The 119,433-nt window shown below is 41.2% G+C and overlaps 3 protein-coding genes and 3 long non-coding RNA genes across 14 annotated transcripts; 3 read left to right on the top strand and 3 right to left on the bottom strand.

Annotated features, from left to right (window-relative positions):
* The first annotated feature begins 634 nt into the window (after positions 1-634).
* On the top strand, positions 635-13,784 carry LOC125102442 (uncharacterized). The gene is made up of 3 exons (XR_007128127.1): positions 635-683; positions 2,411-2,474; positions 13,661-13,784. It is a non-coding gene; the product is annotated as an uncharacterized LOC125102442 (long non-coding RNA).
* Positions 13,785-19,107: 5,323 nt separating this feature from the next.
* Positions 19,108-28,208, top strand: FAM8A1 (family with sequence similarity 8 member A1). The gene is made up of 5 exons (XM_047733679.1): positions 19,108-19,953; positions 21,097-21,217; positions 22,851-22,974; positions 23,705-23,844; positions 25,338-28,208. The coding sequence occupies exons 1-5, from the start codon at positions 19,236-19,238 to the stop codon at positions 25,480-25,482; spliced, it is 1,248 nt and encodes a 415-aa protein (XP_047589635.1). The 5' UTR covers positions 19,108-19,235; the 3' UTR covers positions 25,483-28,208.
* LOC125102443 (uncharacterized) lies at positions 22,998-24,731 on the bottom strand. Its single transcript, XR_007128128.1, has 2 exons — positions 24,147-24,731; positions 22,998-23,272 (listed from the first exon to the last, which is right to left on the bottom strand). It is a non-coding gene; the product is annotated as an uncharacterized LOC125102443 (long non-coding RNA).
* Positions 28,209-31,181: 2,973 nt separating the features above from the next.
* Positions 31,182-101,319, bottom strand: NUP153 (nucleoporin 153). Of its 3 annotated transcripts, none has more exons than XM_047733674.1 (22): positions 101,188-101,319; positions 86,542-86,767; positions 76,868-77,116; positions 76,615-76,754; positions 76,403-76,531; positions 71,067-71,183; positions 70,931-70,975; positions 70,764-70,820; positions 68,454-68,597; positions 64,884-64,936; positions 64,506-64,632; positions 57,373-57,510; positions 56,314-56,412; positions 55,211-55,301; positions 50,661-50,792; positions 48,159-48,779; positions 44,988-45,182; positions 40,819-41,703; positions 38,128-38,484; positions 37,198-37,470; positions 32,806-32,980; positions 31,182-32,539 (listed from the first exon to the last, which is right to left on the bottom strand). In XM_047733674.1, exons 1-22 carry the CDS (start codon positions 101,296-101,298, stop codon positions 32,455-32,457), a joined length of 4,449 nt encoding a protein of 1,482 aa, XP_047589630.1. In that variant the 5' UTR covers positions 101,299-101,319; the 3' UTR covers positions 31,182-32,454. The 3 variants fall into 3 exon arrangements, with proteins under 3 accessions (XP_047589630.1, XP_047589632.1, XP_047589629.1); XM_047733676.1 differs by having other exon boundaries at positions 50,661-50,786; XM_047733673.1 differs by having other exon boundaries at positions 50,661-50,786; positions 55,211-55,313; positions 56,317-56,412.
* A 154-nt stretch (positions 101,320-101,473) lies between these two features.
* Positions 101,474-111,006, top strand: LOC125102439 (uncharacterized). Of its 7 annotated transcripts, none has more exons than XM_047733686.1 (3): positions 101,474-102,127; positions 107,860-108,063; positions 110,615-111,006. In XM_047733686.1, exon 1 carries the CDS (start codon positions 101,474-101,476, stop codon positions 102,074-102,076), a length of 603 nt encoding a protein of 200 aa, XP_047589642.1. In that variant the 3' UTR covers positions 102,077-102,127; positions 107,860-108,063; positions 110,615-111,006. The 7 variants fall into 7 exon arrangements, with proteins under 7 accessions (XP_047589642.1, XP_047589637.1, XP_047589643.1 ...); XM_047733681.1 differs by having other exon boundaries at positions 101,474-102,525; XM_047733687.1 differs by lacking the exon at positions 107,860-108,063.
* LOC125102441 (uncharacterized) lies at positions 108,788-115,402 on the bottom strand. The gene is made up of 3 exons (XR_007128126.1): positions 115,362-115,402; positions 110,591-110,663; positions 108,788-109,018 (listed from the first exon to the last, which is right to left on the bottom strand). It is a non-coding gene; the product is annotated as an uncharacterized LOC125102441 (long non-coding RNA).
* Positions 115,403-119,433: the final 4,031 nt, after the last annotated feature.

Here is a 119,433-nt window from a genome sequence, read left to right as displayed (position 1 = left end):
TGTATACAAAAAAATAAGTTTAAATACATTGAAGGGATAGATAGAATACGACTATAACAATGAAAAATTTAAAAGATTTTTTAAATATGTTGATAAGATAAAATAGTTTTTTAAAACTTTAAAATAGGAAAGAGGAAAAATTTTAAAAATAGAGTAAGAAAAAAATAAAATTAAAAAAATTTAACTTTGAAAAACTAAAGAACCATGGGAAAAGCCATGAATTGTATGGGTTGCATTGCCCTACCTCTTGAGTTCTGCGGTTCTCATTGATCAGTGGACTTGGGCTTGGCTGTGTTCTTGCTGATCTTCTTGGGAGGGGCCTGTTGCCGTGATTCTCAAAGGCCTTTGCCGGAGGTGGAATTGCACCGCCCTTGCCAGGGGCCGGGCTAAGCAATCTGCTCCAGTTGGCGCTTGGGAGCTTTTGTTCCCTGAGCGCTTTCCGTAGAGCTCTGGAGGGCGGGAATCAAGATGGCGGCCTCCTAGTGTTTGGCCAGAGGAGCCGAGAGCTTGGGGCCCCACTCCTCAGTGCGCCCTCGGAGAAAAGCCGTCAATCCCTCCGTCTCCCTCATCTCCAGCCGCAGTCTGAGCTCACCCGGCCTGTGACCGAGCATTTCTGTCTCTGGCGTGGGGCCCTGTTTGGAGTCTCCAAACCCAGCAGATTCCTGTGTTCCTCCCGGAGGAAGGTGAGTCTTTCCAGATCCGCCACTCGGTGGGGTCTCTGCTCGAAGCACAGTGGCCTGATTGTGCCTCAGGTCACGGTTTAAGGTAACCCCAAGCTGAGAACTCACTCCTCGGCTCGGTCTCTGCCACGGGCTCCCCCACTCCGATACCTGGGAGCTCTGCTGCACTCAGACACCCCCAACCCTTCTGTGATTCCGCAGGACCTGAGACCACACTGTCCCTGCGAGGGCTCCATCCCCGTTTAGTCTCTAGAGTGATGTCTCTCAGTAGAGCAGACTTTTAAAAGTCCCAATTTTGTGCTGTGCTGCTCCACCACTGGCCCCTCCCCCCAGCAGTCTCTCTTCCTATATGTCACCTCGGATTCACTTCTCTGCACATCCTACCTTCCAGAAAGTGGTCAATTCTCTGTTCCTAGAATTGCTGCTCTTCTTCTCTTCGATCTCCTGTTGAGTTTGTAGGTGTTCAGAACGGTTTGATAACTGTTGAGCTGAACTCCTGGGACCCGCTGATATTTAGGTCTCCTACTCTACCCCCATCTTGCTCCTCCCCCCACACCCAATAATTTTTAAAACACATTCAGAAGAAGATAACTACCTTTTGCTTTATCAGTTTCTTTTTGTCTGCTACATATTACAGGTTTTGGTTTCAAAAGAGCACACATGGGGGCACCTGGGTGGCTCAGTGGGTTAAAGCCTCTGCCTTCGGCTCAGGTCGTGGTCCTGGGGTCCTGGGATCGAGCTCCATGTCCAGCTTTCTGCTCTGCCCTTTGTCCTCTGTCCCTTTCCCTCTGTCCCTTCCCCTGCTCATGCTCTGTCTAGCTCTCTCTCTCATGCACCGTTCTCTCAAATAAATAAAATCTTTTAAAGAAGATTTTTTTTTTTTAATTTGAGAAAGCATCTGCAAATGTGAGAACTAGAAGGATGGGTAAAGGAAATTAAATTAATGCAAACAAGAAAGGAGTCACAATACTAACCCTATATAATAAAATTCAAAGTAACTCTATTAAGCAGAAAACTTAAGGTTACTTTATAATGATGACAGATAGAATTCACAGTTAAAATACAACTCTCAGGGGCCTGTCAGGGTGCCCGTCAGTTAAGTGCCTGACTCTTGGCTCTTGATTTCCGCTCAGGTCATGATCTCAGGGTCGTGAGATTGAGCCCCAATGTAGGGCTCCTCACTCAGTGGGGAGACTGCTTGTGGATTCTCTCTCTCCCTCTTCTCTGCCCCATCCCTCACCCCTCTAAAAATAAATAAATCCAAAAAAAAAAAAAAAAAAGAAACCACAACTCTCAGAAGTCTTTCTGTGGTCGTGTCAGTTTTCTATTGCTGCACAGCACATTACCTCAGACTTAACTGTTATCCCACAGGTTCTGCAGCATGGTAAGGGCTCCAGTCAGGGTCTAACAAAACTGAAGTCACGTCAAGATGTCCTAGAGCTGTGTTCTCATCTAGTGCTCGTCCAACACTTGGGGTCGTCTTCTAAGCTCATTTAGATTATTAGCAGGATTCCATTCCTTGAAGCTGTAGGACTGAAGTCTCTGTTCCCTTGTTGGAGATTGCCTGGGGATCCTTCCTAGCTTCCAGAGGCCGCCCTCAAGTCCTTGTCGCAGGGCCCCTTCCATAGGTGGTTCACAACAGGGCTGTTTCCCTCTTCAAGGCCAGAGTGAGGATCACTCTCCACATATCTTAACAGCTTCCGTCTCTGACCTTTAAACTCTCTTTTAAGGCTCACCTGATTTGGTCAGACGCACCCAGGATAAGCTACCTTTCGATTAAAATTGGCTGCGCAGGTATGTTCATATTATCTGCAAAATCCCTTCCCCTTTGCATATAATGTGGCCTAATCTTGGGAGGAATAACTCGTCATATTCACAGATCTCTCTCACACTCAAGGGAGAAATTACACCCAGTATGTACACCAGGAGGCGGGGATCTTTGGAAACATTCTTAGAGTTCTGCGTGCCAGAGTGTGGAATTGTTTTTCATGAAAATGTGTTCAGCAATAACTTAAAAATGCAAAAAAGACGAATTTTATAAAATATAAAAGAGGCGGGCTCTAATGTGTATTTCTCTCTTGGACAGATTGGACAGGCAAAATTACTGTGACTCTGATATAAAAAAATGTAAATTATATTATTAATGAGATTAATTTGAAAGATCTTTAGAAGTCCAAAAATAGAGGAAATACGTGTTTTTCCAGTTTCACATGGGCCATAGTATTTGAGGGCAAGGTAGTCAAGCCAAAATGGAAAAGAAAAAATTTTTTTCTATTCTAACCACTGAGAAAGTTTAATCTAATGCTTGAATCAAAGAAGGCAATATTGCAATAACAAATTAGTGACAACAGAAGCACCGAGTATGGAAGATTTTAGAATGATTAGCATGCTGGCAAAAAATTTAGGAAAAGGAAACAAAGCTTATTAAAGGAATAGTGTAGGCACAAATTAATAAAGCAAATATTAAAGAATCATAATATTTTTTGCATTTGAAAAAGTAGAAGGAAATGTAGAAAGATCTATGGAGACAATGTGACAGTCCTTTGGAGTGCAAAGATATTTATTTGTGGCTTGAATTCATTATAACAGGCAGATTTTACTTTTGCAATTAAAAATAGATGAGAGGTAGGCAAAGAAGGAATATTCTGACTTCTGCAGGTTAGCTAGAAAGTGCTAATTATATTGACTGGTTTTCCAGTATCTTATGAAACATTTAAAAATTGATCATTCAGTAATTCAAAATTAGCGTCAAATTCCAAAAGGCAAAAAATACACAGGCATTGTTTCTGAGCTCAAAACAATGAGGCTAGAAAACTAGAATTTAAAAATAACAGAAAGATTAGCTATTAGACAGTCAGTTCTTTGATTTTTTAATTTCTTCAGGTATAAATATCTTTAGGTTTTTGTGTTCTTGAGTCAATTTAAGCAACTTTTTTTTTCCTAAAAACAAATCCATTTGAGGGGTGCCTGGGTGGCTCAGTCATTTAAGCATCTGCCTTTGGCCTAAGTCATGATCCCAGAGTCCTGGGATCAGCTTAAGCAGGGAGTCTGCTTCTCCCTCTCCCTCTGCCCTTCTCCACCATGCTCTCTTTCTTTCCCTCTCTCTCAAATAAATAAATAAAATCTTTTTTAAAAATCCATTTGGAGGGCGCCTGGGTGGCTCAGTGGGTTAAGCCGCTGCCTTCGGCTCAGGTCATGATCTCAGGGTCCTGGGATCGAGTCCCACATCAGGCTCTCTGCTCAGCAGGAAGCCTGCTTCCCTCTCTCTCTCTCTGCCTGCCTCTCCGTCTACTTGTGATCTCTCTCTGTCAAATAAATAAATAAAATCTTAAAAAAAAAAAATCCATTTGGATTATTTAGAATGAAACTAAATGTCATATTGTGGGATTTTTTTTAAATTGTTTCAGTGTTCTCAATTATATGTTCTTCCGTAATGTTCTACAAGTGTAGTTTCTTTTTTTCTTAATTAACATTGTCAGAGTTTTCATTGTACTGTTTTTTTCTTCAAAATACTAGTTATTGAATTTGACAAATTACTCTACTGTTCTTGATTTCTAGCTTTTAATTTTTGATAGCTACCTCATTTATTTTCATTGGTTTACTTATACAAATAATCCTACAGAAAATAAGCTTGCCTTGTATCTTTATACCCTAGTGCTCATATTTCTGAAAGGCAGATTCCTAAGAGGGGAATTCAGGAGTCCAAAACTGAGACATTCTGAATGTTGGTGGGTGCTACCAAAATTTCCTGCAAAAAAGTCGTGCAAACGCACACTCCCTTCAACCCTGCACGAGTGAACCTATTTCTCTACACCTCATCAGCACAGGGTACCATCAATCTTCTTAATTTTTCCAGTCTGATAGGCAAAAACAGGACATGGCCTATTTAAGTACACAAAATTGATTAGAGGTGGGGGGGGTGGCAGAAATTACTATATAACAAGAAGATAAATGAGGTGCCTGGGTAGCTCAGTTGGTTGGGGATCGGACTTGTGACGTCAGCTCAGGTCATGACCTGAGGTCATGACCTCATGACTGGGACTGAGCCTGAGTCAGGCTCCCTGCTCAGCCCCCAAATAAACAAAATCCTTTATAGATAATTGATAGATAGATAATAAGTTATCCTGGTGAGAATAAAGTGAGTCAGGATATTAAATTTAGAAGAGCATACAGGTCAACAAAACTCCATAGATAAAGAGAAAGTGGAGAAGCAACCAGAATTGAGGACTTTTTCATTCGTTTGACCCCCAAGAGCGAGTAGGCCAAGAGCAGAGTGGGAACCGGATGGAGTTGGGTTGAAGTTTCAGTTCACGTCTGGCCTAATGATAGGTGATGGTATAATGGGGAGAAATCATGTAAATAAATGATAATGAGGGGTGAGAGAGGGACCCTAGGCTAGTTGGCTTCGTCCTGGAGGGAATTCAGGGAGAAATCTGGAAGGAGTGGTGCTGTGGCCAAGGAATGAACTCTAAGGGAAGGCTGTGAGTTGAGCACCAAAGGGCTGGTTGGAGCTGGCTGCCCACGAGCTTCTGTGGCTTTTCCCTGGATTGGTCGCTGCCCCTGCCAATAAATGAAGGCCCAGCGAACAGAGGCAAAAAATGGATGTTTCCAACATTCATTTGTACTAACACTTTATAAACATTTGTCCTCTTTCATAATAGCTTTGCAATGCAATGCAATGCAGCCACGCTCTGACGTGTGGCTGGGGCACCTGCCAGCTCCTTCCCTCCTGATGTCGCTTCCTGCACACGTCTACTTATTTTCAGCTTTTATTTCATACTATCCATACCTTAAAAGCATTTATTTCTCCCCCAATCCTCAAATTTCCAAGTAAAATATAATTCTAGCCCTAAAACAGTCCTTCGTTTCAGGCATCTCAAGGGCACTAGGTGTATACGTACATATAACCTGGAGCTGGTCAACAGTCCTTGGTTTCCATTAGGATCAGATGAAGACCAGATCGATTATTTTTACGATCCCCAGGTTCTGGGGTTGCGTTTGGACGGTGTGGTAGTTTTTAGCTTTGGAAATTCCTCCACCTACTGGATGCCTAAAGTCAGTTTCCATTATATAAGACTTGGGTTGCTTTCTGAGTTCTGCCTGCTTTCAAGAACATGTGCGTCTCGCAAATGCTGATGTGTTTATAAATCGCTTTGAATTCCTAAAATCAAAAATTCTGTTATAAAGAAAATATATCCTTGTAAAATATTTAAAAGCAGACGATACGTTTCTCAGTGCTTTCTCACAACCACTAGAGGGCAGAAAAGCATCATATTCACTCCATGTTTGGCTAGAGAAAAAGGATGCCTCATTTTATGTGTATTTCTAGAATTTAGTACTAATATCAAATTATTATTACTATTATTATTATTAATTTTAGGGGGGAGGGGCAGAAAGAGCGGTAGAGAGAGAATCCTAAGCAGGCTCCACACACCCAGGCCCAGGGCAGAGCCAGACCTGGGGCTCAATCTCAGTCATGATCTGAGCCAAAATCAAGGTCAGATGCTTAACCAACTGAGCCACCTAGGTGCCCCAAAAATCAAAGTATTTTTAAATGTCATCTTTTATTTGGTACACTACACATCTTTCGGGAAGAAAACTTTGGCGGTGGTGGTTTTATCGTTTTTTGTTTTTTGTTTTTTTTTTTTTCAGATTGTTTTCTACCCCTATATCAAATCAGCCAAACTTTATTCCTGAAGTGGACATTTTAAAGAGCAGTTTGCCCGTCATGGGGTGATTCTGTCATACGCCATCAGTATGAACAGGTGAAATACATTGATAGACTAAATCTCACTAAAAATGAGAGAAATCAGTATTAAAATAACAGATTCGTGGCTGCTCAGTTTTCAGAAACTCTTTTCCATGGTCCTAGCAAAACGTGCATTCAGGCATAGCCGAAGCAGTTAGCTACTCTCCTAACCATGTTTCTTCTAAAACAAACTCCTCGAAGAATTCGCTTACCTCTACTTCCTTCCCTTCCCTTCTCTCTGCCATCAACCTTTCATCTTTCCAAACCCTCAGGGACCTCCTACTGGCCATATCCAGTGAAGGCTCTTTAGTTAAAAAGACAATAAACCAGCCCTTGCCAAGCTACACAGAAGAATTTATGGGGAGGGTGCCGGCTGGCTCTGTCAGTAGAGCGAGTGACTCTTGATCTCCGGGTTGTAGACGTGAGCCCCATGTGGGGTGCAAAGGTTACTTAATACTAAAAATCTTCTAAAAATATATATATATTGGAAGGCTATCGCAGCCTCTAAAATTAAAGGAAGAAGTATAGATAGCAAGAGATAATCAGCGGTCTTATCAGGGGTTGATGCTGATAAGAAGTGTATACTTGTTCCAAGTCCCAAGTGCCCAATTGGCTGAGCGTGGGTGCGTGCCCACCCAACCAGCAGAAGGCCCTGACACCCCACCTCAGCTGCACAGAGTGGGAGAGGGGTCATCAAGAAGGGGAGACTGGCGTGCTGCTATTTCCAAAGGAGGGAGAAAGCGGGAGCGTGGCCCACCACCATTTTCATTCTCCTTGGTTTCCTTCACGGCTTCACCACCAGGTGTAATTCCCTTCTCGTGGATAGTCTCTGCTGCTCAATCAATCCCACTTTCCTTCCCACCCCACTATTTTCTCTCTCTCTCTTTTTTTTTTTTCCTTCTTCAGTATGACCCTGGCCTCTGTTCTTGGCTTTCTTTTCTTGTCATTTCAGAGTTTTCCACCTACTCATCACTCGAAGGGCCACCTGCAGGCTTAGGAGTCCACAGTCTGTATTTTTCCAGACCCATGATAGTCAACAGCCAGTACCCCTCGGACATCCCAGGGCCATCTCATGGTCCTGCCTTTCACCATCTTGTGCTTCCTTCCGCCTTCTTTTATTTCCATGAATGGCGGCACCGTCCACTTGCTCAGGCATCATCACTCAGGCATCTAAGCCAGAGACTCTGCAGCTTCTCTCACTCTCTGCAAATCCATGCAGTCACCAAATTCCAGAAGCTGGCCTTCCTTACTGTCATTCAAATGCCTCCTCTCCTCTACATCCCCCTGCTGCTATCCTGGCTGAGGCTCTGTCCACGCATTTAAACGACAGTCTCCTGCTGGAGTCCCTGCCTTCAATCTTACACCATCCCATCCCCTCCCCCCACCCACCCTGCCCACATGGCCACCGGAGAGAGGAGTCTACAGAAACAAATATGACTGAGTTTATTTCCCCAAGTTTCTATCTCTTCAATAGCTTCTGCTGTCCACCAGATAAAGTCCTAAACTCTCTTATGAGGGACAAAAGCCCTTCCTACCCTGGCCCCTCCCTACTTTTCCAGATTTATCTCTACTCAGTCCATCCCAGACCATAAACACCAGCTTAGCTATTTCCATGAACTTTGTTCCTCTCGCATCCTCTCCCTGGAGCCTCCCTTAGTGGTCTTATAATAAATACTTTAAGACTTAGCTCAGCCCAAAGTCACCTCCTATATAAAGCCCTTCCCGAGTCACACCTCTATTTCCTGGCAAATAGAACTGGCCAGTCCTTCTTCAGGCTCACACTTATTTTGCCTAGTACTTACTTATCAATTTTTCTCACCTACTACATCTCCTGAACTGCAAAGACAGGACTTAACTCACCTTTGTACTCCTCGGACAAGGCATAGTGTCTGTACCTTAAAATGCTCAGGAAGGACTACAAACAATTCGTGACTTATGATGGTGGGACTTTTTGACTTTACAATGGTGCAGAAGTCACAGGCATTCAATAGAAACCATACTTTGAATTTTGAATTTGACTCTTTCTGGGGCTAGCAATGTGGGGTGTGATCCTGTCCCATGATGCAGTGCGGCAGCGGCTCCTGGCCAGCCCAGCCATCCCCAGGGTGAACCACCAACACACCCACAACCAACCACTCCATCCCATATAGCCGTTCCGTTTTCACTGTCAGTACAGTGTTCCACCAACTACATGAGATTTTGCCCAGCTATAGGGTAATTCTAAGCCCATGTAAGGTAGGCTGAGTATGATATTCTGCAGATTATATGTATTAAATGTTTTTCCCCCACTTATGCTGGGTTTCTTGGGACCTAACCCCATCGATGCAGTGGAGAAAATCGACATACTCACTTGAGGAACCCACGGAGAACAGAATCACCAATACCTTCTAGCTAGAATCAGCTAGGCCAATCCAGAGATGCAGTGTGTATCAGCGACTCTTCCGAATCTAGTTGCACAGTAGAATGGCCTTTGGAGTTTTTAGAAAACATGGATGGCTAGAGCCTAATTGAGACCCGTTAGATTAGAATCTTTAGGGGTGCGACCCAACACGGGTGGCTTTTAAAGGCTCCTCAGAGACCGTAGTGTGCAGCCAGAATTGGGACCCACTGGTGCACAGCACTCCTGAAATGACTAAAGCCAGACTACAGGAACAAGAGGAGTGGAATGCCCAGGTAACTAGGGGCTACCCACCCAGGAAGGAACATCGGCATCACTGGCCTCTGACCTGGGCACTGGTTCGTCATCAATGAGGAGGAATGCTTTCAAGAGCAACTTAAATCTTATATGTACCACTTCAAGTGTTTTATGACCCAGCTCTAAGGAAGTTTGTTGAAAGCGAATACTTGTAAAAAGCTATAAACAGGGATAGACCTTCCTTCTCCTCCTGGAAAATGTTGGAGAGAAATTGTAAGCTATTTAGTTCGCTGACGAGAACGAAAAAGGGAATGTGAGGAACTCTGGAATCCCACCCTGGTTTAGGATTCTTTTGGTTTTGAGTAACAGAAGCAAAGGGAAAAGGGACTTACTAGTTTGAGCGACTCTAATATTCAAGGAGATGGTTTCAGACATCACTGGATCCAAAAGAGAAACAGGTCACAAGAGTATTTTCTGTGTTTCTCTATCTCTCAGTCCCACCTTTCTCTACGTTGGTTTCACTTTCAGGCAAAGTCATTCACATGGCATCAAAAATGGCCACCGACAGCTACATGGATGGTAGGAACCATCCTTGCAGGCAGCTGGCGTCCAGTGAACCTTGGGCACCTCCTTTTAGATGGCAAAATCCCAGAGACGACCCATCCCTGATCCTGTGGCTGGTGGATACTCTGAGGTGTAGGACCAGAGGCCACAGTCAGTCTCATCAGAACCACATATTAAGAATGGGCGGAGGCATGGTTCTCCCGTGAAACGCTGAATAATGAAAAAATAAGTCTATTTTGTATGGTTCAACTGGTACAGTTTTGTGAATATTATCCTGTGATGGTTACTATTTCTGGGTTATAATCCAAAGAATCTGACTCTGGCTAACAAGGGGCTGGGGAGGATGACAAGAATAATGGGCGATTCACAGAATCAAAGGGAAAAGTGAGCGGACTGTAAAGTGATTAGGAACCAGGGACACTCCAAGGATCCAGGAACAAGCTCACGGACGATCTGTTTCGACTGATGGGTACCCAGCCACTGCAGTCACCATTCAAGACTCAGGTTCTACTGAGACAAAAACCCGTTGGCCCAGCTGTGGGGCAGGTTGGTAGAATGATGCTCGACAGTCCCGTTGCCACAAGTATCGAAAGAATGGGGGTGGGACCGTTTTCCAAATCATACACAGGATGCTGTTGCTCAAAGGAGAGAAGGATCCTTGATAGTAAAATCCAAAAGCTAATGGATATAAAGTTTGTTAGGCAGGATGCATAGTTCTCGAGACCCACTGTACGATACAGCATCCACAGTTAACCATACCGTTTTGTACACGTACAAATCTGTCACGAGAACAGATCTCATGCCACGTGTTCTTGCCACACACACACACAGCCAAACACCCGCTGTCCTCCCAAACCTCGGAGGCCAGAGGAAGGATCAGATCAAGATAAAGGCACTTTTCCACCATCTTGTTACTTAGAGCAACTAAAACTACCGAATGTGTTTAAAGTAAAATTTTCTAGTCTGGATCTGAAATCCAAAACATTTCATACCAAATACAGAAGAAATAAAATGAAAATGGCCCCCTGGACACTAGATGTACACAACTCTATGATGTCAGCTACCGCAGATTTTACTGAGCTTTCAAATGCCTGTTCTGTGCAGGGAAAGGGGGTACGTCTTTTCAGGTATCAGTCACGCAGGGATGGTACCCTGCCAACCAATTTTAGTGTGTCTCAGAACCGATTGGAAATCTTACTAAAACACAGCTTGGTAAGCCCTTAGGTCCAGAGCCTCTGATTCAGAAGGTCTCATGTGCAACCCAAGAATTTGCATTTCTAGCACATTCCCAGGTGCTGCTTCTATTTCTGGTCCAGGAACCAGACCTTGTAAATCACGGCAATGGATTGATTCGGCTTCCACGGCTCCATGGTACCGTCCTCTCAAAGTCAGCCATGTCCTCTTCAATTCAGTGCTCTTTTCTCCATCTCTGTCTTCCTTGACTCTTCTATTTCAGACATTTTCTTTCCTAACCTTCTACTCTTGTTTGATTCTATAAAAGTTCTTTCCCACTACTATTGTCTTCTTTCGCTGACTCTCCTGTCCCTCGACTGAGGGGACACAACTTGTGTTAGCACGCAACTTCTCACCCACAGAAAGTGTACAGCTGCAGCTACATACTACAGACTAGGAATATGGAATGTGAAGGCAGAAGCCTTTTTTTTTTTTTTTTTTTACTCTAACAGCAGTGTGTGCTTTGCTGACATGCAAGCCAGATCCCAGGGATATTATTTGAACCTTCTCTTTTGAGTCATGAAGTCAGCCCCCTGCCTTCTTTCTTCTTTTCTTTCTCGTCCATCCTTCCTTCCTTGCCATCAGAGTAATATAGTTGTTGTTTTTAATCAAACAGTAGAAGAAAAACAGCAAAACTCTGCCCCACCTTTCCCCACTCTGGGCACCCCGTCCCACTCCCTGGAAGCAAGATCACTGGAGTGCTGGGTGTGTACTGCACAAACTCGCAGATGTGTTCGCAACACAGATATCGTTTATTTTCTTGCTGGCGGCAGTGTTTTTTGTTTTTGCTTTTACAAAATCAGAATATTACATTAACTTCCTAACAGGTTTATGTGTCTTGAAAAAAGGGAGCCTCCACTTAATTTCCATGAAGGTAACCCTGAGTACTTCCAATGCTTTCCAATGTTTTGCTTCCATATTTCTAAATACGTTTACGTCAACTTCTTTATATCTCAGTTTTAGAGGTCATGTCATTTAGGAGTTTGTCGGCTCTTCTGTATAGGAGATCCACGTTTAGCTACCTCATGGCCTCCCCCACCTCCTCTGTTCCCCATCCTCTCAAAGTTATATGTCACAGTTTGGGCTAAAACAACAGTACTGCTATTAAGACTCTTGTAAATAGTCCTCAATGATGAGCCAAGTTGCAATTATGACTATGTTTCCTTTCCTTTCTTGAGCTTTTTATTTTTTCTGGTATTTTTTTTTAAACTGTTCATTTCCCATCACCCTTATTTTTCCATTTCCTGCTTGGAAGTCTGTAAAAGAACAGCCAGAGACTTCTCAGGGATCATTCTTACACATCCGGTAGTGTGCATAGTGGGAGCTGCAGACCAGTGTTGCCTGGCAGGCTGAGCGCGCCAGGCCTCAGTAGGGAACGGGTGCGTGGGCAGAGAGGGCCCCCTTGCTCGCCTCTGACCTCGGCAGAGTGGCTGTAAACTTGGGGCGTGCAGCAGTCCGCTTATGCTGGAATTCCTCCCAGGCCTCAGTCTTTCTGGCAGCAGTGAGACTTTCCAGCTCTTCTCCATCTCTTCAGGATCTCTGGAGTAGAGATGAGGCATGATCTGCCACGGGAGTTCACAGGAGATGTCACCGTGTGTGCGCAGAACCTCCAGGGCCAGCATCTGCATCAGCCCCGCTCAGGGAGCTCCTTGTTGGTGCTGGGATGGCGGCATCCACACAGCACAGAGGAGAGTCTGTGTTTCACAGAGCAACGGAGACAGGTTCCCTGAGGACAGTTCTCTGAAAGGCTGGTGGTCAGCCCTGGATCAGTATCTTCCAGAAGGAGTGACTCCCAGACAGTGACCCGGATCTAGCTGGGGAGGGTTCCAGGAGGGAAGCAGCCAGGAACAGGAGTGGCCCCTGTGGCAGCAGCACCCTTCTGCCCAGCTCTCCAGCCAGGATTCCTAGAGGGTATGACATGACATCAGCCAGGTTTTCAATGGAAACAATGGCCGGAGCTGCCAAGCAGAAGCTTCTATCTTGTTCTCTTCAGATTTGTAATGTAACCATCACATTTCCTTCTGTAGATGTACCGTTCCATTTGGAAATCAAGGTCGGTGCCATCCAAGTTCTACTTCCACAAGGACTTGAGGACATCTCCTTTTTCTGTAGGACAGCAAGAGCTCCAGACACTGTAAACATTTTTAAGTTACGACAGGAACAGAACACCAGCATACAGACCTTGTTCTGGGTAGCAAGGAGAGGCTTGCTTTTCCTGGTAGTTAAGGTGGCCTTTCTTTTTAAAATGTTTGATTTTAGGGGTGCCTGGGTGGGTCAGTGGGTTAAAATGTTTGGTTTTATACGTATCCAGCTGTCTTTTTTTTAACTGCCAAGTGTTCGTCAATATTATTCTCCACAAGTCTAACATATTAATAGATTTGTTTTTGGAAAGCTCTTTCCCTAACCTTCTACCTTTATTTTGATCTTCTGGTAAGGTTCCGGATAAAGTAATAAGCTGGCAAACCAAACTTCTTGTTCTTGGACCCGTGAATGGCAACATAGAGGCTTTCTCTGGGACCATGTCGTTTCTCAAAAGAAGCCTATTGCAATATCTAGCTTGGGAGGCATAGGTTTAGCTGATGGGAATTTTAAAAGCGGGGCTGGGAGAAAAAATGGGGTGAGGAGTCACTGATACACACTTACTTAATCTTCCCTCCTGTCAGCACTGTGTTCACTTCCACCATGCAAAGTACCTTATACCTCCCGCTCCAAGCTTTCCTCCTTAAATCAGTGACCTCCTCGCAAAACCACCTCTATCTTGTCAGTTTATAACTTTATTCCTTTGTTTCATTTCAACAGGAGTTCTGGAAAAGAGATGAGTACATGGGGTCAGTTCACCATGTTTAAGATGATTTTTCTCAATCTCATTTAACTCAGCAGTTAGACCTGTGCAAGGATCTAAGGTTTTTTAAAGCCATTTCTTTTTCGCATTGCCCTCCTTGTTTCTGTGTTACATTTCCACATTTCCTTTTTGCTGAAGTATACCCTTCAGCGTTTAGGTGTGAATGTAAAACATTCCATTTCTATGTGATGGTTTATTAGAAAGGGAGCGTCCCTGTACTCCCTTCCCAAATCAAGAAACAGAATTTTGAAGCCTGTCTGTGGGCCCCATCCCAATTACAAGCCTCTCCCTTGACTTTGATCACTTTCTCGGTATTTCTTTCAGTGAATCCCCCTAGACATTATATTTTAGTCTTGCTCTTTTCTTTAATCAGGTGCCCTTTCAGTCTCCTTTAATCTAATGGTTCTCCCCATCCCTTTCTTTTCCTACAGCGTATCTCTTGCCGAACTCAGCGGTTTGACTTGTACAGTTCCTCAGTCTGGATTCTGCAGATTGCAGACCAAGGGTGTATTTCAACATGCTTTTTTGTCTTTTGTTTCCTACAAATCGGCCGTTAGATCCAGACACTTGATCAGACTCCAGTTTAGTTTCTGTATTTAGATATATGTAATGTGTTACCATTCATTCTAATGATTACCTTTATTGAAACTCAAATTATCCCATATTTGGCCAAAGGGAACCTCTTGAAGTTGGCTTCTGGGTCTGCCGGACATGACCCTAGAAGGCTTTAATAGTTCCTCTGCGCTCTGGTATAACAAGACATAACATGTTCATTCTATGCATTTTCTGCCCCAGATATAGAATCATCCAACCCTCCAATAAGCCCGTTTCTTTTAGTGAAACATGGCATTTAAAGACCACAGTGCAGGTGATAAGGACAATGACTTCCTGAAAAGAACCAGAAAATCAGACAAGAGATAGATAAGAGTTCAGACTAATGATAATTACTCACTTTATGTAACATTACACACACATTCTCAAAGTAAAAAATTACCACCATCATTGTACTGAAAAGCTTAAAATTTTTTGCCTATGTTCTTCCCATACTCCCCTCCAGTTTTATAGAAATTTCATATCAATATTTCAGAATATATATCCATCTCAGATGACACTCTCTCTTAACCCTGTATTAGACGTCTGTTTATGGACTCCGGGCTCCAGATCTTCACTTGCTCTGCAATAATGGGGCTGAACTCTGTAAATACTCCTTCCATGCCAGTTGGTCAGATGTTAGGTTCGGTTAGTAGAGGGCACTGGAGAGCCAGTGGGGAGGAAGAGGCTTCCCCTCCCGGTTTTCATGCGCTTACCTCCTTGGGCTCCCACAGAAGACAGGGTTCCTTCCAGTACTGCCGGGTGGCCGACACGCAGCAGCTGCCCAGGCCACCCCCTCTCTTGGATGGCTTCAGAGTGGCAAGCTGCTGGCCAGGCGCCTTCCTGTAAGTGGTTTCTCTGGATACTTCGTGGTGGATTCTGAGACAGGGCACCTGAGATAAGCCACCCTGTGGACAGCTTCCTCCCACGGACCAGAGAGAGGATTTCTAACAAGTCCCACTGAGGCCACACTTCTGTGAGCTTGTGTCCAGCAGTGAGCCCCAGTCATGCCCTCCCCAACAAGGTCCAGACCGCAGCCCCAGGGTGGGGGTGAGGAGCCCTTCCTTGGGCATTCAGTTTCAGTGCTGGGAGTGGTGGCCGCTCCCCAGATCTACTGCTCCTACGTGATAGGACTTCTCTCTGCTTCTTACCCTCCAACTTCCCTTCACTCCAATTCCATTAATAATGCTTTATAGCAAACGTTCTCCATTCCGATTACTCTGTGGTTTCTGTCACTTGAATGCACCCTGACTGAAACGCACCCTCATTTAGTCTTAGAGCTACACGTAATTAAAGATTTAATGCTCATCACTGTCCTTCTGTCATTGTCTGTTTTTATTGCCTGTTTTTATACTTGAAAGTCAGTTTTGTTTAATATAAAGTCCTCAGTTCTTGTTTTCTTTCTTTGAATATTTTAAATGCTTTACCATTTTCTCCTCGTGTGAAGTGGTAATGTTGAAGTCCTATGATAATCCAGTTTTCTTCCTCTTTCTCTACTAAATATTGGCCTTAGAGGCGCCTGGGTAGCTCAGTCGGTGAAGCCGCTGCCTCCGGCTCAGGTCATGATCCCAGGGTCCTGCGATGGAATCCCACTTTGGGCTCCCTGCTCAACGGGGAGCCTGTTCTTCCTCTCCCTCTGCCTGCTGCTCCCCCTGCTTATTCTCTGTCAAATAAATAAATAAAATCTTTAAAAAATAATGTTGCCCCAAATGACCAAAATGTGAGGTGCGATCATTTTTACTAGAATACACCTTGCTATTCATTGTTTTCATAGTATGCTTTTTCAGTATGAGGTTTTAAAAAGATATGTGAATATACATATGAATATATATTACGGGGCATGTGTGAATATATATAAATACAAAAATATATTTGTATTTCAGGTAAAGTTCTCTTAAATTACCACGTGTTGTATTTGTTCTGTTAACTGGCTCTGGTGTTCTTTATGGGGGTGGTGGGGGCTTCTTTATCCATACACTAGATCCTCTTTGCCAATCTTCAGTGTCCATCATTTCTTTCTCTAAACTTCTTTTGGACTTAAAAAAAAATCTCATTTTCAAATTCTAGTTCTCTTTGGACACTATCTGTTGTGTTTGTTTACTCCTGTGTTCCTCCTAGTTTGGTACTCTTTTCAGATTTCTTCTCCTTTCAAATTTCTAATTCTTTCCTGAGGTTTTTTTTTTTTTAAGATTTTATTTATTTGACAGAGAGAGATCACAAGTAGACGGAGAGGCAGGCAGAGAGAGAGAGAGAGAGAGAGAGAGAGGGGAAGCAGGCTCCCTGCTGAGCAGAGAGCCCAACGCGGGACTTGATCCCAGGACCCTGAGATCATGACCTGAGCCGAAGGCAGCGGCTTAACCCACTGAGCAACCCAGGCGCCCCTCTTTCCTGAGTTCTATTACTTCATTTCTGAGTTCTTCTTACTCTGATTTATTTTGCTTTTTATTTCTTTTATCATTTTAACATCTTTACAATTTTGATCTGATTTTTTTGGCACTGACTGCTGTGCATGTTTTGCATGTGTGGTCTGACCTCATCCTCTTACATTTTGGGGTTTGTGGTGTTATCTGCTAGTTTTGCTGTAAACGTTTCATGCATTTTTGGTTTCACTACCTAGTCTGTTTCTCTATAGGGGTCTATGGAGATTCAAAACTCATGTACTACCAGCTTTCCAGAATCCATTTATATTTTTGAGTCATAAATATTTCTCTTTCTACATCCCTGGGATTTCAATCCTTAGCTGAATGACATGGAAAGGGGATAGGGTTGATCAGTATGTTATTTGGATTGGCACACTGCATTACATCACATCTCCATTCTTGAGTATTGTTTACTTGGTTCTAACATTCTAGGTTGTCAGTAATTTCTCCTTAGTACTACCTATATGCATTCTACTCTCTTCAGCACCTATTTTTACTTTTGAAAACTTGGCTTCCAGTCTAAATGTCATTTTTGTCAGTAGTTTATGTTTTGATTACTATTAAGATTGTTAAACTTCTCTTTGCTTAAATTCATCATGATGTATGTGTTATTTTCTTAAGACTTGATCTTTCAATCTAAAACATAATCTTTCTTCAATTCTAGAAAATTTGGGGCTATTATTGCTTTGAATTTTGCCTCTCTTCTCTCTTTTGGGATGCCTATTAGATGTCCTGTTGAATGTTCTCATATTATGTAGAACCCCCAAACTTGTTGATTTACATAGGCCAAAAATTTCCTTCATTCAAGCTAGTCAGAATTCTGGTTTGTTTGTTTTTTTTTAATCACTGAAACAGAAACACTGTTACTTTACTCAAAAGGCAAGTCAGAAAATAAACCAATAAATAGGTGATTCCTGAAGTAATCACCTGTAACCAGATATCCTTGAAACCTGAACTACTCCTGAACTTTTTAGTTATGCAAGTCATGAATTCACTTAGTTTTTCTCTCTTAAATCAGTTACAAGCCAATTGCAAGCAAGAGTCCTGATTACTATGAATGTCTACTATGCAGGTGGCACTGTGCCACGTGCTAAACAATGATATTGAAAACAAAGTCCATGCCTCTAATAACTGCAATATTCACACTCCTTCCATATCATCGTCATTTCTTCCTGCTTCTCCTGCCATCCCCAGTCCCAGAACCCTCCAGACTTGGAATGCTTATTTGCTTAAATGCTACAACTTCCTCACAATTCTTAAAACCAAACGTGTTAAGAGTAACCTTGCTAGCTATAGACTACCATGATCCTTCCCTTATTTTGGATTCTTATTATTCTTATACTGTCTTAAATAGGTCTTCGAGTGTTTCATGAAAGGTCCTTCCCTTTAATCATATGAGCTACTGAACCTTTTAAGGGCAAAAGTCAAACCTTTTACTATTCTAGTTCCCAAGGCAGTCAAGAATGATTCTGGACATCACTAGCAACAAGTGTAACCGCATTTCCCCACATCTTCCCCTGGGAGGGTACTTAGTCCCTGAAGGTCTTCAGAATGGTACCGCGATACAACAACATACTCCTATCACTTAATCAACTTTATGACACTTGGAAGTATATTAAAATATAAATATATAAGGTGCTATATACAGTTCAGAGGAAGGGGAAATCATGCCTGGGCCCGAGTATTCAGAGAAGGCTCCAAAGCCCTGGGATACGAACGGGTCTTGCCGTAACAGAGTATAAAGGAATATATACACTAAAGGCCGAGAAGATGGCTTGAGGAGAGGCAGTTTTGCTAGTCTACAGCAATGGAAAGTAAGATTTTAGCGACACAGGTTAGCTCCGGCATAAGGACGAGTTTCGATCTTAAATCAACATAATCCCTACAATCCCACTTCCCTTCCTTTGCACTGAAAATCCCTGCAGCCGAACCATACAGTGGTGTGGTTATTAATTTCTTAACCCCTTACGGGGACAGGTCTTGCGTCACTGTCTTGAGTACACACGGCCAAGGCTGATTCACTGGAAAGAATGCAGGCGGAAGTAAGCAACAAGCCCTGTGCCTGGAGACCCGAACAGTCGCGGCTCGGTCACAGAAACCTGCGACCCCCGACCTCCCTCGGAAATCCTCCTCCTCCCTCCGCAATTTCTCCTGGGACAGCCTGAGTCCACCTCCCAGGGGATGATGTGGGGAAGCCACGGGCCTTAGACTTCATTAAGACCGTGAGAGGTAGCCAGGGAGCGGGCAACCTGGTCCGAACAACCGATGAACCAATAGCTCCTGTCAGCTGAGACGACCGACGCCGGACGCCCGCGCCGCCGCACGCAGCCCCTCCTCCACGCCCGCCCTCCCCGGCTCCGCCCAGCGGCCTGCGACGCCGGGAAGAGGCGGGGTTTCCGCTTCCGGTGGCGATTGTTGACGCCTGCGGCTGCTGCGGTGGCGACCCGGCCGTTGGGGAGGGGCTAGTGGGGGAGGGAGACGGCGCAGTGACAGGACCGACGAGGGTGCTGCTGAGGCGACGATGGCAGAGGGGCCGGAGGAAGCCCGAGGCCGCCCACCTGGGCAGGACGACGGCGGAGGAGACCCCGAGCCCGTCCCTTCCCTGAGAGGCTCTCCTGCCGCCGCCGCCCTACGGCCCCGGGACGGGCCGCAAGCCGAACCCCAGGCCCCGGGCAGACCCCCCGCCCCGGGCCTCGCGCTCGCCGCGGGCACCACTGAGGAGTCGGAGCCGCTGCGCGAGCCCGGGAAGTGCGGGGAGGCGGCCCCGGGCGCTCGTGCGGGGCTGCAGGAGCCGGCCGGCCGCGAGGCGCCCGAGGCCGCCGCGCCCCGAGAGAGGCCGGCGCGGCTGAGCGCCCGCGAGTATTCCCGGCAGGTGCACGAGTGGCTGTGGCAGTCCTACTGCGGCTACCTCACCTGGCACAGCGGCCTGGCCGCCTTCCCCGCCTACTGCAGCCCCCAGCCGCCCCCGCCGAGCTACCCCTCGGGCGGTGGCGCCGCCGCCCCCCAGGCCGCGGCGCTGCCGCTCCTCCAGCTGGGCTATTACAACCCCTTCTACTTCCTGAGCACCGCAGCCGCCGGGCCTGACCCGAGAGCGGCTACCGGCATCACCCCCGCTGCTCCGGTCGCGGGCCTAGGAGCCCGGGCTCCGTACGGACAGGGACCCGTCCGGACAACCCCAGTGACCAGAGTGGGATCCGGCGCCCCTTCGCGAACCCCGAGCGAGACCGGGCGGCCGGCAGGTGAGAAGCGCGACGGAGAGGCGGGGCGGGGCGGAGCGAAAGGGTCTTAGGGGAGCTCTCCGGGGGGTGGGGGGGGGCGTAGAGCGGCCACGCTTTCGACCTCTGTAACGGCTGCTGCTGCTCGGGTTGGTATTTCTCTGCGTTCTTGAGCTGTCGTTCGCCCAGGCTGTAAGTTCCTGAAGTGTGCGGCGAGGCTGTACGGTTTCTTTTTCCTTTAGACCTGGTCCTCCGACCTGATTCCCTTATTCCTGGGACTAGTCGTCTCCACGTGTAAGGAAATCTTTGCTCAGGAGACTAGCCTCTTGATCTCTGTGCTGTGGAGACCGAGCTCAGAGCTTCATTCTCGGGTGGCAAACCCACTTTGAGGGCAGGGTCGGGGTCGGGCGGTGCGGGTAGTGCTGGGAAGAATCCAGACGTGGATTTATTAGGTATGACGCGGTCTATGATGATATATAGTAGTATCGGTATCATTGATAGGGGAATTAATGAAACCGACGGATATGAAAGGAGATTTACATGAATGCAGACGGAGTTATGAACCTTTGAGCCGTAACTGATGTTCTTTGTAATATTGTCTGTTTACTTCTGTATGGGAATTAGAATACTGGTTACGCTTTTTAGTTTGTTAGACTTTCTGTTTACTTTGTTCAGCCATATATATGAGACAAGATCTAGTTTTCCTGAATTTGATCCCATTCAGAACTTAAGATGTCAGATTGATAATCATTGGATTTATTACACAGAAAAGCAAGACGAACTAAATGAAGAGGGGGTAGAATGTGGAACACAGGTATTTACTTTGTAATTGTCTATACTTAACCTGGGTTCTTACTAAAAAGTTTAATTTTGTGTCACAGGCTTGGTGATCACCAGGGTATGCTTTTGAGTCCTGGTGAAATGTATTGAGTGCCTTAAATAATTTAGTATAAACCGTAAGGTGGTGAAAGCAAACTTTAAGCTGTTCAGTAAATAGTGGAATAAATAGCTTGTGGTACTGATGGAGTCAATACCATTAACTCTTGCGGGGTTTTAACTTTATTAGCTGGTTATACCTTGACTTTGTGTTCTCCATTTATTACCTAGCTTGGGTTTTGAGGCCTATGTGAAATAATTAGTTCTCCTTTTTTTTTTTTAAATTTACAGGCAGAGAGTATGTTATTCCATCCTTGGCCCACAGATTTATGGCAGAGATGGTGGATTTCTTTATTCTCTTCTTTATAAAAGCAACCATTGTCTTAAGCATTATGCACCTCAGTGGAATAAAGTAAGTTAAGGTTATTTGCAGAAAGGTTTTAATGTCTACTGCATAGAAGTCTTGTTTTCTGAAGTTCTGGTCATGGCCACAAGTGACTGTATAGACAGTCAGTGTGCCAGTGTCATGATTTCTCCTACTAGGAGCTCCTCCAAGGAGCTTGGTCATATTTGTTTTCTTGGTTTTAAGAAATAAGTACAAAAAGAGAAAAAAACACTTAATGAGTTCTGAAAGATCTGTGGGAATCTCACCTATCAAAAGTAGGTAAACATTTGATTTTTTTTTTAATTCAACCATTTTATTAGACTAGGCATTAATTTCCCTTTTACTATCCCATTCAGAGTAAAAACGAAAACATAAAGAGCTTTGGGTAGATGAAGTGTTGATAATCAGGCTTTTCCAAATGGGAGAGCTTATACATCGAGGCAAGTCCCAAGAGAACTGCAAAGTGAGCGGTTTATTTGAATGATCCTTTCACATGAATAATTACATACCAGTGACCACTTGCTAAGCCCTTTCTATATATGCTAAGCGCTGAGCTCATTTCATATGAAGTCTTCCATTGTACCACCAGCATGAGATGTAGAGGTTCACACTTCCTTTTCGTAGACTGAAGTTTGGGTTTACTTCCAGAAGTTAAGCCCAGAACTTATAAATACAAAGGTAGTAAGTGTGTCAAGATACAAACCCTTTGGTGAAATTTCAGGGCCCTTGCCAGGAACCTGAGTGTTACTTTGATTCTGTGACTCTCTCTCTCCCACCTCCCACACAGCCAACCAGGTACCAGCTCCTTTCTTTTCAGGCTCCCATTCAGTAGCCTCCGGCTCAGACCACTGTCCCTGTACTGTTTCATTGTCACTGCTTCTCCCCAGTCCAGTGATTGTCATCTCTCATCTGGATCATAGCAAAATTCTCCTGACTGGTATCTCGGTCTGCCATCTCCTGCTCTATCTCAGTCCAGTCTCTGATAATAAAACCAAAGAGATCGTAAATTCTGATTCTGCCCCTCCCACCTTAAAACTCTTCAGTGATTTCTTGCTGCCATTAGGATAAAGGCTTGTCTTCATATCATTTAACAGATGCTCTTATTTCTTAATTGCTGTGACCTGCTATACTTAATATTTGAGCCATGCCATCCTGCTTACAGCCTCCATCACAGCCTTGTTCTGTTCCAAGGCGCGCGCTCTCACTAGTCTCTCCCTCCTGAAACTCCCCCGGCCCCCTTCTTCGTCTGGCTAACTTCTCTTCCTACGCACGATCTCAGCTCAGACGTCCTTTCTGGGAAGCCTTCACTCCCTAAGTGAAATGTACCTGGTACATGTCTCCCTACTACCCTGTGGTTCTCCGTCATCACCCCCATCCCACTTCATTTGTGCTTTGTTGTTGTTGTGCTTTGTCTGGTAGGTAAGAGTCTCCAAGAAAGCAGAGATCAGGTTGAGTCCCCGAGGCTAGTACAATGCCTGCCCACAATAGTGCTGCTTGTTTGTTGAACAAGCTAATGAATGTTTTGTGAAACTAAAACATGCGGAAACCTAAAGATTAATTTAGAATTTCAGTTGAAGTTTGTGACACTGATGGAAAAAATACCAATGCAAATTGCTCTGGTAACTAATTCTTTATAACCCCAAACTATTGTTTTGTGTAGGGATATCTCTAAGTTTGCTATGCATTATATAATAGAAGAAATAGATGAAGACACATCAATGGAAGACTTGCAGAAAATGATGATTGTGGCTCTTATATACAGATTATTAGTTTGTTTCTATGAGGTAAGCTACTGACTCAGCAAATATTCACATTTAACAAGTTATTTATTTTTTAACAATCTAATTTTAGATGATCAGCCCAAAATAAAAAGTAATGGAAATTTATAGTTATTCATGTTTCTGTCAAATACCTCTTTTTTAATTTTTTCCACATGTTCTTTAACGTAGTATTCTTCAAGTTAAAAAGAAGAACTTTGAGTGGAGACAATTTCTTTATAACATATTTGAGTCTTGTGGTCCAAAAATATACTTGTAAGTTGGTTGTGGAACTTGAAATGTATTTTTCCATAGAAACAAATTGCTAAAAAAAAAAAAAGAAAATGGGTCACAGAAAAATCTTACAGTAGACCTCTTGTGGTACTGAGGGTGTAAGCCTTGCCGAGAAGCCTTACAGCGTTGACCTCCCAATATTCTGAGAGTCTTTCAACTTAGAATTTTAAAACATGAATGACATGGCAAAAAAACTGATCTTTAAAATTGGTAGAGCTGAGCTAGTAAATTATTTTTAAACTCTCCTTCTCTCGGGGCACCTGGGGGTCTCAGTGGGCGAAGCCGCTGCCGTAGGCTCGGGTCATGATCTCGGTCCTGGGATCGAGCCCCGCATCGGGCGCTCTGCTCAGCGGGGAGCCTGCTACCACCCGCGCCCCCCCCCCCCCCCCGCCTGCCTCCCTGCCTACTTCTGACTTCTCCCTCTGTCAAATAGATAATCTTTAAACTCTCCTTCTTTCCTTAGATAATTTGCATTTGGGGAGCAGGTGGAGCTACCCCAGGGAAGTTCCTGCTCGGCCTTCGCGTGGTGACGTGTGACACGTCAGTGCTTATTGCACCGAGTCGGGTTTTAGTGATTCCTTCCTCAAATGTCAGCATTACAACGTAAGTTCTTTTCTTGGCTTAATTTCCTACATACCTATGAAAATAATTAAGTGCAGAATTCAATGTTAGTTAGTTCTAAGTTATACCATTTGATACAGTATTTTTAAGATGTTGGTATTTTTTTCTCACGGCATGTAATGGTATTAACCTGTGTTAAGTTTAAACCTGAAAAGTTGGAGGTCTTCAACTGTTGTGGAATTGTAGACCCCTCTTCAGTGTACAATTTCAAGATAATCATTTTTTTGGAATAGAAGTTGCGAGGGGGTTAGGGTGGTGGCGGTGTCTGTATCCGTGCTCCGTACCTGGTTCGGTTATTCTCTAAGTCAGTGGCTGTTGGGGCAGTTCCTAATCTGCCTCGCGCTTCCGGTTTCCATGTGGTAGTGACCGTGTCACTCTCCCATCGTGAATGGGCAGCAAGGGTTCGGGCAGATACGCCTGCACACACCCAGCTCCGGCTCTCGAACCGTACGAGAGCGCTTGTCCCGCTGGCAGGACACAGGGCCGGCTGGCGGCGTCGCGCTCTGTGGGGAGAGGTACACATTGTGATGATGGGAGTTGTAGAGACTTAGTAGGCGGCAGTCAGCTGGGCAAAAAACAAGATGCAGCTAGAACTGCCGCCAGAACGATTCAGAGCTGCGGTGTCCTATAAAGAAACAGGAGACACTCCGGAAGCCTCGATTTTGCAGATATCCTCAAGTTTCCTTACAGTTCTGTGATTATTCTAATCCTGGTTGCAGCTTTTAATGAGAGTCCGTAATGGCTGTTTATCAAGCACCTCTTACGTAACAGGCCTTGTTTAAAACAATACGTATTAACAAGCCAGGTACCATCCGTACCGTTACCCCTTTTTACAGATGTGGAGTGCGAGTGAGTGGTTGAAAACGGATCTGACACCAGCCAGTCTGCATTCAGAGCCACACTCAGCCACGCGCTTTCCCTACAGCCTTTCCGTGCACGGAGAGGCAGAAATCTAACACTGATAGGAGAATTCTCCATTCCGAGCCACACTTGGAAGCTTTGTAAAGCTTTCTTTAATCACAGCATCCCCCAAAGAAAGAATACACAGTAATTTAAGCTGTCAGAGCCTCACAGAAGGTAGAAGAGGGGAGTGCAGGAAGCATATTAGTGTAGGAAGTACTAAGCCCACACGAGTGAATATTCAAAAGGTAAGTAAAGGGAACAGTTATTCTTCTAGCCAGATATCCGAGAAAATACTCTAAACCTTTAGTTCGCATTCTGAGAAATACTTATCAGTGCTTTTCATGTGGAAGTTCTGAAGTCTTACTCTTCTGTTGATGTTGTCTTTAGAACCCAGGTGGTTTGATCAGAATATAACACTATTTGAAAGTAACTCAGATATCGAAGGTAAAAACGCTCAATACTTTGAATGTATGTTTGAAATATATATATATTTTAAACTTGGTGTAGGATAGTATTAACCTCTAAGTGGTTGGTATATAATTTATCTGGTATTTTTTGCCTTAATTTTCTAGGTCTACTATACGAGCTCTGATCAAGAATTTTTCTATTGCTTCTTTTTTTCCTGCTTTCATCACACTGCTGTTTTTTCAGCATAATCGAACAGCCTATGACATTGTGGCAGGAACCATTGTGGTAAAAAGAAATGGGGTCAGATGATGCCTCCAAAAGCCCTGAATTCCATACTCTCTGGAGTAACAAGACTAAATTATGTGTCAAGGCCATCGGTATCCCTGAGTTACACTAATTGATGATTTAGAAATTAAAGCAGTCGCTCCAGTGTGATGCAGGTGACTATTCTGAAAGTACTGATTTTACTTGAATGCCAAAGAACTTTTCCAGAAGAAAAACCTGTTAAATTCAAGTGTTAAAAATTTTCAGATCGAAAAGGCGGCAAGTGGTTTTATAATCAACAATGGACAATATATACTTTCTTAAGATCTAAGGCTTTAGAATTTGCTGAAAGCATTTTCAGCTGTGAAATCTCCAGATGAAACTTTCAAAAATTTATTTTGGTTTATCCCAAAATGATGGAAAAAGTCCAGTTGTGTTTTGTAAACACATTAACTCATCTTTAGTTAACACTTCTTGGGGGTAATTGTTTTTGCTTTTGGGGAGATGGAGTGGAAACACAAATTTGGTAATGCACTTGGCCCCGGTCCTAGGAGGAAGTGAGTTAGCTGCAAGACAAAGGGGCAGACGAGGCAGGCCTAGCAGTTCCCTCACCTGAAGTTTTCAGATCTGTACTGCAGTGTATTGTGGGAATGATGTCACTTTACAAGTACTGTTCCTGTTCAACATGTGTTTGGGGCAAGTTTTGCATGATGATGAAAAGTATTCAGCCCTACTGCTCTATTATCATTGATTATTTTTAAAGAAAAGGTAAGTTAGTGATTGCTTTTAAAGGGGGAGGGAGGGTCACCTAAATTTTCACCGTAAATTTAAGTTGAAATTCATGTGCAAGTGTTTTTAGTGCCCGAAATCAAACGATAAGTATGTGGGGGAAAGGGACTTCATCAAATTGTTGCATATTTACTGTAAAACAATATTCCCAGTATGTGTGCAGCATGAAGCACGTGTTAGTGCTGTTCAGTGTCATGAATGCACCTTCTATTTCTACATCAGGTAGTCACATACTAGCTAGTTTCTTTTTATTATATTTTATATAGTTCCATGACTTTTGAAACATCAAGGAGTCAAATATCAATCTTAGTATTTCATGATAAAATACTAGTAGCCTGTGAAATATTAGCAGTTTTCCCATTATGAACTGTTATTTCTACAACAAAGACAATTACCATTTCCATACATTTTTCTAAGTTTTGGGGGCCTGCCAGGGATGATGTTTTGAGGGAACTGTTAAGTAACACTTTGTGTATTACCATTTTAATTTATTCTTCTACTGAAGCAAAGCTTAGTGTTTTAAATGTGTGTGCATGCTTTTGTTAAATGGCCCAGTTAACAGTGTTGAGATATATCTGAGAAGTTTTATTTCTTAGGCATTTTTTCCAACCCTGACATTGTTTTCCCAAAAAACACTAGCCTGTCTTGGATACTTCATAATTAGATTGCTTAAAAGATCAATCTGGACTTTATTTTTGGCCTCAAATAGCAAACGCAAGGCATGTAGGTTTTTTGACTTTAAAACTGAAAATATTCACATTTGATGTCTATAGAAACCTGAACAGCACCCTTATTAATCTTTTTACTGTAAAATTTCATAAACCATGTTTTTCAAAATTTTTTATTAAATCAACATCACAGAAAGCCTATTAAGTGTGCCAAAGTACTCAACAGATCACTCACTTGTAGCCCCTGGGAAGATGTTTAAAGTGTTTGGCCCTTCACAGTAGAAAGACACAGCAGGAAATGTTACGTAAACTTACCACTCAGTAGTGTGTACGTTAGCACCAGTGGATACTGCTCTCTTGGCCACTGATAGAGAATTCAACTTGAAAGTGTCCTTCAGCCATGTAGCTCTGGAATAGATCTTTAATGTAGAATTTCCTCTCAGATAATTAAAAGGTTCACCATCTGGGCTATTTTTATTTCTATTGCCAAACAAAAGCAAGTAGCCCAGTTTAATTCTTACAATATTGCACATTTGCTATATATGAGTTATTGAGAATTCTAGCTGGGATGTAGGTTCATTTAGATCCATCTTGGGATCCAAGTTATATAGCCTGATAAAATAAATACAAGTTCTGTTGCTACTCTGCCTTTCTAACAAAATGCAAGTGTGTTTGTATTTTGAATTCAGCACACAGGAAAAGAGATTTTGATTTCCAAATCATTGTGGGGGGGAAAATTACAAAACAGTGGGGAAGAAGGGAGAGTCACTTTTTTCTCTTAGGGTTGTGAGGGGTTGAGCCTCCGTCTTTTCAAGAGCACTTTTCTATTTTTTTCATTTCTAGAAATGCTGATTTTCTGTATCCAAGTATAATTCTCATGCTGAAACTCTAGCCTAAAAAGGCAAAAAGAAAGTTGTTTTCATAGTACAAACATTATTCATCACTTTTACAAGATAAGTCATAAGGGAACAAAATTAGAAGTCAAGCCAAGTAAGACCACTTGCAGTGAATATGGCCTGAATAAAACCGCAGAACAGGCAGGTAGCGTGGGCATCTAGAAAAATCTCCGTACCCACGACTACGGGCTGCTGGCGCACCTTGAGAGAAGTCTGACGCACTAAGTCCATGCTGGGTTTAGGGAAGTAAACGGGAGGATGGTAAGCCTTGATTTTTAGACCAAGCTACGACTACAGAAATCAAGCCGACAACTTTTTGGACAGTAGCGCGTTACAAGTATTGTCGCGCTGGTGCAGAAGTCACTTGTTTCCACTTAAACACTTACTTTGCAGTTTTCCCCCGCTATTTAGGATTGGGGAAAAAATACATGATATTTGAGGGCCCTTTTATTTAAATAACACTAAGTCTTTAGTGATTATTGCTTTAAATGACAAGTAAAAGTTGTTTTAACTCTGCTTTAAAAGGACTTGTTCCCTTAAGTGACTTGTGTGGGGGTTTTACTCATGCATCAGTATTTCCAGCAACAGGAAAGGAGAAAGGAGTTGAAACTACTTGCAGGTATTGGGCTTTGTGAGAGAGACAGGGATGTTAAACATTTTCAGTCCACACTTAGCCCTATTAAAACAGGCTGTTGTTTCTTTTGAAGAATATGCCCAAACCATACCAGTATTCCTAAGATATGACAGGTACCATTTCGGGTACTTGCCATTCCCCGTCCCCTGTACCAAAGGCCAAAATCTTTACACTATGTGCTTGCCTGGGTGAAGATCCTCATTCCAAACTATGTTATTATGTGTATATCCTCGCAGTTCATTAGAGTAGGGCTTGACCCACGAACAGTATCTGATGGCCTGCCTATAAATAAAATCCAGCATTCTATTTTTAATAATTTGTATGCCACCTTTGTATTCTTTATCTCAATAAATACTTGATCACCAGTGCTTTTGTTTTTTGACTGTTACTTGAAGTTTGCTCTAGAATCTCCTGCTTAAGGGAACCCTTGCTTCCAAATACAAATTTCTCGCATTCCTGGCCTTTAGGAGAACGGCAGTCAGCTAGAGTGCTTTCAGAAAAAAGAGGTCTACCCTCCCCAAAAGTCTACCTTTTGGGGTATATTCTTTAGGCAAGTCACTCAGAAGTTACCCACAGATGACTATGCTTAATGTTCAACTAATTCTGTCCTTAAAATGGTTAACTCTCCCAACTACTATGCAAGATACTAAGGACCCATGTTACACATGGGGAACCGGAAGTTCAAAGTCTCATAGCTGGTAAATGACTGAGCTGGGCAGTTTAAACCTCATTCTGATCTTACAAGCATTTCCTGTTCTAACACATCTAGAGGAGGAGGACAGGATACAAAACAGTTTCCTCAAGAAGAACACAGATAAGGAACGCCTGGGTGGCTCAGTCGATTAAGCGGCTGCCTTCGGCTCAGGTCATGATCCCGGGACCCTGGGATCGAGTCCCGCATCGGGCTCCTTTCTCAGCGGGGAGCCTGCTTCTCTCTCTCTCTGCCTCTGCCTACCTGTGATCTCTGCCTGTCAAATAAATAAAATCTTAAAAAAAAAAAAAAAAAAACACATAAACTCAATGTAGCTAAACAATGGCCAGGTCTAAGTTCTACAGACAATGTGCTGTTCGGAGCTAAGGCACAACCTACATTTCTGGAACTACGAACTACAGTGGAACTCGAGGTAAGCTTGTAAGAGTTGCCCCACACCACTAGTCGATTCAGTTGGCATGTGTCACTAGACCCAATACACACATTTTCCCAGTTTTACTACACCAAATGTCAGTTTCCATTCAACACACAGGCTAACCTTTGTAACATTTTCATTGAGTTTCAAACTTTAAATAGACCCAGGAAACAAATGAAGTCATGGAGATGAAAAGGACAGCACAGGAAGGAGTCAATAATTCTATAATCATGTATGGTGACCACACTTACGGTGGTGAGCACTAAGTAACGTACAGAACTGTCGAATCCCACTGTACGCCTGAAACTATTGTAACATGGTATGTCATCAGTACTTGAATAATAAAAATATTAAAATTAGGATTTTATTATTTGAAATTAAAGTAGTGGACTAATTTATAGCCTGGTTACAAACTTAAAATTAGTCTACCACTTTAATTTCAAATAAAATCCCAAATACACGAACAATTTCGGGAGAGAATTTGTTAACAACTATTAATAAGCAGCTAGCTTGAAGACATTTTTCAGTGGTCTAAATCATACTTTTTCTTAATGCCCCAAATCATAAATTACTCGAAACAACCTGGTACCTGAAGTGCCATCCTCAGGCCTGGACCTCAGGCATTCGAAGTCTTCCAGCATGAGAAGTGGCTTCTTTCCATGGTACTTCCCCCTCTTCTACGAACTGCCCTCAATTTTCACTTGTGTAGGGAACGTAGGACCGAGGCCTGTCCGAGACCGCTGTTAGAGTCACAGAGTGGCTGCGAAGTACGTCTGCCACCGGAGCCAGTCCAGGAAGGAGATGCCTCTGCTGGACCGAGTCGGGAGGGGCAGGGTTGCCGCTGGAGCGGCATTCATGAATGTCGTCTGGAGCCACATGCGCAGCCTGGGAATAACGACAATGGAGACAGAAAATCCAAGTCCCAAGCCCTGATTACAGCTCTGTAGACTACAGCTTTGGTGCCAGAAGATTTCATTTTTAAGCCACCTTTATTTTCAGTCAACTTGTTTTAAAGAATACTAAATAACTATTTCTAGCACATTTCTTATGAAAATTTTTCCCAGAGCAGAAAGCCTAATACTCCCATTCATATGGGCCCAGAGGAGGGCAGATAATGAACAAACCTGCCACTTAGTTAGGCATTAACATCTCCGCATTAAAACCAGGTTTCTGGTATTCACCATTTGCCCCCAAACAGGCCTGTGTCAAATGTGTATTATTAATAAAGTGAGAATTATAAAATGTCTCTCCCCAAACCAGCACCAAATAATGGCCTAAGATGTTTTCAAAACAATATCTTTGCAAAATTAGAAACACAAAATAGCTCGTAAACATTTTAAAGTTCTGAATTTGGATTTCAACAGAAGTTAAGCAAAATAAAAGTCCGCACAAAATCACCGTGTGCTCAAATTAAGTCTAAAATCAAGCAAATGCTGTCCCAACAGGTCTTTTATGAACCACAGACGAGATCCAGTTGGGGGGGGGGGGGGAATATTAGTAAAAGAATCCGTAAGAGTTCCATACAAAAGGACCATGCAATTTCTATAGGCTGCTTTCAGCATGTGTCTCCAAGACCTGATCAGTAAACACTGTCTAGTCACCTCTCAAGGAAGATACAGATACGAACAAATGGTTACGTGTGTTTATTTTCAACTTTTAAAAAGGTAGGTCATTTTATATGCAAAGTAGGCGTGATTCCTAGCACCAGACAAAAAGCAGGGTACCTTCTCTAAGTTTTACCTCCAGACACTTCCCCTTCACGTAGGAGTTGTCCAAATCACTTAAATGTATTCTTTGGAATTTCTCTGAAACATGGCGAACCTTTACAAAAAAAGGTTCCCTTCCATTAACACTGGTACCTTCATTATAAGTTAACACTAGAACAAAAAATATTTCATAATTTTTTATTGATGGCATTTATCCCATGGTTTAACATGTTAATTATACTGTAATAAACATGGCTTTAATATTAAACTTTTCCTTATTATCCAAAGTCACCACAGTCCATTTCAGTAAATATAAAAATATATGCTTAATACTTTGTACAATACTGGTTTTTGGTCCAAACAAAACTGGATCAGAAAAGCCAATAAATTCACTTTAAGAATCCCCAATTTTTTTTTTAAAGATTTCTAAATGGATTTAGGCAACTTTGAATAATGGGATTTACATAATAAAATCTGAGACAAGACTAAACAAAGAACAAACAAATTTTCTAACACAAAATTAAAATTTCAAGTTCACAGATTTATGTTATGCCAAAAAAGTACAGAAACAAAATTGTATTTACACCAGTTTCATAATAAAATAATGAAAAAGGCAAGACAGGTGATAGGAGAATGAAAATATAGAAATAGCATATAATTATTAAATGGAGAACGCACTAGATCTAATAAGTCCTTAGCATGGACCATTCTTTAATCAGGCTTCCTCTATCAGAAAATTTTAGTGCACAATACACCCGACTCACTCACTTCACACATACACCAGCACAAACTCAGCATAGAAATCATTCACTTCCACATTCTCTAATCTATACAGAATTCCTCCCATATAATTACAACGTCGACGCGTCCCCCCGCGCGCACCCACGCACGCAGCGCGGTGCGCACGGAGGCTCCCTACAAAGCCACCCGCTGAGCGGGCTCCGTCCCGGGCGCGGCGGCCTGCGCCCAATCAGGGGTCATGTGCTGGATCCTATTTCTGCTGCAGAATCAGCCGCCGATCTAGCGATTATTGTTTCTGGAACGGGGGAGGAGGGGAGGCGGGGGCTGGGGGGGGGCGAACTCAGGAAGTCGTCGGGCAGGTCTGACCACAGCCAGCCCCACCACGCACAGTACGGCCGGGATCTGAGAAGCAGGGCACCAGCAGTTGCCAACGTGGTGTGGGACACACCGCGACCTTTATTTCCTGCGCCTGACAGCAGTCTTTATCTTGCGACCAGGAACCGAAGTTCCGGAAGAAGAGAACATATTTTTCCCGTTTGACCTGTGAAAAAGAACTGCGTTATGTCACCCGGTGCTCGGGGACATTTCAGCATCCGCACAAGGCGACCTGCGACCGGGGGCGGGGGGAGAGGTGGTTGAAGGAAACGCGCTCTCTGTCCCCGTCTGTCCCCGCGCACAGCACGGCGGCCACCACCCGCGTCTCGCCTGAACGCAGCGCCCGCCCCCGGGCCGCGACGAGCACCCCAGCCCGGCTCCGCGCAGGCGCGCGCCCGCCCCGCCGCAGCCCCTCCCGCCGCGCGGCCTTACCCCACTGTGAACGCGGCCGAAGACTGGCTGAACGCGAAGGCCGCGGAGCCGGAGGGCTGGGCCGAGGCGGCGGGGGTGCCGGGATTCGCCCCGAACGTGAACACTCCCGACGGGTTGTTGTTCGCGAAGTTGAAATTGGTGGTGCTGCTGCTGCCGAACTGGAAAACTGAAGAACCTGCGGCGGTTAAAGCAGAAACACTTCAGTAAGGTCAAAATGCTAGTTTTCTGGTAAAGACTCGGACCTTTACATACAAACACACGGGAAGGACTAAGCCGTCTTACCGTCACTCAACAGAAAGTTAAAATGAGCTGTTTGCTCCACCGACACACGGAACATACTCAGAACACCCTCGGACGAGTGACCCAACTTACCCGTGACCAAGGAGAACAGGGTAGAAGAGACTTCCGGTTAAAGATAGCCGAATCAACACACACATTTGCGCTAACTTCTTCAAAAATTATGTTAAAATAAGAGTAAAGGGAGTTTTACGAAGATGCGGGACAGAGAGGAGACAACAGCGACAAAATGGAGACGCCGGAAGGCTGACTGGAGCCAAGGACCAAGCTGGCAGCCGGGAAAGCACAGGCGCAGTTCATTTACACTAAACATACCCAAAGGCTTGGGAGCCAGGGGCCTCTGGAAGGGAGAATGAAGGTGTGACTATAAAAAAAGAAAAGAAGGAGGAGGAGGAGGATGGGAGAATAGCTGTGTGAGAAGCAGGTACCCAGGTCACTCCTCCCCAATACCACAAGAGACTTTTCTCCTCTACCCCAACAGAAGAGAACTTCAGTCTCTGGACTAGGCGACCACACACAAAGGCACGAACATCCTACTGAACAGAAGGATTAAAAATAAGCTGACGTTAGGAGTACGGAGCTGCAGCCTCCCTCCCTGACTCGGCTCCCAGAGCACAGGCCATAGGGAGTTTGCACACCCTCTAGGCAGGAGCCTAGGAAAGACCTACTGATACCAAGATCCAGGTCTTCCTAAGGAAGCAGGCCCATGAGATGAACCTACAGTGAGATTCAAGATCTATGAGCTTCTCGATGCACGAAGAATTATCAAGTGGTACTGCGGTATCCCACACTTGTAAAATTATGAGTTGGACAGGAAAAGAGGTTTGCGAACGATGTATCTGATGAGGAGCTGATATCCAAAATATATAACTTCTACAACTTGGTAGCCAAAAAGCCCGAATAACCTGACTTAAAAAATGGACAAAGGACGTGAACAGACATTTCTCCAAAGAGGACACAAACAGCCAAGAGACATGCGCAAAGATGCTCAACATCACGCATCGTCAGGGACGAGCGCATCAGAACCACAGTGAGGTGCTGCCTCACACCTGTCGGAAGGGCTAAAATCAGCAACACAAGAAACAGCAGGTGCTGGCGAGCGCGTGAAGGAAAGCAACCCCGTGCTCTGCGGGTGGGGACGCAAACTGGGGCAGCCTCTGTGGAGAACAGTACGGAGGCACCTCAGAAAGTAACTAAAAATAGAAATCACCCTATGATCCAGCAACCCCGTTCTGGGTATTTCTCCAAAACATTTAAAATCAGGGCCTCGAGGAGACATCCAGACTCCCGAGTTCACCACACCATTATTTACAAGAGCCAAGATGTGGACACAACCTAAATGTCTGCCGACCGAGAAGATGAAACAACGGGCGGTTCGTACACAGGAACACTGTTCAGCCTTTAAACAACACGCAAGCGCCTGGCTGAAGCGGGAGGACGTCATGCTAAGTGGAATAAGCCGGACCCACGACAGGTACTGCATGACTTCTCTTACATGAGGAATCTAAACTGCCAAACCACAGAAGCAGAGAGAAAAAGGGTGGTTTTGGGGTGGGGGGTGGGTTTTGGTGTGTGTGTGTGTGTGTGTGTGTGTGTGTGTGAGAGAGATTGAGAGAGAGAGAGAGAGAGGAACTAAAGGAATGGAGAGGGGCTCGCCAACGGGTGTGGAGCACAGTTACACCAGAGGTGGGGGTGCAGCCGTTAGCAGTACGACAGGGGGCCTGTAGTTAACAACACTGCATCGTGCACTTAATTTGCTGAAACGATGGATCTCGTGTTAATTATTCTTACTACCATTTAAAAAAACAACTGTTGAGTGGATAGCCTAGAAGCCCCAGACAGTTGAGGAAAGTATTTCATAAGAAACACCAAGAGCCAAATGAGAAAAGCAATTTGTAGAAAATGGATTGAACTACAGTGTAAAGGGGAGAAAAGAAAACCCCACACCTCATCATTAATATCAAGAAATAACAGGTAACAATTCTGAAACAAGAACATTAAGAATATAAAAAGGACACACCTACAGAACAACAACAAAAAAAGAACATCTCAAATTAGCAAAAGTAAAATCCTGTTCAAAGGAGAAGTAAAAGATAAAAGGAAGAAATCTTTCCAGAAAGGACAGAAGGGACAAAAAGGGAAAAAGAACAGAAGTTAAAGAATGAGGCACAAAAATCTTCAAAGAAGTAATTCCAGAAAATTCCCAAGAATGGATATTCACAAAAAGATAAAACTAAATTCTTCACACAGTCAATGGGTAAAAATGGATCCAGATTAAGGAACATCCTCCTGGTAAGTCAGAACACTGGAGCCCAAGAAAAGATCCAGTGAGATTCAGAAAGAAGAAATGGGTCCAAAAGCAAATATCAAGTGCTTACTTCAGCAGCACACATACAAAAGCAAACATCAAGAAAGACTTCCAGAGCAACTCTGAGAGAACCAGAAAGTCCAACATGGAGAAATCCTTTCACAACTATGAAAATTATTTCCAAATGAAACCTGCATTCATCCAAAATGCTCAGCAGGGAGCCTGCTTGCCCCTCTCTCTCTGCCTGCCTCTCTGCCTACTTGCAATTTTTCTGTCAAATAAATAAAATCTTTAAAAAAAAAAATTTCACAGAAAATGAAATCCAGTAGACTCAAAATATGAGAATCTTCATACAATGTAGTAGGATGCGAACGGGCACAATCCGTCAGGATATGCTTGCATTACTTTCTGAAGTCTAAGATATGCACGCATACCTTTTAGTTGGGCAATCCCTCTCCCGGGTATATACCCTCGAAAAATATGCAGTGTGCCTGCAGGCACATATACAAGAATGAGCAGAGGTGCATTTCCTAACTGGTAATAAAAACAACTCTGACACACTCAGCAGCAGCGTATGGATAAACTGTGCTACGCTCATAACCTGACTGACTGTGCGGCAGTGACAAGGAGCACACCACACGCGCTGGCACCGGTGAGCTCTGCCAGAGCGAAAGCCGCGCAAATCCGGAGACTCAACAGTGTGGATTCCATTTACACAGAGTTAAAAATAAGGCAAAATGATATTCTGTAGAGCTTCACAGGTCAGCAGTTAGCTTTAAATAAAACCTCAGGAAAGGGATCGCCACAAAAGCCCAGACACGTCAGAGCAAGGAAAGAGGCTCGTGAACAAGCAGGGAGCCGGGGCCGGGGGGCGGGGGCTGCTGGCGGAGGGCGAGCCACGCGCCTGCTCCAACACCACACTGCTCACTTCTGTCCCGGGCTTTTCTGTATGAAGTCGTATTTCACGGTTAGAAAACTACCCATCCTACTACAGTTTTGAGGAAATATATCCTCAGAGTACAATGTGATTAGCCATATTAAGCAGGTGTGTGCATGCGTGCGCGTGCACCCCCCCACACACATGGGAATGTTCGTTTAAATATGCAAGTCAAGGATCATAAAGCCGTGTCCTGGGCGCCTGGGGGGGGGGGGGGGGGTTCTGTTCCAGAAGAGAGCTACAGCGGGGGGCGGGGGGAGGACCTCCCGAAGGAAATCCAATCACAACGAGGACTAGAAAATGCGACTGAAATCTAGGCTGGAGTGCCCCAAAGTTCAGGTGGGAGAAATGGGACAGAACCGATACTGCACCTCAAAGAAGAAGAAATAACTACATTTTAATTGCATGGTTAATGCCTTAAAGTGCTTCACTGTATGAAAGTTGGGAATGTTGCTTCTAGGGGAAGGCCCAACACATACTTTTCTATTCTGCCAAGTACAAGAGACATTTAAAGAAAGAAGACAGGGGTGCCTGGTAGCTCAGTCGGTGAAGTGTCTGCCCTCAGCTCGGGCCACGATCTGAGTCCTGAGATCAAGCCCCGTGCTGGGCTCCCTCTGCTCACCCCTCTCCCTGCTCCTCCCCCCGCTTATGCACATTCTCTCTCTCTCAAATAAAATCCTTAAAAAAGAAAAAGACACAAAAAAAAACAAAAAAAAAACAAAAAAAAAAAAGAAAGAAAAAAAAAAAGAAGACACAGGCATGGTTTCAGAATTCAGAAACCATTCTGTCTGAAGACATGCAGACCCCAGGGGCAGAGCAAACACAAGCCCCGTGGGCAGGGCGCACTCACCGGAACTCGGAGCTGCTGCGGAGCCAAAGGCAGACTGACTCGGCTGCTGTCCAAACACAGGAGGCTGGCTGCTGCTGGACACGCTCCCGAAGGTAGGTGGTGTGGGCTGAGGGGCAGCAGAAAACAACGCCGCTGACGAGGACAGAGCTCCAAAGCCTGGGGGAGTGGGCTGGCTGGCACCTTGACTCTGTCCAAATGTCGGGGTTTGGTTAACACCAAATGCTGGACTGGCAGATGGCGCCGAAGGCCCCGTGCCAAATACAAAGGAGGATCCTAGAAGCCCAGAGAAACACCAATGTCACCTGAGAGCCACCACGAGATAATCCTCAAGAAACTGCTATCAAGTCAGCGGCAAACCTGAAGCTTCTTTTCAGACACTTGTCTTAGAGCTGAGCAAACCCCAGCAAGGCCAGTTTTGATGATCACGAAGGGCACAATCCTCGCCCATTGTTCAGTGAGACCATACAGAATGCACATCAGCAAAGTCGCTGACGAGCCAGAGTCCCCACCTTCGCAGCCACATTTTTGGTCAGGTAGAGAAAACGATCGAAGATAAGCGATCTCTCGCCCGACTACCTAACCTGCAGCAGAGGCCACTAGCACGGTCCCACGTACGTGCTACCAACCGCGGGCTCACACCAAATGAAACAGTCCCGAGTTTCTGGTTACTCAACCACCCAACATTTCAAAAAGAACACCTGGAAAAACTAAAGAGGACACTGAAGCTAGAAAGCGCCCCACCATGAGTTCATGATATTAAACCGAACCACAAAATGGACAAGATTCCAGGCAGTGAAAGGTGACAACACGCTGGGGGCAGCCGGCCTAGTGGCGCCCGGCGCTTCTCGGGTCCCTGCCAGTTACCTGCTGGGAGAGGACAGTTCCAGCCCGTCCGGCTGCAACACGTCCGCTTTCCTCGCGTCACCGTACCTGCAGAGCTGGATGTGGTCGTGGCTCCGAAACTGAAGCCGGAGGTGGCGGTGCTGTGGCTGCTGGCTCCCGGCCCAAAGACGAACGGGGTGACGGCCGTGGCCGCGCTCGACGTGGTTGCCGGTTTGCTCTCTTGAGAAAACAGCAACGACGGAGACGCGCCCGACTCGGCCGCGCTCCCGAAGGCAGGGCCGCTCCCAGGGTTGCCGGCCTGTCCAAACACAAAGGCAGTCCCAGGCGTGCTGGAGGCGGCAGCGGAGCTCCCGAACATGCCCCCCGCGGCGGCCGGGGCCGGCGCGCTGGACGTGGGGGCGCTGCTGTTCAAGAAGGTGAACGCCGGCTTCGCGGCCCCCGGATCTGCAGACACGGGTGACGGGACACACAAAACTCTGAGGACACGGAACTACAGAAAGGCACTTCTTCCTACCGTGCAGTCCAGCCAGTCATTGGAACACAGAACCACTAAGGTTTTTTTTATATAAATTCATCAAATGGACGTGCTATATTGAATTTTGATGTAAGCAAATATGTCCATCTTTTCTTTTATGGCTTTTGGACTGCGTCTCAGATCAGATAACTTTCAGCATTCGGGTTAGTAAGAATAAAAAATATCCCTTCAATCCCACACCCCGAACTGGAGGCTACGTCTGGACGCCTGTTCAGATGGCGGGAGACTTGCAGAGCTGTTAGCAAGACCCTCATCTGTCCAACTGCATCACTTACTGGCCAGGCCATACTCACTCACTCGTTTCTAACTTCCCCCTTAGGACACACTAAATTTCCAAGTACGTGTGCATTTGTTCCCTCTGCAGTTACCACTCCTAGACTGTTTTAATTCCTGCAGCTTCACGGTATGGTCTGATACGAGTGGAGCAAACCTGTCTGCGTGCCTGCCCTTTTCTCCAAAATCTCTCGTGCATTCTCCCTTCCAGGTGAATTTAAAAATGAGCTTAGCTTGTCACATCCACCGAAATTCCTCTCAGAACTGAAACGAAGACTTCCAGCTCTGGAAGGAGTCCGTCACAGGTGACAAGGCCCAGCACCGGGAAGACAGTCTATGGTGCTGTCCCGACACCATGTGAGGACAGATGGCGCGGTGCTGGGCACGGACTACCACAGGCAGCAGCCCGATCGCTATGCTGCACACCTGAAACTCATGTGACAGGTGTGTCAACTACAGTCAACTACACACAGAGCGAGAGGACACCAAGAACACCGAGAAGGACAATGCTCACTCAGGAACAGGTCTGAAACAGGTCATTTGCACAGCTATTTCTTGCTGATTTAGAAGAAAGCTACTGGTTGTATATGAGCCTGAAATCACCCACCTTCCTGAAGACATTTTTTTTTTTAAATTCTCCCAATGAGGTCTCAGTTCCAATACTGTGTCTGTACAGGCTGGCCGCGATATGGTATGGGTGTTAGTGTGATTTACAGAAAGTGGAGCATGCTGGCTCACTTGCAAGTTCATTAATGGGAGGTTAAGAGTATCTGTTTCAGTGGAAAAAGTACAGTGATACCACAATTACATCTAATTAGACCTAATGGTGTTTTTATTCCTTTCCAAGTTGTACATAATGGAGTATTTACTTTCTTTTTTGGAGGGTGTTTGAATGTCCACACAATGGATCCAAAAAAAAAAAAAAAAATCCACTGATTTCCATTTTTTTTTCCCAAGGTAAATTTTTCATTTCGTGTTTCCAGTATATTTTCAGGAGTGTTCACAGGCATTCTCTATTTTTTGTCCTGTCTGAAAACATCCCTATTTTGCCCTTCAGCTGGATATAAAATTTTAAGATCAAGACCATTTTCACTTTTAGGACACTGCTCTACTGTTTCAAGCATGTGGTCTTACAAATTCAAAGTTTGATGGCAAAGAGCTTTCCTCTCTCTGAAAGCATTCAGGATTTTGGCTTTAGTGTCCTACAACCTCACTGGTCCTTGCTAATGAGTGGGCCGTTTTCATTTTTAAGGAGAGGTTTTCTCTGCACAAAGGAAATGTTCTTCTGTCACTGCTTTCATACTTCTTCCATCCTGTTCTCATCTGCTAAGCACCCCTCCTGCTAGAGGGGTGGCTTAGACCAGTCTAAGACTGGGCTAGACCCAGTCTCTCTGCACGTCCGTGAAACTGAGTTCTGTGAAATCCTAGTTCACTAATCTATCATCTAAGGTTTTTCTGCTGCTCAGCCCACAGAAGGATTTCATTTCACCAAGCACGTTTTTTGAAAGTTTTTAAAATGCTCTTTCATTTTTGCTTCAGGATACTAGTTTTCATAATCCCCTGTTTAGAGACAAATTATATTTGTTGTCTATATCCCTTAAATGCCTGATGACGACTGGTTAACTGTATTTGTGAATGAAGGCCTGTACATAAAGAGTGAGTTAGAAAATATTTCATGAGCTTATGAAGGCAGGCCTATGCTCCTGAAGAGTAGGCCAATCCCAACTGTCAGAGCTCAAACAGAAGGGAGGAGCATGGACAGACGTGCAACCCTGCGGGCTTGCCATCAGAGCTGTAGATAACCTCTTCACCTCTTGGGGTATGGAGCAGTAAAAACTGAAAATCTTATGCTCCTTTCCAGAGAGCTGTTCCTGGTCTCGCTCAGCTCTGTTCAGTGTAAACCATTCCCTGACCTGCTGTATTTGTCCAGAGATCAGAGATGCCTCGTTAAAAAAAAGTTTAATACTTACCTGCCGTAGTATTGGTTGGCGTTCCAAATGTGAAAGCAGCCTTTGTTGGTTGTTCCGATTCCTTCTCAGCTGGTTTTGCCACGCTGAAACTAAAGGTGGACTTTGAAGAACTCTCCTCTTTGGTCTGCTCTGAATTTCCAAAGGAAAACACTGATGGACACTTTGGCTCTTCACTGTCAGCTTTCTTCCCAAACACCAGAGAAGTGGAAGTGACCTGCTCCTGCTGCTTCTCTTCTGTCCTTCCCAGTGCGAACAACGAGGCAGCTGGCGGAGGGGCGGGTTCTATGCTGCCAAACGTGAACCCTCCTTTGGTGGCAGGCATTTCTTCTTTTTTGGCTTCTGACGTCTTACAGGTGAAAGGAGCCACTGAAACACTCTTGGTTTCTAGGGTTCCAAAGCTGAAGCTGCTCTTGCTCTCAGAGGTCACCGCGGTGTTGGTAGCAGCAGGTGTGGGGTTAATAACACCAGGACCAAAGCTGAAGCCCGCAGACGAAGACTTAGGTAGTTCCTCTTTCTTCTCCTGCTGCCCGAGATTAGACACGCCAAACTGAAACAGAGCTAACGAAGCTGTGTTACTTACGCCCGAAGGAAGTCCAAACTTAAAATCGTTCTCACTCTTACTGTCCTTTTTAGCTTCTTCAGGTTTAGTCTCAGACGAAACTCCAAATTTAAAATCTCCTAATGGTTTAGGAAATTTAAAGCCTTCACTCACGGAGTTTGGAGACTCAGAATCTGAGGACACTCCGATTTTGAAGCCTCCCTGATCTCCAAACTTAAAATTTCCAGTGCTTGTTAAGGTCTGAGAAGGTCCAGAAGAGGATGATGGGATACCAAATTTGAAGGATGAGGCTGCTGGGTTCGAAGATGAGGAAGATGTGCCAAAGCCTTCAAAATATAAAACACAAGTCACTGAGTTAACGCTATCCTCATGAACAAAATGTCCCCGTGAAAAACGAATAACTCTGGAGGGGCACCTGGGTGGCTTCAGTTGGTTAAGCGTCTGCCTTCAGCTCAGGTCATGATCCCGGGGTCCTGGGATTGAGCCCTGCATTGGGCTCCCTGCTCAGAGGGGGATTTGTTTCTCCTTCTCCCTCTGCTCGTGCGTGCCCTCTAATACATAAATAAAATCTTAAAAAAAAAAAAAAAAAAAAGGACTAATTCTGGAAAGGTCTCCTTTGAAGAGTGAAAGGCAGTGAACACGAAGCAGCAGCCCAATGTTTGGCATGAGAACTCCATCTCGCTCCTCCCAACTACACGGACACACCGCCTTTCATCTGTGATACCCGCATAGATCCAACAAACCTGATGAGGCAGTGTTGGTGAGGAGTCGAGGAGGAAGAGACACTTTCTACAGGACAGGTGGATGGGTAAATTAGCACACAATCCATGGAAGGCAACTGTCAGTATTTACTAAAAATTATAAACGCATGTATCCTTTGATCCAACAATTCTACAGCTAAGTATTTATTTATTTATTCTGTAAAGAAAAGCAGACTGCCGCACGCAGCAGGTCATTTGGATGCATCTGGAGTCTTGGAAGCTTCACTACCCTACACACTCCTACGAATGGACCTTGAGAGCTTCCCTGGAGGTTCTAGCAGGGGAGCGCAGCTGCTCTATATACACGCTTGAGCTAAGAAGGGCCCTCCTCTATCCGGGAAGGTTGTCCTCTTTGACCAGATCACGCAGCTTTGGGACGGATGTACGTGGAGCCATAGGGAGGAAGGGAAGGCCAGCCAGCCCAATCAGGGGAATCCAGCCCGGTGATCAATGGGTGACAGACGGCGCAGCCAGATCACCTTCACATCCTAGGTCTTTATTTTACTTTCTTTTTTTTCCCAAGTCTTTATTTTTAAAGATAAACTCACAGACATGCAAAATGTCATATGCAAGCCCAGGCAGCTGTGAATGAAGAGCAAAGATGTGTCCACGATAATCCAGGATAAAATCAAGGGGGCAGAAAGGCAGTACGGTACACATTTTGTAACAAATTAAAGGGAAATAAGAACACACAGAGTTATACAATAAGAGTATATTTGCTTATCATGTGTATGAAGAAACTCTGGAAGAATTCTGAGAAACTAACCACCAGTTATTCCCTCTGGTGGGGGAGGAAGGATGGAAAATGAACCAATGGGGACAAAAGACAGACTTTTCACTAGGAATCCTATTGTAGCCAGAGTCTGAAATCTTATGAATAAATTCGTTATCAATCAAACATTAAAAAGAAGTTCAACCTCAGAAGACCAGAAGACCTGCAGAAGCAGAAGCAGTACTTACAAAGACAAACAGTACTATGTTGACAAGATCAAAGTCTTGGTTTCATAATGCTTTTCTGTAGCTTAGAAACTAGAAATGAACAGGAATCACTGGCGTGCCAAGATATTTATCCATCAACCCTGCTTACCCACGTATAGAGACAAAGCCCTCTTATCTTCAAATCTCCCTTTAATGATGACCCATTCCTTTCTTTCGCTAAGAAACTTAACTAAAAAATTATCAAAATCTGAGAAGCAAGCAGCATTCCACATGGTCTGTAAATACCTCAAGTGATATTAGATGGAAAGCTAAAACTTGAGGTGCTAAAGACAATAATTAACTCGTTCTCACTTCTGCCTCAAAGGCACAGACTTGAAGGTATGATGATCATAGCACAACAGGGAGAGGGCACGGAGAGAGGACCACAAGGTTCACAGCTACACAACCACCTCAAGTAGACTGGAAAATAGTGACCTAAAACACCCAAATGCAGAGTCTGGGATTTTATTTATTTATTTGATCTATTTGAGAGACAGCGAGTAGGGGTGGGGCAGACAAAGAGAAAGAGAGAAAGAGGGAGAGAGGCTCAGTTTCAAGCAAACTCCACGCTGTGGAGCCCAACACTGGGCTCGATCTCACGACCCTGAGCAAAACTAAGAGTCAGACCAACTGAGCCACCCAGACGCCCCCCAAAGGCAGTGTTTTTCAAACCAGCTGCGTCCCTTTAGCCATGTAATTAATTTAGTGGGTTGCAACCAGCATTTTTCTTCTAAAATGAAAAAGAATAGAAACAGAGTAACTTAAACAAACTAAAGAGTAAGTATTGGTTTGTGACATTTTTTCTTTTTTTTTTTAACACTTTTCAATCAATCATACAAATACGCTATACATATGGTGGGTCACAATGTAAAAGCTTCCTGCTTGGTTTCCAGTCAAGAGAGTCTGGAAGTCATTAGCCCAAGACACGGGTACAAGCTGATTAAACTTGGCATTCTTTCTTTAATGCCCTCACGGTCTCGCCTTTGAGGCCCCCCGCCCTTACTGATAACAATTTTTCTCACCTCTCCCTGACTGCTATTTCAGATCTAAAATTCTGCTCTTTCCCAGCTTTATCAACCTTTTTACTGAAATGTATCTCATATGAAATATTAAGTCACAAAGGACAATAAAGACTTGAAAAATGTGGCCTTCGGCAACAGTTCAGCATAAATTGTTTTTAGAGGTTCTTCCTTTGTATTTACGAAACAAAATTATTAAGAGACTCCTTTCTCTGGGACATTCTCTGGGAAACCAAAGCCCAAGTCCAGATTACTTGGTTCTCAGAGTCAGGAAATTGATTTTTTTTTTCCACATGTAAAATTTAATTAGAAAATTCATAGTTCACAAAAGTACATATATTTTGTTGATAGCTCATGAGAACATTATCATAAATTTACTCAAGATACAGAACAAAATTCACAGTTAGGCTTGACATTTAGTACTATAAAATTTTACGCTGAATCCACTGATATTTCTGTTAATTAAGGTACACTTGGAATAATCGATTCAGACTACCAATAAACGGACATTTTATTGTATAACCAAGAGCTATTGGCTTTACAATATGTCTAGTAATCAATTATCAGTCCCCAGAGTCAGGAAATTCATCTAAATCCCAAAGGGCTGTTAACAGTTAGAAACAAGTATCTACAATTCTCTCAGACTCAACACAAGATAGAATAGTCAGTCCCATAACAGTTGCAGGAAAAAAAAAAGACAAAGCAAAACAAAAAACAAACCAAAAAAAAAAACCCTCACTGCTGACCAGGCAATCACCCAGCTTTACAGTAACTCAGATGTGAGACTGAAGTGATCTGCAAATATTTCACTTTAAAATGGCAGTACAAGGAGGCGGTTCACCGATGCCTTACCTTTAAACTCAGATTTTGTGCCCGGCTTTGCACTTTCGCACGCCACACATTTAGTAGCATCTGCTTTATTCTGTACCAGGCACACTTCACAGTCCCAGCTGCCCTCGGGTTTCTTGAACTTGTCTAACCCCAAGCAGCTTCCAGGAGACAGAGAGGTGGGGACAGTGCTGCTACTTGAAGCAGGTACCGAACTTCCTAAAAAACAGTAAGGAAACATAAGAAATTCTAATTCACATTATGTCAATATCTTAAGGTACCACTAAGTCTAAATGTTCAATTAGTGTAAAGTGCCAGAAATATAGAATTTACACTGTTAAAAACAATATAGACATATCAGAATTCTTTTAATCTTACAAACAAGCAGCTCACACTCACCTTGCCTAGTGATAAGCTCTCTTAACCCGAGTTTTGAATAATCATGGTTTAAAAAAAAAAAAAACACATGCTCAGAAATCAGAAACTGAAAGATAAAATGTCCTTAAGAATCTTTATCAAATCTCTTCAAACAGCACAGCATTTTGAAATCTAAGATATAAGTCATAGGCAGTAGTCTAACATAAAATACACAGCCACAGACCACATCAACTGCACGACTTCAAAGCCCAGGTCTCTGCGTTTGAAACAACCATTTTTACACAGAAGTTCATGGCATTGGTTAGAACTAGCTATTTAACGACATTTATTAAGTACCATAATATACCGCAGTTCTAAGGGCGGGAGGATGAGTGAAATGCCGCTTAACTTCTCAAAGCGCTGACGGTCTACAAGGGGAAAAGTACAACATAACGCGCAGTAGCACCATCGCCAAGACGGGAAGTGAGGAATGAAGAAAGAGAGGACTAAGGAGCCGGGGAAGAACGGATTCACAGAGGGGCCATTTAAATTTTCAGCAGAACTGGCAAGTCTGTGGGGAGCAGAGGGGGCACGGGAAGGATGGCCCCGCGAAGCCGTCATGAAGCAAGTGTGTGATGAGTGGGGTCATTCACTCTGGCATCTCCACCTGCTGTCCTGTCGCCTCTCCCAGGCACCTGGTGTCTGTTCTACCATTAGGTTCTCCTCCATCTTGCCAAGAAAACTGCTCCCCGAGGTTGCATCTTCGGTCCACCGTCCTCAAAAGTCTCATGAGCAGCCAAACAGTACCTGCAGTCCGCAGCTCTGTGGTCTCCTTCCCGGGTGCAGCGCCCCTGGCCAGCTGGGCAGCGCGGCCAGAAGTGTCTTCCTGTTTCTCCTGTTTCCTTCACTTTTTCTGAGCCTCCTACTGCTCCCCCGTGTCAAGCGGCCCTCAGCTCTTGCTTGAGTAACGGTCTTCTTACTGCGACCTCTGCTCTTGTTCCCCAAGGTCCATTCTTCTAAGAAGCAACCAGTGCCATGTAGTTTTGGGATTTCCTCCTCTCTGGTTCTTCCTCTAGAAGATTAACTGTTCCAAGGGCGCCTGGGTGGCTCAGTGGGTTAAGCCTCTGCCTTCGGCTCAGGTCATGATCCCAGGGTCCTGGGATCGAACCCTGCATCGGGCTCTCTGCTTGGCAGGGAGCCGGCTCCCCCACCCCCTGCCTCTCTGCCTACTTCTGCTGTGTCAAATAAATAAAATCTTAATAAATAAATAAATAAATAAAAATTAACTGTTCCAAAATTTCGTTCCTGCCCCTCCCTTAAGTTAATCGAGTTCAGTTTTGGGCCATCTTCTCTATTCCCACCAACCCCTCAGTTTATGTAGCCTCTACTCCCATGCCTTATTTGGAAAACTATAACCTAATGACTCCCAAATCTGTATTTCCAGCCCGGAGCGCCCATTCTAGAATATCCAAAGTCCTCACATTATTTGTCAACTTCACAGCTTCAACTTCACAACTTCAAAACCCACAGGGCTTCAACCGTACATTATTCGACATCCTGGTTTGACTCCATTAGTATCCGTCGCCATTACCTTTGCCCACACGTACTACTGGTACAATATCCTCATCTGTCCTCCGGTCTCCCTCCAACTTTTGTTGTCTTCAGAGCTACCCTCCAAAAAGCCACCACGCAATGTGTCAAACACACACCTTTAACTGTATCACTCCTCTGCTTAAAATGATGGCTCATCATTTACAGGATGAAGCTGGGATTTCTTTAATAAATATACGAGCTTCCTTTATTCATGGCTGACATTACTTTTACTTCCTAACTCAGTTTTATTCTCCTAATCAACTCAGAATTAATTCTGGTTTCTTGTTTGATCAAAGACTTGCTTTTTTTTTTTTTTTTAGGGGAGGAGGAAGAATGACAGGTGGAAAAGGAAAGTTATTTCAGAATGAAGACTCTGAAATCTTATTCTTGCGGAGATGTGCAGTAAGAATGAGAAATATGGCTCACTCCTTATATTCAGACATAGGGTAGAGGCTAACAAATAAAGAACTTGCCGTTGCAGACCTAAAACTACATATCCATGAATAATGCAATAAAAAGGGAAGCATAATTCCCAGGGCATCCATAAAAGGTTTTACTTAGTACCCAGGTTGCCATATACCTACACCAAACAATTCTATATTATTACAAAAACAGCAAGGAGTCATTTCCAGTTGTGAATCTCAGCAACTTTTTCAAATTTGAACAGAGACACAGGAAAAACTCAAACCTGACTCCTTTTTTCTCACTGCCAGGTTAGGATTTTTTTCATTCATGATTCAGTAATTTGCTCTCACTGCAGTCTCTCTGGCAGAGAACAGAGAGGCACAGGTATCACCGTTAACAGTCAGCCTCTCATGAAGAGATGCTGCCACCCTCCGTGAAATCTCTGGAAATGACCATTTGCCATCCTTACTTCTAAGAGGGAAAGAGACGAAGTGCTATTTCGTTCTGGAGAACAGTCTGAGAAAGACTATCCCTTCTAAGATCTTTCAGCATCTGTACTAGTCAACTTGGAAAATGACCGAGACGAGCAGGAAGGTTCTGATACAAACGGATGCAAAGCAAGCGTCCAAGCACGTACTGGGCTGGTTAACGCAGCACCCCGGGAAGACGCAGAGCCAGCCCCAGGCAAGTCACCGTACCTCAAGACGGCTCAGAGAAATGAAGGTGCGCGGGGAAAGGCTCAACCTGCCGCCGTACACGGAGGGGGTTGTTAGCACACAATGAATTTAAATGTCCTACTAAAACAATGAACAAAATTTTCCCAAAGAGCCACACACGTACCTGGCTTCTCAGACACACAGGACACACATTTGCTGTCTTCGCCATTATTAAAAACACAGCATACTGGACACTCCCAAGAGCCCACGGGCCTTTTAAACTGCTCTGCAAACCCTAAGGCGGCAGTGGTCACAGTGCACGTGGCAGGGGCGGCAGCCGCAGTCGCCGCGCTCTCCGGAGCCGTGGGCAGTGTAAGGACTCGCTTCACACCGGTCCCGGGCTTCGGGGTTTCACAGGCCACGCATTTTATCGCCTCAGGTTTATTCTGCACTAAGCAGGTATCACAATCCCAAGTGCCTACTGCCGGTTTAAATTTGTCTCCCAACCCCGTCCCTGAGGAGGGAAGAGCGGATCTGTCACTTTTACTCGGTGCTCCAAAGATTCCAGTTTGTTTCGCAGTCTCTTTGGGCGGCAGCTTTGCCGCCTGACAGGCGATGCACTTGCTGTCTGTAAGTTTGTTCTGGAGTAGACAAGTATCGCACTGCCACGACGGTCCAACTTTTAAACTTTCCCCAAACCCGATGCCACTAGAAGAAAAGCTACTTATTGCTGGTCTTGTATAAACAACGGGGCTTGTGGTAGGAGGCTGAGCAGCAAGAGAATCTGCCTTCGGTGATGCAAAACCTATAATGAGGGAAAGAGGAAAGTGTAAGCAAAAAAAACCAAAACAAAACCAATGAACAAAAAACCAAACCATCTGGTAAGGTCTAGAACTACGGAAAGGAAGACCCAGTCTACCCTCGTGGAGGATGAGCTCATGCTACTCAAAGACGCCCGTGGAACGTTACCAAATCCTAATTCAAATAAATTGCCTCACATAGTTCTCCAATATAATCACAGAACCTTTCCCATTGTAAATATACCTTTTTCGTAATCAGTGAATGTACTCAGACAACTAAGTTATTCACACAGAACCATGGAGTAACTTGAGCTGAGAAAGTCTTGGTACTACCAAAACCGCTGTCATTGAATTGAATCGATTCATTCCAGCTTTACTCATGGGAATGACCTTCTAATCCTTTACTTCAGACCAATTAACCTTTGTTGTACATGTACCAACATACCCAGTGACCTGTTTTTCCAGCTTTTAACACAAAAGGAAAATAAAATTGGAGGGTAAGAGGATACAGAAGACTGTTTAGAGATTTTCTAAGGCTACGATTAATGCAACCTCGAGCTAGTTTTAGCAAAAAGGCAAACATACTTCAGTTACTCCCAGTGATTTTTAAAACGTACCATCTTGTTAATGATTAATCTGAGTCACTAAGTTTGGTGCAATTTTAACAGTAACCATCTTAAGGTGTTATAGATTTCCTTTCCTTCCTCTTTCTCAGGTTTTTTTAATTTCCCTCAAAAGAACATAGGACTCCTCCAAATTCTTGCTGAAGAAAACTGAAAGGGAGGAGGGCTGGGCACCACGAATGCAGAGGATAAGCTACGTGAGGATGGACTATAGGAATGCAACGCCGCTCTACCACCCCTCAGCTGATTCTAGCCCAGGTGCTCTGCAGCTCTCCCCAACTGTGCCACATCGTCTGTCACCGGGACTCCTGGAAGCAGTACCCTCATCTCTAAAATGACAAAGCCAGACCAAAGAAACCTAATCCTCCTAAATTTTGCTGTGGAAGCCGACCTTATCTGCAAATTCGTATTCAATTAGACATGTCTATCTGCTCAGTAAATCCAAATTCTCTCTGAGCAACCACATCACGTTATAAACATGTTTACATCCTGATAGCAGACATCACAATCGCAGTCGTAGCTGTCCTGATTTCCAAACTGAAAACTTACTGAGGACTTCTAGTCACTGCCTTCAAGCTATTTCTACGAGCTCTCAAATTTCTTTTCAAGTGAGCACAGTCCCTTACATATACCTATGTTGGGATCAGCAAATGTTTTCTTTCTTTCATTGCCCAGAAAGAACTAGGCAATGATATGAGAACAAGGCAATTCAACATTACCATCAGAGAAAGATATGCCCAGGTGTATAATCAGGTTTATTTACTCTTTTCCCCTCATATTGGCATATCGCTACTAAAAGGCAATTCATTTTCTTCTTCTACACTTCCCTCTTCTTCTCCTGCTATACTTGCCTCTTAAGAGATCTGAATTCTAGGGCACCTGGGTGGCTCAGTGGGTTAAGCCTCTGCCTTCGGCTCAGGTCATGATCCCAGGGCCCTGGGATCGAGCCATGCATCGGGCTCTCTGCTCAATAGGGAGCCTGCTTCCTCCTCTCTCTCTGCCTGCCTCTCTGTCAAATAAATAAATAAAATCTTAAAAAAAAAAAAAAAAAGAGAGAGAGAGAGATCTGAATTCTAAAGGAGAATTTCTAAGGTACTTACTTCAAAAGAATTACATCTGACTATGACTACTTTCAAGTCAATCTCCTATCAAACTAGCCATAATTTTTTAAACACCTAAAGCATACCACAGACAACATTAAAATAAGACCACCAATCTGTACTTCAGATTTTAGAGTATTTTCAAAGGCAGCTGTTAACTTACCAGGGCTTTTGAGAACGTCGAGGACACTTCCCTCTTTCAGGGTTTTTGTAGCTCTAAAAGGGCCCTCACAATCTTCATCTGGCTTCTCCTTACAGCTTGTACTATTCACTGCACTGATATCTTGAGCTGCAATTTTTTTAAACGTAAAAGACATTATGCCAAGAAAAAGCACTGGATTAAAATGGATTAAAAAGATCTTTCAAAGCCAATTTGGACCAACTTCTAAAGTAGCATGAAAAAGTCACTGCAACCCAAAGATAATGAATAAATTTAAATGAATAAATTTACTTAAAATGTAAGGGTTAACCATTATAAGAAAGTAGAGACAGTATTTCCCAAAAGGGCAGAAAGTATAAACTGTACATAAGATCATCCCTCACCCAGGGAACTAACTGGTAATCAAGAAAACCGCACTGAAACGCTGAAGAAGAGATGGCAACGGGAGCAAGCTCAGAAACTGCATGAAGTATGTTTCTGATTACGCAACAATTTACAAGATTGATCAAAAAACCTTAACAATAAATTCCCAAATTGAGCCAGTTCTTTCATTTCTAGAAATTCATCCTATGATTCAAAGTATCCTTCAGTTTTCGGGTGCCTGGGTGGCTCAGTCAGTTAAGCATCTGCCTTCAGCTCAGGTCATGATCTCAGGGTCCCAGGATCCAGTCCTATATTGGCCTCCCTGCTCAACGGGGAGTCTGATTCTCCCTCTGCTCCTGCTCACTCTCTCAAATAAATAAATAAATAAAATCTTTAAAAAGAAAAAAAGAAAGGATCCTTCAGTTTTCATATTGAAAACCTGGATGACAGATGCTAAGTGTCTGAGAACATCAATCACGGAACAGCAGGGTGCCATGCTGTGTGGCCACAAAAATCATCCTTAAATGCAGTTATAGGTAAAGACTATAAAGTCCAAAAGACTTTGAATGACACATCAAAAGACTAATAGTGGCCGATAGTGATGACTGACTTTTATTGCTGCTTCTTTTTAGGTTTCCTAAGCTTTCCAAAACAAACATATTCTTATACTTAAAATAAGAAATCTGTATTTTCAGTACGATACTGGCTTTGTGGTCCTATTTCTAAGGGAGAAGGTTTTACAAATGAAGTATGTGTGGGATTGTTTCAATACAACTAATAGGTGTGTTTCCGGGCCAGAGAGGGAGGAATGAGAGAAAAGAGAAACAAGACTGGTTATAAAATGCAGGGTGCCAAAGTTGGGTAAAGACTACATGGGAATTCAGTCTACTACTTCTGAAAATGTTTGAAATTTTCCGTAATAAAATATAAATAACCAGGTTTTTCGTAAGCATTTGCCAATTTAAAAGGAGTGGGTCAAGTAGTTTCAAAAAATCCTACATGTCATTAAAACAAAAATTAACCCAAAATGGATCAATGATCTAAATGTGAGAACTAAAATGATAAAACTCTTAGATGAAAACCAAGAAGGTATTGTCAGGACAATGGATTTGGCAATGAATTCTTAGATACGCCATCAAAAGCATAAGCAAAGAAAAAAATTGACCACCACCACATTAAAACCTTTGTGGAGGACATTAACAAAAAAGTGAAAAGACAATCTACTTAATGGGAGAAATTATCTGCAAATCATGTATCTAATAAGGATCTAGTATCCAGACTATATAAAAATGGTTACATCTTAGCAACAGAAAGGTAAACCAACTTAGAAATGGGGAAAGGACTTGAATAGACATTTCTCCCAAGAGGATAAAGGACCAAGAAGCACATGAAAATATGCTTGACACCATTAGTCATTAGAGAAATGCAAATCAAAACCACAACGGAAGCATCATTTCAAACTCGCTAAGGATGGGTATAAACAAATGAAAAAGAAGCATGGTGAGAATGTGGAGAAATCAGAAGCCTCATACACTGGTAGGAGGAGTATGAAAGGAGTCAGAGGCTGAGAAAAACAGCGTTGTGGTTCCTCAAAAAATTACACATAGAACTACCATTTGGGTAGATATCCCAGAGCATGGAAACTAGCATTCAAACAAATACGTGCATACAAATATTCACACCAGCGCTACGTACAACAGCCAAAAGCTGCAAATAGCCCAAATATCCATTAATAGATGACGAGAAAACTATGGTACATCCATACAACGGAATATCATTCAGCCACAAAAGGAGTCAAGTACTGGGGCGCCTAGCTGGCTCAGTCGGTAGAGCATGTGACTCAAACTCAGTATCATGAGTTTAAGCCCCACACTGGGCATGGAACCCACTTAAAGAAAGAAGCAAATAAATAAATAATAAATTCTAAAAATAAATACAAAATAATAAATAAAAAAAAAGGAGTGAAGTCCTGATACATACTGTCATACACATGAACCTTGAAAACAGTAAGTAAAAGAAGCTAGACACAAAAAGTTATATTATATGACTCCAGAATGGGCACATACAACGAAACAAAACAGCGACTAGTGTTGCCAGGCCCTGGGGGGAGGAGAGATGCAGAGGACTGTTTAGCAGGTACAGGTCTCTTCTGCAGGAGCAGGGATAAAACTATTTGGAACAAGACAGGTGGCAGTCACTCGCTGCACACAGCCAGCGTACTAAACACAACGGAGTCTGTTCCCTTTAAAAGGATTCATTTTACCTTACCTCAATTTCACCTCAGGAACAAAAATATACAACAAAACATTGTGCCTACCTCATAACTGTGTCAAAACAAAACATATGCAGGCACCTGAGTGAAGGCAGTAAGCGTCTGCCTTCAGCTCAAGTTATGATCCCAGGGTCCTGGGATCGAGCCCCGCATCGGGCTCCCTGCTCAGCGGGAAGCCTGCTTCTCCCTCTCTACCCTGCTTGTAGTCTCTGCTGCTCTCTCTCTAATAAATAAAATCTTTAACAACAAAAAAAAGGGGGGGGCGGGGGAGGGCTAAACAAAACATATGCTTGTAGCGCTTAGTCACAGTCTATCCTCCTTTAGAATCAAAACTGACATGCTTTTAGTAACTTAAGGCAATTTTAAAGATACCCTGCAGTGTACTCAAACTGGAAAAATCAGCTCCTGCCACAACGTAATTAATCATGACTTACACATTTTCAATCAGCTTCTTAATGACAGAAGTGGTGAGAATCACTCTCAATTCTAGGTATGCCACTCCCAAAAAATGCCTTAAAAATCTGGAAAACTCCCCCAAATGCAATGAAATGAAAGTTGTTTTAACAAATTACTGCTCATCCAGTTACCGTTAGTATCGCATTAATAAAAACTGGCATAAAAAATTAACCAGGCATGAAAATGGTAATTTGAGTAAGTTTATTCCTCAAAGAATTCTTAGTAACATTAAAGAAAAAAATCTTGTGGTAGAACGTACAACTGAAATGTGCTTGTTCTTTCTCTTACACAAGGCTGTTTTAATCAATAAAACACAGGACTGCAACATACAAATCCCTATGCTGTGCCACTCTCACAATCTTTATTCTTATCTTCCAGCTCCACCAAAGCTAGAACATCCAGTGTCTATGTCCTAGCTCTTTCGCTTCGTTGATTTTTTACTCTATCCTTTGAAGGAGGATCTAGTTTAATTCCAAAACTATGAGATTAAAAAAACAACAACAACAACAAAAACAAAAAACAACTGAGAGAGTCAAATAAACACTTCTGGATAGGGCAAAAGAACTTAACTGGTATTTCAGCCTATAAAACCCCACTCCCAACCATGCCCCCCGCCCCCACAATGGGCACTGTTGTCAATCCATGACGCCCAGCTCACCCCATTTAAAATCACTCAACGTCTTCCTACTACATTCAGATTAAAATCCAATTCCTTAGCGTAAATTCAAGAATTTTTATAGTTTAAAGCTATTTTTTAACTGCATGACAAATTACCTACAGATTTCAAAGACTGTCATGTTTTTTTCTCTAATTCCTACACCCTCACATTTGCTGTTCATCTCTTGAGTAAAATGCCCTTGCTCAAAAATTCTTGACCTGAGTATCTTTAGCCCAGATGATTCCCCACTTCCTAAACAGCAAACACTTGCAAGGAAAACCACCGCTACCGCAACAAAAGGCTAGGATTTAATTTTCTGATGACTCATTTCTTTCCCTCAATTACACCCACTCCTTGAAATTATGCATCACTATCGGCACAGGCCGGCATAACCCTTAACGCATAAAAATGTTTGTGAACTGAACACTAAGCCTAGAGATAGAATCCACTGCAATTCTATTTCACCTCAATAACAATACAGACAACTCTTCAATTTCTTAATACTTCATTTATACTAAACTATCACCTTATTTTAATTAAACAAAGACCATGAATATATGTGCTGCCATAACAATCCCTGTCACAACCAAACTGTAACATTTCCATTTAGTGAGCTAAGTGTTTCTGAAAACAGAGACTAAAAATATTGCCAAGGGCTGGTATTAGCTCCTGTTTGCTTTTTAGAGCTAACTTCATTCAAATAAAAACATTTACAAGAATTGCTAAGGATTAAAGAATTTGGAATACTAATGTAATGTAATGCAACTATTTTTACGTAAAAACTTGTGAGAAATCCTTACTTACCTGAACTAGTACTTGTCATTGGTTCTGAAATACTACTAGAGCCAGAAAGTTCTGCTGTTTTTGCAACAGGCACACTGAATATAAATCCAATCTGTAAAAAAGAAAACGTATCCTTTAAGAGTCTATTTAGTTTTAAATGAGTATCAAGTAGCTTTTTCTTATTCCAAGAAAAAAAAAAAAACCACCGAATTTCATGTATTCCAGGTTTTCACATTTTACAATCTCTAAAATTGAGATGCTTCTTAGAATGAATGGTGTGTTCTATCAAACAGCATTTTTCATTTCTTAGGCATTTTTTTTTCCTTCAAAGCAGTACATAAAATAATTATGTGCTCCTAAAGGTCATTTCTGGATTTCTAAATACCATTTTCTAATAAAAAGCAGGAGACTTTATGGACAATGGGACAGGTTTCAGGCATGCGACAGGGAAATTACAAAATGATCTGGAACATCCAGCTGTGACAGAAAATGAGAGCATAGTGAAAAAGAGAAGGCAACATGTAAAAATGATATGCATGCCAAAGATGTATGGGGCAACTCAAACATTAAACTTATTATCTCCCCAAAATATTTAACTACAAAGAAAGAAACAAATACAACTCTGAGGCATAAAAACCCAAAACTTCTCCAGATTAAAGGCAATTCAAGAAACACGTTAACCAAATGCAATCGCAATTTAGTTGATTAGGTCCTGATCTTAATTGAATGTAGGCCCAAGAGAAACAAAATAGTAATTAAAGGACAGTATAGGGCAATGGGGGAAAATCTGAATATGGCCTATGTTGTTGTTATTATATCATGTTAATTGTCATGGATACTATAACTATACTGCAGGTATGCAGAGGAATGTCCTTTTTCTTAGGGGACATATGGAAGAGCTATAAGGGTATCAAGAGGTTCGTATCTTAACCTTCAAATGGTCATGAGAAAATATATATGCTTATATGTATATATAGGTAGTGGAAAATAAATAGGTGTTCATTCAAGTTGTCTGACACTGAAATTTTTTTTAAGTTGAAAGAAAAACAATGTTATTTCTTACCCCAATGGCATCTCGGTTTTGATAAAAAATAAATATGAAACATTCCTTGCTTGCTACTTACCTCTGATGGAGGTAGTAAATCTGCCTCAGTAGATTTTACAATTGGAGATGAAAATCGAAACATGGGGCTGCCAGTGCTGTTTGGAGAGGTCATTTGTACCTGGTTTTCCAAATTATTAAAATATAAAAAACTTTTTATTTTTTAGAGAAAGAAATTGACAATAAAATAACTTTAAATTAATTATTTTAAAGAACCCAAACACAACTTCCTTTTAGATTTAAAAATCACTGGTTAAGGGGTGCGTGGCTGGCTCAGTCAGCACAGCATCCAAGTCTTGATCTTGGGGTTCTGAGTTCTAGCCCTACATGGGCCATAGAGATTACTTTAAAATAAAATCTTCTAGGGACGCCTGGGTGGCTCAGTTGGTTAAGCAGCTGCCTTCGGCTCAGGTCATGATCCCAGCATTCTGGGATCGAGTCCCACATCGGGCTCCTTGCTCGGCAGGGAGCCTGCTTCTCCCTCTGCCTCTGCCTGCCATTCTGTCTGCCTGTGCTCTCTCTCTCTCCCTCTCTCTCTCTCTGATAAATAAAATAAAATAAAATCTTCTAAAAGAATAAATAAAAATAAAAATCAATTGTTAAAATTTCTGAAAAATAAACTGTAACTGCTATAAAATCTGGCTTCTCCTTGGGAAAGGAATATACTCTTAGAAATGAGTATCTGCTTAAAGGAAAAAAAAAACCACCTATAAGAATACTTTCAGAAAAAAAAGCTAAGGCAAAAGCATGAAACATTTCAGGAGCAGTTAATCCTACCAGAGAAATTAAAACAATAACCTCATTCTTACCAAAAAAAAGGCATCTTAATTGGAAACAATGTTTGGAAACAAATTTAAAATCATCAGTCTCTAAGGCATGAAATCAGAATTAAAAAACACTCCATTATAATGTATCCTTTTATAACATACATTTTAAAAAAGCAAAGCACCATTTCCATTTTTCTCTTCTTAGTCTGAGTTACTAATTTCCAGAGCGGGAACTTAACATTGCTTTTAACAGAATATTAAATTTTTAAAAATAAAGAACAAAAATCACCTCTACTTGTATAATGGTTCTGTACCTTGTTTGTTAATGATTGTGAAGGACTAATGGGTGATGGAGAGGACGTTGTGATCACAGAGGAACTAAAATTGAAGGTAGGCAGTGAAGAACTGGTGATGGGTAGAGAGATTTTCGGCAATACTGGTACTTCCATTTCCTAAAACACAAGAGGTTTCATAATGATAGATTTCATCTTTCATGTCACTGTTCTATCCCTACTTATTTTCAGGAAGAACTGCTATAGTTACAGGCAAACTGGGAATGGGGTGAAAGTAGAACCATACAGGGTTACCAGTGTGGGGTCTTGAATCAAAAGAACTGAAAAGATCTGAATCCCAGCTGTGCTACCAGATATGGTGGTTTTGTAAACCTAACTGCCCTCAGTACCAATTTCCTGGGCTCAAACTGAGAAAAAAAGCAAGAAAACAAAAAACAAAAACAAAAAAACCCATAGTTGTAGTATTAATTTAAAACATAAAGTTATATATGAGCTCAGCATAGAGAATAAACATTTAATAAATATCAGTACTGGTGAGTTTGGTGAAATGCCTTGGTTTTTTTACTCCAATATAGTAAAGACCATCCCAAATCTCAAATAACCCAGGTTAAGGGCAAACAAAGAGAGCTCTGCTTTTGCTAATGGTGGAGTAGTTCGTTATCTGACCAAGGACCTGACATATAACAATTTTAAAATCTGAACAGAATAGAAAGAAACAACCATCTGGAAACACTGGAGGGCAACCAGAAGCAACAGGAACTATAGAGATAAAAAAAAACACTTGGAAGAAGAGGGGGGCACTGAGTGAGTTTCCTGTACTCTGTGAATTGGTGCCACTGCATAGTTGAAATTCTGAGAGAAAAGCAGATCTGTTCACGGAGGAATTAGAGGACGGAGTAAGTGACCATAGATAGAGAAAATGAGGGAGAAATGCAGCAATGAGGAACATATAAATCTGCATGTAAACTGTCCAAATTTCTAGCAGACGTGTAAGCTGCTCGCATGTAAGGCACACACCGAGCAGCCAACTGAGACTGAAGAGTTCCAGCTGCCACCCACCACAAGTGGGAGAGTGTGTGACTTGAGAAAGTTCCTGCTGGCTAAAACTATCTGAATATTTCAAACGGATGTCTTTTACAGTACATCAATCACACCTCTGTAAAGTAAAGCCCTCCTCTCCCCAAAGGAATAATAAAGATGCTTTCAGATAAAAGAAAACTAAGACAATCTATTGCCATAAAACCTGTTGTACAAGTTCTCCAGGGTGAACGGATAGGATACCAAATGGAACTCAAGTTTCTGGAAGAAATGAACGGTATGTGAGCAAAACAAAAAACTTGTATTCCTCTTAATTCCTTGAAAATACATACAACCAAAGAAAGTGAAAATTAGATGCTGCGAGTTTAGAGCCTATCTAATTTTAATACAGATGACAAGTATAATCTAAAATACCAAAGAAGAGGGAAGGCAAATCAAACTATGGAAAGTTGCAAGATTCTTATATTTCAGGAAGCAGTACAGTATGAACAAAAAGTAGAATGTGAAAGTTAAGGACATAACATAATCTCAAAAGGAACCACTAAGTAACATGAAGAGGTAAAGAGCAAAGTAATTAAAATGTAATTCTAACAAATAGTCAACTAACCAAAAGAAGACAGCTTTCAAAAGGAACAAAAAACAAATGGGAAAACCAGAGAAAAATGGGAGACATAATCCAACCATATAAATAATGACACTAATTATAAATATTCCAATTAAAAAGCAAAAAAATACATAAAAGGCAAGACAGGAGCGCCTGGGTGGCTCAGTGGGTTAAAGCCTCTGCCTTCGGCTCAGGTCATGATCCCAGGCTCCTGGGATCGAGCCCCGCATCGGGCTCTCTGCTCAGCGGGGAGCCTGCTTCCTCCTCTCTCTCTCTGCCTGCCTCTCTGCCTACTTGTGATCTCTGTCTGTCAAATAAATAAATAAAATCTTTAAAAAAAAAAAAACAAAATAAAAAATAAAAGGCAAGACACCCATATATCTTCAAGAAACTCACTTAAAAAGATATAGGTTAAAAGCAAATGGATGGAAAAAGATACAACCTACAATTCATAAGCTTAAGAAGCCTTATTCTACTAACAGAGTGGCTGGCTATAGTAATACCAGATATAGGAGATTTTCTAGACAAAGAATACTTGCACAGACTTTTTTTTTTTTTTTAAAGAACATTCAGTAATATTAAGAGGAAACAGGAACCACAATGCGTAAGGCACACACTTTAACGAGGGCTTCAAAACATGTAAAATAAAAATGGACATAACAGGAAAAGACAAGTTCACCAAATGGAAGTGGACAATTTGATAGACTAAAACGACACACCCCACATGCTGAAAAAACATTCAGCAAAGACAAAGAAGATCTAAGAAATACGATCAGTCATCGGACACCTTATATAACACTGTACCCGAAAACCTAAAATACAGGCTTCAAGGTTCATCAGGCAGACCGTATGCGGGGCTACAAAACAAGTGTCAATACATTTGAAAACAATATCACAGCTAAACCCAGTTCTAAATAACCCACAGATCATATAAGAAATCAAAAAGGAAATCAGAAAGATACATAAAAACACTACTATAAGTCCTCTAGAAGAAAACACAGAATTGCCTAGAGACAGACAAAGGTTTCTTAGGACAGAAGGAACAGTAAAAATAACGTGGCACTTGGCTGGCTCAGTGGGAAGAACATGGGACTCTTAGTCTCAGGGTTGTGAGTTTGAGCCCCACATTGGAGGCAGAGATAACTTAAAAATAAAATCTTTAAAAAATAATTTTAAAAAAAAAGGATAAATTCAGAACACCTGCTAATCAAAAGATACTGTTAAAAAATGAATATGCAAGCCAGACTGAGAGAAAATATAAGACATGTATCTGACAAAGTATCTGGATCCAAGTTTATAAAGAACTCCCACAACTCAGTAAGAAAACCCAATTTTTAAAAGAGCAAAAGACCTGAAGACACCTCAAAAAGGATTGGTAATAAGCACACAGCCCATAAGCACATAAACCAGAATACAACATCATTGCATCAGGGAAATGCAAATTAAAATTACAACGAAACAGCACCATATACAAAGCAGAATGGATAATATTAAAAAGATGACAACTTAATAAGGATGAAGAGTGAAAGAAATGTTCATACATTGTTGGTGAGAGAGTAAAATATTATTCATCTTGGAAAATAGTTTGGCAGTTTCAAGTTAAACACATATTGGGGGGAGCTGGCTGGCTCAGCTGAAAAAGGATGCAACTCTTGATCTTGGGGTTATGAGTTCAAGCTCCACGTTGGGCTTGGGGATTACTTAAATAAATAAATAAATCTTTTTATAAAAAAGTGAAACAAGTATCATACAACCTAGCACCTCCACTTTTAGGTTATTGACCCCAAGAAAAATACACACATGTCTAAAAAACCCTGTAAGAATGTTCACAGCAGCTTTATTCATAGCAGCCAGGCACAAAAGAACACACACACTGAACAACTGTATTGAAACGAAGTTCTAGAACAAGCAACACCAACACAGGACAGAAAAAATCAGAGGAGTGATTGCCTCTGGAGTAGGAGGTGATGAGTACTGACTGGGAAGGAGCACGAGCGAAGTTTCTGGAGCAACAGAAATGTGTGACACTTTGAAAAGGGTTAGGGTTACACAGCATAACCATTTGTAAAATTCATTAAATGGTTACACCTAAGAATTTAACATTTTACTATATAGAAATTTTTGCTAAATTACAAAACAACAAATATTTGACTGTAGTTTGAAGTATTCGGGGTATACATCAAAATTGGGAGAGGGGAGCAGAAGCAAACAAAGATGCATTTGGCTCTTTCCATAGGGAAGTTTCATCTGATCTTCCTTTTAGACCCATACAACACCTGGGCATATCAACTGAATAACCTGTGTCTTACTTATGCCAACTCATTAAGCCACAGACTTGGCCATACTGGTTCTTTATATCATTGACCTTGAACAAATTCTAAATTTGATTCCTATTCACCAAAATTTTGACTTAGTTGATCAGAAGTGGGGCCCCCAAGTCTACAAGACAGTTAAAAATTATAATTAGATGCTTCCAGGTACTTCAAGTTGAACACAACAATCACCAAATATGTGACTTACTATATATTACCTCTGTAGTATCTTTACACTGGTTATCTCCCATGAGGAAGTTTCTACTGGGAGATGTTTGGTCTAAGATCATATAGCCATTAAATGGCACAATCCCATAGACACAAACTCAATCTATTTATTTTTCTTATCTCTATTTTACAGACAAGCTGATGTACAAAAGAATTAATTTGACCAACATCATTCATAGTCAGTCAGTAGCAGGCCTGTACCTGACATGACAATATTAAGCAATTAAATCTCCGCAGCTCAACAGTATTATATACTCATTGCTCTTTATCAATAAGCTTTTTCATTATAAAAATCAAACCGGTATCACAGTAGAGGCAAAATGCCAAAATGTTCAGTGACTAACACACAATCCTTAAACATTTTGAGATCTAACAAGAAATGAGAGCAAAACCATACTTCTACTATCTCATAATGCAAAATGGGTTATTTACAATATAAAGTTCTGTTTAACCTGGTTGTTGAAGTGAATCAAAATGTACCAGCACTCTCTGTTACATACCAACAGTACCTAAAATTAGCATAATTTGTTTATACTCCACTAAAAATAAAATTTCTTTCATTTGACCTATCCCAAAAGCCCATTAAAATAGCCATAAAAATGAGTGTTCCATCCTTAATCAAAAGTTCCTATTAACTGTAAATGAATTAAGAACTAGTGGTCTAAACATATTCGTTATCTGAAACAAAACCAGCACTGAAAACAAAATAAAAAGCATCCACCCCAAACCCCTTCTACCTAGATTAAAAAAACACAGCGTGGGCAGAAATTTGGGGCAGCCACCCATTGGTACCTCTTTCCTCAGAAACACGGAGACTCTAACTCCAGTGTAGAACAGAATTAGGGACAGGAGTTGGGTGAGGCATCCTGGGATGCAAAGTTGGCAGTTGGCAGTTGGCCGGAACGGAGAGGGGGCAGAGAAGGGAGGAGGTGATAAAGAGGTCTGCAGGGTTAGACTTTCATAAAGCTCCTCACAGTATACCAAGTAACAGGAGTAAAATTAAATCAATAAATTTTCATCCCCCTCCCAACATCTTGATATAGCAAAGTCACATAAACACACACCTGTAAGACGGCCAAAACCGAACTACAGACAGCAACCTAAACTTTAGCTAAAGATCGTGGGAATATATTCTTAAAAAGTTGGAACAGAAATAAGCAAAATTCACAAATCTGTTATCTGGCCAACACCAAACCAAGATGTTTTCCTCATCAAGGGATAAACTTTAGAAAGCTAGAAACACAAATTCTACTGAGAAATATAAAAGCTCATGTAAAGAACAGGCTATATAATGAGCTATATTATCCTCAGATACTAATTTCCTTATGTACATAAAGCAAGACAACCCATTTCTTAAAGGTAAGTTTACATAAAGAGCTTCAATAAAAGAAAATCGGTTAAGAAAGCTACAAATTTTGTTACACTGTGTCATTAATGGCATTCAATACTTTTGCTTTCAAAATAAGAGAATACATTAATACATTCCTTCCCTTCACAACACTCCAGCAGGAGAGCAACACGTAGAACCCCTAGACCAGTCCAGGAGCCGAGCCCCCAGCATAATGCCATATACCGTGAGACAGCCCAGGGGGCAGAAAGTCCAAGTGGCCAAAGCAGTCACAGTTCTGGTAGCTTCAGAGAGGCACAACTACCAAACTGCCCAATGGGAAAAGGGATGATGAAGGAAATGAAAACAAAATAGACTGCCTACTCTAAATAACATTGGAAAACACACCAAGAGACAAGAAGGAAAGCAATACTGACTTGTACAGTTTCAACCAAAACAGGACTTTAGAGTCAACAGAAACTGTTATAGAAGACCTCCTGTTTAAAAATCTAAAAATTCCTTAAAAACTCATGAGTCAATGAAGAAGTTACAAATGAAATTTTAATTAGAAACAAACAAAAAATAAAGCATTATGTATCAAAACTTAAATGATCCAGTTAGGCTGAAATTCACTTGCAAAAAGATTGAAAGAAGGCCGGCATTCAACTCCAAGTAGTTAGAAAATACAGCCTATAGAAAGATTAATTTACCCAATCTTCAACTAGTCCTTAACTTTTTCAAACTTTCATTTGCAGAATATATACAGAAATCTTTCCAAAAAATCTTCCCAATGAAAGAAATAATGCAATAAAAAATGAATAAAAACCCCAAATGACCAAGGGACTCACAAGAGGGTTCCCTCCCTTGTAAACAGGAAATGCAAAATGAAAGTCCAATGGCATAACACTTCAAACCCATCACCTTGGCAAAGACTTTAAAAAAAAAAAAGTACCCATAAGAAAGAAGAAAAAGCATATCCACCAACTGTCATGTGCAAGGAAGTATTTAAACTACCTTCAGGAACAACAGGGCAACATCTAACACGTGTGAAGATGTGTATCATCCCCTAGAACCCAACGAGGCCATTCTAGAAAAAGCCTAGAGAATATACCACACGTGCCGAAGCAGAAGTGCATACACATTCACCTCAGCACATATCAGGAATCAACCCACAGGTACCCTGCAGAACAGGGTGGGGTAAATTTTCAGATTGGATAAATCTGTAACAGTGAAATTACACAACTTGAATTACCTTTCACAACACTGATAAACTTCACAAATAATATGAAGAAAATGTCAAGAGAGCAGAGCACAGTTAATGCATTTATGAAACAGGCAAAACCTACCTAATGATACAATAATATTCCCAAGGTCAAATAATTTCAATTGTTAATTCTCTTATATGAAAAATTATGGCTTTTTAGCGGCACCCATGGGGTTTAAGGTCCTAGGTTAGGTTTTCTGTGTCGTCACAGTGAAGGGGGTATACACGTACGTGCATGCACACTCACACTGGGAAGGGACTGCCCCAATGGCAGAGTAGTCGTTCTTATGCTGGGTCTCCCCCAAGCCCCCTTAGGGTCTCCCCTCACCACCACACCAGAGTTTCCCATAAACTTCAAGAATATGAAGGATAGAACCTTACCTCCTCCTCCTGAAGCTTAGATGCAACAAAGCGCGTTCTCTCTCGTCTCATCTTGCCGCCTCCACTACCTACTCCAGAAGATAAACCATTGGCTGCAGACATACTGAAATTTGGATAAGAAAAGCCACTAGGCAAAGAAAAAGAAAATTAAAACAAATGATATATTACTCTGGTTCATAACTTATTAACTAACTGAATACCTAAAAATTAGAACTGCTAACAAGAAAAGAAATATACAGCTGAATGTGATTTTAAAAGGTGACAGATTTCTGTGCATGAAGTTTGGTTTTTAACCTTCTTAAATGTCAGAAAAAAATACATAAAAACAGGCCTTACAAATGAAATACAAGGAAGCTTTAGCTATAAAGACGACATTACCTTTCTCGCTGTTCTCTAGTTTGTCCTGGCGTCACAGGTTTTTCATACCCGGTCTAGAACAAAATGAGCACAGCAAATTTACACGCCTGCTTCTTCATTTTAATTTTCTGAATACTTCCCTTTTGTCCGTCCATTTTAATATTTGCAATCAGAAATTTGATGGGTTTTTAGTTAGTGAATCCTAAAACTTGTGACCTATACTCTGCTTTCTGAATGGTAACGGAAGTACAACGTGATTACACACATAAAAGGTCACTGAGCACACTGCCCTTTCAACAAGAAGGTAGGAAGTGTACAAAGTTAATATACTTAGAAACCACAGAAACACTTTTACTACCCATCTCTCATGATGGCCTATTAAAGGTATAAGCAAGTTTATAAGGACATTCTCTATGAAATGATTCTCTACAATTTAAGTTCCTCCACTGAAAGGATATCATGGCTCTTTGGAGAAACAGCAAAATACAAGGCAGGGACCTGAAACTTACAAGATGAACTTGAATTTTTTTTTTTTGACATTTTTTTATTTGAGAGCAAGAGAGACAGAGAGGAGGGGAGGGGTAGAGGGAAAGAACCTCAGGCAGACCCACTGCTGGTTGCAGAGCACCACTAATGGCTCCATCCCATGAAGCCGAGGATCACGACTTGAGCCGAAACCAAGAGTTGGATACTTAATTGACTGAACCACTCAGATACCTCGAGCCTTGATTCTTTTATATCAAAAGCAACTAAGTGTTCAAAAACTGAAGGGAAATACAAAAAGGACATAGGAGCCAGTTCAAAGGCCAAATGGCACAAATATGAACATCATAGTAATACCAATAAAGAACTATCATCTATAGAATGTGAGAAATAAGGCTGACTTAAAAAAACACATACACAGACAGGCACATAAATGAGAAAAAAGAAAAACTCCTCCTCCAGGAGGATGTCAACTAATAAATGTAGAAAGAATGGGGGAGTTAGAAAACCACCCTTTGGCAATCTATAAACAATAGATTTAGGCAAAAATCACCAATAATATTAACTACTAAAAGGATATTTATCCTTTCAAAGTTATCTACCCACAATATACCTATTAATTACAAAAGATTAAAAAAAAAAATAGTAACTTTACACTGGAGAAATCCTACTACCACCACCTTAATAGTAACACTGCCGGTGCTGAGATCGACTGAGAGCGCGTGCTTCTTGAGAGGACAGGCTGAGAAGAGCTCAGCATCTATTCTTTGATATTATTACCAAAAGTACGTAACTGGGGGACCTCTGGGCGGCTCAGCTTGTTAAGCACCTGACTCTTGGTTTCAGCTCATGTCATGATCTCAGGGTCATTGAGATCAAACCTCACGTCAAGCCCCGCACTCAGTGCGTAGTCTGCTTGAGATTCTCTCCCTCTCCCTCGGCCCCTCCTCGTGCTTGCACACACTCTAAAATAAAAAATAAAATAAAAAGGATGTAACTGCAATCTAATTATGGGGAAACATTACACATTCTGCAGGACATTCTACACAGTAACTTATTTGTACTTTAGAAATACCAATGTTACGAAATACAAAAAACAAACTAAAAACCCTAAGGAACTGTTCTAGACTAAAGGAGATGAAGAGATATGAAAACTAAATGCAGGGGTACGTCGGGGCTCAGTGGGTTATGCATCTGCCTTTACCTCAGGTCATGATCCCAGAGTCCTGGGATCAAGCCCCACGTTAGGCTCCCTGCTCATCTTCGAGTCTGCTTGTCCCTCCCTCTGCCCTGCTCATGCTCTCTCTCTCTCTTTCAAATTAAAAAAAAAAAAAAAAGTTTATTTTCTAAGAAAAGAAAGAAGGAAGGAAAGAAAAAGAAAAAAGAAAGGAAGAAAGAAAACTAAATGCATACATAATCTTGAATTTTTTTCCTCTGGGACACTAGCAACATCTAAATAAAATCTGTACATTAGATAATAGTACTGTAAAATATTAAGTTCCTGGTTTTGATAATTATTCTGTATTTATTACATTAAGGGAATTTCCTATCTCTAAGAAATACACAGTAAAGGAAGAACAAATATAGTAAACCGTGAAGTTTTATAATTGTTCTTACAGAGTCTGTAAGTTCAAAATTATATTCAAAACATTTTTAAAATTTTAATACAGCAAATATGACAAACTGTTAATGACTGGTGAATGCAGGAGTAATGGGGTAAACACTGTACTATTCTCTCAACTTCAGTTTGAAAATTTTTAATAAATTAGGTTATGAAGACCAAATGAAACTAAAGATAAATAAAGGCATAAACATAAGATACTATGTAAATACAATAAATATTAAAAAATACACTCTAGCTAAATAGCTCAAGAAAACAAACCCAAACACAGGACATTTTAGGTAACTGTCCTGGTCTCTTCAAAAGCCAATTTTGCCTAGCATTTCCACTCTTAGGTACGAACCCCAGAAAAATGACAACACAGGACTACAGAATACCTGTGGACAAACATTCACAGCAGTGTTATTCATTACAGTAAAAAAATAAAAAGAACCCTAAATAAATAAATAAATAAATAGATAGATAGATAGACAGACAGAACCCAAGGTCCCTCAACTGAAGTAAGGATAAACAAAATCTAGTATATCCAAACAAGGAAGTATTATTCAGCCACATAAAAAGGAATAAAGTTCTGATGACACGGATGAACCTTTGAAACATTATGCTGAGTGAAATCAGTCAGTCACAAAGGACCACATATTTTAAAACTCCACTTATATAAAATGTCCGGAAGAAGCAAATCCAGAGAAACACATCAGTGGTTGCTTAGGGCTGGCAAGGAGGGGGTGGGGAGTGACTACGAACAGGTGTAGATTTGGGGAGGGGAGGGAGAACGGGGAGGACAAGGGTCTAAAATCGACTGTTCTGATGACTGAACAACTCTGAATATACTAAAAACCACTGCACCACGGTACTCTTCAAACAGGTGAATGGTACAGTATGTGAATCACATCTCAATAAAGCAGTTATTTTAAAACAAAAACAATGTGGTGAGGGTCAAGGCCTGAGATCTAGAAAGACAAAACCAGAGCAATGTGTGAAATCTGCTTAGCTTCGGATTCAAAAAACTATAAACAACACTGGAGTGTGGTCTACATATTATATAATACTAGGAAGGAACAGACATCAATTTCTTCAGATACGATAAATATAGAAAAATTATATATGATAAATATAGAAAAAAAGATTTATCATATCTTCAGATATGATAAATACGGGAAATGCGCATCACAGTACTTTTAGGGATGAACAGATATAGGACATTTTATTTTCAAACAGTTCAACAATAATCCAAACAAAACACAAGGATAAAGCAATTCTGAGCAAAATTATTTAATCTAAATCATAAGTACATAATAGTGTTACTAGTAAATACTAACTTCGGATTTGATCAAGGTGCTAGCCATCTGAAAGGCATACCATTTGTAGTCACTAACACAAACTTTTGCATTATCTAGTTGCTACACTGCAGTGGTAGAGTACTTATATCTTATTCTTACTCATTTTAATCAATATTCAAAGATGAGTGGAAATAAACACATACTCACACTGTGCTTTTTATCTATTCTTTGATTAGTCTTCCTTAATTCACCAGACGGGGTCAGAGATGGTTTAAAATAAACAGTTCGATTTGCTATGGAAATTGGCTTTGGGGTCATGAGTCTCTGAACAGGAGGATACGGAGAGTCCACCTAATAGGTAATCAGAAATCAAAGACAAACCTTTATTTTCAAATATGTATCAGCACATATCTAAAACTTATCAGGCAATAGCTAATGTCACCTAGAGACTACAAGTACTTCTTAGAGAAATACCCAGAGAATGCAAACAAACACTAAAAGGAAAAACTGACAGTAACAGAACCAAAGGTATATATATTTATAAACCTATATAAAAAATTCCAAATGGGTTTCACAGACCATTTTTTTCTAGACTGAATGACTTTTCACATACATGTGCACATGCACAAAATGGAAACTATATTCAAAACTGTTCTACAAATCTAAGCTTTCACAGTTTGAATTTTGAATACAGAAACTAAAACTGATTTTGCCATGTTTTCCCCAAATTACTTTTTAGATATCCTTCAACTGGAAATAAGATTATTTTTAAACTAGCTATGAAAATAGTTGCCCAGGGGCACCTGCGTGGCTCAGTGGGTTAAGCCTCTGCCTTCGGCTCAGGTCATGATCTCAGGGTCCTGGGATCGAGCCCCACATTGGGCTCTCTGTTCGGCAGGGATCCTGCTTCCCCCTCTCTCTCTGCCTGCCTCTCTGCCTACTTGTGATCTCTGTCAAATAAATGAATAAAATCTTAAAAAAAAAAAAGTTGCCCAAAAAAGAGCAAACCTCTCTCCAAGTTTGTTTTCCTCTATTATTATTAAAAAACTAAAGCAAAACGGAGTAAAACTCTGTTAAGAATTTCAAATCCTAAAATAAACTGGCATTATTATCTAAGCACACAAGTGTTTTGTCAACAGTCCTTTGCAAAAAGGAAACACAGTAAAAGTCCTATTGGTGTAAGATGACTATAAAGCCAAGAACTTCTACTCTGTCCAAACACTGTGATGCTATGAATACAGTCCTTTCACTCTGAAACAGCTGTGAACAACATTGGTTTCCAAGGCAAAGCCTCTGTATTCTAGCTCTTCCCTAAATCCTCATCACAACTGTGATCTTAACAACTCAATGAGAGAGTCTATTCTGCAGACTGCTCTGATCACATCTGTGAAATATGAACTACGATATTATATTCTGGCCTTTATATATCCTAACATCCATTAATAAAATTCTATTGATACTATACTCAACCTTTAATAAAACTTTAATCAATGAGAACTTGTATTACAGCACAGTTTTTTACATTTACTTTTTTTTAAACAACCTGATATAAACCGGGAGTTTGAGAAAAGCAGCTAATGCCATAATTTAATCCTATCACAGCGGCTAATAATGGATTCCCTCTTACCTGATTACAAACATCTAGGTAAAAACACAGTGGCCAATAATGGATTCCCTCTTGCCTGATTACAAACACCTAAAAACTGTAAAGCAACACTATTCGCCCAATACCCCTCAATTTTACCCCTTCTCTGCAAAGTTTCAGTGAAAATAATTATAATTTACAATATCTTATATACAGTTCCCACAGTTAAGTCAGAAAACTATGACTCTTGCTATCAGTTACTTCTGGGGGAAACTGGTGCTGCAATAAATGCTTTCACAAATAAGATCTGGGAATCTGCTTTCTTGAAGGATACTTAACTAGCCACAAGTATAACTAACAAAAAATACACCTCTTTAACTCTATTAAGCATTTCACTTTCCCCCAGAGTAACCTCCAAAGCTAATTTTTACCAAATAGAACACAAGAAGTGTTATCAAGATACTAACTTATATTTTGTATTAGTTCCCATACCTTGAAACAGTATTTTGGGCTGACTAATGAAAGATCTAGCAATCTGAAATTCTATTACACGCGACAGATCTGACGTGTTTGTTAACGAGGAAAGTTTACAAAGCTAACTATGCTCAATGAGGGTTTTAGTTCACTGAACTTCTATGATTACTAAACACTTCATGCACTGTTTACTCCTACTTTTATTTATCGGAAGGTAGACTACCAAGATGCTGAAAACGGAAATGCCAATTAACCAAAAAATTATGACTGAGCATTTACTGCACTTACAGATCTGTACTAAGGCAGGCTCTCATAAGAAGCTATAATGTCCAAGCAAAACAATCTTATCTTTCAAACATGTTCCCTAATGACTATCAAATTCAATTTGTGTATTTACTAACTTAAAAATAAATATAACAAAACTGCTGAAACTTTAATAAATGCAGAAGAAGGTTTACCCTTTCCCTTTTGGCCTGAAAGTCTGCAGTGGTATGTATTCCACTCCTATCCAGAGGCTGAAAAAAGTAAACATACTATTAGAATAAATTGGAAATTTTGAAAAGTATGACTTTCATCACCAATATATAAAAATATATCTCTAAAAGAGGTTTAAAAGTCAACTTACAGAATTCAAGGGAGAAGAAACAACAGATGGAATTCTTTTTGCATCCTGTTAATATTGAAACAGTAACAAAATTAAGATTTTTCACGGAACTCAAATTGTCACACACCCGCGTTTAATTGTGATTCTAAAAATTTACCGCTAGCGGGCTTGACATCTTCTCTAAAGACTGCAATATTCGCCGAGCTGTTGAACTGGTCACACCATAGGATTGTGCACTGAGCTGCTTAGCTTTCATCTGTCTTCTGACTGGTGCCTATAAAGTGAACACTGTATTATTTTTCTGGACCCTTAACTCTAAAGCCCATATTGCAGGAAATGAAAATATTTACAAACAGAATGAATATTCAAAGACAAACGGAATTAATGTGGTAAAAGCAATTTATCTCTGGGTGGTGTCATCAAGCATGAAGTTCAACTTTTTTTCTTTATACCTTTACTGAAAAGCCAATTACTTTTACAATCAGAAACAAATAAGCACGCACCACATCTACAGATCTGCAGCTATGTTAATTTAAGTAGGAAAAGTGAGATCACTGTTATAAAGTTTCACCATTACCTTGAGCCATTTATCCCTGATATTTACATCAAAGAACACTTCCTGTTCAATCACTATGCCATCACTATGCTGTATACCTAAAAATAACACAACATTGTGGCAACTGTAATTCAATAAAAAATACATAAATAAATGAAAGAGAGAACTAAATTAACGAGAACTATATTAAAATATTACTCTAGGTATTAGTTAACTAAATTCCAAGATAACTAAATGAGGCTACAGTATCTATTGTAAAGGAAACTTAAATTTTTAAGATTTTATTTATTTATTTGACAGAGAGAAATCACAAGTAGGCAGAGAGGCAGGCAGAGAGAGAGGAGGAAGCAGGCTCCCTGCTGAGCAGAGAGCCCGATGTGGGGCTTGAATCCAGGACCTGGGATCATGACCTGAGCCGAAGGCAGCGGCTTAACCCACTGAGCCACCTAGGCGCCCCGGAAAAAGAATTTTTTAAAGATTTTATTCATTTAGTTGACAGACAAAGATCACAAGCAGGCAGAGAGGCAGGCAGAGAGAGAGGAGGAAGCAGGCTCCCTGCTGAGCAGAAAGCCCGATGTGGGGCTTGAATCCAGGACCTGGGATCATGACCTGAGCCGAAGGCAGCGGCTTAACCCACTGAGCCACCCAGGCGCCCCAGAAAAATTTTAAACACTCGGGCTATTTCTTCAGGATCTTTAACCTTCTTAAAATTGGAGTTAAAGGGAAGCCTGGGTGGCTCAGTCGGTTAAGCCTCTGCCTTTGGCTCAGGTCATGCTCAGCAGGGAGCCTGCTTCCCTCTCTCTCTCTCTGCTTGCCTGTCTGCCTACTTGTGATCTCTCTCTCTCTCTCTCTCTCTCTCAAATAAATAAATAAAATCTTTAAAAATTGGAGTTAAGGAAAACCCCTTATAAAGAATAGATAAGTATCCTTTAATGTGCAAGCAGGGTTTACAAATTCCAATTAAAACAGTTTCTTTGCTCAAGAATCCATTACAACAATCCAATGACCAAGTGACTACCATAAAACAAATTTGGCAATGCTTGATATAAAGATATTATCACAATCGAAACATAACGCAGTTTCTACAAATAGCTCATAACATCCGAAAAATTGAGTCATAATACCTATTTATAATGTTTCTCTGATACCAAACATTTAATGACATTTTCAGAGTAGCTGCAAGTATTCTTTAACAGTTTTATTAAGAACTGGATGCCCATTAAAGACTGCTGAATCTTTGGCAAACACGAGGTCAATATTAAAATCCTCTAGGAAGGGCGCCTGGGTGGCTCAGTGGGCTAAAGCCTCTGCTTTCTGCTCAGGGCATGATCCTAGGGTCCTGGGATCGAGCCCCGCATCGGGTTCTCTGCTCAGCAGGGAGCCTGCTTCCCCCTCTCTCTCTGCCTGCCTCTCTGCCTACCTGTGATCTCTGTCAAATAAATTTAAAAAAAGAATTTTTTTTAAATAAAAATAAATAAATAAATAAATAAAATCCTCTAGGAAATTATGATAGTCTGTCCTGTCACTGGATTCTACTTGCCACGGGCCACTCAAGGCCTCGATTCGCTAATCAATAAAACAGAACTGAGTTAGAGAATCTTTAATGTATCTCCCAGCTCTAACACTCTAGGGAAAGGAGTAAATAGACTCATCCCAAATATCAATGATAGAACATTTGGAGTCCTGAGAAGGATTTTAAAGGTACGTCATGACTTAGCATTAAAAAGTGTAAGATTCAATGTAAGAAAGGAAGAAATAGCAAGAGTACACTCTGACTTGGCCTATTCTATGAATCATAGGCTTACATCATCCTATCTTCTACTAAGACGCTTAACGATTGTTTTAACTTAAAAAAAGTGTTTAAAAGAGTACTATGATCCAGTTAAGCTCTAGAAAAAGCTCCCTATGTAACTCTAACATTCAGTTAACACTTCCTAAAGTAACAAAATATTGCCCTTCATGAACACTTTCAGAAATAAAACTAATTACTGTTAACTATATACATGAAATCATCCTCCAATTAGGAAAGCAAGAAACTAAAGACAAAACAAAATCTTGGAGGGCACGTATTGCATGGAGCACTGCGTGTTGTGCATAAACAATGAATCTTGGAACACTAAAAAAATAAAATAAAATAAAATAAAAAAATATATATATGCTTGTTTCTATCCCATTGCTGTGTTTGTTATGGACTGTCATCTTCACATAGACTCCCTTCTCGAAAAGCCTACACACTGCAAGTATAATTACTTCTCCATCTTTAAAATGTCAAAATCTGTAAAAGCAAGCACAGTAATATACACAACAAAACCATTTTTATGAGCTTCAAAAAACTCTTAAGGGCAAAACACAGAATGGTGGAATTCACCTTGAATTTATTTTTTTAAAAGTTATCAATTTCCACTTGTTCTTTGCTAATACTTATGTAAATACAAGTGATTTTGTATATTGACCTTGTCTTCTGTGATCTTGCTAAACTCAATTATAAGTTCTGATAACTTTTTTTTTTTATTATTTCTTGGGCTTGTCTATGTAGCTAAGCACAATGTCTCTATGCCTTGCATTTCTTCTTCCTGCGTTGGCTAGACCTGCAGCATGGCATTAAATATCCTCGTTCTCTTCCTGACCTGATGAGAAGAGTACTCAGTCTTTCACCACTAGTATGATGCTAGCTGAAGATTTTCTATAGCTACCCTTTAACAGGCTGAGGAGATCTCCATTTACTCCCCAGGCTACAGAAAATTTTTATCATGTCTAGACACTGAATTTTGTCAAATGTGTTTTATACATCTGTGGAGATATTCATGGTTTTTATTCTTTAGTTTGTTTCAGTATCAGAGTAATGCTGCTCTCACAAATATGATGGGAAGGGCGCCCCATTATATGAAAAAGTTTGTGTAGAACTGGTATTCTTTCTTTCTTAAAATATTTGGTAGAATTCACCAAGGAAGTTATCTGAGCCTGAAGTTTTCTTTGCTGGAAGATATCTTATCTACTTTTCAATTTACTCAATAGACTATTTGGGCTATTATATCTCAACTAATATCAAACAACATGAAAACTTAAATATAAGTCTAACAAATTATGTGCAAGTTCTGTATGATGAATACTACAAAACACTGATAAAAGAAATTTCAAAAAGACAAGTAAACGGAGAGCCATGCTATGTTCAAGGATTGGGAGATTCGAGTTTATTAAGATGTATATTCTCCCCTAAATTCATCTTTAGATTCAATGCAATCCTAATCAATATTCCAGTAGATTGAAGAAACTGGTAATGTGATTCTAAAATTACGAAAAAGCAAAAGATCTAGGAAACCCAAAAAAACTTGTAAAAGAATAAAGCTGGAGGACTCACATTAGTGATTTCAAGATTACTGTAAGGCTATAGTAATCAAGAGAGTTTCGAGTTGGCCAAAGGATACATAGAAATAGAAAATAATAGAAAGTCAAGAAGCAGAGCCACATATATGGTCAACTGATTTTCTTTTTTTCTTTTTTTTTTTTTTTTTTTAAAGAAAGCAAATAGGTTTTTTTTTTTTTTTTTTAAAGATTTTATTTATTTATTTGAGAGAGAGACAGTGAGAGAGAGCATGAGCGAGGAGAAGGTCAGAGAGAGAAGCAGACTCCCCATGGAGCTGGGAGCCCGATGCGGGACTCGATCCCGGGACTCCCAGGATCATGACCTGAGCCGAAGGCAGTCGTCCAACCAACTGAGCCACCCAGGCGTCCCGGTCAACTGATTTTCAAATAAAGAGGCCAAGGCAAGGGGCGCCTGGGTGGCGCAGTTGTTAAGTGTCTGCCTTCAGCTCAGGTCGTGAAACCAGAATCCTGGGATCAAGCCCCACATCAGGTTCCCTGCTCGGTGGGAAGCCTGCTTCTCCCTCTTCCACTCCCCCTGCTTCTGTTCCCTCTCTCGCTGTGTCTCTCTCTGTCAAATAAATAAAAAATTTAAAAAAAAAAAGAGAGACCAAGGCAAAGCAATGTAGAATGTATAAACTTTTCAGCAAATGGTACTAGAAAAACTGGACATCCCTTATGTCAAAAAAAAAAATCTTGATCCCTACCTCCTGACATGATACATACCAGACAAAAATTAACTCAAAACAGATCAGAAGTCTAAATTAAAACTCAAACTACAAAGCCTCTAGAAAACACAGAAGAAAATCTGTGACCCTAGCTTAGACAAAAATGTCTTACATACTACACTAAAAGCATGAACCATATAAGAAAAAAAAAAAAAAAACAATACTAAATGCCATCAAAAGTAAAAACCTTCTCTTCAAAAGACTTAAGCCAGGTTTGCACAACCATATATCTAACAAAGGACTTAATAAAGGAATAACATACTCTCAAAACTCATTAATAAGAAAACAACCCTATTAAATAACAGGCAAGGGGAGCATGGGTTATTCAGCTGGTTGAGTGTCTGACTCTTGATGTTGGCTCAGGACATGGTCTTCGGGTCATGAGATGGAAGCCCACATGGGGCTCCCAGCTCAGCTGGCAGTCTGCTTGAGAATCCCTCTCCCCACCCCTTCCCCATTTCACATGTGATGGAAATGTTTATTCAATACTTTGCAGAGTGGGCACACGACTGTACGTATTCTGTTAAAATTCAATTACTCTAATAAGGGTAAGTTTTACTAAACATAATTTACACCTCAATTTTTTTAAAAAGGAATATTAACTCCTAAATTAATTCCTAAAGCACAGATGCATAGAACACACTCACAAATGTAATGAATAAATGTTCACTTGGATCAAAATAATGTTCAGATAGTCCCTAAATAAAAAGAATGTTTCTAACCCACAGTTCTATCACTTTACCAAAAAAAAATAGCCAAACCACAACTCCACTTGAGATCCATGAGTTATTTGTCAATTATTATTACTATTATTATTTTTAAGTTCTCAGTCCTTCTATTCAAACCAACCTGATATGCTGTGTTTCGTAGTTTAGGCTGTCTTACAGCAGCTGCTGCCCCACCATACACTGTTTTTCCAGGATAAAACGGAGAATCTCCAAGTTGACTTGTTTTAAGGATTGAAGAATTCCCAAGTGACTGCACAGAAACGCAACAATAAATTATGAGCAATAAACACTCAAAACTAATGTGATTAAATCAAATCCTATTAGTACACTCACAGGGGAAAGTGTTCCAAAGGCAGACAAGTTGAATGCTGGTTTTTTCGAGCTGGTGGCAGTGTGCTGTGAGAGTGAAGGAGTACGTTCAGCCTCTGGGGACCACAGAGGTGGCACTGAAGTGTTCTTCGTAACAGCTATATCTGAAACAAAAATATGCACTGCATTTTAAGAGCACTAATTACAAATGGAAATTACAAGTCAGAAGAAAACCTATCCCACGAAATTTAACTTTACTACCAAATGCCAAGAATACCTTTATCAGAAGCTCTTGAAGAAAAACCACTGGTAGTTGAGATGTTATCATCATCATGCTGAGAGGTAGAATCTTTAATTTCCTTTACAAGGGAAAATCCAGAACTGCCAATTGGGAATGCCGAGGATGTGGAGGGCTGACAGTGTAATGCAGGAGATTCCAACATGGAGAAATTCATATGGCTCCGATGAAGAGAAGGCCTTGTTAATACATCTGGGTAATTTGAAGAAGTACTAGTTGTTGAGGGTTCTTTAAAAAAATATATATATATTATGAATACACAGCTTAGAAAAAGCAATACAGTATCACAACAAATGGAGTCTTTAAAAAAAAAAACTATATAATAAATATAGGTTCAATGCAAGTCACTGAAGCCTCCCATGATAAGCCCAATTTAGGCTATCCTTTAGCCAAACAAGATTTCATCTAACTGCAATGAATTTACTTAACCAAGTATCAAACCATGTTTCAGGGTTCACATACAACTTCTAAAAGTGCATGGTCCTTTTCTTTTCCTTGAATTGGTATTATAAAACTTGCTTGTAAAAAATAAAATTAAAGAAGCTATATAAGAAAGTCATGAAACAAAAAGGATGTCTTCCTCCGGGTACAACCACTATTAAATTTGTGTATCCTCCCAGATATTTTATGTGCACACATAAATGTTGTTCCTAATTACATAATCACACGATGCATCCAGTTCTAGGATTTGTTTTTCTGTTTACCAATATAACTGTCTCTACATACAAAGCATTCGCTTCAAAGACCACGTTGTATTTTATCACAGGCATTGACTATGTTTATGTGATTACTTTCCCAATGCTCCATCAAACATATATACACTGATATCTGCGTACTTTTCAGAATATTCTTTTGGATTAATCCACAGTTCTCTAAAACTATAACAGAAACATGAAATTATTAAACAAATACTCTTAAGCTACTCACAGAAATAGCTGATTCTGTAAGCCTGAGTTGAGCCCCTAGAGCTGCCTGAGTAACCAAGGTATGAGATTCCGTGGGATAAACCGTTACATTGGTACTTTTCTGGGGACTGATCAGAGTGTGTGCTCGTTTCTACTTATGAGACATACTGTGATCTTGTCAAGCTAAACTCCCACAAAGAGCAAATGACAAAGTACATTTCTGCCATCCTAACCCTGGGTATTAACCTTTTTTGATTTCCGTCAATCTACTATGTCAAACGGCATCATTATCTTACTTACACTTACTTAAATGAGAGGGCTACTGAGCATCCTTCTCTATATTCATTGGTCATTTACCTTTCTTCTATTAATTGCTTACTGATATAGTCCCTCTTACTAATAAAATAAGTTAAAATCTAATTTTTGATCAGTAAGATCCTGTGATATGATCTGAAATAATTTTTCACCATTGGTTGAACCTATTCGTTTTGTTGATGGGTGTCTTTTACAGTACAGAAAATAACTTGCACCTTGTTTACAAAGACTTTTACCATTCCAAGACTGTAAGAAATTAAAAATTTTACTCATTTTTTTTTTGGTACTGCACTGTCACTTTTATTTCAATATAATGTTTAATCTTGAGTCCATCTGGAATCAGTTATGATGTAGCAGTGAAAGAATGATTCAGGCTTCATTGTTTTCCAAATGGTTATCCTGTTAATATTCTAAAATAACCTATTCTAAAATAACCTAAAATAACATATTCTAAAAGCTATCTTTTAATCACTGACTGAGAAGCCACCACTACCACAATACTAAGTTCCAAAAGGCTTTTCACTCCTTTCCCCAGTGATATATCTGTACTAGTAGGATAATGTTTGACCTACTCTACCTTTAGAACACATTTAGTAACTGTAAAAGTTACTCCAACCTACCCCCCACATTCCCCTAATTCTTTTTCAGAATCTCTCTATTCATCTTCAGGCATATTTTCAAGAACTTCTAAATCATTTTTCAAGTTTACAAAAAGACTCACAGGCTAGAATAACTAGGCCTCCAGACTAGCCCTTCTACTATAATTTAAATAATTATTAAACTAGACAAAATGGACGTCTTTCAGACAATAAAAAACATCACTCAAAAATAAAAACACTGAAAATAAATAGAAAACTCAAAAAGTGAGCCCTATCGCTATCCCACTCTCTACCTAGGTACATTTCCGGACCTGGAAGACAAAACTGGAGTCCAAGCAGAACATGGCAGGCAGAAACCAGAATTAAGGGCACTGGACAGTAGAAAGTAAGTAAGAGTTATTGGTTTTTTTTCCTGTATTAATTTTGTGATTAATTTCTCTTCTACAATTCTCTTAGTCTAACAAGTTTTGTTTTGTTTTGTTTAATCAATTGGCTTAGGTTTTCTGACTATTACTGGCAGGCGAGGATCATTTTGCCTCCTTCTTCCCAATACTTACACATATACAGACATCCTCTATAATTATATCTTTAACATCTAGAAGTAGTAACAATGGACTTCCATTTTATATCTGATTTTAATGGGAATGTTTGTAATGTTTCACATTACATATGATTGTGGCCTTTGGACGACTAACATGTTATAGAAGTGGTAGAATCCAACTTCTAAATTTTTTTTTTTTTAAAGATTTTATTTATTTATTTGAGAGAGAGACAGTGAGAGAGAGCATGAGTGAGGAGAAGGTCACAGAGAGAAGCAGACTCCCCGTGGAGCCGGGAGCCCGATGCGGGACTCGATCCCGGGACTCCAGGATCATGACCTGAGCCGAAGGCAGTCGTCCAACCAACTGAGCCACCCAGGCGTCCCTAGAATCCAACTTCTAAATGAAATAAAGAAGAATGGACTTTAAGTTTAAACAAATGCCTATTAAATATCTACCAGAAAGAAAAAAATTGTAAGATCATTTCACCTATAAATATGCTGAATTATATTAAAACCCTCACGATGAATGATTCCTTATAACCCGAGATTAACTCTTCCCATAAGAAGATTCTACTGTTCTTTAATGTACTGCCGAACCGCATTTGCTATGCTGTAATTTTCTTCCCAAAAGTAGGTCTTCAAAAATACTTAACGACATAGGCTTGATACAAAACAATTCTGGATTAGTTTCAGAGTACTATTATGCAAAAAATAAGATGCAGATAAAAACACTAAACTAGGACTAGAAAGAAACATCAACTTAATAAAAGCCATATATGAAAAACTCACAGTTAATATCAAACTCAGTGGTGAAAGAGATTTTCCTCTAAAATCAGGAACAAGACAAGGACACCTGCTCTACTGACTTCTATTTAACCAGTACTGGAAGCTCTGGACAGAGTTGTAAGGCAAGCAGAAGAAAGATATCCAAATTGGAAAAGAAGTAAAATATCTCTATTCGCAAATGATACAGCTTATATCCAGAAACTCCTAAATATTACACACATACATACATTAACACTCACACACACACACACACACACACCCCTGCTGGAATAAACAAATTCAGCAAAATAGCAGATTACACAAAAGTGACCTGTTTCTACACACTAACAATGCACATTCTGAAAAGTAAAATAAGAAAACAATTCCAGAGGTGCCGGGGTGGCCCAGTGGGTTAAGCGTCTGCCTTCGGCTCAGGTCATGATCCCGGAGACCCAGGATCAAGCCCTGCATTAAAGTCCCTGCTCAGTGGGGAGTCTGCTTCTCCCTCAACCCACTCTCCTGCTCTCTCTCAAATAAATAACTAAAATAAAAAAAAAAAAAAAAAAGAAAGAAAGAAAAAAGAAAACAAAAAACTCAATTAACAATGGCATCAGAAAGAATAAAACACTTAGAATTCAACCAAAAGAGGGGCGTCTGGGTGGCTCAGTCAGTTAAGCATTTGCCTTCGGCTCTGGTCATGATCCCAGGGTCCTGGGATCGAAACCCATATTGGGCTCCTTGCTCAAAGGAGAGCCTGCTTTTCCCTCTCCCTCCACTGCTCCCCCTACTTGTGCTGTCTCACTCGCTCTCTTTCTCTGTCAAATAAATAAATAAAATCTTAAAAAACAAATCACTATTCACAAAAAGCCGTATTTTAAAAATCTAATAGAACATTTAAATTGTTTTATATGTAATAATTTCTTATCAAGTTCACTCAAGATAGATACTGCCTAGAGTCCGAAAATCTACTGGTACTGACAGTTAAACCTTTTGGCATTTACACATTATTTCAATTTTTCTGCAGTCAGGATGCACATACAAAAAGGCTGAAATGTTTGTTGGGGTATTTAGTATTCTCATTTTGTAGTATACTATACCATGAAACTGTTTTTTACTTATCTCATTCTCTCATCCCTGCATCAGTTTATCCTATAGGATAAAAGCAAGGGGACAATTTTCTAGCTATGGGCAGACACCTGCTAAGTCTAGTCTCCACAGAAACTACAAAGGAAAAAGAAATCTACTATGACCTACATCTGCTTGAAGGCATGATGCCAAAAGCAGTGTTACTTTTTAATACCTACAGGACCTCTTTACCCCCAAACCAAGCCCAAAGACAGTTTGGGAGAATGTGAGTAAATAGGGCAATGTCATCTAGAGATTTCTATCAGCCACAAATGCTCAGTTTCTAAGAATATACCTATAATCACATGGTATCGATTAGACAAAGCAGTCCACAACTTCAATCTACTGCTGACTAGTGTACTAGATATGCCATTGTGGAGTCTTTCCGAGGCCTGAACTCATAACTAACTCAATGAAACCTGTATATTATTTCAGATTCCACTAACCTAGCAGAAGAAATCCAGACACCCAAAGGCTCACCATCATTAAGATAGTCAACACAACGAAGCACACAGGCAGAAAGCTGCAGGAACAGATTTTAAATGGGCCACAGATTCTATAACTGTTCGTACTGCCCTGTACTATTTGAAGAATGCACAATCCCCTCCAGCTCCAGTTACTATTAATACAAAAGTTACACTGGCAAAATTAATACTGAGTAAACAACATTCAGGACTGCTTTAAGCTTTCCATTATTTTAAGCTTCGAATAATCTAACACAACTTTAAGAGCAGAGAGGTCGAAGTTGTTTTTTGAGAATGCACTGTCAAATTTAAATGTAATGTTTCAGAGTAAACAGTTCTTTCTCTAGTAAGAGCTATATTCATCACACTGGGGAGTTACCAATGGTATTTTAAATCACATATTATGTGATTACAACTACTGAATAATCCAATACCCAGAAAAGAACTATCTGGGACTAAAAGTTTAAGATAAGAGCAGGATTGGGGCAGATGGGTGGCTCAGTTGGTTAAGCGTCTGCGTTTGGCTCAGGTCATGATCCACAACCTCTCACTGGGCTCCCCGCTCAGTGGGGCGGCTGCTTTCCCTTCACCCTCTGCCCCTCCCAACACTCATGCTCACTCTCAAATAAATACATAAAATCTTAAAAAAAAAAAAAAAGAAAAGAAAAAGATAGGAGCAGGATTCAGATTTAAGGTAAGAATGAGGTGGGAAATGCTATGAAGTTCCTGAAATTACTATAAAAAAGCAGCTCACAATTTGCTTCTACATAATTAGAGAAGTTAGGGTGAGTAAGTGTGCAAACAGAGAAAACAAGATCAGCCATAAGTTGGTTGTCTTTGAAGCCCAGTAATGGGTACGTGGGTGTTTCACTGCACTATCCTCCTTACCTGTGCAGTTTAAAATCTTCCATGGTAATTTTAGACACTAAATCACAAAGGTATGTATACTATACATGTAACAGAAAAGCTATGATATAACCTTAGTGACATAAGGAATAAAATCCAAGTTGGAAATGACCTCGGCAAACCACCGAATTAATTCCATTATTTTACTGAAAATACAAACACGCGCAAAAAAGAACTTTACAGATGTAAAATGAGAAACACTCCATTTATCTCACCCCTGAACTAAATTAAATCTTCAAGATAGTTAATCCTCAAAAGTATGCTCATTAAGATGGAAAATAGTGTCAGTCACTGTGGATATTGGCCGGGGAACACTGGAAGTCTCTAACGAAAGGAGAAGCCAGGGTCCCCCTTAAGTGCCCAGGAAAAAAAATGACATGAAGTCAGTCAGCATAGACCTACTAGATAAAGCCTCAAGGCGGCTGTTGGTAATGTATTTGAAAGAAATCTGTCCAAAGTATAGATAATAGAACTTTCCAAGTTATTCTAACAAAAAATAAGCAAACATTTAAAGACTAAGCCAAACTGAGAATTACTAAGAAAACTTAGGTAAGCCATTTGCCCACACTGGGAATCATTTTTTCAGGCCCACTTCATTCTCACTGGGTTTCACGACAAGCAAATCAGGCAGGAAAAGATGTTACTATATCCACCAAAATTAACAGGCCATACATCCACCTCAATTATTTAGGCAAGACATAGTCAGAAAACTTTTATAAGCTAAAACATATAGTGAAAGAAAATAAATATAAAGAAACACATGGAGAGATAAACAGGACTTCATCAAAATTAAAAACTTTTAGGGCACGTGCATGCTTGGTGGGTTAAGCCTTTGCCTTTGGCTCAGGTCATGGTCTTAGGGTCCTGGGATTGAGTCCCGCATTGCATCCTGCTCTCTGCTCAGCAGGGAGCCTACTCCCCTCCCCACCCACTTCTCTGCCTACTTGAGATCTCTCTGTCAAATAAATAAATAAAATCTTTAAAAAAAATTTAAGAACTTTTATGCTTCAAAGAACACTATCAAGAAAGTAAAAAAGACAATCCACAGAAGGGGGAAAATATTTGTACACCCTACACTGATAAGGGACTTACATCCAGAATATACAAAGACCTCTTCCAATTCAACAACAGAAAGACAAATAATCCAATTAAAAATGGAAAAAGGAGATGTGAATAGTTATCTCTCCAAAGATATGCAAACAGCCAATGAGCATATGGTAAGATGCTCAGTATTACTGGTCATCATGGAAATGCAAATCAAAACCAGAAGATGCCACTTCAACCCACTAAAAGAGCTATAATAAAAAAATTAAAGAGATGCCTGGCTGGGTCAGCCTGGGCTCTTAATCTCAGGGTCATGAGTTCAAGCCCCATGTTGGGTGTAGAGATTACCAAAAAAAAAAAACAAAAAATTAACTTTAAAAAAACATTTAGAAATGGAAAAGGTTGGTGAGGATGTAAAGAAATTGTAATCTTCATACACTGTGGGTGGGAAGGCAAGATGATATATCTGCTTTGGAAAACAATTATTCCTCAAAATGTCAGAATTACTATGTGCCCTAGCAATTCTACTCCTAGGTATACACACAAGAGAAAACATAGCCACACAAAACCTTGCACACATGAATATTCAGGCGGCAGTATTCATAATGTTCAAGAAGTGGAAAAACCCAAATGTCCAGTAACTAATGAATGGATAAACAGAATGGAGTTTTATCCCTACCATGGAATATTGCCTGGCAATAAAAAGAAGCTTGGATGCATGCCACGACCTGGATGAACCTTGAAAACATGCTAAGTGAAGTAAGCCAGTCAACAAAGGACCATATATTCTGTGACTCCATTTATATGAAATGTCCAGTCTAGGCAAATCTACAGAGAGACAAAGACAAATCAGTGGTTGCCTGGGATGGGGAAGGACTACTAATGGGTCTAGGGTTTGGGGGTGGTGACAGGGATGGTGATGAAAATGCCCTAAAACGGACTATGGTGACGGTTTAACCACGCTGTGAATATATTTAAAACCACTGAACACTTTATCTTTTTAAATTTTGGAGTATAGGTTCACACACAACATGACATTAGTTTCAGGTGTACAACATACAATTCAACAAGTTTATACATTACGGGATGCTCTCCAGTGCAGCTTCCACTTGTCGCCATACAACACTACAACAACAACACTGACTATATGCTGTGCCTTTCATCCCCGTGACTTCTTTTCTCCCTAATTAGAAGCTTATATCTCCAGCCCACCTTCACCTATTTGCCCACCTCCATACACCTCCCCTCTGGCAACCATCAGTTTGTTCACTCTAGTTATCATTCTGATTCTGCTTCCTGTTTGTTTATTCATCTGGTTTTTTTAGATTCCACATGACTGAAATCATATGGCTTTGTCTTATTTCTCTGACTTATTTAGCTTAGCACAATACCCTCTAGGTCCATGCATGTTGTCGCAAATGGCATGATCTCATCTTTTCTTATGGTCACATACTACTCCTGTGTGTGTGTGTGTGTGTGTGTGTGTGTGTGTGTGTGTGTTCGTTCCACATCTTCCTCACCCATTCTCTATCGATGGACAATCATATTGCTTCCGTAACTTGGTTGTTATAAACAATGCTGTAATAAACACAGCAGTGCATTTATCTTTTTAGATTAGTGTTTTCTTTTTCTTTAAATACCCAGTAGTGGAACTCCTATGGTAATTCTACTTTTAATTTTCTGAGGAACCTCCACCTCCACAATGTTTTCCATAATGGCTGTACCAATTTACACTCCCACCAACAGTATTCAAGGGTTCCTTTATCTCCAAATTCTTGCCCACACTTATTATTTGTCTTTTTGATTTTAGTCATTCTGACAGGTGTGAGGTGATATCTCATAGTGGTTTTGATTTTCATTTTTCTGATGACTGATATCGAGAATCTTTTCATGTCTGTTGGCTATCTTTATGTCTTCTTTGGAAAAATGTCTATTCAGATCCTATGTCCATTTTTTAGGCGGAATGTTTGTGGAGTTTTTTGTTGAGTTGCTGAAGTTCTTTATATATTTTGGACATTAACCCCTTACTGGATATATCATTTGCAAATATCTTCTCCCATTCTAGTAGGTTACCTTTTTGGTTTGTTAATGGTTTCCTTCGCTGTACAAAGGCTTTTTATTTTGATGTAGCCCTAACAGTTTATTTTTGCTTTTGTTTCCCCTGCCTTAGGGGACATAGCTAGAAAAATGTAGCTATGGCCAATGTCAGAGAAATTATTGCCTATGCTCTCTTCTATGATTTTTATGGTTGTAAATCTCACATCTAGATCTTTAATTGACTTTGAGTTTATTTTTGTGTATGGTGTAAGTGGTCCGGTTTCATTCTTTTGCGTTGAACTGTACACTTTAAATGGGTATGTGAAACAGTATATCTCAATAAAGCTGTAAAAACTATATACAGTGAAATAACAGAAAAATATTTCCAAATATGCCATGTTCATGGATTATCTGAAGCTACTCAATATTTGTAAACCCCATCAAAATGCCGTAAGAGGATCCAAAAACGCTCAAGCCATTAAAATGCAGGCTCACTTAATTCTAAGACTAACGAAATGACCCAGCTGAGCGTGCCGCAGAAAGGACAGGAGCCAACTGCGGTTATACTACACCTAAATTCTAGTGTTGGGGGAGGCATTATCACAGTTTCACTGTAAGAGTTCACACTTCTATAGTGTTGCGTTAGTGCCATGACCTATATCAAAACAATTATGAGGATACTGAGGGGAAAACAGACTCTCTTGTCCAAAAAGACACATGACAGTTGATGGTCTGAAAATTCAAAACCCAAGTCTAATCCCAGAGCTTGCATTCCTAACTGATATATCAACCTCCCTTACTAAACAAAAAGCTGATAAATAACTCATTTGAACCTGATCACCCTCCTCCTACACAGCTTATGTACTACCCAATGAGATTTACTACAGCAAGGCAATGTGAGAAGATTTATGAAAACCTATCACACCTAACAAAATATTCACATGCTACGTACCTTCTGTATTACTGACTGTTGGCTCAGGAGTGATTCTCCCATCATGAATATTAGAGCTCTCCTCATCAGCATAGACCAGATGATCATCATCTCTATTTTCTGGCCACTGTGGAACCTCTCTTGTGTCTGACGAGCAGCCACATACATCTTCATTCTTGTTGAAGTATCTTTGTAACCATCCTGGCACAATATTCTTAACAGATTCTGTAACCCTGCTAAGAATGCCCTATTGGAGGAAAAAACACATAAGACAGTTTTAGAAATTTATCTCTTAAAATATGTACCTAATTACAGAAATCATATCAAGCAAATCATGACTACTTTCAACAAAGTTTCCTAAAGTTCAGTTATCTGAGTTAATGCTGACGTGATGGTATTTTACAAATTCTGTAGACATTATGAAATACCCACTTTCTTCCATACGCATACGTCCGTGAGTCAGTAACCGCCCCAAACGGCCTGTGTCCTAACCCTTGAAAACGCCAACAGACCATCCAATAAGCCATATACTTTTTTCTTTGAATAATAAAATAATGCACTAAAATACTATAATATCAAAGAAAAGGCGTCTCTATTTTGATTCTAGAATATTAAAAGAAGCAACATTTCCTTTCCAACCAGTGCCCAGCAGAACTCCTACAAAGAAGGGTGGCAAGAAGAAGGGCCTTTCTGCCATCAACGAGATAGTGGCTGGAGAATACGTTACCCACATTCACAAGCACAACCATGGAGTGGGTTTCAGGAAGCATGTGTGCCCCTCAGGCACTCCAAGAGATCCAGAAATTTGCCATAAAGGAGATGGGAACTCCAGATGTACACACTGACACCAGGCTCAAAAAAGCCGTGTGGACCAAAGGAATAAGGAATGTTCCGTTCCATACCCATGCGCCATTGCCCAGAAAGCTGTAACAGGGATGAAGATTCATCAAATATGCTCTACATGTTGGTTCCCTATGTACCCGTCGCCACTTTCAAAAAAATCTACTTAATATGGATGAGAACCAATCGCTGATTGTCAAATAAAGACATAAAACTGCAAAAAAAAGCAATATAAATAATACCTTCAACAGCTTCCTTAAACAATTATTTTATTGCACACTAATACAGAAAAAAACCTGGACAATTAAAAATGAGGTTTTTTAAGACATATTAACAATTAATCCAACATAATAAACTCAATAAATAACCTAAGTTTTTTTGATGGGAAAATTTTGTTACATCACATATTGTCTGAAAATCCAAGGAATTAATTTTATTATGACAACTATTAAGGGGAGGGAAAGAATGTGGTACAACTATCAGTGCTCTTAACATTTATTGTAGCTTTGCTATGTGCCAGGCACTGTTCTAAGTAGTTTATACATATTAAATTGAATCCTCACAATAATTTTATGAAATTGATATTAATAATGTCACTTTATGGATAAAGAGAGACAGTGAAGTTTTAAGTAATTTGTCTAAGGTACAAACACAACTACTGTGGTTTACCTAGGGATAGAGTTAAGAGAAAGGGTTTGGGATTGGTAGGATCTAGGAAAAGTTTGAGTACCTCCCTTTACTTTGATTTACTCTAGGTAAAACAGTAACACCCACTCCAACCTGAGAGAACCATAATGAAGACCAAATGAAATAATGTGAAAGCACCTCACAATTTCCAAAAATATAACAGACCCATACGGATAATTTTATCACTAATGAGAAAAAAAAATTAGCAGAAACAAACTGGGGTGAGATAACCAAGTTTAGGCAATGATTTCCTTCATAAAGTAGCATCAGTAGTATTTCAAAGAAAGAACCACAGGAGGAAAAACATGAATTGGCAGGTACAAAAAACAACAGTTAAAAATCAAGACACTGGGGCGCCTGGGTGGCTCCGTCGGTTAAGCGTCTGCCTTCGGCTCAGGTCATGATCCCGGGGTCTTGGGATCGAGCCCCGCATCTGGCTCCCTGCTCAGCGGGGAGCCTGCTTCTCCCTCTCCCACTCCCCCTGCTTGTGTTCCCTCTCTCAATATCTCTTTGTCAAATAAATAGATAAAATATTGAAGAAAAAAAAAAATCAAGGCAGAATATATAAATCTACTCCAAAAGCTAACCCAAGACAAAGAGGCCCTTGAAATACCCGGCCAACAGAAAAGATAGAACACACTTCTGAAACTGGCACTTGAATAGTATTTTCTCCACTATGTGAAAGGTGTAGGTATCAACTGGGAAATATGTAGTTATTCTTCCACGTATTCTCCGAACAGAAACTTTGAACCAAACTATAGCGATGTGAGCTCTCCAGCGACATAGGAAGCCAGCAGGCCTATAAAAAAAGACTCCCTACTGAAAAGCACAAATTCACTGTTCCCCTCCTCAATGCTAATGTTACACAGTATTAGTTCCTCTGGAAAGAAAGATTATATAACTATATCCATAATTTAGTATTCATAAAATATACTTATAATGTTCATTACTTTTACTTATTATTTATACTTAAAGATTTATTTACCCCTTCCTATATATTTCAAAAGATTGGAAAGTGCTTACAAGATATAACATTATTTAAATAAGACTTGAAAAAAAGTAACTTGATAGGAAGCAATAAGTTAGCTAAAGCAAAACAGCAAGAATTTAAGGTAAAATAAATTCTTTGGTGAAGTTCTAAGGTGTTAGGCTACAAAAAGTATCAGAGATTCCCTGTGATCCCTACTCACTTAAGGGGGCAAGTCCAGGGCACCTGGGTGGCTCAGGTCATGATCCCAGGGTTCTGGGATTGAGCCCCACATGGGGTGGGGGAGCTGCTCAGCAGGGAGTCTGCTTCTCCCTCTCTGTTTGCCTCTTCCCCTTGCTTTCACTTGCCTGCTCTCTCTCAAACGAATAAATAAAAAATCTCTAGGGATGCCTAGGTAGATCAGTCAGTTAAGCGTCTGCCTTTGGCTCAGGTCATGATCCCAGGACCCTGGGATTGAACCCTGCATCAGGCTCCCTGCTCAGAGGGGAGCCAGCTTCTCCCTCTGCCCCTCTCACGGCTTGTGCTTTCTCTCTCTAATAAATAAATCTTTAAAAAAAAAAAAAAAAACTTAAAAAAAAAAGGAGAGGTCTCGGGGAAATTGGAGGGGAAGACGAACCATGAGAGAGTATGGACTCTGAAAAACAATCTGAGGGGGCGCCTGGGTGGCTCAGTGGGTTAAGCCGTTGCCTTCGGCTCAGGTCATGATCTCAGGGTACTGGGATCGAGTCCCGCATCGGGCTCTCTGCTCAGCGGGGAGCCTGCTTCCCTCTCTCTCTGCCTGCCTCTCTGCCTACTTGTGATCTCTCTCTGTCAAATAAATAAATAAAATCTTTTAAAAAAATAATAAAAAAAAAAAAAAAAAAAGAAAAACAATCTGAGGGTTTTGGAGAAGTGGGGGGGGGGGGGGGGTTGGGTGAGCCTGGTGGTGGGTATTATGGAGGGCACGTATTGCATAGAGCACTGGGTGTGGTACATAAACAATGAATTCTGGAACACTGAAAAGAAATTTTCAAAATAAATAAAAATTATTAAAAAAAAAAAAAAGGAGGGGGCAAGTACAGAACAACTTAAAAGTAATACCCTACTTCACCAAAGGTCACTTACGGGACAGCATTAGGTATTATGGAGAATAATCAGTGAACAAAACTGAACAGTCAAAATGGATAAAATAAAGCTCACTCTAGTTCTAAAGTTCATGAACTTTGCTTGGATCCTTCTCTTTTCTCAACTAAAATTTAACCAATGTATCTGATCATGGCCCACAGCTGCTCTAGCACAAGAAAAGGACAGTGAGAGAGGAGTTGCTGGGGGCACAAGGAAGGAGAGCACAAAGATCTTGACAGTAAAAAGAAACACAGGTGCTTAAACTGACCTGTAACCATTATGGAAAACCAACATCCCTAACTTCAGGATACCTCTGGAGGGTAAATGATCCTAAGGCAACCACAAAAATTAAGCTCAGTGGACTCTTGTGTAATGGTTCCCAAAGTGTGATCCCTTTACTGGTAATGTCAGCTTCCCCTCAAGCCCTCTCCCAGCCCTACTAGACTCAGAAAAACAGGGCTCACCTGTTTTAACAAACCTTCTCATGTGAGTCCTATGTAAGCTAAAGTTTGAGAACTACCATTCTAGTAAAAGATATTAGGAAATTAGATACATTTCAGGAAATTACAATACATTTCAGGGAAAAGGTCCCTCTGAAAGAGGCAAATAAAAATTATACTTAAGTTCTAAGAGTTTTAAGGAAAGCATACGTATGTGGAACACTAGTCAGACAGTAATTAAAATATACATAAGATACTCTACAATTAATCAGAAAAAGAGATCTTACAGCAGACTGAACTGAATATACCGCAGCACACAGAAGTATCTTCCCAGTGAGCCCCACACTTTAGCCATGGTTTTTATCTGTACTATTATTAATGGTTTTCTTTTATTCATTTCTCTCAATAAATTTGGCTCTTCCTACAGAATGAAATCTACGAAATCACAGATTTGATGCCGTCTTGGTCTTCACTTGCTCTTCCCTCATTCCATCCTTGACAGCCCATCCCACCAAACTGGATTCTTACCAGAAGGTAGGATTGGCCCATAAGATACCAGGGGATACTAGAGATTATGGAAGGGAGGAAAGAGAAGTTGTTCTTGGGCTTCCTCTCTGATCAAGGATCCTACCTCTAGAACCCTGCTCCAGCCAGAGGGCCATTCTCCACTCCAGCTAGACCAATTTCTTCCTTATCCTTTCCAGTCCTAGGAAGAATAGCAGCTTCCCACTACTGCTAATTTCTGGGCATCCAGTATTTACTATCCAGTATTTACTCCTTTAACCACCAGCATATTTCTATGTAGACTCTTTCTTATAGGTAATTTCAGATGAACCATCTCAAGTGAACACGTTTCTTGCAGGGTCCCTAGCTGATAAAGCAGTGCTGCATGTTAGTTTTTTTTCCTAATGAACATGAAAATTAAAGAGTCAGTCCATAGCTTTATCAACAAAGGAAAACACATACAACAGGTGGGGAAGCACTCATGTTACTCAGAAGTTACATTCAATCTTTACCTCTGTAAAATATTTTAGAATCTTGTCTAACTTACAAAGGTAAACACAGACATTATTTTGTCCATTCAATCCATTCAATCAACACTTACTAATCACACACATATCAGGCAAGGAACAGTGGGAGACAGCAGAAACAAGTTCCTGCTCTCTGGGAGCAAACACACCAGTAAATATAATAAGAACACATAATATGGTGATTCAATGCTATGAACAAAAATAAAGCAGCAGAGCAAAATGGGATAGTTATTTTATATAAGCAAAGACCTAGCCATGCAAATTTCTACTGAACTATTATAGACTGAGGGAACAAAAAGTGCAAAGTCTTAAATATAGGACTGTCCTTGGCACATGCTAAGGTTCTGTAACCTAATTAATAAACACAAAATCTAATAAACTTTAAATAACTACTTGTATCTTTCAAAATTCCTCTTTAATCATGAGTGTGTGCATGTGTGTGAATCTGTGTGTAATCTTTTGTTCTATACCTATCTCATCACTATTATAGGACTAAAACGGTGATCTCAAATTAAAGTCTTCAAATCAGCAGCACTGATGTCACCTTTGAGCAAGTGAGAAATGCAAATTTGTTTTAACAAGCTGGTGAGGTGATTCTCATGCAAATTAAAGTTTGAGAACCAGTGCACTAAAATCATCTATAACTCAAGAGACCCGTTTCCCAATGAAGGCCGTGGTAAATGTTAACTGTTGTACAAGTTTAACTACAATATAAACTTTTGCCTAAAAAACTACCCTATTTCCATGATTATCTTATTATCGAATACATCATACCATTTTATCAATTTCGTAAATACCTACTTTATAATATCAACTCTGAAAATGAAACCATCAGTAAACATAAAAGCCTACTTTTGAACCTATTTCCAGTATAAAAGACTTAGTTAACACACTTCGTTACAGTAAATAACTACCAGATGTTAAAATTTTTAAAAATTTCTAGGGAAAATAGAAATCTGATTATGCACAGAACTGGGTAGACTACAACCAGGGAAGGGAGTCTGTCTATCTAGTATACTTGGGAGAGCTACTTGTTACCAAAGGATACTTCAGCCACTAAATGGAAAAGTGAGAAAGAGTGAGGAAACTGGAAAAGGGGAAAAGTAGTTTTCTTATGAAAGAGAAAGCTCCTCTAAAGCTATTACTAAAGAAGGTCTACCTTTTCAGTTCTTTAGAGATAATGTTTCAGGTCTTTATGGGAATGAGACAAACCAGCCTCCTATATGGACCTGAAGGAAAACCACTTTATGATATTAAGTGGGGGGAGGGAGGAATACCTCTGACAGGGAAAGAGAGGTACATGGAGTAAACGTCTACTACGGTGTGAATATTGAAGTCCTACTTTACACAAGATTAACTTCTCTACTTTCAGAGGCTTCTGTGGTAAGCCAAACTGCCCCCATTGTAACTTGATGTCAGTTTTCCACAGAAGACATTCTCTGATCCTCCAGTCTGGGACAGGCACCCCCTGTACTTCCCACACGATGACAAACTGTCAAGCAGGATGGCAACCTGTCCATCAGCTCCACTAGGGCATCACCTCTGTGAGGACAGGCACCGACCTGTACTGTGCACAGATGAGTAGATGCACTCTTAATTTATCTACAACTGCAATAAAAGAAAAAAAATGTATCCACAACTGCACTGCTCAACCAATCTCTTATGCCCACATAAAAATATTCTGTGACAAATTGCTAAAAAGGACTTCGGCAAATCTAGAATTCAAAAATAAACCATGTATTTCCTTGGTGTAATACTTTCACCTTAAGAAAAAATAATTTTTGTTGTCACACTAATACCCCTTCCTCCAAAAAAACAACTTGTGAAAGCAGTCCAAGAATATGGGAAAACGGAACCATCCTCTGGAATGACAAATAAAGCCAACTAAATGAAGAAAGGTAGCCAAAGAAAGCAAATTAATGAAGGCCTTCGAAAAATCAACAAAACAAATGGGGCATTAAAATTTTTTTAACCCTAAAGCAAAGTCTACACTAGGTAATCATAAACAATGACGTTAATTTTAAGGAGTAAGAGTGAATCTTTAAATGTGGACGAGTTAAACTGAGTCTTTTCTTTCTTTCCAAGAACTAAGGGTTCTTCATTTGCCCAAACATGGCAAAGTATCAGAAATACCACTGATATTTACAATAAATAATCTGGAACCGGAAGTAAATCCAATTCAACACTAAATAGATATTAAGCACAATCAGTGTGTAAGACACTGTGACTATATTAGCTTTTCAAATTACTTTTAATCAGAATTCAATGATTAATGAAAGAGGGTGGAGGAGGGGCAAGGCTTTTCCACAATCCTAACTCAGAACTCCTTTGTAATGAAAAAGACATTCTTTTTTTGTGTATCTTTTCACCAATTCGTAATCTCAGAATTACCAAAGACATCTCTCCCACATGGCCAACTCCTTACCAAGGGTATATGGTCTTCCCTCTCCTTATGTAACTCTCTATTTCTATTAGTTTTTAGTTTTCTTGACTTCTGTTCAACTCTCTTTTCTCCACATTGTCCTCTATGAAATAGTAGTATTCAGATTATAAAATCTCCTCTCTCAAATAACTTCACTGGATCTCTAACTATAAATATCAAATATAATCTGTCTTCAGTTCTTTTTCTAAAGATTTTTTTATTTGAGAGAGAGCGAGTGAGGGCACGCAGGAGCCAGAGAGCACAAGCGGAAAAAAAGGGGCAGAGGGAGAGGGAGAAGCAGGCTCCCCACTGAACAGGGAGCCTGGACAGGGGGCTTGATCCCAGGAACCCTGAAATCATGACCTGAATCAAAGGCAGATGCTTAACCGACGGAGCCACCCAGGCATCCCAATTTATCTTCTGTTTTGACTTCTATCTGCTCTTTGGATGCCTTTATTTTGTTGAGACCTGTCACTTCCCTTTCTTCCAATGTTCTGTGCACACTCTCCTTACCCACTGAACTCCTATGTCGCTAGGTTCTCCTTTCCAAACTTTTTTTGAAAGTCTTTTTTTTTTTTTAAGATTTTTATTTATTTATTTGACAGAGATCACAAGTAGGCAGAGAGGCAGGCAGGCAGAGAGGAAGGGAAGCAGGCTCCCCGCCGAGCAGGGCTCAATCCCAGGACCCTGAGATCATGACCTGAGCCGAAGGCAGAGGCTTAACCCACTGAGCCACTCAGGCGCCCCTTTTTTTGAAAGTCTACTTCATAGTTTCCCTAATGAGTTCCCTCCAAGCCCAAGCGAAGAATAAGGGCTAAGAAGCCAAGACTTCACATGAGACTTAAAGAACATCCAATTATAAAAAAATCTTAAATGCTAAATAATAAAAATCAAGATGCCATCATAACCTTTCAGTTATTTCCAGTTTTAAAAATATCTATTCTACCATCGATTTTAATAGTGCATCTCTATTATAACTTTAACTCACAGCTATTTCCATGAGCGAAAAAAGTAATGAAGTATTCAAATTCTAATGTGGTCATACTGAATCTGTTTTCAATCATCTGAATTTAACTTCCAAATCGAAGCTACTTTGTCTTATTTTACAACCTACCAATAGTCATTCAGCAGCCAAGGTTCCCCTAGCCACATTCCAAATGCTGCTAGCCACTTAAAATCCATAATTTTTATTTCTCTGCTCCACCTCAAGAGATGAAGGGAAAAAAAAAAAAAACTCATACAAATTATGCTGGCTAAAAAAATTTTAAACTACAACTGGCCACAAATTTCAACATCCCTCAAAACTCTGCCCTAATGCAGTAAGGAGAAACATGACCTGGCTTAGTCTCTTATTTTTAGTTATCCATATTTTAGAGCAAGTATTAATAGATAATTAAAAGTAACCAAACAAGGACAAGAAAAGAAATCCCTAAATCCTTTGAAACTAGCCATAGGAGACCAAATAAAGCCCAAAGCAGTTTTTAACCTACTAAAAGTTACCTGCAAGATATCATCACTTTTCTTAAATAATCTATTTGAAAACTGGATTTAAGAGTTTATTTTTCAAATCACACTATGAAGAAGATCAGCAAAATCAAGCAAACTGAAACATTTATACACAGGAAAGGCATTCTACCATCCTGTTTCTGATAGCAAACAAAGTAAACTGTATCTTGTGGCAAGACTTTATATCAGGCTTCCTAACATGAAGAATCTTTTTTTTTTTTTTAAGATTTATTTATTTATTTATTTATTTGACAGAGAGAGAGAGAGATCACAAGTAGACGGAGAGGCAGGCAGAGAGAGAGAGGGAAGCAGGCTTCCTGCTGAGCAGAGAGCCCGATGCGGGACTCGATCCCAGGACCCCGAGATCATGACCTGAGCCAAAGGCAGCGGCTTAACCCACTGAGCCACCCAGGTGCCCCCTAACATGAAGAATCTTAAAAATAAATATATTACACCAGGACAAGCTAAGTAGCTACAAATAAAACATTTCTAAAAACACGAGGTCATTACATCGTCCTAATAATATTCTGTACCTAAAGAAAACGGTTGTAATTAATGACCTCAGACCAAAGTCTTGATTTTATTTCAAACTAATATATACTGGCCTCATCAGGGGACTTTCCGGGACATGGAGACAATCCCTGGGCTTTGTTGTCATTTATTTTATTAAAAACATTGGTAAGTGAATTGCTAAAATATCACACACAAGGGCCTCTCATCACAAACAAAAAACCTACTATGCACTGAACTTAATATTTGATTTATTTTCCTCGATACACTCAATAACTGACATTTCTATGAAGACAATGTGTTTGAAAATAAGTACTTTAGAGGGTAACAGTTTAAAGTCCCACCTCATCACCCAGTAAACAAGTCCCTAAATCCAATACAGGCCTTTAAAAGATTGAGCTTGAGTACATAAAGAGAAAGAAATCTCTAAGAGGCAGCAAAATTCAGAGACAAACATGTAAATCAAAAGGCTGTATTTAGGGCACCTGGGTGGCTCAGATAGTTAAGCAACTGCCTTCTACTCAGGTTGTGATCACAGCGTCCTCGGATCAAGTCCCACACTGGACTCCCCCTGCTCTGCAGGAAGCCTGCTTCTCCCTCTCCCTCAGCATGCTGCTCTCCCCTGCTTGTCCGTGTACCCTCTCTCTCTTTCAAATAAATAAATAACATCTTGGAGCGCCTGGATGGCTTCCTCTCTCTGCCTGCCTCTCTGCCTACTTGTGATCTCTGTCAAATAAATAAATAAAATCTTTAAAAAAAAATTTTTTAATAAATAAATAAAATCTTTAAAAACAAACAGGGGTGCCTGGGTGGCTCAGTCAGTTAAGCCTCTGCTTAGGCTCAGGTCATGATTCCAGGGTCCTGGCATGGAGCCCTGCACAGGGGCAGGGAGCCTACTTCTCCCTGTCCCACTCCCTCTGCTTGTTCTCCCCCTCTCGCCGTGTCTCTGTCAAATAAATAAAATCTTTAAAAAAAATTCAAAAAAATAAAAAATAAAAATAAATAAAAACAAACAAAAGGTTGTATTTAATCCAACAATTTCAAATGAGTTCTTACTATACATATGCCAGGTCCTGTTGTAAGAGATTTACTCATCCCATTAAAACCTCACAACCATTCCCATTTTACAGATGCATAAATTAAGCAGAGAGAATTTAAATAGCTTCCCTAAGTGCTGGCAGAACAGGATTCAAACCTGGATGCTCTAACTGCATTATAGTACATTTTTTCCCTACCAACTATTTCCAGTTCTGTTTCCACTGATAGTATTTAACATCTAAAATAAAACAAATAGCGACCCTGCGTGGCTCAGTGGATTGAGCACCTGACTCTTGGTTTCAGCTCAAGTCCTGATCTCAGGGTCATCAGATCAAGCCACAAGTTGGGCTCCTTGCACAGCACAGAAACCTGCTTGACATTCTCTCTCCCTCTCCATCTGCCCCTCCCGCTCGTGCTCACTCGCTCTCTAAAATAAATAAACCTTTTAAAAATAATAAAAAGATAAAATAAAGCAAATAAAGGTAAAAATAAAGACAAAACTAAGTGACCTCTGGAATGACTTAAGTATTCCATGTCTGAATATCATTACTTTACAAAACTGAAAATAGTTTTTCCCCATCAGATCCCAAGTGGAGCATATTGGGAGAAAGTATCATATAGAAACTACCAAACAAAACAAAACAAAACAAAACAAAAAAAATCCTAAACTAACATATAAACCAAGGTTAGGCAAACCATGGCCTGTGGGCCAATTTTAGCCCTCAGCCTGTTTTTATAAAAGCCTCAGGCTAAAAACTATTTTTACATTTTTTAAAGGGTTGTAAAAACAAAACAACGAACTTGCAGCAACAAAGCCTAAAATATTCGTTATCCAGCCCTCTACAAAAAAAGTGTGCAGATTCCTGATCTAATAAGCTACTCAAAAAAGGGGTTCCCTCCTTCTTCTAAAATAGCTAAATGCAAAAACTGACCTGGTGTAAGATAAACTACAACCAGGCAGATAAAATGAGTGGATTCCCTCAGCTCCAAGCCAGAAGACAAAAACCTCTTAAACACACCCCCCCAAAAAAGGGCAAAAATGAGTAATTCCCTTTCACCAGGAGGTGGCAGTAGACTCTTTCCCAGGCAAGGTTTTGGTTTCCCCACGGACTCAAGTTTTTTGTGGTGACTATTAAGAAAAGCTTAATAGCCAGAGCTAACTTCCTGGACCTGACAATCTGTGTAAGAAATGGGAAAGGAAACTGAAACAGTGACAAAAACCACATCTTCTTTAGTGTCCTGTTCACTACCAGCTAGGAAAACGATACCATTCCCTAAAGGCATCTGGGCTGAGTTAGGGGGTAGTACAGAAGGCAAGGGAAAATGATCAACTTACATTATTCAGGGCTGTTCTTCATTTTTGCTTCTACAATTCTTTAAGTTACTACCCTTCAGTTAGTTGAATAAGACAATGGATTTGTCTCCAAATTTCCAAGCAAGATGATATTTTAAAGATCAGAAGTTAAAAGAAAAAAATGTAATCTTTAGATGTATCTCAGCAGAGCTAAACCAGAAGTCAAAACAGGAAATGACAAGTCAGAGGAACACATGCAAAAATTGCAGGTACTGCATGACTGCCCAAGCTAACTGGCCTGACAGGCAATGGCAAACACCCATGAACAGTGCCAGACCTCTCATTCTTATTCCAACCCTCTACCACACAACCAAAAACTTCATTTTTGCCCAGAAACCCTTGGAAACTTAATCAAATAACATTAGTCTAAAACATGCCATGTCATGAAGCTCCTTGCTATTCATGATGACTCAGCAGCTGCTGCAAAACATAGAGGTGACAGCCTAAGACAGTAGACAGCAAGCAGGGAGTCTACAAGTCCACAAAAGTTCCAGCCAGGACTAAAGACAGTCTTTATTTTAAGATTTTAAAAATTGAACATTTTTTTTTGTATACTCCTGGACACTTTAGTAGTTTCTGCCAATATTAAGTAACACTGGCAGTGCTGATCAAGAAACCCTAAACACCTTTAATCACAATCCAAAAGCTAAAATGTATTTTCTTCTTCAGTTAAATGGCTAGGACAAGAAGCTAAAACTATTTTAAATAAGGAGAAATGATAAATTATCAAACTCCAAAACAAAACTAAACAGCCCAAAATCTTATCAGCTCTAAGACAACTTGATCATAGGTACTATGATGTTAAGGCATCATCTCCCCAAAATTAGATTTTTAGGTTAAGTACATTTAAAAATAAGCTGTGATTGTACCTTTTGTCACCTGGAATATATGAGGTGTTTTCTAAACTCTGTCCAGACCATCCAATACATGAATTTAAAACATTTCACTTTTTATATAGTAACTTTAAGATCTAAAAAGCACTCAAACACATTTATTCTTCAGGGGAAACAGAAAGCATGTGTGTCTAACTTCCCCCCTACAAAAGGATTAGGTTAAGTGGCCAGGCGTGTGACCTGAATTCTAATCTTTTTTTTTTTTTCTTAAGATTTTATTTATTTGTCAGAGAGAGAGGAGAGCGAGCGAGCACAGGCAGACAGAATGGCAGGCAGAGGCAGAGGGAGAAGCAGGCTCCCCGCCAAGCAAGGAGCCCGATGTGGGACTCGATCCCAGGACGCTGGGATCATGACCTGAGCCGAAGGCAGCTGCTTAACCAACTGAGCCACCCAGGCGTCCCAACCTGAATTCTAATCTTAAACTAGCCTGCAAGTACCCCTGGTTCCTCACAAAGAAATCTGAAAAACAATCATTTTCTGTATCTATCTGGGGGAAAACTAGGGAGAGGTGAAAGTAATGTCAAGACTTCTAACCATTCGCAGAGAGCTACTTAATACTGTAAATCACCATTTTTACTAGTAAAAAAAAAAAAAATCCCCCCAAATTTTCACTTTAAAAGTTTTGTTTTTAATGATACAATTTAACACCGTCACCAAACATGTTATTCAAAAACCATCACCATCCAGAATAAAGCAATCTAGGAGTCCTACCTTTAACAGGATGTAACAAGTTATCAGACCCTTTTGCTATACTTTTGTTTTTTTAACAAGTTTAAGACACACACATACCTGCACCTTAGTCTCACTGAGAAGTTTTGTAAGTGACTTTATTAAAATAAATTTTTAACAGTTTCCTACTCAATTCCCATAACAAAAAGGAGGTTTTTTTTTTTAAATCGGATTTTCTCAAAATGTCTCCTTTACAGTCAGGATAAACTCCTTTTCATAATTTCAAACACCCATAAGTGCGCAAGGTGGTTCATTATTTAAGACCTCCAACATTCCTGGGTGTCAAAAGTACCTAAACGTCTAGAATACGTCCCGTAAAATTAAAATATTTCGTGCATGAGATCAGGACTGGCGTCCCCGTCTACTGTACTGAATAGCCAATTCTAGCCTCCAAACTAAGATGGGGGTGGGGGGAGGATAGAGGAAGGGAGGAAAGAGTCTCGCAGCGGAGAAAAGACGTAAGGGTGGAGAGGGACTTTCAAAATGCCCCAGGGCCTAGGTAACTATAACCAGGTTACGGGGGTTTCGGGGAAAAAATCAAAGCAGACGCTCTCAGATCGAAAGACACCGGCGGGGGAGACGCGGAATGAACAGGATGAAAACAAAGTTATTCCACTTTCTGTTTAACAGCGCCCCATCCCCACCCCCGGATGCCTCGGAAGCAGACTGCCAAGGACAGCCCCCTCCCCTCACAAACTGAAACGCGGGAGAGTAGCAAACAGCAAGCATACGAACCTCCAGCCACATCTTCTCCTTTCTCCCTCGAGAGAAGGTTGAGTAATACGCTCAAACCTCCCAGTCCCCGCCAAAAACGAAAGAAAAACGCATCGTAGGCCTAGAATTTCCGTTCCCGCCCTACGCCAGTCTGGGGAAGCCCCTGGCCCAGAGGCGGGGGGAGGACGGGGGGAGGGAGGCGGCCTGAACCACACGTGTGTGCCGCAAAGATGGGCCTGTCTCAGCCCACTTCCCGTCGCCACCCCAGCGGCCTGAGATCCCGCCGCCTGGCTCGGGCCTTTCCTCAGGCCCTACCGTCCGCTCCACGTGGGGCGCCAGGGCCCCTCACCGCCTGTTCCCTCCCGCTGAGTTCCCGACCCGCTGAGACGCCACCGCGTCGGGGTCCCATACCTGGTGCTGTTGTCGCCCCTGCTGGTAAGGCTTAATTGGCCCCTGGTGGCAACGCCGCGTCCGGATCTTGCCGCCACCGCCCCCTCCTATTCCTCCGGCTCCCGAGGCCATGGCGGAGCCTCCGCGGCTTCCCGCTTCGGGGCGGGTAAGGGGGCGGGAGAGGCAGAGGTGGAGGCCTTAGAGCCCCCCCCGCCCGGCCCCGGCCCAAAAGTCCGCCTTCGCTGCCCACACACTGAAGCACGGCCACACCAAGAGGCGCGAGGTTTCGAGCAGGAGTGAAGAGAAAATGCGCGCTGGCACCAGGGACGGCGGTGGCGGCGACAGAGGCCGAGGAGCTGGCTCCGGTCCGGCAGCCTCCCGCGGACCCCCGCCTCTGTGTATGTCACGGTCTCTATGGAGATCCCCCGCAGAGGACAGAGCGAGCTGCTCCAGGCGCTGCTTAGGCCTAACTCGACCACCGGCTGATGGGGATTCTTCCGTCGCCCTAGCCGTAGCTGCCGCAGTTGAAGCCGCCGGCGCCGCCCGCCTACCCCTCCCCTCTGCGCACAGCGCCCGCCCCGCCGTCGTCGTCGTCCCTGCAGTCGCCGCCGCTATTGCGCCTATTGCCGCTGCTAAGGCCGCCGCCGCGGTCGCGAGCCAGAACGCCGTCACTCGTCAGCGCCCGACGCGCTTGCATCATCATACTGCGACCGAGTTGATAGGCCAAGAGGAAGGGAGGGCCGGTGGAGCCCGCGCTCTCGGCGCGCGGCACGCTGGGAAGAGTAGTTCAGCGGAAGAACGCGAGTTCTCGGCAAGGAGGACGCGGAAGGAGATCCACGCACCCGCGCAGAGGCACAAAGCCAGGAGCTCCATTCTTTTCACTGCGCTTAGCGGTAAACTGAGACTTTGAAAGAGGCGTTCAACGTAAAAACTAACCCCCGTTCACTCTGCTTCGCCATCGGTTGGTAAAACAGATAGATACTAAAATCAAAAACAGGAGCTAATATAGAACAGTTTTTTGTTGTTTTTTTTTAATGGTTAAAAAACAACGTCCGAGATCTTGAAGCCTAAAGCGGAATTAGAAAATGCATACAGTTTCATTAATGTCCCATTAAAATGTAAGGGCTTTGCTGTCAAACACGAGGGGATGGAATTCTGGTTCCACCACTCTCTAGCTTGACCTTGGATAAGTCAAAACTTTCTGAGCCTTGGCTTCTTCCTCTCTAAAATGGGAACCATAAAATCCATGGGATAGAGCTGTTGTGCTCATTTCGGTAGAGTACTTAGTACCTGTCCTGGTATACAAGAAATGCAGTAAGGGACTACAATTATTACCCACGCAGTCAGCTCCCATTAGAGGTAAGTGGTAGGTTGCCAGTCATAAAAGTATAAATATATTTGCTCCGAATAGAAAACATTATATTTAGGAAAGTAAGTAAGCTGGGATCAAACACTGAACTCACAAAGTACAGAGATTGTAGGAATTGACCGTTAGAAAGGGCTTGGTGGTCTCATGGTTCTGCCCTTCCATTCAACCGACCGGAGAGGGGTTCAGAGAATTCAGGTGGCGCCTTCACGCCAGGCAGTCAAAGCCACGGCTATAACCCAATTTTTCTTTAAGAGTAGAAACAAGTGCCCAAATGAGTAGAGGGGAAAGCCTGCTGGGGAGGGAAAAAAAAAAAAAGAAAGAAAGAAAAAAACCACCACATATAGGCTTAGTGTTTCATTTGAGACAATTGATTTTAAAGCTTCATAGTATCTTTGGACTCAAACTTAATTTCAGATCTATCACTTACTAGCTGTGTGGCCTTGGGGAAGTTACTGATCCTCTTTCTAAGCTTCAGCTTCCTCATCTGCAAATAGAATGAATATTTACCTCAACAGGGTGTTGGTTCCGATGAAAGCATGAATAAATGTATAGCTCATAAGAACTGCTCGGAGGGGAAGCATGTAATATCCAGCTATCAGATACAAATGAACTCTAAGACATTCATACCGTCTCTACCACCAAACTGCACCATTCAAAGCACTCTATAACATCACGTAAGTCAAATTGTGAAACCAAACGTACAGTACCTCGGATTTTGTAATGCCTTTCAGCACCTAAGGAAACAGTATCAGGCATTGGTTTACAGAGCAAAGGACTTTCCCTGGTGCCTCTGACAATAATCACCAAGATTATAAGGAGTTGCCAACTATGACAGACAAAATTAATCTACTTCCTCCGTTTTCCTGGTCTTCCTACCTCCATGCCCAGGCTCCACCAGCAATGCCCCACTAGACCCCTCAGGTGTACATACTTTTCCTCATCCTTTTTAAATACAATTGTTTCTCTTTCACAGCTCTTAGCTAGGTTTTTGACAAGCGGAGCAAAGTAGTTCCTAATAAGTTAACTCATGGGGAAGATCTGTACCTGAATCTTTCATTGGGCTGCATACATGGAAGATGGAACTGTAGCCCATCTCATTTTCCCTTTTCACCCTACCAGATTCAGAATTTCCGGCACAGGAGAGTGAACTGGCTGGGACTCAAAAATCATCCCTTTCTTGGTGATTTGTTATTTGATGTGTGTGGAGGACAACCTTCATATCCAGGCTTTGAAAGGAACATGTGAAAAAGAGCTAGGCCGACCTAAGACAAAATTTCAGAATAGAAAACTTTAAGAACTGGGGCACCTGGGTGGCTCAGCCAGTTAAGCATCTGCTTTTGGCTCAGGTCATGATCCCAGGGTTCTGGGATGGAGCCCCATGTCAGGCTCCCTGCCTGCGTCTGCATCCCTGAGTCTGCGTCTCCCTCTGCTACTCGCTTGTGCTATCGCTCTCTCGCTCTCAAATAAATAAAATCTTTTTTTTTTTTTTTAAAGTGGTAGGAATTGAGGTATGGAAAAATCCACATCCTCCTTTAGCCTTGATCTCAATTATTTACCCCACTTTACAGTTATTTCTTTGAAGTGAAACAGTATTTGCGGGAAGAATAATACATTAGTCCCCCATTCATGTTACTGAGTTATTGGAAATGTTACCAGGCTTAACAGCAGAGAAGAAATAAAAGGCAAGAAGAAATTCGCATTCAAAACTTCCTACAGCCTAATTTTACCCTGAAATAGTATCAGCCTTACTGTGGGATGAAATTACTTCTTGTGCATAGTTTGAGATTCAAAAATAACATTGTTTCTATGCTGAAATTCACTTTAGAGTTACAAATCGCCAAACCTAGAGTTCCTCATACATTTTTGGTACAGGACTCATTCTTCAGTTAGGAATTACTAGTAATAGAATGAATTTTAATCAAGTTATTCTGATTATAAAATTTAAAGAATCTGCCCACATTCAAACGTACAATGAACATTTCTCTAACAGATACCGGATACAAATTAGAAAAAAAGGTATCAAATGACATGGAGCAATAATAGGGATTCTTGAAATCATCCCAGCCATATTAGGAATTAACAGGTTCTTGAGGAAGGGAATAATTATTATTTAGTACTTATAATTAGCCAATTCCTATAGATGATGAATTTAATCCCTTAAAAACTAGTAAGATTCTGTAGTTCACAGAATTGGAGGATATCCCTTAGAAATTTTGTGTTATGAACTAGCTATCTTTTTTATTCATTCTTTTCCTTATTATTAACTTCTCTTCCCATCAATCTTTAGACCTCTAAGAAGTTATCTTAAGTTTTGGGTTGTTTCATTGAGTGTATTTTAATAGAAACTCATTTCTCCCTTACTCCATGAAGACAATGATATTTTCCCTCACTTCCATATCCTGAACACACAGAAAAGTGTTACATAGCAATCACTTTGTATATACTACAGCTAATTACTACCAATTTTGTCTGTTTCTATTTTATTATAATAAATAATACACTCATGAATACAGCTAAATTGCTTTATATAAGCTTTCTGAGTCTGCTCATTTGTTTTCTATACTGTGTAACAAGTTATTTCTCAAATTCATTTATTTATTCGATGATAAAGCATTCAGGAGTATCATGAACAAATCCCTATGATGATATACTAGAAAGATTCTTGTGTAATCCTAACAATCCGTAGAGAAACTATTATCATTTTACAAATAAGGAAACTGGGTATTAAGGGGATAAAAAAAACTCTTTAAAAAATATTTTTAGGGGCGCCTGGATGGCTCAGTGGATTAAAGCCTCTGCCTTCAGCTCAGGTCATGATCCCAGAATCCTGGGATCGAGCCCCGCATCCCCGAATCACATCGGGCTCTCTGCTCAGCAGGGAGCCTACTTCCTCCTCTCTCTCTCTGCCTGCCTCTCTGCCTCCTTGTGATCTCTGTCTGTCAAATAAATAAATTAAAAATCTTTTTAAAAATTATTTTTAAAATAATGGCAGAGTCAATATTTGAGTGATTTCTCCTCCTCCTAACTGCAAAGCCCATGCTCTTGCCCTCACTTTGTCATTTTTTTAGCCAGTTTAGAGACCCATCTACCACTTCAAACATTTTTCTTTGAAAAGATGATTTTCCACTTTAATGGAGACTAGCATACCTTAGAAACCTCTCCCTTTCTCTTGCTCTCTCTCTCTCTCCGATGATCTCTACACCAACTAAAATGTTTAGATATTTGTTCTGTCTTACCGCGTAGGGAGAAGGGACGTTTGCCAACTTTAAGGTATGATAGCACTGGAAAGACCAGACTCAAATATCTGGCTTAGGATCACATGGGAATGCACTGACCCGCACTATAGCATGGGGACATGAGGATACGGAGTAGGATGGGAGTGTATAATATATCAGCTGGGCCGTGTGGGTAGAAGGGATGTCATACATCAGGCTTCCAAATCAGAGAGAAGCCACATAAGCAAGATCAACAGAATTTAAAATATATCATAAAAACAAAAGAATACCGTGAAGGATGAGTAGAAAAACTAAAAGCTATTTATATTCAGACCAAATAGCAGAACCTCAGAAAAAACATGGGAATTCCTTCCCAATAACCAAGTTTCCAACAAAGATTAGCCCAGCTTCACTTTTCTTAAACCTGGACCCATATCAGCCAGAATGGTTGGTTATATTGGGAGAGATGGCAATTTATGAAAAGCCTGTTCCTACCATGGCCCCTGCCCCACCCCCCAAAAAACTTATCTTGCCCCCCATACGATATGGTAACTGTCTGCCCATTACAAGAACACACAGGGAGGCTGCTGACCCTGCTCTAAGAGATAAGAAATACCCACTCATTTCAAATGAAATACAATTTAGTCTAAGCCCAATCCGGATTGAAAAACAGTCTTTATACATTCTTCAAAAGGTAGTCAATTCTGGGGCGCCTGGGTAGCTCAGTGGGTTAAAGCCTCTGCCTTTGGCTCAGGTCATGATCCCGGGGTCCTGGGATCGAGCCCCGCATCGGGCTCTCTGCTCCGCAGGGAGCCTGCTTCCTCCTCTCTCTCTCTCTCTGCCTGCCTCTCTGCCTACTTGTGATCTCTGTCTGTCAAATAAAGAAAGAAAGAAAGAAAGAAAGAAAGAAAGGTAGTCAATTCTGGCCAAGGGAGTATTTAGAGATGACAATTATAAGAAGTTAGAAAACTATGTGTTTATTTTATCTTAACATAAAATAAAGTATCCACTGTGATGTCTATTGAAGCAAATTATTATTTTTTTGAGAATTTTGGATAGATCTCCACACACATTTTCATGTGCTAATTATTATCAAGAATTTCATTGTGTAGGAAAATAAGGTGAAATTCATTTCTTTTTTTAATTCATTATACACTTCAGTCTTAATTGGAGAAAATCCAACGTGGGGCTGAGATTCTAGAAAGTTAACTGGGTTTTTGTTTGTTTGTATTGGAAGAAGGGCGGTAACATTGGGAGGCTATTTCAAATGCATCTCATTATTGCTCTCATTAACTTACTGTGTTCTCTGTCTTTGGGGAATAAAGTTATACTTAAGACTAAATGAACCAACTAATATCAAATTTTGATTAACTTCATATATCACTGAATTCTAACATCTCATATAAAATTTCTTCCTCTTCCCACTTACGTCAATGTAGTCTAGCCTTTGGCATATATGTGTTTACATATATCCTTTTACAGTTTAAGGCTTGTTTTAAACTTAGCAATTCTAAATAGAAATTCAGTTTTATTGGATGGAATAAGAACCAAATTCAGGAAGACTAGTTCCATCCTAACAAGACAGTTAATGAATCAGCTAGGATTAAACATTTTTGTCTAATATTCAAATATGCACTCTTATTAAGTATAAACAATTGAGACCAGGGCTAAAGGAAAATGTGGATAGTTATAAGCCATTTATAAACATAATCTAAATATTAAAAAACATTTATTGAGGACGTACCATATGGTAGTTTCTAGTATAGGTCAGTGTGCCAAACAGTAAAATAACCTCTGTTCATAGAGTGCATTACACTTTACTATTTTCCTGCGTTCTCTTAAAGTTTAGTGCCTTATGGTCTATTAACCACTAGAACTTGACACTAATAACTCACCCACAAAATTCTACATTTTAAATTCTAAACACATGCTACTAAATTCATTTATTGAATATAAATCTACTGGCTTAGTTTCATTTTTAAAATATAATTAACCAGTTATATTAAAAAACTAAACTCATCATTAAGGTTGCAAGCTGTGTACAACTATAATGTCTGCAAAACTCAATTTGCTTAGACTAAACTTTTTCATTTTTTCTCTTTTTTGAAGCATTTGTAGAGAATGCTTGGATTTATCAGATCCTGATTCATGATGATGTTTCTTTTCAAGAGCATTCTGTGAATTGACATGTTAACAGCTCTAATGTACACATCATCTCACCACCACCACAAAAAAGGCATAACCTACCCGGTTGAAATGGGTCTTTGGGCCCCTTGCTACTCATGGACTAGCAGCACCAGCCCCCGGGAGCTGGTAAAGGGTTTCTGCCCACTCCAGGCCTACTCAGTCAGAATCTGCATTTTAACAAGGTACCAGGTGACTCGGATGTACACCCCATTTGAGAATTAACCATGCACTGGAATTTATAAAGCACATCTGAAATGTTAAGTGTCTGAAACTAAACATTAGTTAGGAAATATACTTGTGCATAGATATTTAAAGAACATTTTGCTAATCCCAAATATCCTTATTTGTACAAGTTTTCTTTCTAGAGTTAACTCATGAGAAACAAGGGATGTGGATGTAGAATAAATCCACTCATAATCCAAGAAGCTAGGAGCCAAGAAAAGAAATACCAGATTACTTCCTTAGAGTTGCTAACTTTCCTCTTCCCAAAGCACTCACAAAATCACTGTTAAGGTAGAAAAGCAAGCAGGAACAAACCCTAAGAGCAAAGATTCACAGTACTGCGTTGGCATCCAGTAACTAAAATGCAAGCAAAGAAGTCAGGCAACGAAGTAAAATGTATAGCTTTCACCTTTCCTAAACTGTAATAGAAATAACAGCTTTCCACTTGACCAATCACAAAAACAATTCAGTAGATTACCTACTTCTAATAGCTCTAGCCCTTACGTAAGTGCTATGAAATCAGTACAATATTCAGATGCAGGATTTTCTCCAAAAATTACTTCTGGAAAAAAATTAATCATAATGGATCCTTTAGTCTAAAGATTTTCTGCAGCTGGTCATCAAAAATTCTCTCCTCCTCCCCCACACCTAGAGTTATTTCCTCCTACAATAAGGAAGGCATAAAACATGAAATACAAGAAATAAATCATTTTTAAAAGACTCATATACACCTTCCATCCTGGAAGCCAAACATGAACACATTTGCTCCTTTGAACATTTATGGATCAAGGCATCAAGGCAATGAGCTATCCAAGGTTTCTATAAGGAGCAGGCTTAGGAATTCCCCTTTGTCGTTAGTCTACAACAACCAACAATTTTAAGAGTTGATGAACCAGCAGCTTATAGAGCATGTAGATCTTTTCCCCCCTTATTTAACATTTGGTACGTTTCACCTTAATCCACAGCAAAACAGAATTACACATTTTTTTTCTTTTTATTTTCATTGGCTTCTTTCTCCAAAGGAAGCTAGATGCTACCTGAAATGATGTTCTGGATTTAATACATCCTTATTCTCCAGTATCCTGGATAGCCGAGTTGATTTAACAGACCTAATGCTTGGTTAACAAGATGAATTGGAAGCCGGTATGTGTAACCCGTGGCCTCTGTCCTCAACGTATCTCACCTTGTCTGGATCCATTACAGAGACCATAGAATATCGTGGGCTACCAAAAATACGGTCCTTCAAACCCAAAAGCCAAAGAAGAACTTTTCAAATATTCTCCAATGCAAATGCAAGGGACGTTCTCTATGCTACTACGTTCAATACTAAGTAGGCAGTATTGCCATACAAACAAAAACCAACCCCGCAGACATGGAGCGAAGTCTGCTTAAACACGCCACCCCCAGGGAAGGAAAACCACCTTGCACCGGAAGGTTTAAGTTCAGCACGTATACCGTGCACAGAATTAAAACATCAAAGCAGAACATAGGTCTCCACACGGCCCGGAACCAAGCAACAAACAGCTTCTGCCGGCCACAATTAAATCCAAACCCTAACTTAGATGCTTTAAATTAGTAACAGTTAAACCAGCTCTCTTTCACTTGTTTGCTCATAAAATCTTGCCCCCGCTGTGAGTCAGCAGTGACTCATAAGCACTTCCTACAAGAAGCACCTGTTTTTAGGCCCATCCCTTGCAACCGAAGTGTTGAGATCTTAGCTTAATGCTTGCTAACAGGGGAGTATAATCCCTCGTCTCTCTGCAACTAGACGGGGCCAGGCAGAGCTGCAGCAACTGCAAACAGGTAAGGTCTGCAGCTGGGTGGGAAGGAGACGAATCTATAAAAGGCCACTGGGAGTTGATGAGATCGGGAAGGAAAAAACCCTTTTTCTGTTTTTACTATTGGCCATTATGAGTATGCCTCTCCCTTAATTCCTCATCCCATGGGCTGACCCTTCTGGAGCTAGGCATCCTCCGGGACCGGCATCTTCCTTCTCTTAAGGACTGGGTTGGGTTTACAAACAAAAGGGAGCAGACTTCTCCCCTTCGTTTGTTCCATCACTAACTTTAGAACTGGATCCTTTGAAAAGTCTTAAAAACGGGGATGGAAAAAGGAAATCCAATAGTTCTTAGAAGCTATCTGTCCTCTTTTCAAGCGAAGGAAAAGAAACGCCCAGTGGCTGTTTCCATGTCGTCTAAACAAGACCGGTCAGACCGTTTGTTTGGATTTTTCAGCAACCTTCACTGAACACGTCTATCCACGTGAGCAATAGAGAAAAAGGGGGAGCTGTTTAAGGAGTGTGTAAGAGAGAAGGGGGCGCTGAGAGGAGGAAGGGGAGAGAAAGTGCTCAATTCTGACAAATAGTCACAACCTGCCATTTCGGAGAACTCGGTCGAAATTTCCGCTGGGTCCACAGCTGACCTGGACTCACCTTTGGTGTGTTCACTCTCCATAGGTCAGTCTTCTCAGTCCAGATTGGCTCCTTGTTGACTGAACTTAAAAAGCTGTGAAAATAAACGAAGGGAAGATGACGGATACCTTGCAGGAATCGCCGTGCAGAAGGGACAAGTATCACTTACTAAGGCCCTAAATAATGAATGACGGATGAATAATACATTCGAAAGAAAAGACCCTCCTTATGGTCACTTCACGGTTTCCTAACCTCTCCATTCCGGGCACAAATTGGAGAAGTGTTTTACTGATTGGATGAGGGCATATTCATAGGTTTTGCAATTTGTTATTCCTCTCAACAACCTTTATGTTATGGAATTTTTTTTCTGTGTGTTTCAAAAATACTTTAAAATGAATGGTTTTTTTTTTTTAATACTCTTATATGGTTAAACCACCTTTAATCTCCCTCTTTTCCTTTTACATACAACTCACCACAGACCATGGACTAATTGCATTGTCGGAGGGAAACAGAAAAAAATCGCATTTCCACAATTTCCACAATCTGATGCAAATGGTGTCTCCCCTGAGGGGTTATACCAAAACAGGAAGTGTGAACCAAAGGGACAAAGATATATACCCTAAACTTCGGGATGCTATTCGACACATATTTATTTTATCCTGGGCCACACATTCGGCAGGTAGGAACGTGGTGATGATTTATGTCCGGCCATTAGGGATGACAGCTGTACTGTTACTTATTTTTAAGTATTTTGAATATGTACTGATGCGGATAAATTTCCTTTGGAAAATGTACACTAACCTAAATCGTTTTAAGTTTATGTTCTACATTTTTTTATGTTTTGTTGTACTTTTATTTTTTTAATTTTATTCTTTTTTCAGTGTTCCAAGATTTCCTTGTTTATGCACCACACCCAGGGCTCCATGCAATACGTGCCCTCCTTAATACCCACCACCAGGCTCCCCCAATCCCCCACCCCCTTCCCCTCCAAAACCCTCAGTTTATTTCTCAGAGTCCGCAGTCTCTCGTGGTTTGTCTCCCCCTCCGATTTTAAGCACCTTGCCAGGCAGATGAAAGTTGAACATTGACCAGCCTTGTCCCCCAACCCTGGCTCAGTGGAACAGTGATCAGGACATTCAACCAGGGGACTTGAGTACAATTTGAGGGTGTCATTGCTTTCTTTAGATGTAAATAAATTCTAAAAAGTTTAAATGAAGGTACTGTAGGGGCACATGGCTGGCTCAGTTAAAGCATGAATGTGTTGACTCTTGATCTTAGGCATGTGAGTTCAAGCCCCACATTGGGTGTAGAGATTACTTAAAGTCTTAAGAAAAAATGTATACTCTAGGGACGACTGGGTGGTTCATTTAGTTAAGCGTCTGCCTCTGGCTCAGGTCATGATCCCGGGGTCCTGGGATCAAGTTGTGTATCAGGCTCCCAGCTCGGCGGGAAGCCTGCTTCTCTGTCTGCCTGCCACTCCCCAGTTAGTGCACACACTCTCTGTCAAAATAGATGGGTAAGGGTGCCTGGGTGGCTCAGTGGGTTAAAGCCTCTGCCTTCAGCTCAGGTCATGATCTCAGGGTCCTGGGATCGAGCCCCACATCGGGCTCTCTGCTTGGCAGGGAGCCTGCTCCCCTCCCCTCGCCTGCTGCTCTGCCTACTTGTGATCTCTCTCTCTCTCTGTCAAATGAATAAATAAAATCTTTAAAAAAAATTTTAAAATGTATACTTTAGACAGACATACATAGACTGAACTTTGCTATAGGACCAACAGTGTCCCCAAGTAACTGTAGTATCAAAGTGGGGCCTTCTGGAAGCAAGGAAGACAGCAAGGAAGAGAATTTCAAGTCTCCTACACTCGTATTTATAACTAAGTGCATGAAATGATAGCGTTCTGGAGTACCCACGGCATGCCACACCCCTCGCTGGCCGCACTACCATTCATCCTCTTAAGTCTTCGAGGAAGTAGTCTGAAAGAGAAAGGTTGAGTGATTCCCTCAAGGTCATGCACCAGGGACAAGCTCTGAACACAGGTCCTACTGATTTCCAAACCTGTGCCTTTTTCATTAAGCCAAGAGGCGTTCTAGAACTTCCCACAGGCAGGGCAAACGGAAGGAGTGGAGCGCGAGATGTTTCGGGAAGCTACTGAGCCCACTGACATCCTGTCTATTCTCACAGAGCTATGTCCAGCTGCTTCTCAGCAAGGCCTTGACAAGATTTCCATGGTAGCCTGGGATTCTGCTAACCAGATTGGGGTACTTGGGCCGATGTCTTAGTGGGCCCCAGACTCTGATAAGTGAATTCCCTTCTTTGCAGTGTTGCTGGAGAACATATAAGATACCCAGTTCAATTTGGATTTCAGATAAACAATGAATAATTTTTTAATACAAGTATGTCCCCAATGCTGCAAATATTGTATGGGACAACTAATTTGCTAAATCTGGTCACCCTATTTCTTTGCCCTATTTCGAGATGTCTTAAATTAGAACCAGAGATAGTGCGTGTATCCTGGAGTGACTTACAATTCTACACAAGATCTTCAGCCTGGAATGAAGATACCCTGGCCATTGGCTGCATCTCAGAACCTCAGCTGTGAGCACGTCACACCTCCCCCCTCCAGCACACACACCTGCTCCAAGCTGTTAAATGGTTTATCATGGGATGCCCCCATAATTCCCTTGATGAGTAACATCTAGGGCAGCCGACTTGAATCTTGTGTCCACACCTCAGGGGTACAAAAAAATGTAAATTTATACTTAATTCAACAGAATTTGTTTCAAAATTGCCTTCTTCAGCGAGAGCAAAAACAAAACCCAGTCAAGTCAGGTCTTACCATGCCCCTCCCCACCTGCTTTTCCCCAGAGCTGTTTCTAGGGCTCCATAATGCTGTGGGGAGTGGTGGGGGGCAACTATTTCTTTCTTTTTTTTTTTTAAGATTTTATTTATTTATTTGACAGAGATCACAAGTAGGCAGAGAGGCAGACAGAGAGAGAGGAAGGGAAGCAGGCTCCCTGCTGAGCAGAGAGCCTGACTCGGGGCTCGATCCCAAGACTCTGGGATCATGACCTGAGCTGAAGGCAGAGGCTTTAACCCACTGAGCCACCCAGGCGCCCCAAGGGCAACTATTTCTTGATGTTGTCCACCCACGCAAATTCTGGCTCCTTCGATTCACGTGCTTTCTTCCCTGTTCTCCTCAGGTGCAGCGTCTGTACCATCCTAAGGCTTCAGACACTTTCTGCAGCCCTTGAAGGCCTCGCCTGCCTCAGTACCCAGTGTAGCCTTTCCTCTCTGTGTCCTTCTACACTGCTGGACTTCTGACTTTGGAGAGTGAAACGCGATACACTTTGCCATTGAATCTTATGGACTGGCTCCGGCTTTGCTGTCTCCCCAGGGCCCCTCCCCCTAGGGGATGCAAAGGCAATTGTGTCCTCTTGTCTCTGTGCCCCATATCCTCTCTGCCTAGACAGTCTTTCTCAATTTTTTTCTAGGGATGGCTCCACCCTCCTCAACAGCCCCATCCTCCAGCTCTCCAACCTTTCTCCTGTGCGTCTAATCCCCTTAAGGATTTTAGGTTTTTGGAAGATTCTGGAAGGTTGCTTCCTTTTCACCCCCCCCCCCCCCCCCCCCCCCGGCTTATTTTTCCCCCGAGGCAATGAATACAAGAGATTAGGTGCTTGAAGAGGAGAGAGGGTAAGGAGAACATAGATTAATTAATTTAATTAATTTAAAACATCCCTGGGCCTTTTTTTTTTTTTCCTCCAAAGCCAGGCTAACAAATTGGATCCTGATTTGTTCAGGTGTAAGCTTTGCCTTTCCACAGTAGTCCACAAATTCTGGCCATCAGCATCAGATGGGAAACATGTAAAACATGGATTGTCAAGGCCCTACCCCATACCTACAGAATCTCTGGAGTGGAACTAGAAACACGTATTTGAACAAACTCTTGTCACTTTTCTTACATACTCGGTCGCAATGGTTCTCTGACCACTTCTTTCCTACACCTTCTGCCTTCTTTCCCTTTCGTCCTTTCCCCTAGAATGGAATAGCTGGTTAAAGATTCCCTGCACAGAACCAAAATCTAGTGCAAGGTTCCAGATCCATCTTTCAAAGGGGAGGTCCCCTGGGGGCCAAGAGGATGCTCATATGTCCTGTCATCTCTCCTCAAGCTTTTATCTTACTTTTCTCCGACATTGGTGTCCTGTCCAGGTTCCAAGAAAACCTGAGTCTAACACACCAAATGGGCCCGTGCCAAAAGTGTATCTCCATCCTGTGTCAAATGCAAAGCTGTTTCCCGAGACCTCAATGCTGCTTGGTTCTTATAAAGATCATCCGTACATCTAAGTAATCTAGTTTTTCATAGCTTGGGGATACTTCCAGAAGAATTACCCAAGTGATTAAGATAATAGTCCCAAAGTAGATAAATTATAGTAAGATTTTTTTTTTATTAAGTCATCTCTATCCCCAGTGTGGAGCTCAAACTCACAGTCCCGTGACCAAGAGTCACACGCTCTATGGACTGAGCCCATGAAGTAGGATTTTTAAAATTGTTTGCATTGATTTGTTTAAACACCTCAATTCCTTTGGAAGAACAGTTCACCTTTTTTTTTTTTTTTTTTTTTTTTTTTTAAGAAAAAAAAGTGACTATGGCTAGGTAGATAGGAGACATTAGGCTGGCAGGATCATTGGCCTATTTTACTCCAAAATGAGGTTAGGAGTGCTGAGCTAAATTGGCTTTTTTAAAGGATTATGTCCTGGGGAGTGATAAGAGACACACCAGCGGAAAATCACTCACAAGCGATGGCAGGAAAGACCCTCTGGGATGGTTGATGATAATTTATAAAAGTCAGCTAGGCTTACTGACTTGTCTCAACAAAAAGTCATGTGTGTTATTATGACATCAGAATACTACTCCACATCAAATAACAGAGCAAAGGACCTGAAGAATGAGGGAGGGGAGTATCCTGGACAGGAGGCAGAGAAGGGAGTGTAGCCTAAGCTACCCCCAATAATTTTTTTTTTTTTTTTGTCAAGAAAGTAAACTTACACTTACTATCTCACTCCAGATTTCCATCCTGGAGAAATACACTTCTTGTTTTAAAGATGGTTAAGCAGGGACGTCTGGGTGGCTCAAAGTTGGTTAAGTGTCTGCCTTCGGCTTGGGTCATGATCCCGGGGTCCTGGGATCAAGTCCCACATCAGGGGAAGCTGGCTTCTCCCTCTCCCTCTGCTGCTCCTCCTGCTTGTAAGCTCTCTCTCTCTCTCTCCCTGACAAATAAATAAAATTAAAAAAAAAAAAAGATAGTTAAGCAGAAGTATCTCTTCTGAGTTGATCGATCAGGAAATATTGTAACAGAGCACTCAGCCAGCTACTGTAAATGAAGGGACCCACGGGCGCCTGGTTGGCTCAGTCAGTGGAGCGCAGCTCTTGATCTCGGGGTTGTGAGTTTGAGCCCCATGTTGGGTGTAGAGATTCCCTAAAAACTAAATCTTTAAAAAAAATTAATTGGTAAAGGAAATGACTTTTCTTCCACACGATGTCCTTTTTTCCTTGAAAGGCTGACCCAGAGAAGGAATTTGGGAGCAGAGAAATCAGATTCCACAGGTTGAAAGGAACAACAGAATCCTGCCAGACCAGTCCCACAACGAAGGGGTGTCATTTCTTCAACTCCTGCAAGCTGCCCGCAGTGTTTGGCCTTTCTCCTCTCCCGGGGGTGGAGGCTGTGCTTCCTGAGGGGTGGACAGTGGTCCTGTCGGCCACAGCTGTTCTCTCTGAGGGGGAGCTGGGCTGCTGGCTGCTCCTTGGTGAGCTCCAGGAACTGGGCAGACCTGCTCCTGAGGGAAACTTCTCAGCAAGTCCTGCCCACAGGGCTCTCTTGCCCGAAGAGGTGATCTCCCCACAACATGCGTGGGCCATTTTATTTGTTTCTAAACAAAGACTGTGTTCTTTGGGGTGGCTTGAAGAGTGGCAAGTTGTTTATTTCCATTGTTGTTAACTCACTCATCTAACACATTTTCTGGAGTTGGCATGTTGTGTTTCATTACAGGAAACCAAGGCCTACATAGCACAGGCTGTATACTCCACTTTGTGACTTAGTCAAAGAGTAGATATTTCCTGACTTCGAGTCTAGGGCGTTTTGCACTGTTCAGTGTTTTTATTTTGTCTTCATTGAATGATTTTTTAAAAGGTTGTATTTATTTATTTGAGATAGAGGAAGAGAGAGCATGCACACAAGTGAGCAGGGACAGGGAGGGGGATGGAGTGGGACCAAGAATCTGAGGCAAACTGAGCCCAGAGCCCAATGCAGGGCTCGATTCCGCAACCCAGAGACCACAACCTGAGCTGAAACCAGGAGTCAGAATGCCCAACCGACTGAGCCACCCAGATGCTCCCACTGAATGATTTTTAAAAATCTTATTATTCTTTTTTTAAAAGATTTTATTTGTTTGACAGAGATCACAAGTAGGCAGAGCAGCAGGCAGGGGGTGGGGGGCAGTCTCCCTGCTGAGCAGAGAGCCCAATGAGGGGCTCGATCCCAGGACCCTGAGACCATGACCTGAGCCGAAGGCAGAGGCTTAACGACTGAGCCACCCAGGTGACCCTTATTATTCCTTCCCAATGTTCATCTCTTAGTTCTCTCTTATGAGGGGCAACAAATGATTGGTAGGACCAGGATGATGGCAGTGTGGAGAGAACAAAACAGAGACAACATGTATTGAAATTTTACAATGTACTAGGCTCATGAGGTTCACTGGTGGCATCTCATTACTTTTCACAACCATCCTGTGAAGTATGTGGCATTGCTCCCATTTTGCAGATAAGGAAATTGAGGCTTAGAGAGGTCAGGTGTCTTGTGTAAGTTCCTTTGATGAGTTGTCAAATATTTGACACTGTTTTGAATCCAATTCTTTCTGACTCCAAAGCCATTAAATTATAGTGCTTCCCATGCCTCAAGCAGAACAAATTTGATGTCTAAATGGCTGCTTAGCTCCAATTAGCTCTGCCCAGATTTCTCACATACCTTAAGGAAGAGCCTTTCTATTGGCCCTTGATCCTGAGATTAATTGGCCAGAAGACACTGGTGTTACTATGTAAAAATTTACTCATTCAAGTAACTCAGAATAGCCACATGCATTACTACCTAGCTCCAAAAATACCTGAAGGCAATTACTTGAACAAAGGTGTTATTGTGTTTTCAGAACAAGTGATGGGAAGAGATGACTAGACTTCCCTTGGTGTCTGACCTCCTGGGACAGCTCGGATTGTTTCAAAATTTATGTTGTGAAAGTTAAATTTTTTTCCCTGAGCTCTTACATTCATTGGTCTCTACACTGAGGGTTGTATACAATTCAAATTCCTTTTCTATGACAATGCTTCAAATTATTGGCAGTGGCTTTCAAGTTTTCCTAGGGTTACATTGGAAGTGTGGTATAGGGAGCGCTGAGTCAAGGACTTCAGGTTAAACAAGGCAGATTAATCATTCTCTTCTGGGTCCTCTTCCGCCCCAAACCCAACACACATGACAATGAACTAACAAAGGTATTAAACCTCAACCTCTCCTGAAATCACTGATTTATACCACAAAGAGAAAAAGTTGTCTCAGTTCCTATTAACTGATAAATAACTATTTTGGCCCAATGATTGATTTTATTATTTATTTTTATCCTGATTCTTTCATGGATTGGCTAAATGGAAATACATTCTGTTGTAGTGTTTTTAAGACCCTTTCCTCCAGTGAACCTTGATTAAAGAGCAAAGCAGTATCATAAATAGAAAATCTACACCAGCTCTTTTCTTAAAATTAAGAATGTCAGAATTTGACATACATCCAACATCTTTACAAAACCCTGTAGTGCATGTGGGGCACAGGAAGGGTAATGGTGTGTGAATATGGAAAAGGAACCAACAGTTTAATTGGCGAGCTAAGCATGCAAATACGATTATGATGCAAAATACACTAAAAACTTTCCAGAATAAATCTGAATCCTGAAAAAAAAGCACAAAGAGAGATAGGTGAAGGGGATAAGGGAATGCTTCTCTGAGTTGATTTTGAACTAGTCCTTGAAAAGTAAGGACAATCTTAGTGTAAGAGGGCGAGCACCTGATCTGATGAAGAGCAGAGAGTCTGAAAAGATGTGCAAGCTAGTGCAGTGAACCTGGAGCAAGGGCGTGATTGTACGAAGCAGAGCCAAGAAGGTGGTCTGAAGTCAGATCAAGCAGGATTAGCATGGGTCAGCAGGAGGAGCTGAGCTGGGGGTCCGACAAACTTGGGATGGCCATTCCCATCCACTCTGACCTTGAGACGTTTTCTTGAATCTCTTTTCTTCCGTTTCTTCATCTGTAAAATGGGCGTGATGATGTTTATCGTAGGGATTGTTCCAGGGATTAAAATGGGATGATATAATAAAAGACATGCTACAGAGTGGGTATTTAATGTTCTTTGAGCAAAAGTGCTAACTCTGCTGTCTATATGATGAGTGGGAGAAGTACGAGGTTAGAAGTAGGAAGATCGGTATTTTAAACATTTTTCTTTTCTTTCCTCCTGCTTCACTACAGTATAATTGACGTATCATAGTGTATAAGTGTAAGGTGTACAACGTAATGATTTGATATATGTATATATTGCAAAATGGTTACCAATAAGTTAACACATCCATCCCATTACGTGCATTGTTTAAGAACTTTTAAAATCTGCTCTCTTAGCCACTTACAGATATAAAAATATAGTGTTGTTAACTACAGTCACCATACTGTATATTACATCTCCAGAACTTACTTATCTTCCAACTGGAACCTTGTACCTTTTGACTGTGCCCACTCATTTCCCCCACTCCCTGTCCTTCACCTGTGGCAATCACCAATCTAT

The sequence above is a fragment of the Lutra lutra genome, chromosome 6, assembly GCF_902655055.1.
Source record: "Lutra lutra chromosome 6, mLutLut1.2, whole genome shotgun sequence".
Taxonomy (NCBI): domain Eukaryota; kingdom Metazoa; phylum Chordata; class Mammalia; order Carnivora; family Mustelidae; genus Lutra; species Lutra lutra.
The sequence above is the reverse complement of the archived record's forward strand: the minus strand, read 5'-3'. Positions and strand labels throughout refer to the sequence as shown.

Excerpts from the sequence above, each read along its gene's own strand:
- FAM8A1 (XM_047733679.1), top strand. The coding sequence starts at position 19,236 with ATGGCAGAGGGGCCGGAGGAAGCCCGAGGCCGCCCACCTGGGCAGGAC. Across the intron at positions 22,975-23,704 it reads TATTAGTTTGTTTCTATGAG|ATAATTTGCATTTGGGGAGC; the intron begins GTAAGCTACTGA and ends TTCTTTCCTTAG. Across the intron at positions 23,845-25,337 it reads TCAAATGTCAGCATTACAAC|GTCTACTATACGAGCTCTGA; the intron begins GTAAGTTCTTTT and ends TTAATTTTCTAG.
- NUP153 (XM_047733673.1), bottom strand. The coding sequence starts at position 101,298 with ATGGCCTCGGGAGCCGGAGGAATAGGAGGGGGCGGTGGCGGCAAGATC. Across the intron at positions 76,755-76,867 it reads TTCAAGAGCTTCTGATAAAG|ATATAGCTGTTACGAAGAAC; the intron begins GTATTCTTGGCA and ends TTTTTGTTTCAG. Across the intron at positions 57,511-64,505 it reads CTAAGCTTCAGGAGGAGGAG|GAAATGGAAGTACCAGTATT; the intron begins GTAAGGTTCTAT and ends CTTGTGTTTTAG.
- LOC125102439 (XM_047733687.1), top strand. The coding sequence starts at position 101,474 with ATGCGCGCTGGCACCAGGGACGGCGGTGGCGGCGACAGAGGCCGAGGA.